Source organism: Panicum virgatum, chromosome 1K, assembly GCF_016808335.1.
Source record: "Panicum virgatum strain AP13 chromosome 1K, P.virgatum_v5, whole genome shotgun sequence".
Taxonomy (NCBI): domain Eukaryota; kingdom Viridiplantae; phylum Streptophyta; class Magnoliopsida; order Poales; family Poaceae; genus Panicum; species Panicum virgatum.
In genome coordinates, this window is record NC_053136.1 from 51,021,712 (window position 1) to 51,141,409 (window position 119,698).

The 119,698-nt window shown below is 48.5% G+C and overlaps 12 protein-coding genes and 1 long non-coding RNA gene across 14 annotated transcripts; 8 read left to right on the forward strand and 5 right to left on the reverse strand.

Moving 5' to 3' along the window:
• The first annotated feature begins 13,784 nt into the window (after positions 1-13,784).
• On the forward strand, positions 13,785-15,811 carry LOC120641423 (RING-H2 finger protein ATL46-like). Its single transcript, XM_039917558.1, has one exon. The coding sequence runs from the start codon at positions 14,346-14,348 to the stop codon at positions 15,540-15,542; it is 1,197 nt and encodes a 398-aa protein (XP_039773492.1). The 5' UTR covers positions 13,785-14,345; the 3' UTR covers positions 15,543-15,811.
• A 3,109-nt stretch (positions 15,812-18,920) lies between these two features.
• LOC120641427 lies at positions 18,921-19,872 on the reverse strand. The gene has a single exon (XM_039917567.1). The coding sequence runs from the start codon at positions 19,743-19,745 to the stop codon at positions 19,245-19,247; it is 501 nt and encodes a 166-aa protein (XP_039773501.1). The 5' UTR covers positions 19,746-19,872; the 3' UTR covers positions 18,921-19,244.
• Positions 19,873-33,004: 13,132 nt separating this feature from the next.
• On the reverse strand, positions 33,005-36,363 carry LOC120641436 (auxin efflux carrier component 1a-like). Its single transcript, XM_039917578.1, has 6 exons — positions 34,877-36,363; positions 34,496-34,775; positions 34,301-34,386; positions 34,034-34,191; positions 33,698-33,774; positions 33,005-33,530 (listed from the first exon to the last, which is right to left on the reverse strand). Exons 1-6 carry the CDS (start codon positions 36,003-36,005, stop codon positions 33,464-33,466), a joined length of 1,797 nt encoding a protein of 598 aa, XP_039773512.1. The 5' UTR covers positions 36,006-36,363; the 3' UTR covers positions 33,005-33,463.
• A 10,829-nt stretch (positions 36,364-47,192) lies between these two features.
• On the forward strand, positions 47,193-65,521 carry LOC120641445 (probable serine/threonine-protein kinase SIS8). Its single transcript, XM_039917589.1, has 13 exons — positions 47,193-47,989; positions 48,839-49,273; positions 49,621-49,724; positions 49,907-51,261; positions 51,431-51,471; positions 52,079-52,147; positions 52,578-52,678; positions 53,174-53,252; positions 53,356-53,454; positions 53,534-53,602; positions 64,493-64,542; positions 64,631-64,807; positions 64,929-65,521. Exons 1-13 carry the CDS (start codon positions 47,312-47,314, stop codon positions 65,038-65,040), a joined length of 3,369 nt encoding a protein of 1,122 aa, XP_039773523.1. The 5' UTR covers positions 47,193-47,311; the 3' UTR covers positions 65,041-65,521.
• On the forward strand, positions 54,331-55,093 carry LOC120641460. Its single transcript, XM_039917614.1, has one exon. The coding sequence runs from the start codon at positions 54,563-54,565 to the stop codon at positions 55,058-55,060; it is 498 nt and encodes a 165-aa protein (XP_039773548.1). The 5' UTR covers positions 54,331-54,562; the 3' UTR covers positions 55,061-55,093.
• Positions 57,359-59,053, forward strand: LOC120641454 (uncharacterized mitochondrial protein AtMg00810-like). Its single transcript, XM_039917601.1, has one exon. The coding sequence runs from the start codon at positions 57,660-57,662 to the stop codon at positions 58,917-58,919; it is 1,260 nt and encodes a 419-aa protein (XP_039773535.1). The 5' UTR covers positions 57,359-57,659; the 3' UTR covers positions 58,920-59,053.
• Positions 65,522-66,079: 558 nt separating the features above from the next.
• Positions 66,080-66,672, forward strand: LOC120656210 (uncharacterized protein At5g39570-like). The gene is made up of 2 exons (XM_039934248.1): positions 66,080-66,334; positions 66,535-66,672. Exons 1-2 carry the CDS (start codon positions 66,080-66,082, stop codon positions 66,670-66,672), a joined length of 393 nt encoding a protein of 130 aa, XP_039790182.1.
• Positions 66,673-78,472: 11,800 nt separating this feature from the next.
• On the reverse strand, positions 78,473-79,462 carry LOC120656217 (acanthoscurrin-2-like). The gene is made up of 2 exons (XM_039934258.1): positions 79,443-79,462; positions 78,473-79,037 (listed from the first exon to the last, which is right to left on the reverse strand). The coding sequence occupies exons 1-2, from the start codon at positions 79,460-79,462 to the stop codon at positions 78,473-78,475; spliced, it is 585 nt and encodes a 194-aa protein (XP_039790192.1).
• A 1,620-nt stretch (positions 79,463-81,082) lies between these two features.
• LOC120641469 (NEP1-interacting protein-like 2) lies at positions 81,083-83,734 on the forward strand. Its single transcript, XM_039917626.1, has 5 exons — positions 81,083-81,473; positions 81,616-81,794; positions 82,246-82,329; positions 82,520-82,684; positions 83,361-83,734. The coding sequence occupies exons 1-5, from the start codon at positions 81,344-81,346 to the stop codon at positions 83,481-83,483; spliced, it is 681 nt and encodes a 226-aa protein (XP_039773560.1). The 5' UTR covers positions 81,083-81,343; the 3' UTR covers positions 83,484-83,734.
• Positions 83,735-102,837: 19,103 nt separating this feature from the next.
• On the reverse strand, positions 102,838-103,763 carry LOC120656225 (casparian strip membrane protein 3-like). The gene is made up of 3 exons (XM_039934270.1): positions 103,498-103,763; positions 103,282-103,405; positions 102,838-103,191 (listed from the first exon to the last, which is right to left on the reverse strand). The coding sequence occupies exons 1-3, from the start codon at positions 103,761-103,763 to the stop codon at positions 102,976-102,978; spliced, it is 606 nt and encodes a 201-aa protein (XP_039790204.1). The 3' UTR covers positions 102,838-102,975.
• Positions 103,764-104,300: 537 nt separating this feature from the next.
• LOC120641477 (photosynthetic NDH subunit of subcomplex B 4, chloroplastic-like) lies at positions 104,301-110,166 on the forward strand. 2 transcript variants are annotated; one of them, XM_039917638.1, is made up of 6 exons: positions 104,301-104,526; positions 104,614-104,661; positions 109,170-109,317; positions 109,439-109,494; positions 109,601-109,672; positions 109,816-110,166. In XM_039917638.1, exons 1-6 carry the CDS (start codon positions 104,428-104,430, stop codon positions 109,942-109,944), a joined length of 552 nt encoding a protein of 183 aa, XP_039773572.1. In that variant the 5' UTR covers positions 104,301-104,427; the 3' UTR covers positions 109,945-110,166. The 2 variants fall into 2 exon arrangements, with proteins under 2 accessions (XP_039773572.1, XP_039773582.1); XM_039917648.1 differs by having other exon boundaries at positions 104,353-104,526; positions 104,614-104,696; positions 109,138-109,317.
• A 2,682-nt stretch (positions 110,167-112,848) lies between these two features.
• Positions 112,849-114,842, forward strand: LOC120657713. Its single transcript, XM_039936131.1, has 6 exons — positions 112,849-113,109; positions 113,271-113,348; positions 113,439-113,525; positions 113,627-113,731; positions 113,808-114,523; positions 114,609-114,842. Exons 1-5 carry the CDS (start codon positions 112,935-112,937, stop codon positions 114,062-114,064), a joined length of 702 nt encoding a protein of 233 aa, XP_039792065.1. The 5' UTR covers positions 112,849-112,934; the 3' UTR covers positions 114,065-114,523; positions 114,609-114,842.
• On the reverse strand, positions 112,949-113,509 carry LOC120657720. The gene is made up of 3 exons (XR_005668280.1): positions 113,414-113,509; positions 113,187-113,294; positions 112,949-113,094 (listed from the first exon to the last, which is right to left on the reverse strand). It is a non-coding gene; the product is annotated as an uncharacterized LOC120657720 (long non-coding RNA).
• Positions 114,843-119,698: the final 4,856 nt, after the last annotated feature.

Below are 119,698 nucleotides of genomic sequence, written 5' to 3' on the forward strand. Positions count from 1 at the left end.
ATGCAATTTTATAAAACAGGCCATTGGGTTGTGTTTATAAAAATTAGGACAGAAACATGCATCAAAGGAGGGGATTGAACTTGCCGTCTTCAAAGCCTTCGGGGAATTCCTGTCCTTCGGGCTCGGGGTCGTGGAACTGGTCCTCGTTCTCCTGCTCACAGCACTGCTCGTCAACGGGTTCTCCTTCGTTCACTCCGTGGTCTACAGCGCACACAAACAGGCACACAATCAAAACACAGAAAATAAAGATTTGTCGTCGAGCTCGAAACGGGAACACATGAAATATAGAGCATAGATCGTTATTTTTGAATGGTTTCTGAATAGTATGGCCAGAACTGAGTTAGGAGGGGCGGGGTAAAATTTTAGGTTAAGCTGGGGTCGTTAGGCACATAAAATGATAGGTCAGGGGAGCGTTTAGGCCCTAAACAGGGGTCCAGGGACCTAATTGTAATTAGGATTAAGTAAGCAGGGGCTTGGTTTATATTTTAAAAGTTTCTTGGGTTAATTAAAAAGGGTCAGGGTTTTATTTGTAATTAGGTTTATAAGGTGGGGGGTTTGTTTTGGAAATCCAATAAGGGGTGAGGCTTTATTTGAAAAACCCCAAAGAGTGGAAGGGTTCTTTAGTAAATAGAAGGGAAAGGAAGGGCCTAGGGGCAAAAAGCCCTCTCTTCCCCCTCCTTCCTCCCGTTCAGAACAGAGGAAGGGGATGGAGGGGCGCCGGCGGCGCCAATCCCGGCGGCCAGAGGCTCGGGGGTGGCTCCGGAGTGGGGAAAAAGGGAGAGAGGGAGCCGTGAGGTTGATTCCCAGCCACGGCTCGGGCGGAGACGGCCTGAGTTGGCCTGGCCGCGACGGGGTGCGGCGGCGAGCGGCGGCGGACATGAGGCGGCGCTGCAGCGCCTGCTTTCGGCCCGGATTCGAGGGGAAAAGGGGATGAGGAGCTCGGGAACCCCGTTGCCTACCTCGGCTCTAGCTGCGGTGCTGCAGAATGGGGGCTCCGCGGTGACCTGTGCTCGCGGCGGCGGTAATGGTGGGAGTGGTGAGCGGCGGCGGCGCTGCAGGGCTGAGGAGAGGGCGTGGGGTGGCTGTGGAGCTCGGAACTGGGGGTGTGGGGCGGAGGAGCGGCGTCGGGGCCTTTTATAGGCGTGAGAGGCGGTGGGATTCGGCGGAACGCGGGCGGAGGCCGGCGAGACCTGTGATGCGACTCCTCGGCGGTGTTAATGGCGTGGGGGCCGGCTCAGAGCTGGGCGTCAAAGGTGGGCAGGCGCGCACGGCGGGGCGACATGACGCCTCGGCCAGGCGGCGACCGCTGCGGCGTCCCTGTGCCGAGGTCGCCGCCGCCAGTACGGCGTCAACGGCGGCAGCAGCGGCGTGGGGCACGGGGGGGGGGGGGCAGGGCGTGGCGTGTGCGGGCGTTCTGGTCGCGGCGTGGTCGCGTGCGCATAGTTTGGGCGCGCGCACGGGCTGAGCAGGCGGGCGCACGGCCGAGCGGAGCGGCGTGGCGCGTTCGGGCAGGCGAGGTGAGCGGGCACGAGCGGCGCTCGGGGCCGGGTGTGCGGAGCAGGGCGCGCGCGTGCTCAGGGGAAAAGGCGTGCTCGGTTGGGGGCACGGTCGGGCGAGCAGGGGGGCGAAGGTGGGTGGCGCGGCCGAGCCGTGCGGGGGAGGAGGAGTCGGGGTGAGCGGGAGCAGAGAGGGAGGAGGGGCCAGGCACGCAGGGTAGGAGGAAGGAGGGAGAAGGAGAGGGAAGGGGAGAGAAAAAAGAAAAGAAAAAAGAAAATGGGAAAAAGAAAAGAAAAAGAAAAAGAAAAAGAGGAGGGGAAAGAGAAGGGAAAAAGGAGAGAGGGAGAGAGAGATCCGCGCCGGGATCACGGCGCTGATCGCGGAGCCGGTCGGCCACGCTTGGCGCCCGGGCGCGCGAGAGCGCGACGCGCAAGTCGAGGGGAAACAGGGTGCTGGGTACGGGTGTCGGGTCCTTGGGGAATCGGGAGATCTGGCAGAACAGGGAAGATTCCGGAAAACTGGGGTTAGGGTTTCAAGGAGGGATCTCGAGCTCAACGACGAAGCAAAATTTTAGCGCACGATTTATTTAGGTAAATTTTCGGGATGTTACAACCTAGCTTGATTAGAGCCGAAAGAGGATTCAAGCACTTCACCGCCGAAAATGTTCTTGGAAGAATTGAGGCTCACCATGATCAATTGAAGAGAGTCAAGATTAACCAAGATCTAGCCGAGCTTCAAGAACAAGCAGTCAAGAATAGTGGGTTGGCACTTCAAGCTAAGTCAAAAGGCAAACCAATCCTCAAAAATTGAAGGCACTAGTAGTGATGATGATAATAAGCTTGATGATGAGCAAATGGCCTTCTTTATCAAGAACTTCACAAGAGTAATGAAGAAGAGCAACTTTAGAAACTTTGGTAAGAACAAGAAGTATGAGCCAAGAAGAAGATCTAATAGGCCTTGTTTTGGTTGTAACAAAGTTGGGCATTTCATTGCCGATTGCCCGGAAGAAAAGAAAAAGAACAAAGACACCAAAGAAAGCTCATCCAAGAGAGATAGATCAAGATACAAGAAGCAAGCCGGAGAAGCTCATCTTGGCCAAGAATGGGATTCACAACAAGAAAGTAAGTCCGAGAAAGAAGATGTTGCAACCATGGCTTTCAAGGCATCATCTCCACATCCTACAAGTTTGTTTGAAGATCTCACCGATGATGAGGATGAAGATCCTATCATGTGCCTCATGGCTAAAAACTCCAAGGTAACATCTCCAAACTCATCGGATAATGAAATGGATAATGAAGTAGAAGTTGCTAAACTAGTCAGGAAATATGGTAAAGGGGACGCAACTAAAATGATGAAATTAGTTATGAAACTAGACGAAGCGGATGAGACTCTTGAAATACAAGAAGAATTGCTTAGACTTGAGAGAGAAAATTCAAAGCTCTTGAAAATGACCTCGCCTATGAAAGGGAGGAAAACAAGATGCTTGTGAACTCAATCAAAGTCAAGGATGGCACTCTTCTTGAGTTAAAAGAGTCACTCTCTAGCGAAAAAGAAATAGTGGATGATTTGACTAGAAAATTTTCTTTTGTCAATGACACTAACACTTTCCCAAGGAAGGATAATGAGAAACTTCAAGAGAGCATGACAAGCTTACAAGCTAGTCACACGGCACTTGAAGTTCAATTTAATACTCTTTGGGAAAGTACTTCTAAGACTAGAGAGACATCAAATTCATCTAGTCCTTCTACGAGTAATGGATGTGCACGGTGCTTTAATATTGATATTCAAACTTGTGCTATTAACCTTGTTGAGATGAATGCAATGAAGAAAGAAATTTCTAGACTCACTCATTTGTTGCAAGAAGAAGCTTCACCACACACTCAAGTCCCAAAGAAAAATACCTCAACAAGGGTAGGTGAGTTTGAGAAACACACCAAGGAATTTGGGTCAAGATACATGAGCAAGTTTGGGTTCAAAAAAGGTAAGGAACTTGGTAGGAATGGGCAAGGTACTCCACATGCCATTCCATTTACCAAGAACAAGGACAAGACCGCCTTGGGTGCTCAAGGAGGTCTAGTGAACATGACCACTCCCGTTCACAAGACAAATGATGTGATTCAAGAAAGTGGTCATGTCAAATTCATCAAGAGAGGAACAACATGTGATGAGGGTGCTAAGATTGTTGCATCTTCATTCAAAGAAGATAAGTTCAAGGCCTCTAACACAACCAAGATCAAGGCACAAGAATCATCTCATGTATCATTTTACGCCGATTATGTTTTGACAAGGAACCACCGTGGTAAAGTGGTTGCCAAGTTTGTAGGACGTCGTACATGGAACACAAAAGTAAAAAGTCATGTTTGGGTGCCCAAAATTCTTGTGACTAACATTAAAGGACCCAAGTATTGTTGGGTACCTAAAAGAAAAGAGTAACTTTGTTTTGTAGGGATACTCCTCCGGTGGATCAACTTGGGTGATTGATAGTGAATGCACAAATCATATGACCGGAGAAAGGAGTATGTTCGAAACTATAACCGCATCAAGTGGAGATCATTTCATTACCTTTGCGGGAAATCAAAAGGGAAGAGTGTTTGGTACCGGTAACATTAATTTAAACTCAAAGTTCACTCTCTCAAAAGTTCTTTTAGTTGAGTCACTTGGTTACAATTTGTTGTCCATCTCACAACTTTGTGATTCGGGCTTCAATTGTTTGTTCACTAACGAGGTGTAACCGTCATTAGAAGAAGCGATGACTTCGTTGCTTTCAAGGGGGTGCTCAAGGGAAAGCTCTATCTTGTGGATTTCTCTCAAGAGAGGGCTCAACTTGACGCTTGCTTGATAGCAAAGTCTAGCTTGGGTTGGTTATGGCATCGCCGACTAGCTCATGTTGGGCTGAGAAATCTCAACAAACTTCTAAAGGGGGATCACATCCTAGGACTAACAAATGTTTCTTTTGAGAAAGATCGTATTTGTAGTGCATGTCAAGCCGGGAAGCAAGTTGGTGTTCCACATCCATCGAAGAGTATTGTCACCACCGTCAAGCCATTTGAACTTCTACATATGGATCTCTTTGGTCCGGTGGCGTACATTAGCATTGGTGGTAACAAAGATGGTCTTGTCATTGTTGATGATTATTCTCGTTTCACTTGGGTATTCTTTTTGCATGACAAAAATATAGAGCAAGAGACCTTCAAGAAGTTTGCAAAAAGAGCTCAAAATGAATTTGAGACTAAGATCAAGAAAGTGAGAAGTGACAACGGCACCGAATTCAAGAACACTAACGTAGAAGAGTTTTTAGATGAAGAGGGCATTGGTCATGAGTTCTCGGTTCCATACACCCCTCAACAAAATGGAATTATTGAGAGGAAAAATAGAACTCTCATTGAGGCTGCAAGAACAATGCTTGATGAGTACAAGATCTCGGATCAATTTTGGGCGGAAGCAATCAACACGGCATGTCATGCCATCAACCGTCTATATCTTCACAAGATCTTGAACAAGACGGCATACGAGCTTCTACTTGGTAAAAAGCCTAATGTGTCTTACTTTAGAGTTTTTGGAAGTAAGCGCTTCATTCTTAACAAGAAATCCAAGAACTCTAAGTTTGCACCTAAAGTTGATGAAGGATTTCTTCTTGGTAATGCCTCAAATGCTCATGGCTATCGTGTTTTCAACAAAACCTCTGGTTGTGTTGAAATAGCGTGTGACGTGACATTTGATGAATCTAATGGCTTTCAAGGGGAGCAAGTTGATAATGTTGTAGGAATGAAAGAATCATCAAATCAAGCTATCAAGAAGTTGGCGATTGGTGAAATAAAGCCTCAAGAACAAGTGGACAATGATGATGGTGATGAGTTGATGTTTCAAGGGTCATCTATCTCTACATCCGCTGCAAAACCCGGAAACTCCAGATACGAAGCCGGAGACTCCGGACATCTTGACCGGAGTATCCGGACTCCAGACCGGAGTATCCGAGCCACTCAAGCCAAAGCACCAACTCAACATCAAGACCAGTCTCAAGACGATAGAGAAACTGAACCAATCCAACATCAATCCTCCATTCCACATCCAAGAGTTCATCACATAATTCAAAAGGATCATCCCATGGATAATATCCTTGGAAGCATAAGTAAAGGGGTAACCACTCGATCTCGTTTGGCTACTTTTTGTGAATATTACTCGTTTGTTTCTTCCTTGGAACCTCTTAAGGTGGAGGAAGCATTGGATGATCCGGATTGGGTGATGGCTATGCAAGAGGAATTGAACAACTTCACTCGGAATGAAGTCTGGTCCTTAGTAGAAAGACCCAAGCAAAATATAATTGGAACCAAGTGGGTTTTTCGAAACAAACAAGATGAACATGGCGTGGTGACAAGAAACAAAGCAAGGTTGGTTGCTCAAGGCTACACACAAATCGAAGGTTTGGATTTTGGGGAGACTTATGCACCCGTAGCTAGGCTTGAATCAATTCGTATTTTGCTTGCCTATACTACTCACCATGATTTTAAGCTATATCAAATGGACGTGAAGTGTGCTTTCCTTAATGGTCCAATCTCCGAATTAGTATATGTTGAGCAACCACCGGGTTTTGAAGATCCAAAATTCCCAAACCACGTCTACTTGCTCCATAAGGCGCTCTATGGGCTCAAGCAAGCCCCTAGAGCATGGTATGAATGCCTTAAGGACTTTCTCTTAAGGAAAGGCTTTGAAATAGGCAAAGCCGATCCTACTCTTTTCACTCGCAAAGTTGATAGAGATATCTTTGTGTGCCAAATATATATCGATGATATTATATTTGGCTCTACTAACAAAACTTGGTGCGATGATTTTAGTAGGATTATGACAAAGAGATTTGAGATGTCTATGATGGGTGAGTTGACATTCTTCCTTGGATTTCAAATCAAGCAACTCAAGGATGACACTTTCATTAGTCAAACCAAGTACATCAAGGATATGCTCAAGAAGTTTGACATGGAAAATGCCAAGCCCATCAAAACTCCCATGCCAACCAATGGGCATCTCGACCTCAATGAAGATGGAAAGGCCATGGATCAAAAGGTATATCGCTCCATGATTGGATCCCTTCTTTACCTTTGTGCATCTAGGCCCGATATTATGCTTAGTGTGTGCATGTGTGCAAGATTTCAAGCTAATCCGAAAGAATGTCATTTGATGGCGGTTAAGAGAATCCTAAGATATTTGGTCTTCACTCCTAACCTTGGTTTATGGTATCCCAAGTGTTCATCTTTCGACTTACTTGGCTATTCCGATTCGGATTATGCCGGTTGCAAAGTGGATCGAAAGAGCACTACGGGGACTTGTCAATTCCTTGGCCGGTCCTTAGTAGCTTGGAGCTCTAAGAAACAAAATTCGGTTGCCTTGTCCACGGCGGAGGTCGAGTATGTCGCCGCCGGTGCGTGTTGTGCACAACTCTTGTGGATGAGACAAACGTTGAGTGACTTTGGTTGTCATTTTGATGCAATTCCTCTATTTTGTGACAATGAGAGTGCAATCAAATTAGCAAACAACCCGGTACAACACTCCCAAACAAAGCATATAGATATTCGTCATCACTTCTTAAGGGATCATGAGGCCAAGGGAGATATTGCTTTACAACATGTAAGCACCGACGGGCAACTTGCCGATATCTTCACTAAGTCTTTAGATGAGTCAAGGTTTTGTGCTTTGAGAAGTGAACTAAATATCTTGGATTCTTGTAACCGAGCTTGAATGACTGCATACACTTGAGTGATCACAGATTAAGTGGTTATCAAAATGAAAAGATCTTACAAACTTTCAAAAAATGTGTGACTTTTGTTTTATAAAATTTTTGGTTATTCACTTTACTCACTTGAGATCATTGTTCTCCTTGATTGACTGTTGCCTGATCTCGAGTTGAGTAATTTCTCTCACACCATTAGATCTTCAAAATCTATCTTTACCAAATCCATCTAGATCAAGGTCTTTTGAACATCTTTTTGCTCAGTCTCAAGGGGAGCCGGAGTCTCCGGCTCAGGGCCCGGATACTCCGGCCCAGAGGCCGGATACTCCGGGTAGTAAAATGTTCCTATATATACCGTGGGGGGGTCGGGGTAAACGGTTCCTCACTTCTTTTTCACTGTCGACGCCACCCTCTCCATTCTCCTCTCCCTCTCTCTCTCACCCTAGGGGCGATTTCTACCTTCCAAGCATCACGAACTCGTCAATCTTTGAAGGAAGGCTCTCCTTCCCTCTGGAAACTCCGGGGAGGCTTTGGATTTGAAGTTCCCGCGCTCTCAACGGTCTCAAAGGTATTTTGAACTTCGGATCGCCCGATCTCCCAATGTCGTTGGTTTCTTTGAAAGATCTTTAGGGCATCTCTTCCTAGCATGTGTAGGAACCTTTGGCTCAAGTTTCATTCAAATCCCATGGTCAAATCCTTAGATTTTTGAAACTTAGGGCTTCAGGTGCTCAAGTCCGGATACTCCGGATATACACCCGGATACTCCGGACCCTCTGGCTCGGAGTTTCCGGGGATATACCCGGAGTCTCCGGACTGGGTCACCTCTGGCACATCTTCTTCTTCCTGATCCTATCCAGCTTGGTCTTGATCTCAGTTATCTGTTCTTTAGGCATGGTGAGGCCACGTGCTGGTGAGTCCTTGGAGGACGCGGAACAAAGAAGGCAAAAGCGGCGTCATGATCCTCGCACTTAAAGGCAGGATCCCCCTCGAAATCCTCCAAGGGAGCTGCGTCCACATCATCGTGCGGGCAAGGAACCCGCTGGCAGCAGTTCAGGAAAGGAGCCAAGGAAAGCTCCTTACATTATGCAAAGCCGACCCGCAGCTCCTCCATCCCGTCCAACTCCAACAAGCAAGTTGGAGTTGAATACTCCATCCCGTCCAGCTCCTCATTACATTTGTCCTAAAACCCCTCCTCGCTTGCGAGTTGAATACTCCTCTGAGCAGCGCAACTATCCAAGTGTTCCAAGGCTTCATCGACCTGGAATTGTTCCTGGCTTTGCGGTTGAGATGGAAAGAAATTACTACAAGCAAGATGTGGCACTTAGGGAGGCACGCAAGGAGGAAGTCTACAAATATGACAAGTGTGAAGGTCTTGAGAGATGCTTTTGGTGCAAGCTTCATGAAGACTTCTATTCCTCAGTAGTGATGCGTAAGTCTCGTGCTTCCATTGTCCCATGCAAGTATGTGGATTGGAAATATTATGAAAATATGAAGGATCCATTCTTTAATGAGGCTATGGAAAAGTGCAAGGAGATGGGTCTTTATGATATCATGGGTTTTCGCTATGATTGGAATGAGGAGATCATATCTCAATTTCACTCCTCTTTGTACTATGATGAAAGGGATATTGCATTCTATTGGATCACCGAGGGAGCCAAATATGGAGTGGATTACATGACCTTCTCTAGGTTACTTGGACTTGGCACTGAGGATGAGAAAAGAGATCCCATTCATGTTGAGGAACAACTAAAGCCATATCAAGTACCTACCTTGTTCTACAATCCTATTTGTGCTCAAGAAGGAAAGGCCAACCATCTTCTACCGGTATACTATGCAATGAATCAATTCTTCAGAGCCACCATTGATGCAAAGGATGGTGATTCCGTGGCACTGAGATACTATGCTGTAAACCTTCTAGCCCGTACTTTGCCCAGTGGAAGGCCTTTTTGCATCATGGACTTCATTTGGAATGAGCTAAGAAGGACTATGATTGAGGCCAAGAAGTCACTTCCTGCAGCATCATACATCATGTACATGATAGAGAGTGTGACAAAGGTCACATTTCCAAAGACAGTCAAGCATGAACCTCTTCACCTGCGTGCCCGCTCTGGTGATGCACCACCTCCTCCTCCATCTCATGCCGATGCAACAAAAAACCCAAGACATGATCCTGCTCCATCTTCTGTGGGTGCCTCTTCATCGTCTTGTCACCGTCACCATGACTCTTTTGTGAAGAGAGCCCTCCGCAGCTTGTTTGGAATGTGCAGGAACATTGCACAAGATGTTCATGAGAACACAAGGTCGATCAATGAAATTCGGGGTCACTTGGGGCTTCCTTTGGATTCTCACCGCGAGCTCTCGGACTTTGATGATCCTTTTGCTGAGTGGGATGCCGCCGATGAGGCTGCTGTTGCTGCTGCTCATGCTCATGCCCCACTTCCTCGTGCTCGTCGCCAAGCCCGTTCTCCTCGTCGTCGTGCTTCTACTTCCTCTCGCCGTGCTCCTCCAAGTGGCCAAGAAATCTTTGATGAGGAAGAGGACACCGAGGAAGACGCGCCCATAGACTACCGTGAGCACCCCGACTCCGATGAAGATGAGGATACCTCCGAGGATGCCGCCCAAGATGAAGATGATGAGTAGATGGACTTCATGCTTCTTTTTATTCCTTTTTTGGCACTTGATGACAAAGAGGGAGTGAAACTGCCATTTATGTACTCATTTGGGCATGTGTCGCTTTTGTATCGAACTTCCTCGATCGTGCGTAAGGACTATGTGGTGTAAGAACATTTGTAATGTGTGCTACTTTGTGCCTAGATGTGTTGTTTATCTCTGTTTTAAGGAAGTTGTGCTATGGTGAAATTTCATTCCCTAATTGGTGACTGTTTTTTTGTGTTCTGGTTCAGAAGGGCCGGATACTCCGGGCTAAATGCCGTATTCTCCGGATTCCCTGACCGGAGTCTCCGGGCTCCTACCCGGAGTCTCCGGGTCTTGCTAGCAAACACACCTTTTATTGAAGTGGATTGAGTGGATAACATGTCATATGCATCACACTTGTTTTGCACTCACCTGTTCACCCCACTGTAAAACATATAAGAGCTTTTGTGGTTCTCTTGATATATATATGTCAAAATTGTTGACATGTCAAGTCAAAATTGAAATTCAAAGTTCATGGCATACATTAAGGGGGAGCTCTTATATGCTAGATGTTTATCATTTTATGTTAATCAAATGAGCTACATGTGGGTTGTCATCAATCACCAAAAAAGAGGGAGATTGAAAGTGAATAATGACAAAACACATGTATATTTAATTGTGTAATTAAGCATGTGTGCAGGTGATGAATAAGTATAGGTGAATCAAGTGATGACGTATGGCCTCTCAAAAAGAAATAAAAAGGCGGTGTTCAAGCATACTCATGGAATTAGATTTTATTTTTGAAATTTGAGTATAGGGACGCCGTACTATCAAGAGGGACTTAATTCAAAAGTGTTGACTTGAAACTGGTGCTCAAGAGAACCTAGACAAATACTTGTGAGCCACAAAACAATTCAAGAGAGCAAAAATTAAAGTTTCCCTGCATAACCCGGATACTCCGGGTATAGGGCCGGATACTCCGGACCCCTTTGCCCGGAGTGTCCGGGTGCTGTTTCCGGGCTGAAGAACTTGTGTTGCCCGGAGTCTCCGGGCATATACCCGGAGTCTCCGGGTACCCTTTCGCCCAACGGCTATTTCTGGGCTGAAGACTATAAATACCCCCCACCATACCCCTTCAGCCCTCTCTCTTGCCACTTTGACGAGCTGAACTCAAACATAAGCCAAGAAAGAGCTCTCTCACTCCATTTTCTCCATTCTTGAGTGATTCCATTGAGGGATTTGAGTGAGAAGCAAGCAAGAGCAAGTGAGCCTCATTCCCATCTCTTGAGCACTTGGTTTTGGTCAAGCCCGCGGATTCAAGTTTGTTACTTTTGGAGCCTTGTGCTCCTAGACGGCTAGGCGTGCTTGTGATTGCTCAATCAAGATTGTGAGCTGCACAAGAAGTTTGTAAGCTCCATTCCTCGCCGATGAATCCATAGTAAGTAACATTGTGCTTGAGAGGTGATCTCGCCCTTGGAAGAGGAGCATAGGGGTTCTTAAGCACCATCTCTTGAATCATTCCTCAACGGAGACGTAGCACCTTTGGGTGTGAACTTCGGGAAACAAATCCTTGTCTCCTTTGTACTAGTTTACTTGATTTCATTGCTAGTTGCTTGTGAGACTTCTTTTCTAGGGTTTGAGCTCGATCTACTCACTCATTAGTTTTTATAGTAAGTTCTGTTTGTTGGATATCAATCTTAAAGAATCCCTGGTACTCTTACTTTAACTCGATCTACTTTTTATACATAGATTCTTGCAGTTTTCTTTCAGGTCGTTCATACCCGGAGACTCCGGATATATCTCCGGATCACAAAACCCGGAGTATCCGGGCTGGTCTGTGTCTGACATTTTTGTTAAGTGTTTTAAATTGCAGATTGCCTATTCACCCTCCTCTAGGCATCTTAAGATTCTTTCAAAAACTCTAAGAAGTAGAACAAAACATGCATAGGAATAACCATCGATATTTCACGAGCCACATACTTGATATTCCTCCGTCCATCACTATAAAGAGCACGTTTTAGGAGGAGGAGGTCTTCAAATGTAGCTTTTGGTCATTAGCTATTCATTGTATCTGAATTGCTACGATAAATGATGTCATTTTAATAATAGTGGTTTGAATCAAGTCATGTAGCTTTTTTTATTCTAAGCATGTATATAATTTGATTTGCAGAGCCTGAAAAAATGAATTTATTGTTGATAATTATCGTCAAAATGCAGGGAAACTCTAGAACGATCGGAAGAGCCTAATTGTTTTTGTTTCCCAAATTATTTCATAAGTGTTTTATTCCTGCAATTATCATATTCCATTTCTTGCCTTACCACAAAAACATGAAGAAGCATAAAAATTGAGCCTTTATAAAAAGATTTTCTATTTTCCACTTTCATCCGAGCATGTTATTGAAGTACATGATGTCACAACGCTATCCATGTATTACTCATACTCTATGGAAGGGCGAATCTGCAATGTTCCGTTAAAAAATTATAAACGAGTTCCATAATTTCTAACAAAATTTTAGGTGCTGTTCATGTTTACAGCCTTTAAAATCGCATCCATTCATGGATCTTGCACCCCAACCAGTATCCACCTTCCCTTTTGAAGATCAGCACTGCGGTGCTATTCAAGAATGCTTGTCATTCATTCACCTCACAAACACATGAATCCAGTTTCCGTTTGTCATTCATTTCTACATGAGCATTCTAGTAGTCTGCTCTGTAGCTTCTTCCCCCGAGAATGTGCTCGGTGGTTACATGTGAATAGGAACCAGGAAGATTTACACTCTGTTCTACTGCAACCACAACCAGTCAACGGTGTTTTTCTTTCACACGAAACCAGCACCACCCACCGGCACCAGCCAGCCAGCATTACTTTTCTCTCACAACAAATCGGCATCAACCACCCGCCACAACCAGCCGAATAAAGTGTTGAAAGAGAAAAACATCAGGCTCGAGAAAACTGGAAAACCTAATAACTAGGGAACACCTGAGCTTCAAGTGAGTGGAAGTCTAGTGCTTCGACTTGAACCCACCTCTGGTTTCTTGTTTTTTTTTTCTTTTGAAACGGCGACCCACTTGTTATGGACTTCTGGTTCCACGCCACAGGACGCTCCTCTCGTGCTCGTGATGAATGGCCACGGCAGTTACATGTGCCGCACAGCGAGGCCGCTGGCGCCTTGCGCATTCTCACGTCAAAACGGCCAAAACTCGCTCACATGCCACGAGCTCACCACAGACCAAACTCGACACCCGATCACACGACATGGCCCCCCTATAACGAGGCTGTGTTTAGTCCCATGAAGGTGTAAACGTAAATTTTTTTTGCGACGGAATTTTGCTAATTTGAAATACTAAATGAAATTTATTTATAAATTTTTTTCATAGATGTGTTGTAAATCGCGAGACGAATCTAATGATGCTAATTAATTTATGATTAATCAATAATTAGTGGATGGTTACTGTAGCATCACTGTTTCAAATCATAGATTAAGTAGGCTCATTAGATTCGTCTCGCAATTTACAGCTCATCTATGTAAAAAGTTTTGTAAATAGACTTATTTAGTACTTCAAATTAGCAAAATTCTTTTGTAAAATTTTACGCTTTTGTGTTTACTGGGTGTGAACTAAACAGGAGCTGAATGGCCCTGAACTCGCTGTGCCTGCCATGGTCTGATGGTCCACGGCTCCAGAGGGAGTCTTGGACGGCTCTCCTCCCGGTGGACGAGGTGGCGAGTCCCGGTACGGTTAAGCCCAGCCAAACCGAATTGCACGCAAGAAATTTCCAAAGCCACCCAGACCCAGGCGCCGGCGCCGCTGCGAACGCCGGGGGCGGCGGGCGGAGGCGTGGTTGGTTGCCGCCGTGCCCCGCTGCGTTCGGCGTCGCGTGGCGTCGAAGGCCGCGATCCACCAAGTCAAACGGGAGCTGCACGTCTGCCGCGCGCGTGCCACCGCCCCGAGCTACAGCGGCTACGGGTCCTTGTTTTTCCCCATGGATTGGGCACCGAGACCTGTGAAAGGCAGCGGGCGAAAGCGACGCGCCCCGCGTCCACCACCCACCCGAAGCCAAAAGCCACGCTCTCGGCTCTCGCCACCGCCGCTTCCTCCGCGGCCACCCGCCCCTTTCCCTTCCCTCCCCTGCACGGCCGTGTCCGCCGTCACCACCGGCCCCCGTCGCCACCGCTGTCAGCTCGGCGGAGCGGCCGTCCTCCTCGAATTCGCGCGTCACCTCGCTGCTTCCCCTTCTCCGCGGCCATCCCGCTGCTGCTGCCGTCTGCCCACGCAGTTTGGTCTCTAGTGCTTGGAGCCTTCTCGGTTGCACCAAATTTGGCCTTTTTAGGCGGGGAGCGCCGATCTTTTCAGCTACAGATTTGTTTCCTTGCAGTGTTTGTGCTACAGATTTGCTGCATCTGGGGCTCGGACGATTACCGCTGAGCCATCCTCCCCGATCCGATCAGATGAGCTGTGGGTGTCTCCTCCACCCAATCCGAAATTGCAGGAGATGGTTGTAACAGTAGCTTCGTCCCAATCTCCTTCCACGCCGCTATCCGCTTTCCCGTATCCTTTGCCCAGCCTCCGCGGCTTCATCAGGGATGCGCCGCCATACAACACTCAGTCCCCACCGCAGGTGCAGACGGCTAGTGTCGGCGGCGGCGGCAACGGGAAGATCAGCCCTGCGGTGCTGTTCATCATAGTGATTCTTGCGGTCATCTTCTTCATCTCCGGGCTGCTCCACCTCCTCGTGAGGCTGCTGATAAAGAAGCAGCACGGCCGTGGTGCCGCCACGGGGGAGTCTGTTGCGTCGCCGCACCGGACAGGCGCGCGGGACGCGGCGATGGACCGGCAGCTGCAGCAGCTGTTCCATCTGCACGACTCGGGGCTCGATCAGGCCTTCATTGATGCGCTGCCCGTGTTCGCGTACCGCGAAATCATTGGTGGCAACAAGGAGCCGTTCGACTGTGCAGTGTGTTTGTGCGAGTTTGATGGGGAGGACAGGCTCAGGCTATTGCCGGTGTGCGGACACGCCTTCCACCTGCAGTGCATAGATACATGGCTACTGTCCAATTCAACATGCCCGCTTTGCCGTGGTACACTCTTTATTCCTGGGATGACGATAGAGAACCTGTTGTTTGATTTTGACGAGAGGTTGGAGGAGGAGCCTCTACCTGAGGAGTGTGAGGATGGATCGCAAGTTTCCAGGCAGAAATCCATTGATGAGGAGCAGCTAGTGACCGAGAAGAGGGTCTATCCGGTAAGGCTTGGGAAGTTCAAGAATGTTGGAAACCAGGGTGCGGTCGACGGTGTTGGCAATGTCAATGCAGCCGGTATAGTGAGCAAGGAGCCTGGGGAAAGTAGCAGTTGCAGCTTGGATGCAAGGAGATGTTTCTCTATGGGCACTTACCAATATGTTCTTGGGGCTTCTGAACTTCGAGTAGCTCTCCAGCCAGGTCGCAGCAGAAATGGTGCAAGCAGCAGATTTAAAGGAAGAGGTTCTGCTGGCTTAAGTTCTGCAAATGCTGACATTATGGAGGGCAAGAGGATTTGTGCGAGGAGCAAAGGCGAGAGCTTCTCTGTGTCGAAGATTTGGCAGTGGTCTAGTGTGAAGGGCAAGCTGCCAGCTCCTCCAGACACTTGCTCAGATACTGGGACCCTACCATGGATGAAAAGAAATGCTGCTGGAGATAAGTTAAATATGTGACTCTGTCTATAGTCCTATGGTTTTTTTCCCGCCTGATGTTAGCTGCTAAATTGTTTAGCTCTAGCTATTTCATCTGATTTAGGGTGTCTCAGCGCTCATCAAAACGATCATTCTCATCAAGGGATAATTTTTGACAGGCTTGCTATATTGCACATAATTGTTTGTGATTGTCCACAATGGTGTGTCTGTGTTATCATGTTGTTGGTATTCCAAAAATTCCATTCAGAAGGCTAAACATATCACCATATATGAACTATCAATTTATACTCTATTTGTGTTCTTGGTTCTGCAATTTCCTTGCGTGCAATTATCAAACAAGAGACTGTATTAATCTACGGTGTGATACATGTCTAGGCTATTACAGTTGTTATTTCCATAAATAAACTTCTAGGTGTCTGACTAAACAATTTATTCACTCATAGAGCCTGTTCCTTTTATTATACCATTTGACATTGTGATGTGTTGTTATAGACCACACTTTGGGGTTCTAAATTGCAACCCTATATTCCTTAAGCACAAACCTCTGAGGTAGTAGGTGTAATTTATTCTGGCATGGATGTCATCAATTCATCATAAATATCAGTACATATACTAGGACCCTTCTATAATGGTACGATCAACAAAGGTTTCTCATTAGTACAAATACATGTTTTACCTCGTTCATAGTTTAGAACAAGTTTTAAGGGGTATGGCAGTAAATATGGATTTATTTACAAGCTCGCTGTTATTTGCTCCCTTGCCTTCACAAACAAGTAAAAATTTTAAGATATCGCTTTAGAATCTAGGTGTAATGATCTCGACCATGGTAATCCTATTAATTTCTTGCAAAGTATGTGTACAAAGTATTATTATCGGTATTGGAAGTTAGTTTGGCGGTCTTCTTGAAAACATATATTTCTGAACAAGGAGTATTCCTTAAAAAGAACAGCTAGAACAAAAGGAATTTGGTATGACATCTATATTTGAGGAAGGAATATGAAGTTCTATGACATCATTGTTAATTTTTTGTGGGGTGCTAGGATGGGGTGGGAACCTTTTTGCTTTTTTACCTTCTAAAAACCGTGGCTGATTGTAAAAATTCTATCTGTTTACCACTTGCTGATGTGATAAGTAATATGATGATGCCCTTGTTGCATGCAGGGACTTTACATAATTCTTTTTACCAGTGACTTTACATCCAAGTTACCACCTCTTTTTTGCTTTATCACCTTTAAGCTTTCAAATCAAATATCAACTTCCAGAACAACCTTATGGATCTTTTAATCCCCTCTTTCCGTAATCAACTATTGCTCACATGGTAGAACAGCAGTTTCTTTTGTTATTGTAGAAAGTAAGGCATGATGCTTTTCTTCATTCATGCACTGTCTGAAACACTTTCGAGTGGAAGTCACAGATATATAATTTTCAAAGAATACTTGTCCATTTCGCTTGAACAAATGAGAGCTATTTAATATATGACTACGGTAACATGTCTACGATTAAAACTACCTTTCGCTCATACTATTCTGGACTTTGAAAGCCTTTGAAAGCCTTCTAAATATAACAATTGTGAGAGATTGAGCTGCTGGATGCTACTTAACTGTTTTCTCTTTTTCTTTCATTTGTGTAACAGTTTGCATGTCAAACTAAGCATAGATGCTGCTATGATATTGCTCTTGCTTTTGTTCGATTGTAACAATCAATGTATCATGCCAAGTGTTGTGCAATGTTCATCGACTCAAAGATTGCTTCACCTTTCCTTATCGCACCAGGTGGCGGTGACTAGGTTTCTAAGTGGACTGAAGGTTTGTCATCCTACAATATTGGTATTCTAATGCCAGAGTAATACCAGTAGCCGCATGAAAACCTATATAATGTCATATTAGGATATTCTCACCTCTGGATTGTTTAGTCAATGCTTAAGGAAGAAGAGCCAGCCATCACATACCTGCACTAAGCACCAGGCGTTACCGACAAGATTCCAGCATTCTGCTTCAGTGATCCGAGCTAGTAAATCATTGGTTGCAAATGATTAGCATCCTTGGTAGTAATATACAGCTCATGCAATCATTAGCAAGATGCTAATCTGGCAGCATTATTGTTCACATTATTACTTCGGTTGCTGCTATTCAATCTTCGTATCTGATATTGTGACACAGCTAGTTTGGGATTGTTACCTGGGAAAGTCGGATCTGGGCCGATTCTCTGAGATTTTTGTTCTTCTTCAGAGCTTCAAAGACCATGTCCTACGGTGATTATGTATCTTAAAGTAATATCTTGTTGGCAGATGAAATGCAAATGCCGACTCCTTTTGGAAGTGTCAATCTGCCAAGTGCCAACAAACTGTTTCTTCGCAATTTGTTTTTTGTGTCAACTGAAGGGTCTGCTTTAATTAAATAGCTGTTAACTGTCATGATGGAAGTTTGTCAGCTGTATCTTCTCATGGTACAGCACTGAATTGAGACACCAGATAAAGCATCAAGGACTGGTTCCATGCATGATTGGAATGGGCAGAACTTGGCATGAAAGCAACAGATGTGGGGCACGAAGGAGATAGGAGAGTCACTACTATATACACTCAGACCACGATCGGCCTATATAATATTGTCCTTCTTTTGTCTTAATGACTTAAAATCCAGGAGGTCATCAGATGGGCAGGACTGGTGGTCTGGCTGGCCTTTATTAGCTGGCGTTCGATCAACCATCAGGTACGCCATGAAAGACTCGATCATATTAGTTGCAGGCTATACCCACCACGATGTATATCTGATAACGCTTTGGAGAATTAGCGAAGCTGTGGGCTGGATGGTCATGGGTTGGCATTGATCAAGACTGTCAGGGGTTTCAATTGCTTTAGTCCGTGATACTCTGAAATCTGAATCGCAAGCGATGGCATGATCCCCGTGATCATGCACAGTAATGAAGGTTATACTTAACCGTTGCATGAAGGCAGTTTCACGTCACCATTATAGCAGCGATTGGCCGTTCACGCTGAAGGCAAGATCGTGACGAGGCCATTTGTGGAAGACCTGTCCATCAGAAGTTCAGAAGAAAAATCAGCAGGTGGGGGGGTGCGGGGAAACAACTTGGGAAGGGAGACGCGCTACGAAACCGCTTGTCATGGATGGGGTCTCGTTGTTTTACTTGTTGGACCAGAAACCGGGGGTGTGCACGGCCGCCGCAGCAAGGGCGTCTGGAAGGAGGACGTCTCCATGGAAGGTTTTCCCCATCCGTGCGTCGCAATCAGTCACAGCTGGAGCACGGCAAGCTTCGGCAACTAGAATTAGAATTCCAATTCTTTAGCCTGGTCTTGCCAATCATGCAAGTTTCCAGCCAGGCTCTCTCTCTCTCTCTCTCTCAACTCTGAAGCAAACAGTGCTGACGATCGCAGTCGCGACGTTTCGTCGACCAATCAAAACTTATGGGGTGGTGGTGTTCATTTCAATCGGGGCAAAACTGGGACAGGACCAACGAATCCATTACAGCAGGAGTAAGAATGTAAGATGACAAGGAATGCAGTAACAATCTCTTCTTTACATGCCACCAACACGGCCGGGGAATCGAATCTGTCCAAGGTGAAAAGGGCACCATCTTTTCTTGTTCCGACGTCCATTGCGGCATTGACCGATCAATCAGCGTTCCTCGTCTCCTCCGATCCGGCGATCGATCGGCGGGTTGGTCTCTTGGGGGGGGGGGGGGGGGGGGGGGAGCGCCACGGAGCGGTCAGTCCCGGCCGGCTCCGTCGTGGGGCGGCTGCGGCGGCGGGTTGAAGAGCGGCGGCGCGTCGCGGCCGCCGAGGTCCATGGAGGACTTGGCGGACGCCGGCGGGCCGACGAAGCGCGCGGAGAAGTCGCGGTAGCCGGTGAAGTCGCCCTCGGGGCTGGCGCCGTGGCCCTCGTCGAAGTTGAGCGCGTAGCTGAGGGAGTCGTAGTTGAGCTTGCGGCCGCCGAAGTGGTGGTGCGGCCGCGTGGGCGGCCCGGCGCGGCCGAACCGGCGGATGAAGGTCTTCCAGCGCGGCCCGGCCACCAGCTCCGACCACTCCCGCACCTTGAGGACCGCGCGCTGCCACCAGCTCTCCTCCGCCAGCCCCGCCGCCGCGCCCACCCGCTGGTGGGAGGCGGCGGGCCAGGGGAAGCAGCAGCACCGGCGGCCGCGCCGCGCGAAGAAGGCCGCCTCCGCCTCGTCCATGCCCGCGGCCGACGCGCCGCCGAGGTCGGTGTCCATCGCGTGGTGTGGGTGGGGCCGGAAAATCCTCCTTGCGCGGCGGCGGCTGCAGGAGGGCCGCGACGGCTGGGAGTTGCCGGGTGGATCTCTTTTGGGGGCGGCTCTTGGGCTTGTGCCTTGTGTGGGCGACGGGGTTTTTATTGGGAGGTGGTTTCGACGCGGCCGGGGTGGAGTCAACGGTTGGCGCGGCTCGCTGACGTGGGCCGGGAGCCGCGGGCCCGGGGGCCTCGCAACGTTCGTGAAGCCCCCCGGCGCTTACTTTTTCTCGATGCCGCAGATTTAAGAGCAGGTATTATGGGAGGCTGCAGCCGGTGGAATCTCACGTGGAGGAGAGAGAAGAGAGGAAAGAGAAGAGAACGGGCGGTTCGTTTGCCGCCGGCTGCTGTGGGCGCGTGCGCCTCTGCTTGTGGCCCCGCATGCCCCTTGCCGCCCACTCCCAGCCAGCAGCAGGCGCAGAGTAGAGCTCCCAGCCGACCGCGCGGGCTGGGTTATTGCCCATGCTCTAACGGATCGGGCAAACAAGAGAATTTCTTGGCGCACTAAAAAAAAGAGAATTTCTTGGCCCCTTGTAAAAAAACTTGGGATCGTACGTAGATAGATGGTTTAGCCCTGAAATTAAGTTTCAAGTCCTATAGAATAAAGGAGATCTCTCACATCATATTATTCTCGCGGATGTGATGCGAAGTTGCGAGTTGTATTCTGTGTAATGTTCCTGCTGATGGGCTTAGGCTGACCACAGCGGAGGGAGCAAGAGCAAATTTGCTCCCTCCTCGTTTCCCACGCCCTCTCTGTCTACAGTGCCAAACAGTGCATCTACAGTGTCAAACAGTGTATTTGCTCCTTCATTTGCTCCCTCCACTGTGGACGGTCTTACAAGATGGCATTTGCGGCGGCGGCCATGCTTCGCCGGCGACGACGTGCCGAGTACGCCGTCCACGGGGAGCCTCTGCGGAGTGGATCGGGAGGACAGCGCGGGCACAGGTCGGCGAGGAAGCTGGAGGTTGCGCAGCGCGCGTCAGGTACAGTTGTTATCGCCGGGCTCGACGTGCCATTTGCCTTGTGAGCCCTGCAGATGCGGGGCCGTGCCAACTGGTGCTATCGCATGATTGAATATAGCTGGCTGTACCTGTATGTGGCTGAGTAACGTTATTTGATCATGAAAGTTAGCAAGTACTCCTATATACTACTGACAATAAAGCACCATAGTGGTGCTATTCTTTTTTTTTGCGACTTGAGGTGGATTAATTCATTAACTCAGCACAAAGTTACAAAGTTACAATCACCAGTAACAAAACCTCTGGAGATGTGCCTACCTAATGCAGACTTCAGATGACAACTCCTTACAAGCACTATGCGCTAAGATTTTGCTCCCTCCCGCAATGCTGTATCACCACCTCAACCCACAGTGGTGCTATTCAGTGGTTCAGGTCAGCGTGATTAAGCAGGCCAGTAATGAAAGGCAGATTTTCTTGGCTCAAAGGAAGCTGAATTTCTAAACCAAATTTTCCACAGTGGATAAGCAGCTTAAGACTAGGCCTGGGCGTTTTTTTGGGTTACCCGAAAAATTCGGGTCGGGTATTTCGAAATTTCTGAAATTCGGATTTTCGAAAAATGCTAATTGAAATTTGCTTTGAAAAATTGATACCCAACATTTCGGGTACCCAAAAGTTCCGGTTCGGGTTTGTCCGAAATACCCGATTAAAAACCAGCAAGAAAAACATGAGAAGATAAATTAGGGAAGAATAGCAACGGAAACTCAATAGATTCTAAAAAAATCTATCACATGCTGCTAGCTGGAATGCAAAAGGAAGATCAAAGAAGCAGATGAAAGGGGAAAAAAAAGAAAGAAATAACAGATCATTGAATCCTCTATCAGGTCCTAGCATCGTCGATTCTCTCGAGAGGAACTAGCATCAAGCACCAACCAGCAAGTACACTTTTCTCAGTACCACACACAGAACATCACCATGGGTCTGTGGCCGCCTGGACACCGAGCAATGAATGGGGTCCTCCAGGAGGCAGCTCACGGACAAAGATCGAAGAGACAGGACCTCCAAGATGGCGCTCTCTACAGGGGAAAAGGAACTCGGGTCCGCAGCAGAAGAGAAAATAGTCCCGAGGTTTGCTCGATGACTCGCGGCAACTTCCCTCTACATGGTTGCTTTCGAGCAAAGTCTTGAAAAGTCCTAACGCGTACCGAAGTAGAACGCGGCCTCGTTGCGTGTAATTCTCTTATCTTGGTCTCATATTTTGTCACGAGCATAAACAGAGTTTTTAATAAGATCAAATAATAAACTTTTGACCCGTTGGGTGGTTGCCCGTCTATACGCGTCCGAACTCCACAAAGTCCACGCAGAAAGGCCCTTTCGGTAAGGAGTTTTTGTACGTAGGCCCATCGTTTCTTCAAGTCAATAAAGAGGCCCATCTATTGAGCGGCGGGCTCCAAAGAGAGCTCGACGAGGAAAAAACAGAGGAGAGCCGACCGAGATACAAGCACGGCCCACCGTTTCAAATGCACGACGAGACCTAACCGCCGCCCGAATCGCAATCACATTCACAAAGTCCGCCGTGGGCATTGTTGCCTTCTAGGGCGGCAGGGTGCAAAAGGCTAAGTGCTTGATTTGTCGAGCGCGGACAATACATTAGGGCTGGGCCTTACTGAGGCCTCCTCCAACGGGAGACGACATCGCCGGCTAAAGCTATTTTTTAATCATTAAACAGTGCAAAACAGATTCCGCTAGCGACTGTTTCGCCGCTAGCTGCTGGCTTGGATGCCGAGGAGCTGAGAGAGCAGCATAAGAATCAAGAATTGCATGCACCCGATTTTTCTTTTTTCTATTGCTTCTCATCTAACGATTTCGCCAGGGCCAGCGGCAACCGCTGGGCGCTGGAGGAGGCCTAAATGCTAAGATCACCATGCACTTGCGTGTCTCATAGCTTCTCATTGATTTATTTGCTGCTTCCGGTTTGTTTTGTGTTCTTTCCAAGATTTGCACGCTGGGTTGTCTCTGAAGTTCACGCTTCCACTGACAGTCTGAACGCTGGCCTGGTCAGAGATCTCGTCTCAGGTGCGGAAGCCATACGATATGATTGCATATCGCATCACGATCAGAGTTTTGATTGTTCACAGTCGCATGTGCAGCCGCACATTATTCGCACAAATAACGACGTGATCTCCGTAGCATATAATGATACAGTAATATCGATAGCACAGATCGTTTCAATAGGAAAGAACTGGAAAGTCCAGCCTGATACTCTTCTTTTGGCCAATTTTCTGTCTCAGCTTCAGGTCGAACAAGAGGGGGAGCAGTTTGCATTTTGGAGGCTTAGGCATAACAGCCACTAGTGAGATGTAGTTGCTGCAACTGTTGATTCATAATCTCGCGCAAGATTATCGTTGAAACTTGCAACTCTGAGCCATCCTTTGACCAAAAAAAAAAAAGAATCCTTTCTGTCTGAACTGTTTATGATGAAAGGAAACAGGGGGTGTTCTGGGCTTCGTTGATAAAAAGCTTCAGGTGCCCAGCCAACACACTTAGGTAAGGCTGTACGGGGATAAGAATCCATTGAATTAGGTCACTCTCGTCATGCGACTAATCATTGTGGAAACGGTGCTCAAATGATTACTTTGCTTTTAATGCTAGACACATCCTTGTTGCTTCAATTTGATTTGCAAGAATAAGTGCCCAATGCAATGCAAAAGATAAGTCTCTGGTTACTGCACGGACACAGTATTGCTGCATGCATGTGTGCTTCAAGGCAGATCGACTGTCCACACAAGATTTTTAACCAGTACGTTGATGAGTCACTGTTTTCGCTGAGCCGACAGTTACAGTGGTTTCTTCTGTGCCAATGTTCGCAGGATCCCACAGCTGGACACTCCATTGAAGCCGGTTGTGAATGTCTGTAGGAGGGGCTGGAATCTACCATTGAAATGAACATTCGAAGCATCGACAAGTTCCATCATCGATCATTTGCTCACGTCGATTCTCATGTGCTGCAGCAACTTTTAAATGTGGATAGGTGCCGCCTTTCCTGCAGTTTATCTTTTCGTCATGATGGAATTCATCAACTGCTACATCGAATGATTTGTCATGTGACGATGCACTATATCTTCTCCGTTAGGTGAGGCGTGGCTTTCAGAGGATCTGGATGCGGTGTAGCTAGAGAGGTCCTCAGTTATGGGAATGGTACCAGGCTTTCTGAAAGTTCCAGTGCAGAGCCTTGTGGGTATGTCTGCTTCATCTTTCTGCCTTCTCTGACACAACAGCCCGTTCTTTGTTCACATCGATTGTAAGCCCGTGGGTATGGATATCCTTTTTTGCCAAAAAGAGTAAGAAGTTAGGCTTACCATAGGTCCATAGCTGCAATGCAAAAGTGACAGTGAACATATAACCAACCCCATCTAGATTACGTGGTAGTTACCAACATGTCGGCGTATTTCCCTCGATCTACACATCAGGAAAGATGAAGAAAGATGGCCAATCCATTCTGTCGGACCAGTCTAGCTTGCGACGTTGTGAGTCCAGCATGACATTTGCAGGAACACTGAACCTTTGCTTAAGGTTCCATTCAGCTTGATGTTGCCAAGATTCGGTCCCGCGACTGAAAGATGCCACTGAACACAATACTCAATGTGCTAACCTCTAAGTGCGTCCGGGACTTCAGTGGAGGGTCCACTGGTTTATTTGTGGCGGTCTCGTTCCCGCCAATAATATTTTTTTAAAAAAAATCCGAATCGCTTCCACACTTGCAGCAAATAATCTCCCAGAAAGTTGCAGTTACCACTTCAGATCAGCAATGATTGACGCCAAAAACCCACTCGCATCACTCTCGGTTGATCCTCCCGGCAGGTGCTACATCACCAACCTTTTCACCTGCACTTTGCTTCCGAAAGCGCAAAGCTTTTGCTGCGCTCATTGCCCAATTTTTACAGACCCTTTCTGAAATGGTTTCGCTTTGCTTTCTAACACGGCGCCTGACATCTCATCTGCCTGACAACAGTCCGTTAATGCCCTACATGTAAGCAGTTTCGTCGCCTTCCACCAAGGGCTCCCGACAAAAAGAGCACCCGCGCCTTAAAATACCCGGCGGGCTCGTCCTTGATCTTCAGAACGTGTGCTGATTACACGCAGGAAAGTCGCAGTACTAGGATTAGCATAGCTCAAGTGGCGGCAGGGCCGGGGTTAGTGTCCACTGGTTGTCTCGCACCCGCGAGGGACAGGGCACATAATCTACGTCCCTTCACGCCATCTTTTGGCTATTGCGATGTATATACAAAACGATGCCGTTGCTTCATTCGTACTACGTGTGAGGCCTGTGTTTGTAGTATCGTCGGCGTACATCCATCCTATTCAGGTGTCATATGGAAATACGGATTCGTGGGCGTGCCCCCATAGTGGAGAACATGGAAACCCACCACAGCACGATGCGCTCCCCCTGTCTGGCCAGGGCCTCCGGCGGCTGCTGCAGTATCACGCCTTGTCTTCTAGCAACTGCACCGGCACAGGATATGGTTTTCATTCTGCAAGTTGCAAGATCTTGCCTCCGTGACGTGTGCTCTCGCTAACCTCACATCATCCGGCGTCTCGGCAACCAGGCACAGCTTCAGATTAACTTTGGAATCTGGATGATTTTAATGCGCAGGCTGAGCATTGGGTGTGTCTGAAAGACTGAAACTGGTTGTTCCTGGAAGATGTTCTGGCAGCAGCCCCAGCGCAACGATTGTTGTTGTGCAGATGACACACGGTCCCTCTCTGCGATCGAGCATGCCCAGTCGAGAACATGGAGCTAGCCCTCATTTAAACCCGCAGCAGGCCCGTGCAGATCAGAGGAAGGCGTGGCCTGCTGACTGATCAGTTACTGCAGCGGTGCCCGTGGCTCACCTGATCAGAGCGACAGGGTGAAACCGACGACGGGTCCAGCTCCAGCCTCCAGCCATTACTCCCCGGCGTACGTGCGTGGCTGAGGCCGCGCTCGTGGGCTTGTGGCCGCTGTTGATGCATGGCTGGCGGCTGGTCCCGTGCGCGCTTGCTCGGGTTCGGCTCCCCTCGCGCTGTCAGCCTGCTCGCTCGCTCGCGCGCTGTTGCTGTCCACAGCGTGGTGGCACAGGCCGCGCGACGGTACGCCTGGGCGCCCGGCGCTCGCTTTCGGGGCATTAAATGCGCGCGGACGCATGCAGCGCCGGGCGACGGCGACGCCGCGCGCACGGACAGGCCGGCGCCCGCCGCCCGGTGCGCGCCGCGCCCACCTCGTCCCGGAGAAAAAGCCTTGAAGGCGCCGGCCTCCACACGCACGCTCGGCGCGGTGCGGCTTATTACAGTACGCTGTCGGGGGGGGCGCCGGTCGTCGATGGAGACGGCTCGCCGGCCCGGCACCGATCGTCCACCAGCGGCCCTGCCGCGGGTGTGGCCGTCAGAGTCCTGATAGAGTTCCCCTGATGCATCTCACTCGATAGCAAGCTTAACCTGAAAAGAACTAGTAGGCGCAGGCCGGTTTGCTCCAGGACTTCTCTCCATCTAGCTCGAGAGTTTTATTGATTGCCGGGGGATAGCGGCCATGGGCCAGACAGGCAGCGAGAGCCAGCTCGCGTCGTTGAGCCATCACCGCACGGGGGCCATCCATGGCGGGCGTTAATGCAGGGGCGCAAGTAGCGGCGACAAAGGCTGGCTGGCATGGGATGCGACGGGTCCTGTACCTGGGGATGGAGATGGAGGTGAAACCGACGCCGCGTTACTGCAAGTTTTAACTTTCGTGCCATCGTGTGGTGTAGAGGACGAGCCGGGGCGTTGCGTGGTCGAAATGCTGGTGCCCTCCTGTTCGTTTTCACTGTTGCTCTCAGCGGGTCGTGTCGTGTGAGCCCTGGGGGAGCAACGGGCGGGCCGTGTGTGGCCGTACGCATCGACGGAGAAAGACCAGGCTGAAATGAGAATTGCTAAGAACACGTCTACGACGGAGACGCCTCAGGTTAAGTGGCATCGGATCATCCAAAAATGTAGTGAAACTAGTTGTTGTAACTCTGTAAGGTCATAACGGTTGCGTCGCCAAGAACAAACACTGCCATCGCCCGTCCCTGGTCAGGCAGGCGAGTGCACGGTGAACCCGCGGCCTCTGGTAAGTTCAAGCGGACCGGCCGCAAGACAACGCCACGGCAGCGAGCAGCTTGCGGGGTGGCACAGGCGACAGGCGTCGGCTCCGCGCCGTGCGCCGCGCGGCACTCGCTATGTGCTGCAGTGATCGTGGGCGCCACGGCAGGGGCAGAGGGAGAGCGCGACCACTGCGACCGCGGCGCCTGCGCGAGCCACGACTCCGCGAGCGAGCGCGTCCTCAGCGGCTGCGAGCGACGCGGCCGCCGTCGCCGAGCGTGCCTCGTCGTGACCCCTGTGTGTAACAAACGACGGACGCCGCCCGCCGCACCCGCGAGATTGGCGGGTGGAACAGCCTCGCCGGGATCCGGATCGCGAGCCCCCGGTGACGGCGTCCCTGATCCCGTCTGAAAAAAGATCTGCGATGCGATGCCGACATGGGCTAGCGACATCATAGGCTGGCGATCGCGCCGTGGCCGTGCAGGCACCGGATCATGCCCGGGAGTCGGCACAATCAGGAGGGGATAGACGTCAAGCATGTCTGGACGATCTAGCCCCACTGGTCGGACTGGGGTTTAGCGGAACATTAGCCAAATAACCCTACGTCTCCGGAAGCATTTTCGCATGCGCTAGCTTAGCTCTTGCAGTGTTGTGATGGAGAAGAGATAAGGAGGCGGGCAGGCAGGCTCACGTCTTTTTCGTCGTCTCTTGATCTCTCGCGTCCCCGGCGCCCATGGCCATGGCCCCAATGGTTCCGCGATCGTTCGGCGGGGCCCCGGCCGGCGACCTGACACCTCAGAAGCCGCCACACGCTGGGGTGCCAGTTTGCCCACTGCTTGCCCACAGGCAAACGGGCACGGCAGCATGGCGCGGCGCGGGCGCCGTGACCGCGACATGTCGCACTGTGCGTGCGCCCCCCGCGTCCGTGTCAGGGGGGAGCGCCAGATCGAGCCGGCCACACCCATCGTTCAACGCACACGGCAGCCGCGTCCTGTCATCGGATCAGACGCCGGATCCAGCCAGCTGACCGGGGACGCCACCGCCGCCGTTCTCCGGATAGACAGATCGGTGGCGCAGGGGCCGCGACGAGCACAACCTCCGCGCGCTGCCGATGTGCGCGACATGGCTGCGTTCGTTCGTGGGCGTGGCGCCGGCGCGGGACGCGACCCCGCGTGCCGGCGCTCTTCGGGCACCGAAACCTTTTGCGGGAAAGGGAAACGGGGGATGAGCCGCCCGCGCCACGAATCGAGGAGGACTTGAGGCGGGGCGCGCGTGCACGGGTAATGGGCAGCGCCAGTGTCCGGCTAGCACTCGGATTTGCCGCGCCGTTGCCGGATCGCATGCGTTGCGCTGCGCTGCGTTGGCCCTGCGAGGCACCACCCCACAGGCCATATGCCCGGCCGTGGCGTGTTCCTGCTGCTCCGTAGTCTGTACGTGCGCTGCCAGTATTCTGTACGCGTAGCACTAGCGACAAAGTGAAGAGAGCAGATAGAGTAGCTGGTAGCTAGCACGTACCGGCGCCGATGCACAGCTTGCATCGTCTTTCTCGCCGGGTCGCCTTTTCTTCTTTCGCCATCGATCGTTGCGGCCATGATGAGCGCCCTCACGGGCTACCCATCTCCCCTTGCTCCTCCTCCCAGGCACACCATCATGAGCCCCTGACAGCGGCCTCCCATTCACTCGCTGGCGTCCCCTGCCGAGTGCCGACTGCCGTGCAACTCCGACTCCGACTCCGATCATCCGTGCGGCACGCTGGTCGCCTTCCCTCTGTCCGATCACGTCGCTCACTCTCGTCGCTGGAATCTCCGACGAGCCGTCCGTCCTTGACTCCTTGTTGATGAATGATGACCGTTCCACTGCCTCTGCAAAGCAAAAGCTCGTCGATCGGATCGATCCAATAGCTTTGGGGCGGCCCATGAGCATGTAACTGTTGGTGCTGTTGTGAACTTGTGATCAGTAATCAGTTTGAATGATGGACGAGCAACGCCAATTGTCAAGTGCCCAAGTCGATCAAGCCAGGTTGGTCAGCAAAGATGGCGGATGCCTGTTTGTAGCCAGCAAGTACGGCCGCGTGCATGCCGCGAGACGGCGAGATGGCCTGTGGCGGCGTCACCTGTGGTCACTCGCTACTTTTCGCACGTGGGCAAAGCGGAGAGGCAGAGGCCAAAGCATCTTCCCCAAACAGTACATCGGCCATCGGGGGCTTCTTGTCATCTCACGGGTCCCACCTCCCATGACTCTAAAAAAGGTTCACGATGTTTTCCAGCAATTTTCCCTCCGGTTTATTCTCACATGCCAGGATCAGCTGCTTTAAAGGATTGAATCCGATACAATGAATTTTGTTTTACCGTCGTTGTTCACTCGCCCAAGATTTGGGCCATTCGCTGGCCAAACAAAATATTCTTATATTCAGCGAGTCTTCGTGTGCCCTGCCCATATTCCATAATAATATAAAACAAAACCTGTCTAACATGATTCATCCCCGTGCAAATCCGATCCTGCTTGTCACCATCTTCGAGTAGTTTGCTGTGGCTACCTTAAGCTACTGCCACTCTGCCTAATAGAATTTACATAGCGACAATTTTATTTATAAAAATTGAAGTGAATCTACATGCGGAACTAAACAGTTTTCGGAGCTAAAGGGGATTTACGTTTGGAGCAGGATGAAGTAAGTTTTCTCTTTTCATAAAAAAGTAAGTTTTCTCTTTTCACGTGGATGAAAGTAACCTTTGGTGGGAGAAAGCTGAAAAGAGATTAGACAGATTAGCTAGGAGGGGGGAGCACAAGGACCCAACAAAGCACTTAATGCGACAGCAACCTAGCGGGGCCTGATTGTCGCGGGATATGCTCCACAGGTCCACATCAAATCCCACATTAGCGCATAATGCCCTGCACCAAACGTGACCCCACTTAGCTTTTCTATGATTTTTTTTTCAATCCGGATGAACTAATTAAATCAACAGGGACTGCTTACTTGTTGAGGTGGAGGAATCTCACGGCTATTTAGCAAACAGCGGAAAGTTAGGATGTACAGAATCACTAAACAAAACTACGAACTTTTTTTCTGAGAAATGGTAAAGTTTTGCACCTGGATAATTGGCAGCAACATGAACGGCATAGAAAAACATAGGTTGAGGTAAAAATGGTTCAGGTTTATGAATGCCTGACGTGGCAAAGACACGACCGTAGGACGAGGCACGGTGAGGCACCCAGCAGGGTGACGAGGGACCAATGGGTCGCTAGCAGAGGGGGGTGAATGAGAGCCGATTAAAAACTTTCACAAGCAAAAGTTCGGCCTATAATCCCAAGTGCGCACCCAACTCTGGATTTCTAGGTGAAGTGTGGAATAGCTATAGAGGAGCTACACCAACACAAAACAACCCTAAGAACAAACGAGAATAAACACGGAAGCAAACGTAAAAAAACAACACAAGATTCAGCACGGTATATATCACCGGTTGATCCGACGTACATAGACTTGAGTACGTCGGTTTAACGGATGATACAGAGCCTGCAGCACGAGAAAAGCAAGCACCGGTTGATCCGACGTATAGGTTTGAACAGTGTCGGTTCAACCGATGTAGTAACACCGGATGATCCGACAAAATCTAAACCAACGTCGGTGCAGTTGTCCAGAGAGACACACAAATGAACTCAGAAAGCACCGGTTGATCCGACGATCAAAAGACAGAAGCTCAATGCACCGGTGTATGCAAAAATATTAGCACCAGTTGATCCGACACAGTGAAAAGCGAAGATTCAAAAAATCAACCGGTGCACATGCAAGAAACACTGTCACGCTGAGAAAACCCTGATCACCGGTTGATCATTGGCGAACGCCGGTTCAACCGGTGACAAGGAAAAATTCTGCCCGAGAAAAACTGCTCGATTTTCGGTTTGAGAAATCGATGATCGGATGATCAAACGAGGTCCGAAATCCACCAAATTTGGCAGGCACGATCACAAAGACCTTGTGAACATGTCCACCGAAGAAATTGAAGAATCACTCCATGAGAAAAGAGAAATCGAAGAAATACCGAGCAAGAACGACGTTTTCTCAAGAACGTGAAAATCTACAATTGAAGGGGCTCGCGATTCCGGGGATTTTAGCACTAGGCTAGATGGATTAGAAGCACCCCAAGAAGTCACAAAATCATCTAGAAACCGCCCTCAATCTCATGCACAAAGAACAAAACGTGGAGAACCAAAACTCATCTCATGGAGGCCACAAAGTATGAAATTGATGCAAATTCAAAAGCCCGGAGGGCACAAGGAGGTTAGAGCCTCCTTTCCCGATCAATTTCAATACAAAGTCTCAAAAATCCATGGCTAAAATCTTAATCCCTAGAGAGGAGAAGGGAGGAGGAAGGAAGAGGAGACAGAGGGGAGGGGCGCCGTCTAGCTCCAGGGGCAAGGCCACACTTCTCTGCTGGCCTCCCTTTCCCTTTTATCCTCCTAACCTCCCTCTAAAGACTAAAATACCCCTAAGAGCTGAAATTAAACTAGAAGACCCGTAGGGGCAAAACCGGAAAAAGATACAATGACTCATCCGACGGCCAAGGTTCTTTCTTCGAGTCGAAGTCTTCTCCGCGATGCCGCCGTGGGGATGAAGATCCGGTCCGCGGTTTTGAAGGGTCCGCAAAACCCGGGTAGGTGGCCGGTTTTGAGAAAACCGCCAAAACTCCGCGCGCGGGAAGATTCCCGCCTCCACGCCGTGGCCCTGGACGCCGTTCCCGCCTCGGCCTTCTGACGGCCCCAGACGCCGCCCGACGCCCGTCACCTCCTCGCCCGCAGCGAGGCCCTAGACGCCGTCGACGCCCGTTCCTCCGCCAGTCCCGAGACCGACGCTCGTGCCTCCACGACTTGACGTCTTCAACCGCCGTCTGCCAACTTGGTTTTGTGGCGCAAACCAAGAAACCCGCCATCCACCGGTGCTTGCGCCCCCCGATCCAGGAGTGGACGCCACAGCTGCCGCCCGGCCCGAGCTCCGGTCCCGGCCGCCCTTCACCGCCGCCCACCGCACAGTCCATCGTCCACAGCACCTCCACGGCAGCTCTCCGTCGACACTCGACGCCCGTGTACCTGCAACAAAAGACCAAGCACACAATCACACCACACGGTTGACAATTCACTCATCACAACCAGGAGTGAGTACTCCACATTCCTCAGGTGATGGCGTATCATGAACTTGATGGCTTGCTGTGGACGAGATTGTTTGAGGGATCAGAGAGTTTTTGAGCTCAAAACACACGGGAGACGTGACAAGGCATGCAACATAGCTCATTCCTCCAATGCTGTGTGGCTGGGAGATTGTAGAGTTTGTGGTGTAAGTTGGATGATGGGAAGATTTGAATCATCACCAATCTATGGTAGATCAGTAGGGTGTTTCGTAGGAAAAATATAGCTAGGTGCCATACCAAATTCACACATGTCGTGCTCGATCTGCTTCGTCGCAAAAACAATACTTAACTTAAAGCTAATAATACTGAAGTGGGGCACAATTTTTTAGTTGAAGGCATGTTTTGATCCAATAATCTCCCCTAATCATCCGGAAGTTAGGCTTCACCTGATTTTGCTCACCCAAAAGCGCCAAAGGGGAAAAAAAACGCCATGATTACTTGCTCCACGTAATGCAACTCAAGTCATGCCGCACAAAACCCTACTTATCCAGGATCAACGACCACGAGTTATCCATTTGCTGGCTTTGACTTGCGCTGACCAGCTGTTTTACTCACTGAACCATGGGAACGTAAAACGGTTGTGAAAACATTCGAAAAATCGGATGAAGAGGAACCAAGGAAATAGACATTCTGCACAATCTAGCTTTGGGGATTGAATCCACTGCCAAAGGCCTGCTATCGTAGTGGTAGCATCGCTGGAGGCACTCCCCAGAGGTCCTGGGTTCGATCCCCATCGGGGGCGAATTTCAGCTCTGGGGTTAAAAAAAACTCCCTCGCTTGTCTCACGTCCAAAGCACTGTGGAGCCCGGCCTAACTAATAAGCGACGGACCCCGTGTACGGGTGGGGCAGGAGTTCGGGGGTTTTCTTGGCCTGCTGTGAGAAGGTTATTCTACCTCTCAAACAATGCCGTGGGGGCGGTCTCACCCCCGCAGGTTGTTTTTTTTGGGATTGGAGTATAGTTACCCGGAAAACTGATGACAAATACCATCTCAGTCCATCAAACTCATGAGATGAGCAAAGCATGATCGATCGACCTCTTGTCAGAAATGGCGTCCATTTTACAGCGGTCAGCGCGGCCATCCAAAATCCCCAAAAGAACCCGTTGCGAAAACTCACCGATCCCCCAAGTCCCGTGACCTGCTGAAACAGGATGATCCCCTCTTCCCTTCAAGCTTTGTACTTGTACCTGCTTTTGGTGCCTTTTGCCTCACCATTGTCGTCCTAGCTAGCTAACGTCTTGTCCACCTCCACCCTTTCCCTTCTCCCAATCCCCACACCTACTTCTAGTAGAAAAAAAAAGAAAAAAAAGAAAAAGAGAACAAGAAAAAAAAAGAAACAAGTCACTCATTTTGCAAGCGCCAAGCAGTGTCGTTGCAGCTCTGTCCTCCCTTTGCCTCCCCTGATCTGATATTGGGTGGTGCTAGTCTTTTTTACAGCAATGGCGGTCGGCGCTCACAACCCGAGCAGGATGTAGTAGACGAGCGTGATGGGCAGGGCGATGAGCATGCCAAAAATGACTCTGCAAGCACCAAGCAGCGGGCAGAAAAAAAAAAAGGGTTAGCAACAGGGCGCCTGTGTGTCAGCGGCGACTGGAGACGAGAATCTTTGAACAGATCGTGGTGTTCTTGGTTTTGTCCGTGCTGGCGTCGTGTTCTCCGACACCGGGGGAGGGGCGGGGGGACTCACGCAGTGCTGAGAATGTCAGGGTGCACGTTGTACTCCTTTGCGAAGACGAAGGGGACAATGCCCTGGGGCAGAGCTGCCTGCTCGTTCCGTCATTTTGCAAAGCAAGAAAACAAACAAGCAGAGCACGGTGAGAGAAAAAAAAAAGGCGAAGCTTTTGTGCTGGCCGCCGCGGCGTAGAGAAAGAGAGAGAGTGAAGAGGCGAGCACGAGAGGGGACCGGGAAAAGAAGCAGCACAGCGAGGATGCCTAGCTGCTGGCCGCGCGCGGGCGGCAGCAAAAGACTTTTCCCCGCTGCGTGTGCATCCATCCCTCTCCCCCTTTTCCCCACCCAAAGTACCTGGACGATGGCGACGTGCAGAAGCGTGCCCCGGAGGCCCACGGCGAAGGACGCGGCCGCCATCACGGCCGGCCCGGTCAGGAAGCGCACGGCCATGGCGAACGTCGCCACCTTGTTCCCGCACGCGATGATCCGCGGCTGCAGCGCCATGAACAGCCCTGCACGTAACGCGCAGCAGGTGGGTTAGTCTGCGAACGAGCCGCCGCCCGGGCAGTCAATTTCTACTGCTGGATCGAAGTAGGTTAGGAGGCGGCAGCGGGTACCGACCGAGACTGAACATGGCCATCCCGAGTCCGGCGTCCGACAGGATGGAGATGGATTTCAGGACGATGGCCGGCATCTCGAAGTTCCACCTGCAGGACGCCAACAAATCCAACAGCGGAGCTGATCAGACGGCTGCCTCGCTAGATCACCCGGCGGGCGCTGCGCGTCGAATTGGTGGTGGTTGCTGCTAGTACGGACCTGAAGCAGACGAGCGACCAGATGAGGCCGATGAGGCTGGAGTAGGTGTTGGGGTTGCGGATGAGCTTGCGCCACACCATGATCAGGATCAGCCGGGTCATCACGCTCGTGGGCGGCATCGCCGTCGGCGCGGCCACCGCGTTGGGGTCGGCGCCCACCCCCGCCGCCGCCGACGCGGCCTTCTCGTCCCCTGCCTCCGCGTCCCGGTCCATCGCGCCCCTGTTCCCGAAGCTGAACTCGTCGCGCTCCACGTAGTCGTCCCTGTCCTTCGCTCCATCCACTTCAATAAACAAAGAAATGCAAGCGAGCGAGAGCAAACAAATTAGAGCGCCCCGAGGAGAGGGGGTTACGTGGTGAGATCGCGGCGAGAAAGATTGCTACTTTTGCGGGGGGACTTGACGGCCGCGGCGGCGTCGTTGTAGTCCGGCGCGCCGCCGGCGAAGACGTCCGAGACCGGCGACGCGCTGGAGCTCCAGACGAACATGTGGAGGTCCTCGCCCTTGGCCTGCCCGTTGGTGGCGGCCTTCTTGGCGCCCTTGGGCGCCGCGGCCACCGCCGGGTTGGGCGCGGGGTAGTGGCCCGGCCCGGGCGCTGCATTCACGACGGGCAGCGGGTACTTGGTCTTGGACGCGTCGTCCTCGTAGTTGGACGGGCGCGGCGTGGCGCCGGTGCGGACGCCGAAGGCGTCGGCGGCGCCGAAGTTGGAGCTGCGGCCGACCATGGAGTAGAAGTCGTTGTGGTTGAAGCTGGAGCCCCGCGGCGTCGGGTTGCGCGACGACTGCAGCGAGTAGATCTCGGCGTTGGTGAGGTTGCTGGGGCGCGGCGTGGTGCTGGAGAAGCCCATGGAGCGGCGCGAGTAGATGTCGGAGCGCGAGGCGTTGGAGCGGCGCACGGTGACGTGTATCTTGCCGTCCTCCTTGACCTCGGCCTCGGTCTCGATGGCGTCCCGCCGGCCGTCGAGGGAGACGACGTCCGGGTCGACGACGATGGAGGCGATGGCCCCGGCGTTGTCCGGGAACTGCTCGGTGATGAGCATCCGCGCGCCGCGGTACTCGAACATGAAGAGCATGAGCGTGTACCAGATGATGCACTGGAGCACGACGATCTGCACCATGAGGCTGCCGGAGAAGTCGCCGTACATGCCCTTGAGCAGCGGGATGCCCATGACGAGCGTGTTGGGCAGCGTGGAGAGGGAGAAGAGCGTGATGGTCCACTCGAGGCTGCCCCGGCGGCTGAGGTGGCTCCAGGCGGTGAGCATGGCGAGCACCATGAGCTTCTGCAGCGTGTCGGCGGCGATGAAGCGCAGGTTCATGGTGTAGGGGTTGTTGGTGGAGATGAAGTGGAAGGAGAGCAGCGGCACGGCAAAGAGCGCGACGAAGCGGTTGATGCCGGAGCACTGGTCCGGCGTGAAGATGCGCCACCACCGCACCGACCCGTACGCCAGGATCATCGCCACGTACAGCGGCACCATGGCCGTCATCACGTGGTAGAAGTCCGCCCCCGTAATCATCTTGGGCTCCTCTCCTCTCTTCCTCCTCCTTCCAAGCTCCCCTTGTCCCTCTCACCTCCCAAGCTCAGCTCAGCTGATGAGCTGAACGCCGCCCTCTTACCGTCTCTTTCTCCCCGGCGACCTCTACCCCAACTCCTTCCAGCTGAGCCGAGCTAGTGAGCGAGCAGTCTAATTCGCTCAGCTAGTGAGCAGGGACTGGGACTGAGGAGGAGGAGGAGGAGCAGGGGCGCAGTGGTGGGTGGTGTGCGTGGGAGAGTGTTTTATTTAGGCGAGGTGGCAGCGCGGCCCAAGCTTTATTTGGACCATCCCTTGTTGGCTAGCCTTTATCATCCAAGCAACGCCGCGCTGTGAGGGGAGGCGATCAAGCTTGGTTTGGTGAGGGGCAGCCTTGTTTATACCGGGCATCAGTATACGCGTAGTGCGCCGGGCCGGGCTACCTCTGAATCTCTCTCTGATCGATCGGATTCAGATAGATGTTCGTATACGATTCGCACGTATACTCTGATATTCAGGGCGTGCCGGACAAGAGATTCAGGGCGTGGTCGGCTGGCACTCTTGATAATGTATTGCAGTATTCTGCCACCCCCATGCTGCCGCTTTGAGTAGGGTTTAAAATTATCGGAAAAGCTACACGAGGGCTCTCGATTTAGGATAAATAGCCCCCTGTTACTTCTACCGGTCGATGGCTAGGTAATATAAAAAAGTAACAACAAAGAGAAGAAAGTAACAAAATAAAATCAACAACTCCGGCGACGGGATTCGGGGTTCCATGAGGGCGGATGGTGGGCGGGACGGACGACGGCTGTCGGTGTATCCAGACCGGGTACCCACTCCTACTATGTCAAGACTGATACACGCGTAGTTATCCGTAACTACGCCATGAGGGCCTGAGCAGCCGGACCCCAGCGGTCCGACTCTGTCTCACCGGGCCAACGGACTCGGACCTACTCCACCACGTAGGAACAGGTCCGGTGACGCCACGTGTCCCAGAGATGGAAATGTTCAGGGTCTTCTGCCGTGGATTCGGACCCCCACAGCCGGATCCGGGACCTCCACGTGCCTATCCGGACCCTCCGAGCCCTCAGCTCGGCACTCCGCTCGGGAGGGGTCCGGAGCTGCCACGTGCCCCTGTGGGCGCGGCCGCTGACCCCAGGGTCCGGCTCCGCCACGTGTCCCACAGAGGCGAGCCTTCTGCCGGAAGCCAAGCCGCCTGCCGCATTAAATGCGGGTGGTTGAGACGTGCGCTGCCAGACCAGGGCATGGGACGACTTCTGGCAGACTGCACAAGCGTGACAAGACAACACGGTAAGCCCCGTCTGTTTCCAAGGCGGCTCGTCTGTTACCGAGACACGCAGCAGTGTTTCAGCGCCACGCGCGTGGGCGACGAGTCCTGATGACCATCTACTAACTGGGGCAACAGTACACGCTGCTACAGCGGACTGAGTCAGTAATTCGGCGCTTCATCATGATCTCGACGCACGGCTCCAGATGCTAGACTCTACTCCGACATGACAGCTCAAGACCATCCCTGGTCAGAAGTTATGCACGAAAGCCGACGACAAGATCTCCGGCTCTGAGGCATTGAAGGCCAAAGTGTAGTTTATAATACATCGTCGGGCCCACCTGTCGGGGCCCCGCTCAGTGTACGTGCTCCCCTTGGACATATAAAAGCCTGCTAGAACACAGGTTCACATAGACATGAGGTTCCACAAGTTTTCACACATACAGAGACAGACATAGCTCCTCCCCCAGCTTGCACACAAGCTCAGTCAATACATCACACAGTGGACGTAGGGTATTACGCTCCGGCGGCCCGAACCACTCTAAATCCTTGTGTGCTTTCGTGTTTTTACGCCTCTAGATCGAGCATTCCTTGACTGCCCCCAAGCACATCCTACACTTAGGATTAGACGGGTGAATTCCGCCACCCAGCTGTGGTTTTCCACACCACGACAGCGGCGGACGCCGCCGGCCGCGGGGGCGGTGGTCGAGGCTGGCGTGGTTAGGGATTTGGGGTTTCTGGGTTGCAAGTGGGGGTTCCATGGCCGACGGGTATAGAGGGATGGCCGGGGGAGGCCGCCGGCCCGGCGTTGGTGGTGGGTTGAGGGCGCCGAGGCCGGCGGCGATGGCGTCGCCGGGCGGGTGGTGGGGGAGGCTGGTTGGGCGGTGCCGGCGGCCGCGTTATATGTGGAGGAGGACGGGGTGGTGGAGGGGACGAGGAAGGGGAAGGGGGAGGGGGTGGAGAGGGCGGCGCTCGCCGGCGTCCGAGACGACGCCAGTGAGATGGGCGGCGGGTCGAGGGCGGGGGTGGGCGGGATCGGGCGGCGGGGTGGTCCTGTGCCATGAACGGCGCGAGCTAGCGGTTGGGGTTGAGGGGTGGTGGCTCCAGAGCCGGTTGGATGGTGGCGGCGGGGGCGAGAGATGTGGAGCAGCGAGGCGAGGAAGCTCTTGGTCTGCGGGGTAGCGGGTTCAGGGAGGAAGAAGATGGAATGCAGTGGGGCCCACGCAAGATTTTTTGTGGTGGGGGGTTCTCGCGATACGCTATATGGAGAGAGCTCTTGCTCTAGTTGCCTCCTAAAATTATACGGGATCGATCATACGACTGTACAAGCCCGGCCGTATGAACGCCCAGTAGATTTAGGGCAGTATTGAACTGGGAAATACAGGAGGTATCCGAGCTGTACTACGTATGGTCAAGCTCTCAGCTGATGATGATGTGCTGGTCAGCTATCACTGATCAGTCAAACAGTCACTGACCGGCTTGGGATCGGTTTCTTCCAACTTTCATCAGCAAGGTTGCTCCGTGCGGTGCTCAAAGCAAAGGAGTGTGGAAGCGGAACGCACGCACAGTTCCTCTCGCTTTTGGACGTGAGGTCCAGGGACGTTGCTTTACTCCGTTCCGAAGGAATTGCGCAAGGAATGGTGCTCATCCGGGGGGAATAGTTACTGTACCCTCTCCGAATTGAAAGGACCGGATCGGACGAACATGTTGGGTGGCGGCTGCCCGGACCCGGACGGAAACGGAGTAGGCGGCGACGTGCCAGCGCCCCGTCCATCGCCTTCCGCCAAGTCTCCTCCAGCGAACCCGTAACGGAATCCGGAAAAGGGCCTGCCAGGAATTACCACAAATGTCTCGGCGATTACGAGTGGCAAACAGGACGAAGAATCTGCTAGGGGTAGGGGTAGGGTAGGCGAGGCAGAGGCTGCGCGCCGGCGTAGCTGTGAATATTCCTGAAACGGCAGAGCAGCAGCTCACAGGTCGGTATCGCCATCCAATCCGACCGTATCTTTCGTCCTCCTCTTCGTGCTACCGGGCGCACATACAGTACTAACCGCCCAAGTGCTCAAGTCAAAGGAAAGCTCGATTGCGTGAAACACGTACTGGTGGTGGCAGTGAGGCGAGGTGAGAAGTGACCATGGCCATGAAAGCTGGTTCCCGGCACCAAAGGTTTCGATTCTACAAAAAAAAATACAAATTAGTGTTAATTTTAAAGGTACATGTAGATTCTACTAGCAAGTAGCACTGGATTATTTCATAATCTGATCACCGGAATGTCTGAGACCCACACATGCCGACCTGCCGTTTCCAAGCTCGCGAGCGCGATTTTCTTTCTCGCTCCTGCACGGCGACCGAACCCCCATCGGGAGGAAGGAGAACACGAGCGACAAATTGCCACAAACTTACTCCATTCCGGCGTCGGGACCCGCGGCGTCGAACGGCGAGCAGGACCCATATTTTAACGGCGCCACTGGCTCGTAAAAAGGAGGGGGGGGGGGGGGGGGGGAGTGGCGGGGGACATGACGATGGGAGGAAGCGATTAGAAAACGAGCGAGAGGGGGGCAAAGGTCCCTCCCGGTCTGGCAGGCTCGTTATTCCCCTCCGCGCCAACGCGCGTGCACCGCCCCGCCATGATCGCCGCCTCCTGTACCCGCACATCGAGCAGCTCGGCGAGCACCGAGACAGAGGAAAAAGCGATGGTTTTCCTCGTCTTCCCCGGCGACGTCGGCTCTGCGTAGCCGAAGCAGCCTGCGTAAAACAACAGCGTCCTTTCAAGAGGATTAGGCTGGGATCAGGGGTTTTATCAGGAGCAGGGGATTAGCTTCTCCAGTTGCTGGCCGCCTTTGACCACCATGTACTTGATGGAATCGCGCACGAGACTGCAAGAGTAGTAGGTAGGGCCGTGTGCCAACACACGCGTGGCTAGCTCGTCGCCGCGCTGGTCCAGGGGCTCAACATCATCAATTGTTCCGTGCGCTACGTACCGATCCTAATTCGCTAGGGTTATGAATGCGCCCACATGCATCATCTCCTCTCGCAGCTGGTTAACGGTAACAAAGAGGGAAATGGACGAGGAGCTCCGGCAAAGTGTGCCCTCTAACACACCCACAAAAGCTGCCCGTGTCAGTTTTTTTTTAAAAAAAATTTACGTGTGTGTGAGCAGATACTATCTATAAAAATCTGAACTGCTGGACCTTTTACCCTGTCCCTTTGCTGTTCGCGAGGGAATAACTTTGGACAAATTCCCTGGACGTGTGCCCCACTCCACAGTTCGTGCTGACGTGCCGCTGCAGGGAGAGAGATGCTTAAGCGTGCGCGCCATCATTTTTCATGTACCGTCACCGGCTGCGACCCCTACTTACCCAGCTAATCAGGGCACGGCGGTGCTCGTGCTATGCTCGCCGGCGAAACGCTGTAAAGCGCCCTGGCAGTGGCGGTCGCATGCTGCTCCATATGAAAGCCACTTCGCCGTTTACGAGTTTAAAATTGAAGGAAAAGGAGGCAAAGTTTTGGAGAGGAAAAAGGGTTCTTGTGTAGGTAGGCACTTTTTTAGGAGAAGATCGGGAAAACCAAATGCTTATTTGATTCCAAACGTTCTCTTCATCTTTTCCACGCCTTGGCTTTCTAGCGAGAGAGCGATCTCTCGCTTTGGGGCGCTCTCTCCCGCTGTTGTCCAGAGATCAAAGAAAACCACGCGCTTGGGCAGAAAGCCAATACTAGAATGCGGGGTTGTAGGGTGCTGCCACTAGGCTTAGGCTTGCGGCACATCGCCACTGATCCATGAAACGGGGGATTTGGCCGCCCAGGCAGGTGAAATACCCCCCAAGATTAGCTCGCGTCCTAGCCTGTTTCCCGGAATGAAATTGCCACTATTTTAAACTGGCGTAGTAGATTTTTTTTAAAAAAAATATCCTGTGGGGCTGAGCTGGGATTCTCTATTTAGGTTGCTGGAGCGGAAAACTGTGGCCCTCCATTTCCGTCCTCTCGTGTCCGCATCGCCGTTCTGCAGAAGATCCGAGCGGAGCGGAGGCAGCCGTAGCCCGTAAGGGCAAGTCGCCACAGACCACGACGGATCGGGTAGCGTCGCGGTAGGCCGTAGCACGACGGGACGCCGGAGCTGGAGCAACCAGCCGAGCAAGCGTCCGCGACGCCACGGCGGAGTCAACCGCCCCCCATGGACTTTTTCCGGGCGCCGCCGTCTCCGCGGCGCGGAGGAGATCCACGGCATGGGCTCCCGGCGGCGTGACGCTGACCGCTCGCCTCGCCCTCGCGCCCCCGCCGATAGATTCACGTGCCACGACACGGTCGATCTCCCCAATGATGCGCCGCTCCCGTAGGCGCGCGCCCGCGTAGCTAGCTGTCCGTGATCCGTCGAGCGAGTCCCCCACGAACGTGCCGTGGCCGCTCGCCCACGCGGCAGATACGGCCGAGTGGCGCGGAGGGCCGGCGGGCGGACCACCCGGCGCCGGGAGGCCCAGGCTGGGAATCGGCCCGAGCGCCGAGCCCATCGGGGGCGGGGTGGGTCTCGTTCTTCCCCTTTTCTACAGTGCATAGGGCGAACCGCAGGCGATTTCCGATCCCAGCCTGTTCCCCGCGCGGATCTCTTCCCTCTGACGGCGTCCTCGACGCTAGGAGGCGAGGGATTATGTTGGGAACAGGTGCGATTGTATATACTACTATCTATAGTTGTAGGTTGAGTAGTTTTAGGTGTCTTTTGGGGTTATTTATGGGATGTCATCCGAGGCTTGCGTCCCTCCATGGTGGTGTTGACGAAGGTGGCGATGGTGGTGATGGCTGTGCCGGCTTCCTCAGTACTACAGATTGGAGGTTAGTTCTCCCTGCTATAGGGTTGCATGCCTTCTCTGGTGGCTCCGATGTTGGAGGTGATTGGCGTCTGATGGTGGTTGCTGAGCGCTTGGTGTGCGGCTTCGGTGATTCTGTCGGAGGACCTAGCAACGACGAGATTTTTCTTGTTGCTTTCTCATGCGTTGTTGCTCGGTTCTTCTGTGGTTTTCTTGTCTCTGGTGGCACCAATGCCCTTCGCTGCCCCATCGGCCTTGATGCCAACGACATGGCTACTGGGTGTTGGACGATATTTTGCTCCCTCCAAGGTGCTGCATCTGTCGATTGCGGGTGCCTTGTGAGGTTCGTTTCCCAATACGAGAAATCGGGTTGGTTTTCCAGTCCCACCTTTCTTGGTGGTTTGCTTCCGCTCCTGGGTGTGCCTTCGTTCGGTCAGATGGGGTCCTGGCGGATCTTGTAGGGTCGAGTCTCTGTCCTTCCGGCGAAGCGATGGCTTGTGGCCATCTTCAGGTGCCAGAACGTTCAGCGGTGTCACGGTATGCCGATGCAATCGACATGCTACTCTTGGTGCCAATTAAAAATTATGTTTTGTCGGGAAGGAGATCGGCTTCAAGCTGCAGAAGGTTGCTCCGATCGCCGGCGACGAGCATGACCGGACAGTTCTTGCAAAGATCAGGATGTAATTTTTGTTTCTTTCAAAAATATCTTTGTAAGATCTAGGATGTAAACTATCAGAAAAATATATGAAAGGCAACCCGGTTTTTTCAAAAAAAAAAAGGAAAACCGCGCGCTGGTCCACGCCGCCGCCACCCGCTCCCGTCGTCCGCCGCGCGGTTCCGCGCCGGCGACGACGAGAGGCGCCGCCCGATCGCTCGCCATCAATCCGGACGCACCCCACCCCCGTCTCGTCTCGCTCGGGCCGTCCCGATGGACGAGCAACTCGACCTGCTTAACTTAACCCAATCCATCAATGCAGTGTCCGTGGTTCCCAACGGCACTCGCATGTGCTCCTGAGTCCTGAGGGTTAGACCGGTCAAACCTCGTTCGGTTCATCGCCGATCGAGGGGGACCAGTGCCCGCGCGCGCCTTGCGATGAGGAGAAGAAAAGGCGTCCCCCGTGCGCCCACCGCCCAGTGGTGCCGCGCCGCACGGCGAACGGGCTCGAGTTCTCTGAACCCGGGACGGTGTGCGATTCGCGCCAGGGCCCAGCAGCAGTACAGTCACGGTGGCGTGCTTCTGAAGTCAGGCCGCGCCACAGCGCCCACGACGTCGCGCCGCTGCGGACCTCACGCTCACGGGCTGTCTCCCCCCCACGCATCGGCGCCTGGTCCCGACGGCCGGGGGGAAAGGCGTCCGGCGCCCGGCGAACGGAGGCACAGGAGTCGCGGATGATGGCTCGCGATCGATCGCCGGGCGCGAGGGTGATCGATCGCGAGCGGCACGTGTTTTGCTGAAGCGAACGAGGCATCTTTTCAGGACCAGCGCGGGGGGAGCTTCCTCGCGCCGGGACTCCGATCTTTGCGATCGTCCTTGCGTATCGCCGCTGCCCGCTTTCCAGCCGAGTCTGCCGCCACTGTTTGCTTCTCTGATGCGTCACGGCTCCTTCCGCCGATCGATTAGCAGGTAGCTCCGGCGCCGCTCACTTTCCACTTTTCCAGCAGGTCTGCTTCCACTGTTGCTTCTCTGACGCGTCACGGTTCCTTCTGCCGATCGAGTAACAGGTACTAGGTCTGTGCTATCGCCCGGTACACGACAGTGCAGACTTCAGAAGGCGCAGGATGCTGCTATGGAGGCTGTTGGGCGCACCGAGAGCTGTGTGAGGGAACTGTTGAGCGGGCATAGCTTCTGTTGAACCGTTCAGTCCTTGCCCCCTGCTTCCGTCCTATCAGATCACAGTGACAATCCACAACTCTTCCGGTTGTGTAGGATGGATGGCGTGCGCATCGCGTACGAATTACGTATTTACGTGGGTTCGTAGACAACATTCCTCGGTGAGAGTAGACCAGGGTCGTTTGGGGATTCCCGATTCGAGGTGCTCTTCGGATGGTAGTACGTCCTCGTCCCCAAGTTGCGGGGTGGTGTCGGAGAACTGGTCCTGCGCGCACGTTTTTAATTGGAAAAACCGGTGAGGGTCGCTGTGAGGCTTGCCAAATCGCAGAGACCTTACTCCTTTTTTTTTTTTTGGAAACGAGACCCAACTCCTTCTAGAAGGAAGGAACGGTATCGCCTTTAACAGGTGTTGTTTGCTGTGGCGCAGTTTGTTGCTGAAAGCCTGAAAAGCACATGCTAGAATTTAGAATGCAGACGAACCAGAAGAGCATGATAGCAAGCAGCACAAAAGCGATGGCTTGGGTCTTTGGGAGGGGAATGTCTTGTACGGGAAGGGCGGGGCAAGCGGGCTCTTGGGGCCGAAACCAACGGCCCAAAGCTGAGCAGGTTTAAGTGCCTGGGCCTGCTGGCTGGTTGTCCAGCCTTGACACTGATAGTATGGCAGCAACGTATGGGATACGATCACACGACGCTCGTATGTATGGTGAACTTGTTTGCCTCTCTGTGTACAGCTTGGTTTGTAATTGTTCACCTCATCTCAGCCGCAGCGCTCGTTTTATAGCCGAAGATGACTGATGGCTCGACCAATTCCTGCTTGCCATTGAAAATTTAACTCATCCCCTCAATGCCATCCGATGGCATTGAAGAGATGATTTTTGTGCCTATGACATGTGGGTCCAATGGCATTGAAAGGATGAGTTAAATTTTCAATGGCATTGAGGGAATTTGCTTGATGGAATTCAGGAGTGCAAGGCAAATTCAGACATTACCAGGAATGGAAAAAAAACCAGACTAGTAGAGTAGGCGAATAAGTCCTGAGCAACTGGTGCTGAGAACACGAACGTGAAAAATCCTGAACACTTGAACTGTGCATCTTCCTCTCATGATCTCATCGGACGGAGAAAATGAGAAATGTTCAACGTACAGAGCAACAATAATACAGACAGCGCGAAGTCGGCAAGCAACAAATGTTGCCCTGACGTATCGGCCCGTTAGCGATTTTTGGCCCAACTGAAATGACACAGGCTTAGACTGAATTTCTAAAAAAGGGGCCAAGATATCATGAAAGCCCATTCGGTGTATCACATGTACAAACCAGACAGTCCAACACGAGGTGGCCCAGCCGCAAGTTGAACTGGCCACCGTGCGGGTCCCGCCAACTAGCCTATCTGCCGCCCTGCTCGCACTCCACGACCATACATCGCGCGTGCGACAAATCGCGGGTTCCATCGCCTGAAGCTTTCTCTTCTTCCTCGCGCCGCCGCCGCTCATGCCGCCGCCGCGGATGACATTTCAGGTTAGGGTCGGGGGGTTTGAATTTGGGGGTTCTAGGTGGGTAGTGGGCGGAGCGGACGCCGGCGAGAGCCGGTGGCCGGGGTGGTGGAGGGAGGCGGTGGAGTTTATGGTTCCGGGGTTGTCAGGGGTGTGGGGGCGGCTCCATTGCTCGCCGGAGTTAGAAAAGAAGATGGTGGGCGGGGAGAAATCGACCGGCGATGGGTGATGGTGTGTGGGTGGGCGGCGAGGCAGCGCGGCGGAGCGCCGCCGGCTGAGGCGGTGGACGCCGGCGGCCGTGGTAGGTCCCGGGCGAGGGCGTGGTGCCGGAGAAGTTGGAGCGCGGTCGAAACGGCGGCGGCAGTGGCGGGAGTGGAAGCTCGTGGGCGTTCAGGTGATGGTTCCTCCATACATCGTCTGAAGCGACAAGCAGCCACACCCTGCTCGCACGCCGCGCCGCACGACGACAGTACGACGGATATGCTTTCACATGGGAGGTGGGGGGCCCGAAGCGAAGCTGCGTGCCTGGTCCCACGTGGCAGTGGCTCCATATTACCGGGGGCGGGAACATGGTTGCTCCTCCGGCGTGGGATGGGACGGCCTCTGATAAATGCACGCTGTCCACTACTCCACTAGCAGTGCACGGCAAGTGGCCCGCCAGATCAGCGTGTCAGTGGGAGCACGATAAGTTGCTAGGCGGGGGCCACGCGGTGGTGTGCGAGCGTCAATGGCGTGTGGGGCCTGAGGAGTGGTGCTCATCCGCCGTTGCTCCGTCGGACGGCCGCCGCCACCACTTGGGCAGCGGTTACGGGCCCGCACGTCAGGGGGATGTAAGCTGACGAGGGCGGACGAGCTTGTTGTCTTTGCTGACCGTGATCCGCGTCCACGCGAGCTTTTAACGCGAGCTCGAAGCGGTGGTGTCCGTAAGCGCGCTTTCTTTTCTGCTAACTGACCACTTTCTGTTAGCGCGGAGCGAAACCGTTATCTCACCAGCGTTACGAAGTGTGACGGCCATGACATGCGGGCCACATGGTCTGGTGTCCCCACTTGTCATGGTGAGAGACCCTCAGCCGGGGCGGATATCTGCGAGACTGTGACCAACGGAAACCCCTGGTTCCATGCCTATCCCGTGGTCTACGTACGAGACATGCGCACGCCTTTTCCTAATTAATTCCGCACACTGTATAGGACGGAATTGACCGGCTAAGCCTCGCCTCATTTGGTAATTAACCTCAGACCCCCAATTCATCCTCTTTCGAGTAAAACCCTCGAATTCTAGTCGCTTAATCCTCATCGAGCCAGCCGGGGTCATCGCCGAGGGGTCGGGGACGCGAGCTAAGCTTGGAAGGAGTAGTAGGCTACTAGTCGCTTGTGATTAACGATACCGAGTAAACTAATGCCGTTCGGCCACTCGCACACGAGTCTACCAACTCCGTAAACGCAAAAAAATATCACATTAAATATTTTGATATATGCATGGAGTACTAAGTGAAATGAAGTCTATTTATAAATTTTTTTGCATGAATAGATTGTAAATCGCGAGATGAATCTAATGAGCCTATTTAATCTACGATTTGCAACAGGTGATGCTACAGTAACCATCCGCTAATTATGGATTAATCATGGATTAATTAGCATCATTAGATTCGTCTCGCGATTTACAATTCATTTGTGTAAAAAATTTTATAAATAGACTTCATTTAGTACTTTAAATTAGAAAGATTGTTTCGAAATTTTTTTAAGTTTCAATGCCTCAATCGCTGCCAGTGCCAAAAGCTAATCAGAGCCCCTTCCGCCTCAGCGTCAGTGGCCATGTCGGATCCACCCACCCACCACCAGCGCCAGTAACAGCAGGCGAGGCAATAGCTTCGACGGCGACCTCGGTCTCGGAGGCGGCGGCGGCATGAAGAATTTCCTCAGGAAGCTACACATCGGCGAGGGCTCCAGCGACGGAGGTTCATCGCCTTCCCCGCCGCCCTCCCGCAAAGGCGGTAGCGGTGGTGGTGGGGTTCATCATCATCATCATCAACCGCACCACGACCAGAGGCAGCAGCCCTCGGCGGTATCCAGTTGGCTCGACTCGGTGCCTACCCGCCCCCCGCCCCCGATTCCAGTGGAAGCAGAGGTGCCGACGTCGGCGTCGTTTGGGGTTGGGGCAGAGGAGAGGAGCGCGAGGCAGTCCGCCGCGGTTGATAGGCGGCGATCGCAGCAGGAAGAGATGGAGCGGAGGCGGTCGCAGGAGCAAGAGGTGTTGAGGGAGCGGAGGCGGTCGCAGGCGGAAGAGATGGGGAGAGAGCGGAGGCGGTCGCAGGCGGAAGAGATGGGGAGGGAGCGGAGGCGGTCGCAGGAGGAGGACGAGGTGGAGGAGAGGGTGATAAGGGAGTCGTCGGAGGCGGAGGAGAGGAAGCGGGAGAGGGAGAAGGAGGAGGACGACCTGGAGGCGTACCAGATTCAGCTGGTGCTGGAGATGAGCGCGCGGGACAATCCGGAGGAGATGGAGATTGAGGTCGCCAAGCAGCTTAGTCTGGGCTTCTGTCCGCCTCAGACATCCCCTGCGGAGGTCCTCACGGCTCGATACTGGGTAATAAGTCTCCTAATTCAGTACCCTGCACGTTCGATTTCGTCTTCCAGTAGCAGTATTTCCAATTGCAATTCTGATTTGTGATCGTGAAGTAGATTGCATGACGTGCAGCTGCTTAAGATTACACTTTTTTTTTCCATGCCGTTTGCTTGGTTGGACTACCAGCTGCCTGCATTACGGTGTTCTAGCGTGTAATTTAGTTTATAAGAACAGAATGCTATTCTCATGAGCTTAGACAATTGAGCAGCATGGATTATCATATCTGTTTCATGGAGTTCTCACTGTATAGACGTCCATTGTTCATAGAGCACTTTCACTCTGAATTTCAGCATATGCTTAAACACTGCAGGATCATGGTCATTGCTTGTGTAGCTTGTTCAGTTTGCTACCAGTAACCAAGTATATCCTTTATTGGCTTGATGACAACAAGAATTCTTTCTTTGGAGTGAGATCACTATTCTAGGTGGGATTTTCTGTAAATTTGTTAGTACACCATTATTTTGTTAGGTTGGTAAAAGATGTTGTGTTGGCTTGGTATTAGAGATGACTTGGCTTGACTTGTAACCAAGCCGTGCCCGGCTATATATACAAAAGGTCACCCAACCCTAAGGGTGTGTGGTGTTTTCCCATCTTTCTCTACCTCTCTACTAGTGCATGTCATTGACATGAATGACATCTATTATGCCTATGATGACCGATCAATCTTAATCTATATTACAGTGATGTCTGATAGTCCGGGTGGTGCTGGTTGTTCCGTGAAATAAGTAGCTGACTTGTGTTTCCTACTTTTTTTTTTCTGTCTCACCATGTATCTGACATGTCTATAATGTATTTCTTCACGGTTGACAGAATTTCAACGCCCTTACCTATGATGACAAAATACCAGATGGATTCTACGATCTCTTTTACGTTGGGAATGGGCCGGCATCAGTTACTATGCCCTCTTTTGCCGAGCTACGAGCCAAGCCATTTTCACATAAAGTCAACTGGGAAGTTGTGTTGGTTCACAGAGGTGAAGACCCTGAGCTCATGACACTTCAGCAGGAGGCCTTAATCATAGCTCTTGACCTTCAATCAAGAACTTCAGAATCTGTGGGAAATGCTTTGGTGAAGAGACTTGCTAGTCTAGTTGCTAGACACATGGGTGGAGTTTTTGATCCTGAGAGTATGTCAGTGAAATACCAGAATATGCTTTACTCCTTAAGAAGTAGCATTGGAAGCGCAGTTGTGCCACTTGGTCAACTAAAAATTGGTCTAGCTCGCCACCGTGCCCTGCTATTTAAGGTCAGTAACTTTATACACATGTTTAAATTGATATAGCTAACCTTCGATCCTGTAATTCTTGCACCCATTCTGAACTTTATTACAAAAAGGATTTTGCTAGTAAAAATGAACATTGGGAAATATCTTCCATAATGTGCTATGTATTATTCTCAACTTCAATTGAACAGTAACTCTCTAGTTACATGTTGTTCTCGTGTTATGCCCCACAAAAATGGATAGCTCCGATTTTGTGCTGTTCGATAAACATCCTGAACATGTGACATGAAAAACCATTGTTAGCAGCATTTGTTGAATTGAAAAAAATGCATCACTGTGGTAGCAATCAATTCTCATAATGCTTCATGCAGGTTTTGGCTGATGGCCTCGATGTACCTTGCCGGTTGCTGAAAGGAAGGCAGTACACTGGATCAGATGATGGAGCATTGAATATCGTCAAATTTAAAGATGGAAGGTATTTCACCTTTACATGTCCACCATCAATGGGATTTTGTAGGATGGACCGACGTAGCATAATTGTGTTATACTGCTATGTGCAGACTTCTTGTGACATCTAAATGTTGGCAATGAGAAATAAAATGTGCAATAAATATGCATTTAGCTTTATAACCATCTATACTACGTCACATTTTGCAGGGAGTTCATTGTTGATCTTGTGGCTGATCCTGGTACACTTATTCCTTCAGATGGTGCTGTTTTATCTACAGACTTTGATGAAAATTTTGTCACTGATAATCATTACTTGAAGAAAGATGAGACTACCAACCTGCTGGGATCTTCATTTAGTGGAGCATCGAGTTCAGCCTATGGTTCCTTTGATTATGAGTTACTAGACAGAAGATCCACTTCAAGCAATGCTGGTCCTTCTGATACAGATGGACCTACAACTAATCAGACAAGCAATCAACAAAGTATGCTATCAAGTTCATTCGAGAAACTGTCAGTTAGCACATGCACTAGTGAAAGTATGCCTACCATTAATGAATCTACAAACGCAGACTACATTATGGTTGGAAAAAACAAAGAGAAATCAATTGCACCCGTCGATTCTTCATCAAGTTCACCATCTGCATCAGATATGGTAAGCACTCCAGCTGTTCGGAGAATGAAAGTGAAGGACATTTCAGAGTACATGATTAATGCCGCCAAGGAAAATCCACAATTAGTTCAGAAGATCCATGAGGTTTTACGCGAAAATGGTGTCGTGGCACCACCTGACTTGTTTTCAGAGGATTCCATGGAGGAGCCTAAGGACCTCATCGTCTATGACACCACGCTGTTTCAAAGCAAGGATGAAATGAAAAGGACAATGAATGAGTTCGAGACAAGGAAATACACAGATAGTGGTCACGCTCCATCATTGCCTCATCATCCTGGACATGAACTCCAACCAAAAGTTGTTCCTCACCGGGCATCTCTGGAATCACTTAAGCCTGTTGAGGGTCTGGGCGTTTACCAACCCCATGATATCAGAGATATTGCATCTCCCTTTGTCCCTCAATACGAACCTTCTGCACCTCCTCAGGAAGGTCCAGCACCACTTACAAAGCAATTGCCTGTTACAGCAGCTGCTGTTGCAACTGCTGCAGTGGTGGCATCCTCTATGGTTGTTGCTGCAGCTAAATCTAATAGTGACGTGCCTGTTGCTGCAGCAGCTACTGTAACTGCAGCCGCAGTTGTTGCCACAACTGCTGCCATGAGCAAGCAATATGAACACTTGGAGCCTGGTAATCAGCTGCTTAGCTTACCAAGTCCCTCTAAAGGAAACGAATTAGTTGACAAAGGTGGAGACGATTTTTGCGATAAAGACAACCTTGAAGCTGATCATGCCCAAGATAATGTGCTGGATCAAGAAATTCCTCAGGAAGCTGAACGAACCTCAGACAAATCAAGTGGGACAGAGAGTGCAAAATCTGATCTTGCTTTGGACGACGTTGCAGAGTTTGAAATCCAGTGGGAAGAAATCGCTATTGGTGAACGAATAGGCCTCGGTACAATTGATTTACTACTTAATTATTTATGAAATTGACAGTTCTCTTAATCATACTACTTTTCCACTGACTGTGGGAAGTAATGTTCTTTGATCCTCTTCTTCAAAAAAATAAGAGTTCATGTTTTTTTTTTAAAAAAATTCAGTCAGTCCAACTCTATTGTTTTCAGGATCATTTGGAGAAGTGTATAGAGGAGAATGGCATGGAACGGTATGTCTTCCAGTCAACAAGTTCCTTATCTGAATTGGCAATTTCCAAATGAGCAATGGAAAAATAGCGAAATAAAGTCAATCCTTTTCGGTAATATGAAGTACTTAACTAAAGATGTGAAGAAATATCAATTTAGATAATATGATAACATAATCTATGCCAACAATGAAATGTAATGGCTCTGTACTTGTCTATTTTACAGACAGCATGAGAAAATCCAGCTAGTAAAGAGGCAATGTGAAACTATTGTCATTTGGTGTACTTTCTCCATTTATATCGTGAAAGGGTTAATGTTCTGACAGAAAACAAAACATTTTACTTGTACACTTAAACTGCACAAACTTTTTTGGTCTGTTGTTTTAGTTTCGCTGTAGAACCTTAGTTGACCTCAGATATGTATAGTATCATTTGGAGAAACAGGTTTCAAGAACATCAGTAAAGGGCATCAGTAATTTTGTTTAATTTGAAGATCCATCCATTTTTGCATTCAGTCTTCAGTTAAAAACTTCTAGCTATGTTATTTTTCATTGTCACCGTCACTGTATTTTGCTTCTTTTACTTTGTCTGCCAGTACCTTTTACAGGATAATAAATTGTTTTCTCTACAGGAAGTTGCAGTCAAGAAGTTTCTGCAACAGGATCTTTCAGGTGATGCTCTTGAAGAGTTTAGAACTGAGGTATATTCCTCTCTGGATGTTATTCCATTGGCATAAATAGATTGAAGTACAAAATTTTGGCTTTGTCATTTCTATTTCGTATTTTCTGAGGCACAAATGTCTATACACATTCTGTGTATCTCTCTTCAATACATATAAATTATATTAATTTTTGTTAGGGTGTGACAGTTGATAGATAATGCTTGGGAAAAAAGGCTATGTTGTTGTTGTTGTTGTGACAGTTGATAGATAATGCTTCATTTAACAACTATTTCTTAATTAAAACGCAAATTACAGTTGTCTATGTCAGTATGGAGAATATGCCAGCAGCTCCAACAATTGTTTTGTTATTTGAAAACTTTACTTTTTTTTTACATATGGGTTTGGGGTCGGTCGAGTTTCTTCCTCAGTTGCTCTTGCACCACCTGATAATGCATTATTTCATGCCTAGGTGCGAATAATGAAGAGGTTACGCCATCCGAATGTTGTTCTCTTCATGGGTGCTATCACTCGCGTGCCTAATCTTTCCATTGTCACTGAGTTTCTTCCAAGGTGGGCCTTTTTCATTTATATTGTTTACTTCATAGCATATGGAAACAGGATGGCCAGTGATTGTACTTCATGATTCAGAATACAATGTGTTACTGACACAAGCTTTTCTCTAACATCTTCCATGTTGCAGTAAGTTAATGATGTGTAGATATAAGAACTTTTTCTTGATAATTATTGTATTTAGGAACAATACTTTAAGTTAGGAGCATGGGATCTGTACTCGAGTTCATGACATGAGTTCATGACATGAGTATACATAAGTTCAAGAAAGAAGAAAAGGTACAGGTGGGAGTAGGGACGCTGAAATAACAGTATTATTTAACACATGCATACCATTCGTATTATATAAGAGGCACATATTCTTTTAAGGTTCACGCATACTCATTTCAATACCATTCACCCTTCATGCACAACATACGGCTGCAGTTTCCAATACTACTTTAAATTCAGTATTATTTATTAATTTTACTAGTGCTAGTATTATTGGTATTGCAGAGGCAGCTTGTTCCGGTTGATTCATCGACCTAACAACCAGTTGGATGAAAGGAAACGCTTAAGAATGGCACTTGACGTGGTATGACAAATGAATAATTTGAACATCACTATTGCTAGTTTCTGATAAAGTTGGAGAAGCACAACTGAGATATTATCTACTAAGCTTTCTTTCAATTTTATAGGCTCGCGGTATGAATTATCTGCATAATTGCTCACCAGTTATAGTCCATCGAGATCTGAAATCTCCAAATCTACTTGTGGACAAGAATTGGGTTGTGAAGGTAAGATACAAGCTCCTTTATTACGGTGACATTTAGTGTAATTTATATTGCAAGTTGCTTCATAAATTTTTGCTATCAGGTTTGCGATTTTGGTTTGTCAAGAATGAAGAACAAAACCTTCCTGTCATCAAGATCAACGGCTGGAACAGTAAGCTTGCATGATCGTTGGCTATTCTATTATAAGTTTATTGGTCTTCTGCACTATCCCAAAAAGTATTATGCATAATCTTAAAGCATTTGTGGTTACTCAGCAGGTTTAGCCAAAGGGTGCTTAGCCTAGCGGTTAAGACACTTGAGCGGCACTCCACAGGTCCTGAGTTTGAATCCCTGTGGGAGCGAATTTCAGGCTGTGGTTAAAAAAATCCTCTCGCCGGTCCCGTGTGCCAAAGCACTGGTTTAGAGCCGGCCCCGGTCGGCCTGAGGACCGTGTATGGCCGTGTATGGCCCAGGCAATTCTCAGGGGTTACGGTTCCGGGCTGGGGTTCGGGGATTTTCTCGGTCGGGGAAGCAGAGCTTCTTCTTAGCTTAATACCAGTGGGGCGTGTTAGATGTATATGCATCTTATGTATTTAGTCACTAGTATAGGGTGCTCTTTGCACATTGTACATGACTTATCAGCCCTTTGGGCATTGCAATACAATCTGAGATGCTCATTTGTAACATGGTATCAGAGCCTAGGGTTTTCAATCCTCCAATCCCGCCGGCTCCGGAGAGTCGCCGGCGAGTCGCCGGTGAGGCCTCACTGCCGTCCGCCGAGCAGCTCCACCCCTTCTTCTTCCCCTTCCCCTCTTTCCCCTAACCGGCCTTGCACGCTGGCGGCCCTGCGCTGCGCTCCCGCGGCCCTGTGCGCCGGCGGCCCCCCTCCCGGCGGCCCTTCCCCGCGCCGGCGGCTTCTCCGCCCCGGCGGCCCTGCTCAGTGCGCCGGTTGCCCCCCTGGCGGCTTCTCCGCCCTGGCGGCCCAGCCTCTCTTCCCCGCGGGTGCTCCCCTCCCGTGGCCGCGTCTGCTCGCAGCCTGGCGGCAGCAGCGCTGCCTCTGTTCTTCCCTCCCCTCTCTGTCTCTCATTTGTAAAAAAAAAACAGAGCAGAGAGAAATTGTGGGAGTTACACCATGGCTTCTCTTGGCCGACCAGGTGCCGTACCCATTCTTCGGTGCCCTGTTGTCTTTAATGGCAACAATTGGGGCGAGTTTTCCTTCCACATGGAGATCCACATGGGCGGCCAGCAGCTATGGGGCTACCTCACGGGTGAGCGGCCTTGCCCACCCACCCCGATTGCGCCCACTCCACCGACCTATGCCCTAGATGCTCCCGATAAGGTCAAGAAGCCTCTCCTCGACGCGTTTGAGGCTGCTTTGGAGGTGTACCAGTCAGACCGTGACAACCAGGCAGTCTGGCTACGTGAGGAGGCATGTGCCAAGGCTATCCTGTTTGCGAGCATGGAGGTTGACATTTCCATGTCCCTTCATGGTCTCTCCACTTCCCACCTGATGTGGGCTCACCTTCGGCGCTGTTATGAGATCCGCAACGAGGCGTTGTACCTTGCGGTCGTCGAGGAGGCTCAGTCGCTTCGCCAGCACGACTCCACCGTGGAGGAGTTCCACCGTTAGATGTCCGCCGTCTGGCATCGTCTGGACGTCCTAGGTGCGGAGTTCTGTGCTAGTGGCACTTGCCAGTGCTGCGATCGTCACCGAAGCCAGCGACAGACTCTACGCCTTCACGAGTTTCTCTCCCGACTTCGTCCTGAGTTTGAGGTTGTCAGGTCCCAGCTCCTGACTCGTCGACCTCGCCCGCCTCTTGATGAGGCGATGCCAGAGCTACGTGCTGAGGAGTCTCGGCTCCGGGCGGGGGGGGGGGGGGGGGGGATGAGTGGGGTAGCGCAGTCCTCTGTTTTGGCTGCTCGTGCTCCTCTTGTGCCTAGCACCCCTCGCCCGTCACCGCCCCCACTGCCCTCGACGACGAGTACTCCACCTGCCTCCGGCGACCTGTGTGGCTACTGTGGCAAGGGTCGTCACCCTGAGGCTGTTTGTCGCAAGAAGCAGCGCGACAAGCAGCCTCGCTGCGGTGGGTCCAGTAGCTCGAGTGCTACTCGCTCTGTTTTTGCCATGGAGCAAGAGCTTCTCACGCTGCTACGTCGCCTCACTGCAGTTCCTCTCTCACCCTCTGGCACTACTGCTCAAGCTTTTGGTCCTTCACCGCCACCACCACCTCCTCCTCCCTCAGGTATCTCATCTAAGTGGTTTCTTGACTCGGGTGCGTCTTTCCACGTGACTCCGGATTCCAGCCAGTTGTCCTCTATGTCTCGTGTTGATCCACCTATTATTGTTCAGACAGCTGATGGCACCTCTCTTCCGGTTGTTGGTCGGGGTGTTCTCTCAACATCTTCTTTTCATGTTCCTACTATTTCTCATATCCCTCAGCTCACCATGCAGTTGATGTCTGCTGGTCAGATCACTGATCATGGATGTCGTGTTATTCTTGAGTCTGACTCTTGTTGTGTTCAGGATCTCCGTACGGGGCTCTTGGTGGGGACTGGACCTAGACGCCATGACTCTCAGCGTCTATGGGAGCTTGATTGGCTGCATCTTCCTTCAAGCCCTCTCGCTCCTTCGTCACCCAGCTCCACTGCTTCCGTGTCAGCTGCCTCCACCGCTCCTACTTTTGCTCAGTGGCATCGCCGTCTTGGACATCTCTCTGGTTCTCGGCTTTCCACTCTTGTTGGTAGTGGTGTCTTAGGTCCTGTTTCTGGTAACGCTGCTCTTCATTGTACGGGTTGCAAGCTTGGCAAACAGCTGCAACTCCCATATCCCTCTAGTGATTCTGTGTCACAGCGTCCTTTTGATCTCATTCACTCTGATGTATGAGGGCGTGCTCCCTTTGCTTCGAAAGGGGGCCACCATTACTATGTCATATTTATTGATGATTATTCACGGTTTACCTGGATCTATCTTATGTCCTCTCGTGGTCAGTTCTTGTCTATTTATCAGCAGTTCGCCACCATGATTCGCACACAGTTTGATTCGTCCATTCGTGCTTTCCGTGCTGATTCTGCAGGCGAGTATATTTCTGATGCGCATCGTCGTTTTCTTGCTACACAGGGCACTCTTCCTCAGTTCTCCTGCCCTGGCGCTCATGCTCAGAATGGTGTTGCCGAGCGTAAGCATCGTCATATTCTTGAGACCTCTCGTGCTCTCTTGCTTTCCTCTGAGCTTCCACCTCACTTCTAGGCTAAGGCTGTCTCTATAGCTGTCTTTCTCATTAACAGACAGCCCTCCTCTGTTCGACAGGGTTGCACTCCCTACGAGCGTCTCTTTGGTCACCCTCCTCGCTACAGTCACCTTCGGTGCTTCGGGTGTGCCTGCTTTGTTCTTCTTCCTCCTCGGGAGCGCACGAAGCTAACTGCTCAGTCAGTTGAGTGTGTTTTCCTCGGGGACAGTATGGAGCACAAGGGTTACCGCTGCTATGACCCTGTTGCTCGTCGGATGAGGATCTCGGGATGTGACCTTTGATGAATCTCATCCTTTTTATCCTCATCCTTCCTCCAGCCCCTCTTCCACTGCTGCTGAGTCTATCTCCTTCATGACTCTTCCTGACGTGTCTCTTCCGCTGCCCCATTCCACGCCACCTACACTTGAGTCTCCACCACCTTCCGCTTCTCCTCCAGCTTTCCCACTTCCACCTCCACATGAGTCGCCACGTTCTGTTTCTCCACCGGTTTCACCTCCACCTGACTCTTCCTCGTCCTTCCTTGGCCGTCCTCCTGTGGTGCTGCCGCCTCGGACGATCACTCATGTTTACACTCGTCGTCCGAGGCCTCCACCCTCATCGGACTCCTCTCCCTCGCTTCTTGGCTCTCCTTCTGATTTGTCGCCTCGATATGCTCTTCGTGACCGTGGTGCTCTATGCCCTCCAGAGCGCTATGGCTTCACTGTTGCTTCTCTTGTTGAGCCGACCACTTACCGCGAGGCTGCTGCCGACCCTGACTGGCAGCACGCCATGTCTGAGGAGATTGCTGCCTTGGAGCGCCCCGGTACTTGGGATCTTGTTCCCTTGCCTTCTCACGCCACTCCTATTACTTGCAAGTGGGTCTATAAGATCAAGACCCGATCTGATGGCTCTCTTGAGCGCTACAAGGCTCGCCTTGTGGCGCGTGGCTTCCAGTAGGAGCATGGTCGTGATTATGATGAGACTTTTGCTGCTGTTGCTCATATGACCACTGTCCGGACTCTCCTTGCTGTTGCTTCTGTGTGGCAGTGGTCCATCTCCCAACTCGATGTTAAGAATGCTTTTCTTAATGGAGAGTTGCGTGAGGAGGTCTACATGCAGCCACCTCCAGGGTATTTTGTCCCTGCTGGCATGGTTTGCCGGCTGCGTCGATCTCTTTACGGCCTCAAGCAGGCTCCTCGGGCCTGGTTTGAGCACTTCTCCTCTGTTATCATTGATGCTGGCTTTAAGCCAAGTGACCACGACCCTGCCCTCTTTGTCCACACTTCTCCTCGTGGCCGCACGCTTCTTCTTCTCTATGTTGATGACATGATTATCACCGGTAATGACTCTCAGTTCATTGATCTTGTGAAGATGCGCCTCAATGATAAGTTCTTGATGTCTGATCTCAGTCCTCTTCACTACTTTCTTGGTCTTGAAGTCTCTTCCATACCTGATGGCATCTACCTCTCCCAGGAGAAGTATGTTCAGGATCTTCTCTCCCGTGCCGGTCTCACTAATCACCGTACTGTTGATACACCCATGGAGCTGGGTGTTCACTTGCGCACCACAGATGGTGAACCTCTTGCTGATCCGACTCACTATCGTCATCTTGTTGGTAGCCTTGTCTATCTTGGGATCATTCGTCCTGACATTTCTTATGCTGTCCATATACTGAGTCAGTTTGTCTCTTCTCCCACCCAGCTCCACTACACCCACCTTCTTCGTGTTCTTCGGTATCTTTGCGGCACCACTTCTCGACGATTGTTCTTTCCTCGCTCTAGCCCTCTCCACCTTCAGGTGTACTCTGATGCGACCTGGGCTAGTGATCACTCTGATCGTCGTTCTCTCTCTGCCTATTATGTCTTTCTTGGATCCTCCTTGATTGCTTGGAAAATCAAGAAGCAGACAGCAGTTTCCCGTTCGAGTGCTGAGGCTGAGTTGAGGGCTATGGCGACTGTGACAGCTGAGGTCACCTGGCTCCGGTGGCTCCTTGAGGATTTCGGTGTGCCGGTTTCCACACCGACTCCTTTGTCTTCTGACAGCACTGGTGCGATCAGTATTGCGCGTGATCCGGTCAAGCATGAACTCACCAAGCACATCGGAGTTGATGCCTCCTACATGCGATCGCAGGTGCATGATGCGGTTGTGGCCCTTCGCTATGTCCCTTCGGAGTTTCAGTTGGCAGATTTCTTCACAAAGGCTCAAACAAGGGCGCAACATGCTTATTTCCTCTCCAAACTCACTCTTCTAGACCCACCATGAGTTTGAGGGGGGGGTGTTAGATGTATATGCATCTTATATATTTAGTCACTAGTATAGGGTGCTCTTTGCATATTGTATATGACTTATCAGCCCTTTGGGCATGGCAATACAATCTGAGTTGCTCATTTGTAACAGGGCGGTCTTTCCCCACCCGGCCGAGTTTTACTCAGCAGGTTTAAATTATGCTGCCAGTTACCATGAAATTGCTTGAAGCTTGTGCAATTATTTTTTGGAGAGTATAGAAGCACTTATGTCATTATGAATATATTTATTCTAATTTTGAGTTCTCTAGCTATGTAGACTGTAAATTATGCGAACAGGTGCCTAGCCGGACTGGTTAGGTGGTCTTAGTAGCACTTCCTCAGGTTCTAAGTTTGACTCCCAGTGGGAGCAAATTTCAGGATGGGGTTAAAAAAATCCCCTCGCCTGCTTACACGCCAAAGCACACGGAAAATAGGTCCCGGCCTGCTCCAGCCCGCTCTCACATGGGTTACAGTACAGGCTACGGCACCCCTGTGTAAGGGTGGGGTAGGGGTTCGGTGGTTTTCTTGGCCTGCGTGAGAGGTCTTTTCTTAGAAAATGCCGTGGGGGCGGTCTCCCCCCAGCAGGTCAAGTTTTTTAAACTGTAAATTGTCTTCTTCATTTGCTCTGAAAAAAGTAGCAAACATGTGCTGCTGGTTCTTGCCTAGTTAATATTAGCATCAATTGCATTAGGTATTAATAACTTTCTCCATCGTGCTCCTTGCATATGGAAAAGGAATAAAATATCTGAAGGTATATTTTTTTCCTCAAACATGTAGGAGAGGTACATGCCACTACATGAATAAGAAGTTGTGATTACAATGCAAATCTCTAACAGAAACAGGGGAAAAAAGAAACATGCCACTGAATAAAAAATTAAAATGACCAAGAGGGGATGGGGGGCTACTAGCAAGACAGCAGGTTCCTTAGCTCCTGTGCCCCAGCTGCACACCATAAGTTAGACCTTCAACCTCCATTGCCTGGATCATCGTGTTCATGGTCACTGCAGCACCATTTTGTTGTGGTGCTTCCGAAGCTCCCATGTGACAAGGATTACCAGGGAGTTGGAGCCCTTTTCTGAATTGCTTGTCAACTGAGTGACACTGCCAGCTTGTGAAGATGTATGGGTCTTCCTGTAAAGATACCCCTTGGAGGTCAATCCTTTGAACTTTAGAGCAGGTTGAACCATACCTGGCAACCACACAACGGAGATCAGTAGGTATTGGATGATCTCATTGGCCTCATGACACGTCGGGCATCTAGTTGGGTGTGGTAGCTCACGCCTGGTTTATATCCACCATCCAACATCTACTATGGATGCTGACCCATAAGAACTTGTATCATAAAGGAGCATAAGATTTCAAAACACGCTTCCATGGTGCAAATCTGATGCACTCAGCAAAGAAAGCTCGGTAATCTAATTTGGTAGAGCAGATCTAGTTTTCAGGCATGATGATCTTGCAAGCTATGCTGTGAGGGGCACTTGCTTTTGGATGTCCTGGACCTGCAGATGCTCATCAGGTGCCCATACAGATAGGGTTCCCTGAAGGTATAATTTAACTAGCCTGGTATGGAAGGAATATTGGTGATGATATTTACAGGGTTATGAATGGCGAAGGTCAAAAATCTTGCACTATTCTTCAGTGCATACTAAAGTTCTCTATGGACTTGTCTGTTAGTTTCAATTTTCTTGTGAAGATGCTGTAGTCATAAGATAACCAACACTCATTTCAGTAATTACTATCTTTATATAATAGTGTAGAATGCAAATTTACCAGTTTACTTACCCTGACGTCCTATCCATTTCCCTTTTCTTTTATTTGTAATTCTATGTTAAGGACCTGAATGCTGACGGGAAGACTCTCTCTCCAGAGTCGTCTCTGCATAGCCGGTCCCAAGCCCGGATAAAGGAGGAGGGTTGTGTTAGGTTTTGGCAAACCAGCATAAAAATAGCCACTCTAATAGATTTGAAACCTACAAGAAACTCGTTGGGGCGTAACCCTCTTAGCGACGCGCTACATCGGAACCCGGGTGTGGTGATAAATGGGCAAGGGCCGGGTCGCCATCCCCCCAAGGGCGCGTCGTATCATGATCTGGGTACGATGATAAGTGAGCAAGGGTCGGGTCGTCACCTGAATGGCGCGCTACATCTACGCCCGGGTGTAGTGAAAAATGAGCAAGGGTCTTCGCACTTCCCTCGACGGGTGCGAAGGATAAGGAAGCTAGCCGAGCCAATTAGGATTCGTATAGGTAGCTGGAACGTAGGGTCCCTAACGGGTAAGTTGCGAGAGCTAGTTGATGTAGCAATTAGGAGACATTTAAATATTCTATGCGTTCAGGAGACTAAATGGAAGAGCCAGAAGGCGAAGGAGGTTGAGGATACTGGCTTCAAGCTTTGGTACACGTGAGCAACTCCGGGTAGGAATGGTGTAGGCATCTTGATTGATAGGAGCCTTAAGGATGGAGTCGTAGAGGTTAGAAGGCAAGGCGACCGGATTATCCTAATCCGGTTGGTAGTTGGAGATTCGGTTTTGAATGTGATCAGTGCCTATGCCCCTCAGGTAGGCCTTAGTGAGAGCACCAAGATGCAGTTCTGGGAAGATCTAGATAGCATGGTTAGTACCGTGGCTACCAGCAAGAAACTCTTCATAGGAGGAGATCTCAACGGCCATGTGGGTGTGACTAATGTAGGGTTCGAGCGAGTGCACGGAGGTTTTGGGTATGGTAGCAGGAGTCAAGAGGGGGAGGATGTGTTGAACTTCGCGTTAGCCTACGACTTGTTGATAGCGAATACCGTGTTTAAGAAGAGGGAATCCCATCTTGTGACGTTTCGTAGTGGACAACACTCGAGCCAGATCGACTTTATCCTTGCTAGGAGGGAGGATAGACGTGATTGGTTAGATTGTAAGGTGATACCTGGGGAGTGTGTTGTCCCTCAACACAAGCTTGTAGTGGTGGACTTTCGTCTTCGTGTACGTGTCCATCGGGACAAACGTGCCAAGATTGCGAGAACAAAGTGGTGGAAGCTTAGAGGGGAAGCGGCACAAGTGTTTAAGGAAATGATGCTAGGTGAGGGGCCTTGGGAAGAAGGAGAAGACACAGATGACATGTGGCTAAAGATGGCAATATGTGTTCGGAAGGTGGCCTCAGAGGTGTTTGGCGTGAGTAGGGGAGGCAAACAGGAGGGGAAAGACACCTGGTGGTGGAATGACGAGGTGCAAAGGGCTATTAAGGAGAAGAAGGAGTGTTTCAAGCGCCTCCACCTTGACAAGAGTGCAGCCAACATCGAGGGCTATAAATTAGCGAAGAGGGTTGCAAAGCGAGCTGTGAATGTAGCAAAGGGTAAGGCGTATGATGACCTGTATCAGCGGCTAGGCACGAAAGAAGGGGAGAAGAACATTTATAGGATTGCTAGGATCCGCGAGCGGAAGACAAGGGACATCAACCAAATCAAATGCATTAAGGATGGGACAGATCGACTGCTAGTGAAGGATGAGGAGATCATGGATAGATGGAGAGAGTACTTCGACAAGTTGTTTAATGGGGAGAGTGAGGGCCCTACCCTTGAGTTAGATGACTCTTTTGACGATACCAACAGACGTTTTGTGAGGAGAATTCAGGAGGTAGAGATCGGGGAGGCTTTGAAGAGGATGAAGGGAGGTAAATCGATGGGCCCTGATGGTATCCCCATTGATGTGTGGAGATGCCTAGGAGATAGAGCAATAGTATGGTTAACTAAGCTTTTTAATCTCATTTTTCGGTCAAACAAGATACCGGAAGAATGGAGGAGAAGTATATTAGTACCTATCTTCAAAAACAAGGGTGATGTTCAAAGTTGTACTAACTACCGTGGGATTAAACTGATGAGCCATACGATGAAGCTTTTGGAGAGGGTTATCGAGCATTGCCTAAGAAGAGTGACAAGTGTGACCCAAAACCAATTTGGGTTCATGCCTGGAAGGTCAACCATGGAGGCGATTTTCTTAATACGACAATTGATGGAGAGATATAGGGAACAGAAGAAGGACTTGCACATGGTCTTCATTGACCTTGAGAAGGCATATGACAAAGTACCGAGAAATGTCATGTGGTGGGCCTTGGAGAAGCACAAAGTCCCAACTAAGTACATTACCCTCATTAAGGATATGTACAAGGATGCGACGACGTTTGTCCGGACATGTGATGGCAACACCACTGACTTTCCTATTAACATAGGCCTACACCAGGGGTCAGCATTGAGCCCTTATTTATTTGCTTTAATGATGGATGAGGTCACAAGGGTTATACAAGGTGAGATTCCTTGGTGTATGCTCTTTGCTGATGATGTGGTGCTAGTTGACGAGAGTAGGGCAGGAGTTAATAGGAAGTTAGAGTTGTGGAGACGCACGTTAGAGTCGAAAGGGTTCAGACTTAGTAGGACTAAGACTGAGTACATGATGTGCGATTTCAGCGCGACTAGGCATGAGGGGGGAGACGTTAGTCTAGATGGACAAGTGGTGGTCCAGAAGGATATTTTTCGGTATTTAGGATCGGTGCTACAAAAGAATGGCGATATTGATGAAGATGTTAGGCATAGAATTTCAGCTGGCTGGTTGAAATGGCGGCAAGCTTCTGGCATCCTTTGTGACAAGAGGGTGCCACAAAAGCTAAAAGGAAAATTCTATAGGACAGCAATTCGTCCGGCGATGCTATACGGTGCTGAATGTTGGCCTACAAAAAGGCGACATATCCAGCAACTGAGTGTAGCAGAGATGCGGATGTTGCGGTGGTTTTGCGGGCACACAAGGAGGAATAGAGTCCGGAACGAAGTTATTCGGGATAGGATCGGAGTGGCACCAATTGAGGAGAAACTTACCCAGCATCGGCTGAGATGGTTTGGACATGTCCAACGAAGGCCTCCTGAGGCGCCGGTGCGTAATGGGGTTCTTGAGCGGGTTGATAATGTAAAGAGGGGTAGAGGTAGACCTAAACTAATATGGGATGAGTCGGTTAAGAGAGACCTTAAGGATTGGAATATCTCTAAAGAGATAGCTTTGGATAGGAGCGCTTGGAGATTAGCTATCAATGTGCTTGAACCTTGAATTTATTTCTTTCGGGTTTCATCTCTAGCCTACCCCAACTTGCTTGGGAAAAAAAGGTTATGTTGTTGTTGTTGTCGTTGTCGTCTATGTTAAGGACCTGAATGGTTTGGCTTGAGTTGAGCTCATTCTATAAGCTGGTTTGTTGTACTGCAAGTGCATAACAACAACTACCATTTATTAGATAAAGTTAAATGCTGTTCCAGTAAACCCTATTCATAGAGCTCTGCAAACTCTCATGTTCTACAACAATCCTCTCCTACCTTTAGCTTCTGTATGTGACATTTCAGTCAAGTCCAAAACAGCTAGCTGTCTACACTCTAGAGACAAGTGTAACTCCTGATATGACTACCTGGGTGAACACTGTGTGTTTAGGTTAACTTGTGTTATCTGTTTTGTTCGTACCACTTTAAAAGTTACTAGTTGGTTCAAGTGCTGCCGTAATCACTTCTGAACAATTGTGCCGATGTGCAGGCGGAGTGGATGGCACCAGAAGTACTTCGTAATGAACCATCAGACGAAAAGTAAGCTCTAACGGTTAAAGACTCGGTTACAATAAAACCTTATCTTGAATTATTTTGTGCCTGCTGAAACAGTTTTATGTGTTGGCAGGTGCGATGTTTTTAGCTATGGAGTCATATTATGGGAGCTTTGTACACTATTACAACCTTGGGAAGGGATGAACGCCATGCAAGTTGTCGGAGCAGTTGGATTTCAGAATCGTCGCCTTGATATTCGAGATAACATCGATCCTGCTATAGCGGAGATAATAGTGAAATGCTGGCATACGTTAGTATTTTTAACTTGCTTGGTGCATTTTAAAAATACTTCACAGTCCTTCTGCATAATTTGCATCCTCCTAATTGATATATGTTTTTTATAGGTAAATTGACTTTCTTTTTTGTCGTAGGGACCCAAAGTTGCGGCCATCATTTGCAGATATCATGGCTGCATTAAAACCATTGTTGAAGAACCTAACCAGCAATCAAGCACCAAAGGCAGAGAGTACAACAAACAGATGAGCAAGTCAAGGAGATTAGCAACGGCCCAACGTCCGTAACTTATAGGATTATTTCTGTACAGTAACAGCAAGCATTGTGGTCATGGATGACAAGTCTCTGATGTTGGTCTGTTTGCTACTCTATCCTAAAACTGGTGTAAGTTTTAAGGGTGGCAATGTCGTGTCAAGCTTAAGCCCGCTTGCCATTGATCCGGATTTGAAGACCAGCACTGATATACCCGTGAAAGAAGACGAAGGGCTATGCGCTAAGCAAGAAATTGTGCAGAACAATAATGTTTTGGCACAGTGGAACGCTTGAATCAGGAACTGATATGGCAGGCGGAACAGGGGCCTTTGTTCATACCATCTCTTGCTTTTTCTTTCGTCGTGTGCCTCACCAAATGGTGGGTATTTATATGTAAATGCCAACAGATGTAATTTGCTGTCAACCAGGAAAAAGAAAGAGAAAAGGTTGCTCAGCTTGTGCAGCGAGTTTGGACTCATCTAGTGCCTGCTGAAGTTGGCCGTGTTGGGGCTTTAGGTTGCATACCGTGTCTGGGTTATTTCCTCGCTGAGTGCTCACCAGCAACTATCAAAAAAAAATGCTCACCAGCTGGAAGCCCTGCTCTCATCAAGCTGATCTGCTGTTGCTGCCGCATTTTGCCTCCCATCGCCATCTGTTGGGTTCGAAAGCGGCGAGCCTGCCATGACTCACGATGTGAGTGGTGGGCAGGTAAGGTCTGATCATTCTCTGGCCGGATGCCCCCCTCCCCCTCCCAGAATTGGCTAATGCCGCGTGCGGAGCCCGGGCGCACGACGTCGCAATGCCAGCGCGCGCGACGCCTCCGCGCACGCTTCGACCTGACCAGTTCCCGACCATGGAAACTCCGCAAGCCTCGCACCCGCGCACGTCGTGTGCATGCCGGGCGTGCGCGTCGCGCTATAGTTAAACCCGATCGCCGTCTCCGGAGCCACGTCCGATCACCCGACCCGAGCGCGAACTCGAGCTCCGCACAGACCGCCCGGCCGACGGCGAGCAGGTAGAATCAGCAGGGCGCGCGATGGCGGGCGTCTTCTGGGGAGGCGGGAGGGCGGACGAGGTGGCCGACTTCGACGAGTACGATCCAACCCCCTACGACGGCGCTGTGGGCTCTGGGTACGGCTACGGGAGGAAGGGACACGGCGACGACGACGAGCAGAAGGCGTACCGGAAGCCGAAGCCGGCGTACGGGGACGACGATGAGCACCAGGCGTACCGGAAGCCCAAGCCATCCTACGACGGGGACGAGAGGCCCAGCTACGGCCGCAAGAAGAAAGTGAGTGTTGGCCCTTGGCCCTTAAAACTCATAGTATGGGCCGTCGCGGACTCTGTTTGTTCGGCGTCTCGATGGGCCGGCCTTTTATATTATTGGTCTAAACGTGGGATCGGGCTGGAGGCCTAGATTGATTTAGAAGAGTTCCCCCGTGGTAACCGTTTATATTTGAAAATAAATGGTAACCGTTTATTGATCTGCAGGGTGACGACGATGACTCCGATGACGACGAGAAGAGGAAGCCGCGCTACAAGAAGTACGGCGACGATGACGACTCCGACGACGACAAGAAGAAGCGATACGAGAAGAACAACCGCCGGCGCTACGATGACGATGATTAAGCCATGCGATAATCTCAGACCGATCGATGGGTATCATCCCTTTAATGCATCGAGGACTGGTCGTATTTAGTAAATGAGGTCGACAATCAGGCACCCTCATTTCGCTTTGCTTTTCTTTTTCAACTTTTCCGCTGTTCTGGCCACCCCAAACTTTTTTTAGTTAAATACACCAGCGGCCCTCGAATTTGTCATGAGGTGTCATTTAGGTCCACGAACTCGCAAAATCAAAATCTAGCACCCGGAACTTGTTAAGTTGTGCTACTTAGGTCCATAAATCTTCAAGGGGCATGAATATATGCAAAAAAACCCTTAATTTTTATCATCTTCTGTATCTACGTCCTCCTCGTCTCTTTCACCTCTCTCTCACCGCCGGCATCCTCGGGAGGAGGAGCGCGCGGGGGCTCTGGGCGCTGCCGCTCATTGCGCTGGCGGCGGCGCCCGGGGCTTTGAGCGCAGCCTACTCCTGCCCGCTGCGTCCTCGGCCGCCAGGAGCAGGTGCAGCTGCGCCCGGGAAGAAAGAGGGAGGAGCTGCCTGACCCCGGTGCAGATCATGGCGCGGTACAGCCCGAGCAGCTTCGGCGAGCTGCTGGAGCGGGAGCTGAACACGCGGCTGCAGCTGAGCCCCGACTCGGCGTCCATGGTCTCGTCGCTGTCGCCGCAGTCGTCCCCGGCGGCGGCGGCAAAGCTGGGGAGGTTCCTGCAGGCGGTGCGGGTGCTGTCGCCGAAGATCATGGTGGTGACGGAGCCCGAGGCGAACCACAACGCGGCGGCGTTCCTGGAGCGGTTCGTGGAGGCGCTCAACTACTACGCATCGCTGTTCGACTGCCTGGAGCACGCGGCTGGTGCTGGGGGAGGAGGTCCGCGGGGTGGTGGCGCGGGAGGGCGCGGAGCGGAAGGAGCGACACGAGCGGCTGGCGCAGTGGGCGCGGCGGATGGAGGCCGCCGAGATGGAGCGGGTCGGGATGAGCTTCGCCGGCATGATGGAGGCGAGGAAGCTGCTGCAGAGCCTCGGGTGGGGCCGCGGCACGTCCCGCCGCGCGCGCAACTCCGCAAGCCGCGGCCGCTCGCAGGTCCACCCGGCCACACCATCCAACACCGCCGCCGCGCGCAGCCCCGCGGGCCGCAGCCGCAGCCGCGGTCGAGCCCCCCCGTCACCTGCAGGTCCGCCAGCCGCGGCGCACAGCGCACGCGGCTGGGCCGCCTGAATCCGCGCTTCCAAGTCAACGGGCTGTAGAACCTCACTCAGCGCCGCCGCCCTAGGAGGAGGATGGAGGAGGGAGGACCAGGAGACGGCGAATCCGGCGGCGGCGGTCCTCCCCCGCAGCGGAGCTTGGCCGCCGGCGCCATGGAGCCGCCATGTTCACGAGCAAGAAGGGGCGGATCTCGGAGCTCGGGGCAGAGCTCAAGCAGGGGCGGCGCGGAGCAGGGGCCCGGCCGGAGGGTCTGGCGTGGCCGGAGGAGGAACAGCTCCCGCGCGCTCAGCTCCTGGCCGGGGAGGGAGGAGGGGTGTGCCGGGACGGAGGAGGATAGCCGCGCGTGAGAGGAGGAGGGGGCGCCGGCAGAGGGAGGAGCGGCGTGCAGGTCGGTGGCTCACTGGAGGCGGGCGCGCGACATGGAAGCCGGTGGCTCGCAGCCGCGAAGCAGCCCTACCTCCTCTCTCTATCTATCCCTCAAGGATGTGAAGGTAGAAGATAATAAAATTCATGGATTTTTTTTGCATATATTCATGCCATATGGTGACATCTCAAGGGGTATGGACTTAAGTGACACAACTTAACAAGTTCAGGGTGCCATATTTCGATTTTGCGAGTTCGTGGACCTCAATGACATCTCATGACAAGTTCGAGGGCCGCTGATGTATTTAACTCTCTTTTTTCGTGAGGGGAGGAGTATGCATCGATCCGACTTTTGTGCTTTCGATTCTTTTGGAATAAAAATTATAGTAATCTGATTTGCATTTACTTGGATCATGGCAAAGGGCGTCGAAATATAGCTGAAAATAGCACAACTATTCATCCATTACTCCTAGCAGCTATTGGAGAATATTATAGTTGCGTGTTGCATAGGAGATGCATTCTAGGGTGTACGTGCTGTGTGCGTGTGCTGTGGTAGGGATGTGTGCGTCATTGTAATCGTAAAGGAAAAGAAAAGGGCAAGAAAAGAAAACGCGTCATTGTAATGTGTGCTCCCCGTGGTAACTGGCGTACTGTACTGTATGCGTATTGGCAAGGCTTCCAAGGTACAAAAACTTGCAAGCAATTCAAGCCCCTGCTCATCTTTTGAGCTGGAAAGCATTGGTTGGCTATCTGATGTTATCAGTGCCAGTATATTGAGCTTCCCCGGCCCCCGCGTCGTCTCTCCAGGAGGCGACTGGGGAGGCTCCCCCGCCGCCCTTCACCGCCACCTCCCTCCCAGAGCTTCCCTCCACCTCGCCGCCGCAGGAGCAGGGCCCCGGAAGTCCGGGTGCCTGCTAGGAAGGTGGCGGCGGGGCTTTTTTGGCAGTAGGTATGCTCCTACTCGGGTGGAGGTTGCGGCGGCGCCGACCTTGGCTGCGGCGGCGATGGCGACCCAGGTCGGCAGATCCAGTGCCCTGGGGGCAGATCCAGCGCCTTCGGGGGTGGATCTACGGGATGCGGCTGCGGTGCGGCCTGTGCCGGCGGCGGCCGCGTGTGGCTCGTGTGGCTCGGTGGTGTTGCCCTGCTACTCGACCTTGCGGCAGCGACGACCTGCAGCAATGTGGGCGTGGTGAAGGCACTGGCCCGGCCGCGCGGAAGTACGGGCGCGGCGTTGTCGGCAGTCGGCGGCGGCACTATCCCCGGTGAGTCTTTGCGGCCTGAGCTTGGCGCGGGGCGGACGTGGCCTCAGACCGCGGCCGCGCCGGTGCCCCTGGGTGGTGACGCGGCCGGGCCCGCCGCGGACCTGCTCTCCCGATGGAGGTGGGGCGGCGTTGGACGTGTTGCGGCTGGGCGAGCGGAGGTGCAGTGGCAGCGCCGCCCCGGCTGGGTGGCCTTGGCTATGATCCAGGATTGCCGAACTGCGAGTGTGCAGGTTGGGGAGGAGAAACTCAGGGCGAAAGCCCTCACCGGAATGCCGGTGGACATGACGGCAGCGCCACTTGGCGTCGTTTCCCCGCTGGGGGCGTCACATCGGAGCTCCAACCCTCCTGCACGGGCTTCTCCGGGTGAAAATTCTGTCCAGTTTCTGGACGAGTGACGGCGGCGCCATCGGCGTCGTATTCTTCTTGGAGGCGTCATCTCTAGAGACCCATCTCAACCCTTGGAGTCTCTGGTTCAATAGTCAAGGGTGGCCGCAGCCAGTGGCGACAATTCATCGTTTGGCAAGCTCAACGGGTGTTGTTGAGCCCACGTGGTGGAGGTTTTCACGGCTTTGGTGGTGGTCGAAGGTCATCGCATGATCGTCGATTGTGGCTGCTTGCAGCGGACCTTGGCGGCTGACGTTGCTTGGCAACCGTCAGTGCAGCATGGGACTGCATCGGAGGACGACGTTTGCGGCATCGTCATCGTGGGACGACTTGGCTGGCGGCGGGTTGTTCAGCTTGGCTGGGCTATTCGGTGTGGTACATCGTCGGAAAATGGCGCTGGCGACTTCTTCGACTCCCTGACTTGGCAGCGGGGATTTTGAGCATGGGTGAAGCAAGGAAGTGAGGTCGACTTGCGGCAACGACTGCGGTTCGACAGTGATCCGTGGAGGCGGGGCAATTTCACCCACCACCTTGATGGCAATTTAAGAAACGGTTCCGTGATGTGGAGTCTGAGGTGGGCGTGTGAGGTCCCTGTGTGCGGTGTTCCCCTGAGGCGTTGAGAACGGGGTGGAGTCCAACGGCGGATGTAGCGAGGCCCCCGCATGTTGTGATATCACGGTGGCGATTGAGAGGCAGCCTATGAGAGGTTTGGATTCGGTGGTCTCATCCTATCAGGTGGTGTGTGGTGTTGCAGCGGCACCATGGCGGAGGGTCTCGCAGAGCGATGGTCTTCTTGGTGCGGTGCAGTCTGCTTCCATTGGATCCATTTCGACGTAGGGTTGCGTTCACAGGTTTCAACGATTACTTGGGCGGAATGTTGGTGGTAGTCGCGTCCATCGGGGTGTTTGTTGAGGTCCGTATCGATGTCCCAATCCAACTGGGCCGATAGGTCTTGCGGAGTTGCATGTGCGGCTCGCGTCGATGTCCCAATCCGACCGGCCGGAGCTGAGTTGTCGTTGGTGCGTGTTGATGTCCTTATTCATCCCGCTGTTTGTGTCTCTCTTTTTTTCCCTTTTTGTTGCCTGGTTATGATCTCGTAGGAACATAACTTTGTGTTTTTCTACTATATCAATAGAAATGTACTCGTCGAGTGGTGTTGTTCAAAAAAAAAAGTTATCAGTGCCATCTTCTCCGTGTAGTATCTCGCGTTCGTACACTTGTTTGGTCATTTCTCGTGCCAAGTTATCTTTGCACCTTTCGGTTTCATGCGGTGCTCGCATGGTCCTGACTAGTACGATGCTTCTTTGTTTTCTCCCCACCACCCGGTGGGGCAGCGAAGCTATCGGCTTAGATGCACACAATGAGTGTTTTGAAATGATGCACCTACCAATCAGTCAACCAACACAAACCGAACCCCAAAAGATGCTACAAGCGGTGAGCCTAGCCGCAATCCCTGAGATCTTTTAAAAACAGCTCAAGACACAGGTGGACAAGAAAATTATGGTTGAAAAAAATGCACAAATTAACACAGATAAGTTGTGAAAAGATATATAGTCTAGTGGTTATAAAAACATTAGTAGCAGCTCCGGTGCTAGGTTCTACTCCCCGTGGGAGCGAATATTCTAGATTTAGTGGTAGATGACGTTCCCGCCGACAGCGAGACGTTGATAACTTCGTCAATCTCGAGGATTTGTTGGCTCAGTCTTCGAAGATAACGGGGTAAGAGTTTGAGTATGTGTGTTTGTAGAAGTGAGTGCGCGTGCGTTGTGAGAGTATCTATAAGTTATAGTAATCTTAAAGAAAAAAACTCACTAGTGTGCCGTATCTTAGGCATTAGAATGTATCGTTCAGAATAAAAGTAGATATTTCACTAAGACTAACATCTTGAGCTAGGAAACAAACAGCAGAGTTGTTGTGATAAGACATATATTTCAGGAAGGTCATATTGTCTCAAGTACGATTCCATGAAAGAAAAAAAAGGATCACGGCGTCATGTCATTTGTCGCAATTAATCAAACATTAGCACAACTCACCGTCGTACACCCATTTTCTTATCCTCCAAAAGGAGATCTCGAGTCTCGACTCGACTCGACCGTGATGAGGCTGCTGATAGGCGTTAGCAACGAGGACCGCGTAGCAGGACGTGCTGCTTTTGGCTTACGCTGTGACGGTGGACACGGGTAGTGTGGCGTTCAGTGCTGATGTGACCGGTTGTTGGGTTGGATCCTGTGCTCCTCTGGCTATTCCAATTTATTATCTTATTATTTGGCCAATAAACAGGCTCTCCATGTTCACTCTCAAGGTATAGAAATTCTCACGTTAATCGGAGAAAAATAGAAAAATAAAAATTATCCACCACTGCCATTACAATAAAAATTAGCCTAAAATACTCCTGTGACTAATTAAAAATCACCCACCAATACCATTATGAAAAATTAAATATAAAATATCATTTAGCTATGTATCCGTTACAAATATAAACTATTAATAAAAACTAAAGCTAAAATAATCAATCAAAATGGAATGAAAATAAGAATAATTATCTGCATAATATTATTAAAGCTCAACAAATTAAATTATTATCATAGGTAGATCATAGTTTAATTATTTTAATTAACAATAAGATATAATTTACGATAATGAATAGGATGATGTACGGTAAAAAATAGTATAATTTTTAAATGAAGATATAATGATATATAAATTTTTAAATTTTCAATATTAGTCGCGTAAATGCGCAGACTCTACGCCTGATTATTATAACAAACCAAACCACACCGATCGCGGGTAGCCGGGAGAAAACATCACATCAGGGCTCTACTACCGCCCATGCTTATCGAGATCTTCTGGCAACGGGCATCCTTGCTCGTGACTCGCAAGAATTCAGAATTCTTGCCTTGGCATGCATGCTTTGCAGGAATAGGATGTGGTGGACCCAGGAATCACCGACGAATCTGCACCTTATGGGAATAAGAAATCTCCTAGTCCAATAATCATCAGTGTCATCTGGAGCTACCTTGCTTGAGGCTGTGTTTAGTTCTGTTTTCCAAAAATTTTGGAAACAGAATCTTGGCATTTAGAAGTACTAAATGAAATCTATTTATAAAAATTTTTACACGGGTGGGTTATAAATCTCGAGACGAATCTAACGAGCCTAATTAATTCATCATTAGAGATTATTTACTGTAGCACGACGTTATCCAATCATGACCTAATTAGGCTTAAAAGATTCGTCTCGAAATTACACCGGGGGTTATGGAATGAGTTTTGTCAGTTATCCACCCTTAAGATTTCTAATTAGTGGTCAAACATTCAAAATTACTGTAGCGTTGGAAATTTTAAAGGGGACTAAACTAATCCCTAAGAAACATACATGTGGCACGTAAAGAACGAAGTAGGCTCACGCGGGCCAGAGTGACCACAGAGCAGACGCGGGCGGGCACGAGGGAAATGCCCACCGCACGCGCATGCAATAATCGGGCACGCCGAAAGCGACCGCGGGGGCATCTATCATAGCATATGCTATTGCAATTTTTTCTTTCACAACTAGCAAGGTGCCCCGCGCAATTTGCGCGGGTATCTAGTTTTTTCTCTAAACTTTTAGATTTTTTTACATTAGAAAAGTTGAATGCAAATAGTTTTGTTTAGTTGTATCCTTGTGATTGTCTTGTTCTAATGATCATGGTCATTAGAATTTTGTGGTACATCTTTATTTTTTATTATATTTTGTGGTGTGTTTTTGGATTATAATTTAGAAAAATGAATGTTTTATATAGAAACACATCTTTTGGGTATTTACTGGAGTAACTAAATATTTATATATTTTATTTTGACATCAATATTACTTTTAAAAAATACTTGTGATGTACGATTTTTCTTGAATGTTCTAGTTATGGTGCATGATAAATAAATTACTCCAAAATTTGTAAAAGAAGATTTAGGTAAGTGGTTTAATCTAGATACCAATAAAAGTATAATATATTTTCTTTTCATTATCCTCCAATCACCCGTTGATATAGCCTCGTAATGCATGCTCTCATATTATCTTAGGTATACTTATCTTCATAATAATTCCAAGAACCTTTGCCCGCTATACTATGGTAACCGAAGATGCATCACTGATTGTGCACGCTATTACTTTTGAACACTACATTTGGCTTGCTATCAACGGGTGTGCATCTCAAACATCAATTTTCAAGTTGCTTTGTTCTACATCTCGCATCATCGCTCCATAATGGTTGTATCATCTATCGTGCCTTCTTCTCTTATAAATATTTTTAGCTCTCGGTCATCATCAAATGACAATATTACGTAGCAAAACACCACTATCTCAGTTTTTCTTCGTGTCGCTATTGATGATCGTCATGCTTTGGTAATAGAGACAATGCAATCCATGTTAGAGCAATCATCAACTTGGTGATAGGGCTAATATTATGTCGTGGCTATGATATGAATGCACCACCATGCAGTCATCGCTATGCTTCTAATTTTGTTAGGCTAGTTATCTATGTGTTTTTCATGTTTAGAGACTCTCATCCGCTCATCATTCTCCATATCAAAATCACTTCTTAGCAATTTTTCTATCTTCCAATTATGTAGAATATGCTACTATTCGGCTAAGGTTCTTCGTGGCTAACTCATCAATTTTTTCTTTTTTTAGTTAATATGGTGTCTTGGCGAATGTGATGGCTTCTTTTAACACTTTGTTTAAAATTCATATACAAATTAACTACTAAGTTTATTCATTGAAATTCTAAATTTAGCTATTTATTAATTAATTGAACATGAAATGTTTGAGAACTTGTAGTCCTGTATATAATTTAAATTTAGGATTTATTATTTGCATTTGACCTAAACTATTTATTTAGTGATTCTTAATCATATACAAACTAACTGCTAGTAGTAACTCTTTTATATCAAGTGCTAATGCTAATAATTCTAATTTTATTATTTTTAAAATTATGACTTTATATATTTAATAATTGTATCCAACATGAACTCTTTGATTAATTCCTAATTTCCTTATATTTTTCAAATTCCGAATTTATAGCCGCGGGTAGCTAGTTTTTTATTAAATTATTTTTATATTTTTACCTTAACAGAAAAGATGTATTTGCTATTTTATTTACCTATCTTTCTCCCTCGTTTAATATTACATGTACCTTTCTATGTATAGAAGTTTATATCAATCATTTATTTCTATACCACGTTTGCATATTTTAATACTTTAATATGCAAAATATCAATTTGAGAATCATATTTAATATTGGGTCATGTTGAATAGATGTTTGACCTCGATTTGTACCTTGCAATATTTTATTATTTTTTAGCAAAAAGATATCAAACCTAGTTGTTAGAATACCTAAGTAGCTTCTAGTAGACTTAAGTCTAGCTTATTGTGGAAGCAAATTAAAAATAATCATGGATAAAATATTTATAAAAAGGTTGGGCCTCTTTGCTGGCTTCGGTCAAAACATATTATTTTTTATTCATTTTCACTTGTCCATACAAAACTTATATACATGCTATATTACTATATATCTATATATTAGTTTTTATTCAGTGAAACCTATTGGTATTTACCCCATTTATGTAGATTTTTTTATTTATTTTTAGCCCATCTGACTGATTGCATAATTGGTCAACTTCATACTTTTGTCATCTCGGCGATGTATAGTTCCAGACATGTCTTCGCTGTTGTTTCTAACTCTTTTTCTTTTGACTTCCATTTCCTTGAGATATTTCGATTGATTTCTCCATCTTCCGTTTTTTTCTCTACACATTTGAAATCAATTAGTGTATTTCACGTCCGATGCACCTAACGGAGTAGTTTTCTGTTTAGTTCGACTCACTTGCTGAGTTTAGATTGTCTCTCTTGTTGTTTTTTTCTAAGCGAAGAGGAGAAACAACACCAACTGGATTAAATTATTTTGTTGTAGGCTATCAACTTAGGGCTAGTTTGGCAGGACTTCGGCTATGGCTGAAACGACTCCGGTTGTAGCTCCGTTGATGGAGCAACTTCTCTAATGGAGATGGAGCTTAGAAAATATTTGGTAAAACTACTTCTATTTTTTCATGAATACATGGAAGATGTTAAATATGCAAAGTGCTCCTAGCTTATGATTCGTTACAAATAAATTTTATTATTCTCCTACAATTTATAATATAATTTAATAATAATATAATTTTATATGAAGTAACATAGTAGTAATATAATAATAGAATAAGCCAAAAAATTATCTTTTCTTCTTTTTCCCCTCACTTTTGTCATTTTTCCTACCTTTCTTTTCTCTTCTCTCTTTTTCTAGTTTTTTATTCGATCTACTTTGCTCCTTCTTTATCCTTTCCCCACACAAGTTATGTACAGATTATGGAATATTAATATTTTAAAACATGGTATAAGTCAATACACTAATGGAAATATAGATTCTTATGCGAACTTTGTATTTGCTACGGGCTCTGTTTTGGTAATACGGACTTTGAGTAATTTAGAATATTGCATCTTCATTGAATTCAACATGAACTTTTCTAGTTAGTTTAGACCACGTTGTGTCTCCTTTAACACTATTACATTTGATAATAGATAAATAATTAATTATTATACTTAGAAAGGTTAATTTTTTCTTCATGTTAATGGAAATTAACGCTTTGCCTACGCATCAAGAATATCACACGTGTGTATGGTTCAGCGTGGCGCATGAAGGATATCGTGCTTTCGTCTTATTATAGATACGGGCTCAACCACATTGGTGCCTTGCTATTCGTAATGCGCGCTGCGAGCTTCTTGCTATTTGAATAGTTCAACATATAGTTTTGCACACTCCACCGCATCAGAGGACAAACCCGCTGAATGTCTAAGTTGAAACAATTTAATATGGTGCAGATCGATATATGTAGGGCGAATATTTGAACCACAATTTCATAGGCCCCAGTACTGGCATATGCAAGTCCTGCCACTTATTTTTGTCGAATTGCTAGTCAGGCTGATCAGTTTCTGCACGCATAGCAAATAAAACAAATTAGGTTGTGTTTAGATGCTGAAAAAATTTAGACGAAATTCATTGTATCAATTTTCAACCGAAAGTAGAAGGACTAAACATGATCTAATTATAAAATTAATTACACAGATGGACGGGAAATCGTGAGACAAATCTATTAAGCCTAATTAATCCATCATTAGAGGTTGTTTACTGTAGCACAATATTATCTAATCATAGTCCAATTAGACTTAAAAGATTCATCTCACAATTACACTCGGGGTTATGGAATGAGTTTTATTAGTTATACACATTTAATACTTCTAATTAGTGGTCAAAAATTCGAAATTACTGCAGGTCCTAATTTTTTTGGAATCTAAACATAGCCTTAGGATGGAAGCTGCAGCACTCAAATCGAGCTCCTCATCCGCGGGATCGAGTTGTTTCCTGCCTAACGAAGTTCTCATGACTCAATTTAATTACTTCTTGTCCAAATTGATTTTTCTTATTTGCGGATTGCGGCCTAGCCAACCGTCCAACCCTATCGAGATCTTGTCCTTTATTGGATTGAACTTCTTTTCATCAATAATTATGTTGCTAATTCTTGGATTTATTAGCTTGCATCTATCTAGACCGGGTGTCTCATTATCTAAAATTGAGCTTACATCTATTTAATAATGTGAGTGACGTAGAGGACAGGATGCATGGGGTGCTGTACGTGTGTGATTAAGGAAGAGAAACATAGAATCCATATCCATGTTATCGTATTCGGCATGAACTATTTGGTCATGTCCTAATTTTTTTAAATCCGAAAATAGCTATTTTTTAATTGTATTTGATATGGACTCTTGAGTTGATCTAGACCGTTAGATCTTCATAAAATCTAACGGTGCAAATTTTCTCTTTTTTAGATTAACGTGGGAATTTCTAGACTCTCTCGGCGAACGTGGTGGCTTCTTTCGACTTCTTTTAACCTTCTTTTATTAATATAATAGATACTCCCTCCATCCTCAAGAATGGAGGGAGTATATGCGATTACAATTTTTTTGACAATATATGCTATTTCAATTAATCGTAGTATGTAGCTACGCATCTTCTTCTTCTTCCGTCCCAGCCGGTGGCCCTTGCCACCGTCCCGCCCGCCCACCAACCCTCGCCTCCGGCCTACCGTCTACCCACCCTTCCCAACCTTCTTCTCGCTCCCACTGTCGGCCACCACTCATCGGATATCTAACCCCGTACGGTCGGCGGCGCTTCCTCCCACCTCGCCTCGCCTTTGCCGTCGGCAGAACCGCCATTACCACAGGCCGCCGCCGCCCTCCTTCTTTTTAGGTCCAGTGGCCATTGAAGCCTTAGAAACCTGAAACCCTAAGCACCGCCGTCTATGGCTGGGCAAAATACCCGAAACCCGAAGCCCGAACCCGAAAAACCCGAGCCCGAACCCGAAAAATCCGAACCCGAAAAACCCGAACCCCAATTCGGGTTCTAACCCACGGTACTCGAAATTATTACGGGTAGTTCGGGTATTGGGCTACGGTACCCGAATTACCCGAACTACCCGAAATCAGCCCAACCCAAATATGTTTACAGATTTGAGCCCAGCCCACAAGGCATGTTAACCCTAATCTAACACCCAGCCCCACGCCACGCACCCACCACCCCTCCCCCAACCCCAACCCCAGCCGCCACTGCCACCGCCCAGTCTACCCACCGCGCCATTGCCACCCCAATCCCCAGCACTGCCCGCTGCCAATCCGCCACCGCGCCACCGCCGCCGCGCCAGGGCCTTCCCGGCGCCCACGCTGCGGGCCGTCCTAGCGCCCACGCCCACGCCGCCACGGGCTGTCTCGGCGGCACCAGAACCTTCCTCCTCGGGGAGCGTCGAGTTTCGGCCGTCGGAGTCTCGGAGATGACCCCCGGCGAGGCGTGGCACCTCCGGTCGTGCCTCGCCGGCGACCTCGGCCGCGTTCGCGCGCTCCTCTCCCCCCAAGGCGGCGAGGCCCTTCTCCTCTCCGCTTTCTCCTCCAACAGGGCGCCACACCGCCGCGTCCGGTCGTGCCTCGCCGGCGAGCTCGGCCGCGTCCGCGCGCTCCTCTCCCCCCAAGGCGGCGAGGCCTCTTCTCCTCTCCGCCTTCTCCTCCAACAGGGCACCACACCGCCGCCGCCAGTGCCTCAGCCCGGCGGCACTGCTATCAGGCCATCAAGAGCAATTCGGGTAAACCCGAACCCGAACCCGAAATGTCGGGTACCCGAAATGTCGGGTACCCGAAATGTCGGGTTTTGATTTTTGTTAGCAAATTTCGGGTTCCAGTTTCCAAAACCCGAATTTTCAAAAACCCGAAAAATCTGACCCGAAATTTTCGGGTAACCCGAACGCCCAGCCATACCGCCGTCTTGACCACCACCTCGGCCGCCGGTGACCTTGCTTGCGGCCGTTCCCCTACCTCTCGCCAGCAGCCGCTCCAGCCCCTCTCCTCTACCCGCTCCACCTCTCACCCTCGTCGTCGCACACGAAAGCACAACATCGCACGCAGTAACATACATGCACGGTGAATAGAATTTCCGCGGCGAGCCAGAGCCTGGAGCATCACGCCAGGCGCGCGGTCGCCATCACGGGTGATAAGCACGCGTGATCAGCAGACAAGCCGGGATGTGTTGCCGAGCCGGGGGTTGAATGCGCCGCATGGATAGCTCTATCTTGTTCTCTAGGATTGAAGGGTACACATGGAGAACACAGTGTTCACGGTTGATTTCTTTGCGTTCTATCAGTCGATCGCCCGAGTCTCGAGATCGATTTCTTTCTTTCTTTTAAAAAGGGAGAGCTTGGTCTACCTGCCTTCGATGCTCACGTCCTAGGGTAGCATCCTAGCATGGCCTAAGCCTAGTCTCAATAGGAGTTTCATGAAAAATTTTATGATATTAAATACCATCACTTTTGCTGACATGGTAAGGAGAGAAGGCTAGAGTTTCATGAGATGTGAGGAGAGTTTCATCACCATGAAATTCATCTGGCACAGTTACCTAGTGTAACGGTGTTCATGAAACTCCCACTGAGACCGTCCTAACTGATATGGTGGTATGGCTCATTCTCTGTAACTGCCTGCGTGTGCTTTGAGGCCAGCAGAACCAGACAATGTTCGTAAACGTGGGTGAAAGGTTTGAACCTAAATGGGAGTGTCCTCTAAATCCTTTTCTAAGTCAGAACATCAGTTGTACAATCTAGGAAAGCCTTGTTCAGTAGTACGCGGATACTTCATCCATCACGAAAGAATGCAACTCCCACTTTCCCAGGAGTTAAACGATTTCAAATTTAACTAAATATATATAAAAGAATATTATTTGATCATAAGATTAATCATGTTATTAGTGCTTTCAAAAAAAGAATATTAATATTTGTTACAAAATAAGTATCATAAGAGTAATCATGTTAGTAATGTTTATAAAATTTGATCAAACTTAAAATTATTTAACGTTTCAAAAAGCGAAAGTTGCATTGTTTTGAAAGCGAAGGAAGTAGCACTTTTATCTTAATCGTTTTTTTAGGGTCAAAGTGAGGGGAGAGAATCGTTTTTTTGATATTTGAGTCCTGAAACACATGCAACTGAAGAGCTGAAGTTGCTGAAGCTGTTTGTTAGCACTCTGGCCTGAAAGAAAGAAAAAAATGATCCACCCTCTTTTTCACTGTTTGCGCTTGGTACGTGCATATATGTCACGGGGCCTTTATTCCCAAAAATTTTCATCTCGAAATTTGTGTCTTTCTCTTTGTACACATACATGGAGCACTAAATGTAATTAAACAACAAAATTAATTACACAGTTTAGATGTATACGACGAGACGAATCTTTTGAACCTAATTAGTGCATGATTAGCCATAAATACTATAGTAACCCACATGTGCTAATGATACGGTCAAAGGCTTCAAAAGATTCGTCTCGCGGTTTTCAAGTGAATTCTGAAATTAGTTTTTTAATTAGTATCCGAAAAACCCTCCCGAGACATCTGGTTGACGTGACACCCAAAAAAAATTTCCTTTGGGAACTAAAGGGCCGCTCAGTGATTGCCTAGGTGAAGGTGCTGCCCATCCACCAGTGCGAGGTGGAAAAGAAATAGACAAAAGTTCCGCGCAAAAGAGGAGACCCCCTCAATAAAAACGAATCGACACGCGAACCACGACGTGAAAGCGACCGCTCAAAACGATTTCTCCAGCCGCCCGGTAAAGCCAGTCCTTTCCATCCCTCGTTATCTTGATCTCTCTCTCTCTTCACCCTTCACTCATCAGGCAGGGCAGGGCGCTGCGGCACACCCTCTCGCTCGCCTCTCCCGGGGAGCCTCTCGCCTCTCCCAGCCCCGAGCTTTCCCCTGCATTCCTCGCCACATCGACGCAGGCGCCAAAAATAAACGCCACGCCGCGGCCACTACGTGGCGAGGGGGCTCCGCGCGTCGCCCCACCTCCTCTAGCTAGCTATAGCCATAGCCTCCCCCGCTACGTCGATGGAGGTTGCCGAGGCGGCCGCGCCGGCGCCCGACGAGGGCGCGCTGGACGAGCGCGGCGCGGCGCTGCATCTCCCCAGGCTGCTGGCCGGCGTCGTCTCCGGCGCCCTCACCGGCATCTTCGCTCTCGGTACTACTCGCGCTTCTCCACCTGCTCTGCTTCTTCCTTCTCTCTCGCGCACCAGCGTCTCGCTCCGTGCTCTGTTGGTTGCCCTCCCTGTCCTGAGGTCGGTGTGTCCCTTTTGTTTCCGGCGCGCGGCGTGTACGTGAAGCTGGAGCCTTGACCGGAGCCGTCACCGGCGCCGTCGCGGGGAGAGCTTCGGACAGCGGCGTCCTCCGGGGAGCCGGGCTGGGGGCGTTCGCCGGAGCTGTCCTCTCCATCGAGGTTCTTGAGGCTTCGCGAGCTTACTGGTGCTCCGACCGGCTGGGCTCGCACGGTGCATCCTCCATGGTCAGTAGTATCATCAGACTTGTTCCGCGCCCCTGTCCGTGCTCTGACATTTACTATTTGTTTTTCAGTTCCCCATGATGCATCTGCGTAGACTTTGAGCTTGGATAATGCTTTTCCTAATAACACGCGCGCGCCACGCTTTGCCAATTGAAAACTAATCGATTTAAATTATGATGCTTGCTTCCGCGTCAGGTGGAACCATGTCGGTGTTAGGTGTGAACGATATCATCTAGTACAGTACAGTATCTGCTAAAAAAGTGACGTCATCTTGTCCATGTGAGACAGTGACTGTTACTTTATTGCTTGGTTTCACTTGCACTTATGCAACCCAGAAAAGATTTCACTTACACAATTGCTAGGTCGTTTGATCCTAAACGTGATTTTACAATGGTAACAGTTTGGGGTATTTGTCTAGACGTGCTCTCATGAAAATTTATGGTTTGCTGTGCAGGCTGATTTCATTGAGCAGCTCATTCAGGCCCGGTTTGTGCAAGAGCAATTAACATCTTCAAGATATACATCATCTCGCTGGCAGGTCAGTAGTCTGTAGCTCATTATTCACAGTGTTCTAGTGACATTTCTGTCTATGCTTCCTTTGAGTCAGTACATCTTTGTGTTGTTATAGAAATTGAATGCTAATGCTGCACAGAGAAATTTGAGACCCAGTTAATCGGTTGATTATGTGTTTCTACTTTCTACTAAGTTTTAGATATTTTCATTGACAGGTCAGCATATCAGATTTTGGTCATGATGACCTGTATGACATCTTTGGAGACATTTCATCTAAAGGGCTCTCACTAGAGTCATTGAAGAAACTACCACATTATGTGGTCACTGACCAAATGCGGGACTCCTTCGGGGAAATCTTGTCTTGCCCTATCTGCCTACAGGTAGGATTTATGGAAGCGTAAAAAATCATCTAAGAAACCTTGTTGCACAGTACACACTTTATTTTGGGTTAAAAGCAGTAGGTATAGGAGCAAACAAACAATACTAAAAGTAAATTCCTCTCATACATTGTGTTCTTGCTCCTTCATATAAATCTAGCATTGTTTAATCTTAAAAACATGAGGCCAACCATTGTGATCATTAATGTTTGGTATCTGCTATAGCTGTTTTTCCCTAATGATTTTCTTTAGCATCCTCAAAGAATTATGAAGTTTATGTTGTTTCGCCTAAGAACAAATATTAGACTTATCTGCACTCATTCAGTACAAGGTGAGCGCATAGACTACCATTTTTTTTCTGGGACTCACAGTTGACTGTAAAATCAACGAGTTTCCGAACCATTTTCTTCGAAATAATTTCTGGGCATTATTCAACCAGAAAAATGGGCTCATCTTGACCCTGATAGTGAGATCATGACTGCGATAATGAGATAATCAATGCACGGTACGAGTGATACACTGATAGGAACTGTACTCAGATGCAACAACCTCAATGGGGCAACTGCAATTAGCAACGCTCGTACCAAAATTTGTTTGCTACTAAATGCAATGTGGCTGGCATCTGCTTTGCGCAGTTTTTCTTCCCATCAACGCCGACCTAATTGCGTCCTTCTTGCAGGACCTTGTAGCCGGTGAGACAGCGAGGAGGTTGCCCACTTGCTCTCACACTTTCCACCAGCCTTGCGTGGACAAATGGCTCATCGATCATGGCTCATGCCCCGTGTGCAGGCAAGAGATGTAAGATAGGTAACCTGCTTAGATGAAGGAATTAGCTGGGTGAACTGATGAAATGAAATGTTACTTCATATAGAGATAATCCTGCATACGGTGATGTAAATTACTAGTAGAATTCTGCCTGTTTTACTACCAGTGAAAGCTTCCATGTACATCTGACAGTCTGACTCTGTTTCCATGTGAAATGAAATAAGATCGGGGGTCAACCAACTGCCGAAAGGCCAGCTGGAACCGTTTAGTACCCGCCATTCCACAGAATCAGTATGTAGCCCATGTGCTTTGAGTACTCTCGGCCCAATAGAGATATTGGACTTTTGTCCTACCAAAATTTGCAGCTTATAAGCGGAAGTTTAATTATCATGAATTATAAATAAACGCTCTTAGGCGCGCCTAACACTTAAGTTAAATATGAAACCTCCGATCAAAGATGAACTGTTGTAGTCAAAGGCTGAAACGGTAAGCCTGAAGAAGCACTCTGCTGAGTGCTGACTGAATGCACTTCTCTGACGAAACTGAATCGAACTCTCCATGCTCCTGACAACCGAGGGTGAGTTCAGCGCTGCTATTTCAGAGGGTTACTCTTTCGTGGGATCCTCTCGGTCCACCATTCCAGAGGTCGATGAATCCTGTGTTGTTCACTTGCTCTTAATCCCTATAAACTATTTAGCATTCAGATAAATGTTGGAGTCAACTGAACTTGCTTTGTTTGCCGGTTTCAGGGAGCTTCTTGCAGCTCAATAAAACCAGGAGTTGAGCAATTTTACAATGCATATGTAGGGGGATTGTTTGCTGGTTTCTGTAGAACCGAGGGTGAGTTCAGCGCTTGACATCCCGAACGAGCTGCAAATTTTCCTGACATGAACCTCTCGCCAAACTCCCAACGCAACACATTGTCCTAGTCGCTAGGCGCTTGTTTAATTCGGAATTCAGATGAACGCGTGCCAAATGCAAATGCAGGCTGGCCACTGCTCCAAGATTACACAACCGAGCAAATTTAACAGCATGCATTTATTATTAATAATCTCATGTCCAGTCACATGTAGAGATATCATCAGTTCTACCGATCCTTTAAGGAGCGAAACCAACCCAAAAACTACCCACACATGACAGTGAAAAACCGTCGACGTCCTCCTCTAGGCGGCGTACCCTCCTCTCCTCACTGGCCCAATAGAGGTGCCATGCAACAAGTCATGGTGAGAGGGTCGCATCCAGTGACGGGCCGTGGTCGAGCCATCGTGCGCCCTGCACGGGAACATCGTAGCGACACCCACAACCACAAGCGTTGCGAGCATGCTCGGCGGGACTGGTGGCGGTGGATGTTGTGGTGGCACGCCCGCGGGCGCTTCTGATGGCTTGCTGCGCCGCCTGACGAGCTAGCCGCTGCAACAGGGCTCGAGACATCTCAATCAGGGTTAACCACTGTGGCGACTCATCACATCGAATCTTCGAATATATGCACGAAGAATTAAATGTAGTTAAAAAATCAATTACACAGTTTAACTGTAAATGACGAGATGAATCTTTTAAGCCTAATTAGTCCATGATTAGATATTAATTGTCAAATAACAATGAAAGTACTATAGTACCAAAACCCAAAAAAATTCGCGAAAGGCCTTAGTTGAAGAAATTGTACCCCAATCTTGTGATTTGATTTGAGTTTGAAGACCAAATACTAATAATGAGGTTATGAAGACTGATCGCGGATGACCCACTCTTGCAGTCTTGCTAATGAAAGCCCAAACTTCTGAAAATTGCTCAGGCCAATATATTAATGCAGAGAAGAAAAGCATTACGTTCAGTCCAAATACAGATGAGGTTATATGAAGGCAGATCAAGAGCGGAAGCTTTTGCTTAATTATTAAATTGCACTCCAGGACGGAAGGAGAAGCTCTTTGTCAAAAGCAGGAAAAACAAGTGTTAATTAAGGCAGTGGGGCAAGCAAAATTTCTGCGATGAACTGCATGCAGCTTCTGGTGGAGCCAGCACCCCGCAGGAAACAGAACTACAGAAGGTTCGGCTGTGTATGGCTGCTTGCGCATAACAGCCTCGCTGTGAATATGAAACTGAAAATGGAGAAGAGTGAGGATTGCTGATATTAGATTGTTTCTTATGTCAAAGACGTGATCAAGATGGAGACAACTTATTTATCAACTGCAAGTCAGCTATAGAATGCTGGAGGAAGCACGACGTGGAGGAGACTCGTCGTGCTGTAGTTCACGAGGTTGTGGCTAATCTGTGGCAACTCCCAGTACATAAGCATCTCATCGTGACATTGTTCTTGTGGGTTTTTTTTTTGAAAAAGAACACCCAGAAGTACGCTGGGTCTCTCTCTTTTCCCCCTCGCTACAGTCACCGCGAGAGGCGAACAGAGGCGATCCCCTTTCCGGCGCCGATCCGTTCAATTCCCTCCTCCGGCGTCCGCTCCGGCGGCGGAGTGAGGAGGGAATCGGGTGGATCGGCGTTCGGCTCCGGCGGCGGAGTGAGGAGGGAATCGGGTGGATCGGCGTTCGGCGTAGAGTAGCTGCTAGTCTAGTTAGGTTTGCTAGTAGGCTAGGGTTGCCGGTGGAGTTCTTCACAGCGGGCGGCTCTGCTCGTCGGCGACAGCGGCAACGGCGGCGCGGTTGACTTCATGGCGGCTTCTTTTGTCCCTCTGGGCTTGTGTCGGTGCTGCTGTACATGTTGCCGGCGGCGTCCTGGGGAGAATAAGATCTCCTCTTCGATCTTCTTCCGACGGTGACGACCGCGGCGTCGGCTCCGGGAAGATCCGTATGAGGTTCGTGTTAGTCCTCCTCTTTGCGTTGGGGTTGGATCCTTGGTGCTCCCCTATGGGCTTTGTCTTCCGTCCGTCGATTGTTTGGCCGCCGGGGGCGGATTCCTGTGCTCCTTCTGCTCTTCATGCGTCGATGGCTGATGCTCTTTCAACGAAATCGATTCGTGCTGGGAGGTCTGGCCGATGGCTCTTGCAGCAGATCCATGATTAGAAGTCGCACATGAAGATGGGAGGTGGCTCTTACTCGGCGCTGGCAGGTTCTGCTGGTGGCCGGAGTCGACGACGACGGGACGCCTCTGGAAAGAGTGGAGGTTGCGTTGTAATTTCTGTTCTTTTTAGGGTGTGTTCTGCTAAGAACCGGGGATGTAATGTGTCACTGTTCTAATGAATTTCCCCTTCGCAAAAAAAAAGTTCTGCCGTTCATGTATATTAATAAAGAGAAGAAGAAAGTACTATCAAAAAGGCACCCGGCCCAAAAATAACAACAGGATCACGGACATGATTTGCTTGAGGGCACAGAGCTATAGACAAAAAAAATAGAGTAAAATGCACTGGGGGTCTTAAGCTAGTTGACATGTTCTATTTAGGTCCATGAACTTTGAAAGTGCATTTTTAGGTCCACAATCTATTCAAGTGTGTCACTTGAGGTCCAAAACACCTCTTACCAGCGTTGACCGCCTACGTGGACCGCCATGTAGATCCAACGTGGACCGTATATTTGCAAATCACCCCTCCCAAGCCGAGCCCTCCTCAATTCTCCCCCATCCTTTCATCTCCTCTGTTCCCGCACCGCCGGGCCGCTGCAGCCCCGCTACTCAGCTCCCTCCCCGCGCCTTGGCCATGGGCGCTCCTGCTCCCTCCCCGCGCCGGCCATGGGGGCGCCTCTCCTCCCTCCCTCCTCCGGCCTCAGCTCCGCGCCGCCGCGGCCTCTCCCCTCCTCCCTCGCAGCGCCGCCCCGGTCCTCCTCCTCCTCCCTCGCCGCGGAGGCCCGTGGCGCGGAGGCGCCCCGCCGCCGGCAGGATCCGCGCGCGGCGCGGCGTTGCCCCGCCCCCGGCAGCGCGGACCGAGCTCGGGCCGTCTCTCTGGCCGCCGGCCATGGCGGGTCATGGCGCGGCCATGGCGATGGCGGCCCCTCCTCCCTCCCGCTCGAGCTCACGGGGGGCAGAGCATGGCGCCGCCGCGGCCCCTGCTCCGTGGCGAGCAGGGCCGGGCACGCGCGGCGGGCGAGCACCCTCCCTGCTCGCGCAGAGCAGCGAGCCGCGCCGCCCCTCCCCGGCTTGTTGCTCCTCCCCACCTCGAGCTGGCCCGCGCGCTGGCACTGGCGGCGCGGAGGATGTGCGGAGGACGGCGGCGGCAGGCCTCCCTCTGCTCGCGGCGGCCACGGCCCCTGCTCGGCCGGGCGCGCACGAGGCGAAGGTGGAGACGACTGGGCGAGCGCCACGGATCCCCAGCCCTCCCCTGTACACGCGGCGCGGCGGAGGCAGGGCGGCCCGGGCCCCCTCTCCTACTCCATGGCAGGCCCGCTCGAGCTCGGCCGGATCTGGCGGCCATGGCGGGCCCGCCGCGGAGGAGGCCGGCCGCTGCTCCAACGCACGTCTCCGGCAGCCATGGCAGATGTGCGGCGAGCCGGAGCTGGGCACGCTCGGTGGAACAGGGCCGAGTGGCGCGAGGAGGCGGCCCGTGCGCGGGGGGGGGGGCCTGGGCGTGCCCGTGCCCTCGAGCTCGGCGAGCCATGGCACCTCTGCACGCATGGCGGGGCGCGGAGAAGGGTCGGCCGACGAGCACCTCCATGGGCGGGGCGCGGAGCAGGGGCGGCCGGCGAGCACCTCTGCGCGTTGCCCATTCCTCCCTCCCGGCGAAAGGCCTGGGGGAACAAAGTGTAGGAAAGGGGTGATTTGCAAATATACGGTCCACGTTGGATCTACGTGGCGGTCCACGTAGACGGTCAACGCTGGTAAGAGGTGTTTTGGACCTCAAGTGACACACTTGAATAGATTGTGGACCTAAAAATGCACTTTCAAAGTTCATGGATCTAAACAGAACATGTCAACTAGTTTAACGACTCCCAGTGCATTTTACTCAAAAAAAATATATATATATGCAGTTGTTTCAGCCATAGTAAGTAAGTGAGCAGAAACCGGTCCCGAAATGACAGTCTCCAGCTCCACCAAAGACTTAATGGGGCCTAACCAGGGACTGCTGAGGGCAATTTATTGCAACAAAAGCGGGCAAGGTGAATGTGGCTGATGCTTCTGCGTTGGAAGTTGGAACTGCATGCAAGGAGAGGATGTAGGCCTGTAGCCTTGCCCCCTGGAGCTAAAACTTGATCAGTTAGAAGGTTCCTGCCATAAAAAAAACTCTGTGATCTCATTTCAACAATACTCTGTATTGGTTGACAGGTGAAACAACTGAATTTTATGCACTGGAGATCAGGTTATTGGCACTGAATTTTTGAAGTGACCACCTGGAAATCCTCTCGGCTCTCGCCTCGACCAGCTCCGCGTCGAGTACACACATCCACTGCACCACGTGTCACCAGTCTAGATCCAGCACTGCATGCCGTCAACCTCCTCGTTGCTTGCGTCGCTATCATCAGGTTCATTTGTTTGACGACGAGGCGACTGCGGCGATGGATCCTCTGGTCAAACACGTGCCGCGCATCAGTAGCAGGTACACACAGCTCATCTTAACACCACGTCTGCATCAAAAATCCCCAAAACCAACCCACCCAAATCGAATTCAGATTCCATATTCGTTGGCCCCCACTTTCCATTCCAATTCCAAGGCTCCAAGCCCCTCATCTCCCCTACCATTTTCGAGGAGAAGCACCCACCATGGAGAGGTGGGCGCGAGTCCTCGTTGCCGCCGCAGCAAAGGTGCGGGGGTGAGGCACGAGCTCGTCGTCTGTTGCGCCTCGGCCATGTCCATCCTCTAGCGCGACTGTAAAGGGCGGGTGCCTGGTCGCGTCAAATGGACCCACGGCTGGCGGACCCCATCGCTACTTTGCATCCCTGCTCTGAGAACGTGCAGGGCAGAAGGGCGGCCCGGAGCTCCTCTACAGAGCCAAAGTGGGAGCCCGCTCCTGCCGCCGCCCCCAAGTCGAAGGCGGCTGCGGCGAGGAATTCGTCCGTGGCCTTCTCCAGGAAGGTGGCAAGAAGAGAGGGCTTGTTATTTAGCCCCAAAAATTCTCAGTTGGTGCATATTTTGAGTTTTTGTTCCTAGGGTGTGATGTTAATAATTGTAGCATTGGAATATAACGCTAGAGTAGATAGTTGAAGAGAAGGTAGACACGTGTCATTGGTTTTTTCACAATAAGGATCCAATCAAACTATTGAGAATTGGTACCATAATAAGGAGAATTTACATGAAAGAATCATAAAAAACTATTTCCCTATTCTACAATTACACTCTTATTTGGCTTGGAATTTCTGTAATTTATGGGCGTGAAACATGTTAAAACCTTTGGTGATTCACTTTTGGTGGTGCAACAAGTATTCAAGATATATACAAAGGGAAGAGAATGGACAGGCCATTGCTCTGGCTAAGCAAGCATCTGGCTAATCAATTATGAAGAAATATTTTCATATTCGAAAGCGGATGCAAGCAAAGGCCAAGTTGCAGGTTCTGGACAAACCGGTCCGACCGGTCGATGCAATCGGTCTGACCGCCCAGACCGGTCTGACCGGTCATGAGACCGGTCTGACCGCCCAGATTACTGGAAATACCAATTCGGCTATGAAAGGTGATTCATCACTAAAGCCGAAGATCAGAACTGGAGGGTTCATATGATCTCCTATCTAAAGATCTTGGTCGTGATGCAAAAAGGGATATTCGGCGGATGACATTCAAAAACATTTTAGTCAATGCTTTGGTGTAATATGCTATGTATGAAAATGCTCAGAAAATAGACTTTTGGAATTTTAAACAAGAAAAATGGGTGGTCAAACCCTGGTCAATAGATTCAAATCAAATTTAAACCAAAAGTTGAATAGAATCAAGTGTCAGTTTCAAAGTTTAGAACATTTGGTTCAATTGGGGTTTGACAAAATTCGGCCATTTAGTCCCTCAAATTTGGAAAATACCAACATGTGTCAAGCAGTCAAAGAGGATTTTCTATTTTTGGTGATTTTTGTTATTCATTGTGTCACTGACTGGTGGGACGGACCCACGTGACAGCTACACCAATGATACAACATGATCGAAGTGCACAAAAAGCTACGGGTTTAGAGTGTGAGATCTTCCCCCTAAATACGGTCACTGAATTGGATTCTAATCATAAAGACATGCAAAGCGAAGCTGGTCTGAAAATGGCGACAAGTCCTCCTGTGGCGCGGCACAAGTGATTGAAGGTCTGTGCATATTGTAGAACAGTACGGGTTCCTTGATTCAGAGCCAAGAACTCATTCAACTTTCTTTCTATCAGTCCCTCAGGAATATGATGTGATCTGAAGGCAGTTCTGAATATGAGATGTTGATATTTGAAGTGAAAGTGATAGTCGAATTGGGTGTTGACTTCAAAAATTTTTGTACATGCAATACACAATCTTAGAATCTTTGTACATGCCAAAATTTCATTATTTTTCAGACTCATTTGCTATTTTTTATATTTTTCCCCATTAAATAATAACATGTGATATACATTGCAATGGAGGTGTAACTGCATGAAATAATGATTTTTTCATTGCAATCATAGAACAGAAAAGGTTGAGTGATTTTTTTGTGATATTTATAGTGTTGTGAACAAATTTTAGTTAAACACGTAATGGTGATTCAGTTGTCCACGTTTTTTGGACGGCCCGCGGATGCGTAGATGGGGTTTAGTTTCCATGGTCTGCTCCGATCCGAGACAGAGTTTCGGCATCATCTCCCTGTTATTCTCCGGATACACAACCTCTCTTCCGGGACGTGTATTTGGAGAACAGCGGGGAGGTGCTGTCGAAATTCTGTCTCGGATCGAAGTAGCCCTCTACTTCTTGCCACTGCCCTCTGCTTCTTGCCAATGGTTCCTATGCTTTGGCACTCGGCCGAGACACCAAACCGGGGCACCATGGCTTGGTCCGTCCAAACATAGTAGTTCAGCATGAAACCACTATTGAACAAGTGACTGTGGATGGTTCTTGATGATGAGTAATCCTTCTCATTCTTACAGAATTTGTATGGACAACGAACAAAACCGCCATACTTGTGTTTCTCGGCCGCTTCTATGAATTCATGCACGCCATCAATGAACTCGTTTGAACGCCGGTCGTGCTGTTCGGTAGCGAGATCGCAAGGCGTCCGCGTACCGGAACACCGGACCACTTCTAAGATGGCCCGGGCAGCCTCGGAGATCCCCGACAGGCTAGTGAGGATGCCACATGGCCTATCCACGCCTAACCACCGGCCTAAGCGGGCGCCGCCTGCAGGCGGGATCGCTTGGAAGGCCACAAAACGGTCCGTTCGGTAGCGAGATAGCAAGGCATCTGCGTACCGGAATACCGGACCGCTTCTAAGATGGCCCGGGCGGCCTCGGAGATCCCCGACAGGCTTGCCCATGTGTTGGTCTTAGGAATAGGTGGTGGTGCCTGGTGCTCCCACCCATCACTCGCATCGTCTGCGCACCTAGGAGGATAGTGGTCTCGTAGTGGCCTTGGCCTCATGCCGGAGTACTCGGGCCATGTCTATTTGCGTGCGAGCCCATAGGGTCACACACTTAAGGAGCTGGAAGCCTAATAAGGATTGGATCCGAATTGAACTGGGCTTAGGTGCACTAACGGGCCTCCAGGTCGTGAGCCCGTTAATGGGCACCTAGGGGTGCCTATATAAACAGGGGCAAGGGGGCGCCAGAAACCCTCCTCATTTCAGAGATGATGATCAGGGTACCTTGTGGTACAAGAACCGGATCTGTGTGCCAGATGTGAAGGATCTCAGGAAGCTGATATTGAGTGAGGCTCATGATACAGCTTACTCTATTCATCCGGGCAGTACCAAGATGTACTATGATCTCAAGGAACATTTCTGGTGGCGGATTGTGCAAAAAATTAGATTTTCCCTTCTTAAGTCTGGGCGGACCAAGCCATGATGCCTGGGTTTGGTGTCTCGGCCGAGTGCCAAGGCATAGGAACCAGTGGCAAGAAGTAGAGGGCTTGTTATTTAACCCCCAAAACTCTCAGTTGGTGCATATTTTGAGCTTTTGCACATCAGCAGGCTTGGTGACATGGCAATGCATTTATGAAGAAAGAGACAGAGAGAGTTTTATGGAAGGAGAGAGGGTTTCATCTAGATGAAACTCAGGATGCACCAGTACCTAGACAAAATCTGATATGGTACTGTTGGTAAGTGTGCAATGAAACCCTTCACTGAGAATACTCATACTCTACTAAATTATTGGTGCATGGAGTAGTCACCCTGATGGAAAAGGAATAAGTCACCCCTCGAGGCGATACCAAAAGAATTCCCACGCCGCACCCATCATCGCATGCCGATCCGTCAAAAAACATGGCCCAGGCACGTATAAACAGTCCAGCCACATCGGTGGCCCAGGTAGCTGAACACCTAATTGTCATTGGCCGGCAATCCATCCAAGCCCATGCCCCCAAGCTTTCATTGGTTGAAGTTCTCTCCTTTCTGCACTAACTCATCCTTGGTTCTGCTGCACGATGTGATGACATGAAAGAAACAGGTTGAGGTGACACCAGAGAATGATCCTCTCTTTTGAGCAGCCATCGGGGCCGGTGACGCCATGGCCGCGAATTCTGGGCAATGACATCGCCAAAGTGGCTTTTGACCGGCGTCGCTCCAAATTGGGAACGCCGGCGCATCCGTCATCACCCCACGGCCCCGAACCCTAGCCCTTGGGCCCTGCTGGCCACCCAATCACGCCCGATCGCATCTCCGCCACCCGCTGGCCGCCGCAAGCATAGGAGACCCTAACCAAATCCTTGTTATTCCTTGTGACCTTTCCATTTGGCTTGCTTTGGGGTGTTCATACGGTAACCTGTGCATTTACATTGCGCACAGACTTGGATGCTGAAGAACCTGACTATGACTTTGTCAACGATCCACAACTTTAGGTCTAAAAATCATGTTTACAATTCTGCTTGATACCGCAGGAAGTTCCGTATAGCGCAAGACTCTGATGACCCTCTCTTCGTAGTTAATATCGTTGTGTGGGTGTTAGTTATTATCCTCGCGATAGTGGCGCTTCACTGCCCACTTCCGCGTAGAGTTGTACGGTGATGTACCATCTGATGTAATAAAAGTGTTATCAGCCTCCTGGGACTGATATTGTATTCTACCCGCTTGTGGCTGACATCATCGAGAGAGATAGTGTGGGGAGGGGGAGAAAAGGGGTAGATCCAGAGAGAGATAGTCGCTGGTAGTATTGCACCAACGGGTCCGCCTCGTCAAAAACCTCACCTCCAGTGTGGAGTTTCCCCCTGTGAGGAAAAGAGTACGGCCCTTTACAATGTAAAGAAAAATTGAAAATAGCTACGGAGGTCCGCAATCGCTTATAGTAAATAGAATTTTGGAATGCTCGTTTTGACGCCTTTTGCAGTGACCAAGGTCTGGACCACCAGTATTCTTCTCCCTATACACCACAGCAGAATGGTGTTGTAGAGAGGAAGAATCGCACTCTTGTGGAGATGGCTAGGACCATGCTTGATGAGCATAGGACTCCTAGGAAGTATTGGACAGAGGCGGTCAATAGTTTCGTAGAAACAAGATGTAGACCTCTCCGTAATGGGTGATTAGATCACTGCTATGGCATGGTCTCAAGGCAGGATAATCCATAAGAAATTAAACGCAGCCAATGCCATAGACTCCATCAGGAATGAATCGACGATAGTATCCAGCTAAACCAAGAAAACTGCGAATTTGATGAACTGAAGTAGGAGATTCCCAATCCATCACTTCTTGTACTTTAGTTGGATCAACGGATATATCATCACTGGAGATAATATGGCCTGAAAATTTCACACTATCCAGCCAAAATTCACACTTGGAGAATTTGGCATAAAGATTATGATCTCGTAATCGTTGAAGAACGATACGCAGATGCTTAGCATGATCTTCTTCATTCTTGGAGTAGATCAAAATATCGTCAAGATTCTTTTTATAGAGATCTATATGCTAATTAATTAACACTTTGAAAAAAAAACAGGTCATAGTGCTGACTAGGGACTCCAGAAAAAGGTATGGTTAGAGTACTAATTAATAATTGAACACTTTCCATTTATGATTAAAGGAGAAGATTGTTCTTTTACCAAACATATGCGGATCAAATCACATCTTAGGTTTTTTTAAATCACGTGCGTCTATGCTATTGTCTTATAAGATGGCTGCCTTACGAAACAATGATCTTTTTCTCTTTCCTCTACATTAGCAAGATGACTTATGAGATCGTTGATGTATACCAATGTACAAGTACTTAGATGCTTCAGTGTTAGGCAATTACCCACTTAGTGATACAGTAGAAGAAAAAAGGTGAGGGAGCAGTGCCTGCCAGCGCCCCGGCGACCTCCCGGCTCTTCGTGTTGCCTGTCGCTACTCGCCGGTGGGTTTTGACCGACAACACATTCTGGCACGCCCGGTGGGACCTTCATCAGCAACAACGCCCGCCGCAGAGATGACAGGACCTCAGGACCAAGCACCGATTCTGCCGTTCACCAAACCTGTCACGTATGAAGAGCTGACTCCAGAACACAAGCAAAAATATGATGAGGTCAAAGCTCAGTTCGAAACTGATCTCATTGGCTCTTTCGAGAGGACCCGCAACCACAGCATCAGGTGGAAGGGGTTCTCACCTGAAGGCGCCAAAACATGACCAAGGTATATTCTAAACTTTGGTGCCTGAATGTCTTAGTCATATTGGTCTAAACATTTAGTTATTTGAGTTTCACATCAAGGATAAGATTATTGTCTTATAAAGTTATGTTCCATTAGAATAAATCCCCTTACCAACTTTGGTTGTCTAATGTCCATCTTGAATTAATGAGCAGATGTTGTGTATGCCGACGTGTCTCCACTGGTCACCTCGGTCTTAGATGGCTACAATCTATGCATTTTTGCTTATGGGCAGACCGGAACGGGAAAGACCTTTACCATGTAAGGAACTGAGAGCAATAGGGGGGTCAATTACAGAGCTATGGAAGAGCTGTTCAAGATTGCAGAAGCAAGAAAAGAAAGTGTGACATACGAGTTCTCAGTAAACGTTCTTGAGGTCTACAATGAACAGATCAGAGACCTTCTTTCCACGGGCTCACTCGTTAGCGTTGGCATGCAGGACCCACAATGACATGTTAGAAAAAAAACAACCCAAAACTACTCAGGGTTGTTTTGTCCAATTTTGGATAATGTGAGATACCGGTGCTTGGTTTTATAGTTTTGGATTGCAAATATGATGACCATGACTGGTATAAGTTTTAAAATGGACTTTAATAGCAATGATATTCTTCATGCTTCATGAAGCATGTAGAGATATCTGGGTCATTTGGTTTTAGATTGGCACGATGTTCCGTGCGCCGCCCTGCTTCCCGTCGACCGAGCTCCAGGACAAAAGTACCTCAGCAGCGTGGGGATTAAAGTATATGTGTGTTTTTTGTTCTTTTCAGCAATACGCAACTAGTAAGGTTTAATTCTATATTCAAAAATTCCATACTACTCTGTAGAAGCCTAAGGTTTTCTTGTTTGGATTGAGTGCCTAGTACAAGACTTACATAGGGATAATTTTTTTTGTATGTGCAACAATTTTATGATACAAAATGCCTACGTGACATAGCTACATCAACAACTACTAAAAAATCAACTTCTTTATATACTTTCATATTGAATGGAAATTTGATTATAGAAGATATAACTACACAGAGATCATATGCATTTCTTGGCCTCATATGAATAGCTTATTGGTTGGTCTATATATTTTCTAATTAGATAGGACCAATATTATAAAATTTAATAATCGCTAAACATAGTCTGTCTATACCTTTTCTAATCGAGTTGAATCAATTATGAAGATTTAATGGCCGGTCAATACCGTTCCAAATAGATTTGAATCAATTAGTTTGATAGGCAAAACTTTCACCTCTTTTAATTTATTTCCAAAATGATATGGTACGCCTTATACTATTTAATTTCTATCCAAAATGATAGATAATTAGCATCAATTAGCCCTAAGATTAAGGGGGTGGAGAGGGAAGGCTTGAGGAAGGTGGTGGGGTTGCGGTAGGACTAACGGGGAGTTTATATAGATGAAAAAAGTTGAACTTTTAGAGTAGATTCATTTTGTAAAGTGTGGTTTTGAGGCTTTCTCCAAACTTTGGTACCCCTTTAGCCCTGACAAGTGGGTCCTCTGTGAGGGTGGGTCTAATCTTGGTGAGAAAGATTTTTATCCTTTATTCATAGTATAGATTTGCTTGCAGCAAGTGTTTGTCCAATCAAGACTATGAGAGAAAGCGTACAGATATAGATTCAAACTCAAAAAATCTGCAGACCAAAAAGTGATTGTCCAATTTTTGTTTGTTACAAAAAGATCTTCGAAACTTGATTATATTTAACTATATTTATTTAAATTATGCAAGAAAAATATGTCCTTATGGGCTACGGGAGAAAACTTTAAATATCACATGTATTCTTTCAATAATAAATATCTACTAGCAGAGGCCCATATGCGGCACACGGATGTTTAAAAAAAAATCCAGAAACCAAGAATTTTACATTTATAGTGAGTGTTACATTCTGCATGTGGCAATAATATACTTTTAGAAAGAACATAGTAATAAAAGATATTTTAATTGATGAACCAGCAAAAATAAATAAAAAATATATAATTAATCAGGTAAACCAAAAAAATGTTACTGATCCCAGTGGCAAAAGGAACCATAATATAATAAAACCAAAAATTAACATGCATATTCAGCTAAGTAATTAAACATGTTAACCAAAGAAATGTTGCTATCATCAATAGTATTTTGTCCTGGTTTCATTTGATTATATATATTATGGCTTCAAATATAGTTGATGAAGTAATGCAAACGTTAGTCTCTGCACCAATCTAAGAGAACTGTCAAAATATTAATTAATACGTCTTCTCTCCTCCTCCTCCGGTAAACTCGCATATTTTTTACGTCTTGTCTTATAGGGGCTGTTTGGTTCGAGGGGCTAAACTTTAGTCCATATCATATCAAAGAGAATCTTAGTATTAAGAAGTATTTAATAAAGATTAATTATAAAATTAACTGCAAAACCCTAGGACTAAACTGCGAGACGAATCTAATGAGGTATATTAATCTATAATTAGCGAATGGTTACTGTAGCATCACTATAGTAAATTATGAATTAATTATGCTCATTAGATTCATATCGCGAATTAGCACTCAGCTGTCAAAAAAATTTATAAACAGATTTTATTTAATACTCTAAAATAGTAAGATTCTTTTTGATGTGATAGGGGCTTAAAAAAAGTCTGTGGAACCAAACAAGACTTTAGTTGTTCAACTGGATCAATATTTTATTCTCTGACTGATAGAATAATTAGCACCATAGTTTGTGCACCATTCTCACTGCAAATAGAAAAGTCTAAACCGAGAGAGAAACACTACGGGGAAGATCAGCGTTGGGTCTAGCTCTTTTACGCCCCTATGATGTGTTAGTACCATCTGCAAAAGGACATGTGTGCTCCATCTGATTGAAATCAGGTCTTCACACGAAAATCAATGAATCTGTGAAGAATTGTAGCAAGCCGTAAGATGGCAGAAAAGGAAAAAAATACTAAAAAAATGACTTGCATCAACCATCGGCACATAACACGATCACCAGGGGATCATCACTCCGCAACAATAGACCGCTACCGTACCTACGTCTAGTTGACGAAAGAGTAAACCCTAAACCAAATAAATACATGATGTATACATTCATCAGAGTCTGAGATTGAGCAAGGCATTCGTAGGGATCACACAATTAAACCGGTAGTAAATCCACCTACGATAATCAAAGAAATGCATTAATTACCTTTTAAATGGCGATGGAGATCTGACCGGATGAATGCTTCATCACGTAGAACCGCGCCGACGTGATGTTAGTGCGAATGTCTGTGGATGGCGCGATCACTTGGCATAGCCGCATAGTCGTCGATCCCATCACTGCCGACGTGAGATTAAGAGAGCGTGGTCGCGATCGCTTGGAGTTGGAGTGGTTGTCGATCCCGGCACTGCCGGCGGAGTGCGATTAAGAGAGCATGGTCGTCGATCCCGGCACTGCTGGTGGCAAGCGAGACTCGAGAACCACGTTCAGCTTGGATCCCCGGTGGTTTCCTTGCTAGCACTTCTTTTAATCGGCAAGGAACACGTTAAGAAAGATAGGAGAATGGAACTTTTGGCAAGTGAGGAGGTAATTGGCAAGAGATGATATGGGAATCAATCACGGAAAATTAGGCTGCTAGCTAGGATTAGGCGATCAAGAGGTTGGCTGGAAGGATCGGGGCACGCACGTCAGTGTCGGGAGATCATCGTACTGCGCCTTGAACCGGTGGAACTGCGTGAAGAATGGCAGCGTCTGGTTGGTGGTGCCCATGGCGATGGCGCTGCCGATGGTGGCGACCACCGCGGCGAAGCGGAGGATGAGGTCGAGCACGCCAGCCCACGGGCCACGGCTCGCCGCCCTGCGGGGAATGCAGTTTGGTTGGCATCAACTCTCACTTGCTCCATCACCAGGATGCTAACGACATCAGCCAGCTTTCTGTCAGTGGACGGCAGTGTCCGCGACGCCACGCGCCGTGCCTGAGCTTCTACGTGCTACTAGTACTCTTCTGCTTTTAAGAAAACTTGGCAGATTAACCATTCAACTTTTTTTCTGAGAAGAGATTAACCATTTTGGTATGGCATGTCGATGAGCAGTGGAGTCATGCAGAGTTTCAGCTCATGTTCGCCTTGGGATGGCCCGAATAACTTGGTTCCGCTTCACCGCAACGAGCGCCGTCCGCTCCGACGCGCCCAGCGGCTCCGCCCCGCCGCGGGCACCGAGTCCGTCGTTTCCGCGCCGAGTTCAAGTTTATCGGAGGGAGCCAGGGAGGTGTCCGTGAAAGCGCGCGATGGGGGCGGACCTGAACTGAAGCAGTGCTGGAATGGCAACGGAGGCAGGCCAAGTTGATGGTTTGAACTGATAAGCAGTAGTGTGTGCTATCTGCAAACATCTGGCTGGCCAAGTTGATGTTTCCAAAGCCATGCATCGACCAGGACTCAGAACACTGGCATGCATGGCATCTAGCTGGCGCGTCGATCACCCGCGCGTAAACGACGTGCAGAGTGAGCGTGAGATTCAGCATGACAAATCTGCAAAACCCAACCCGTTGTGCCAATAGCAGTGCTTGTTTAATTCGGAATTCAGGTGAACGCGTGCCAAATGCAAATGCAGGCAGGTCACTGCTCCAAGATTATACAAACGGACAAATTAAACAGCTGCGCTACTAATCTCATGCCTGATCACATGGGAGAGATCTATCGATCGATTTTTCCCCCCAAACACCGTAAATGCGGACACGCTCACATGCACGCACGTACACTCACCATTACGAATATACGCATGTAATCCTAATGAGCATTTTGGGGAGATTGCAGATTTTCAAGATTGACGAAATCACCAAATGTCTCTCGTCATCGACGGATATGTCGCCTACCACCGGAATATTTGAAATATAGCTCCATGGAATAATTAAATCTAGGAAAATGAAGTACCTATTTGCTGAATCGATAACTCGAATCTAGATAGACAGGTTTCAAAAAAAGTATCTTACTAGCTGAGCTACATTTAGTTCGCGATCAACCAAATTGGCTGCACGTTGTGCTCAGATAGCAGCGGTGCAAACCGCCAGACCAGCAGTCTTATTGACTTTAGAAGATTCTAGAAAAATTTAAAAATAGCAAAAGACAGAGTTATTATGCTTCATGGCAAGATAAAAATAAAATTAGATATTTTATATGGTTGGATCTAGATGAGAGAAAATCCTAGAATAGATATTTTGTAAAGAAAAAATATCTTATCACATGATAATATCATAACAACTACGAGCACCTTTGAATAGAGGTGATCCTCTCCCCTCTTGTCATACCATGGCATGAGAGTTAGGATATGTTTAGTTGGTGAAAAAGTTTGAATTTTGGTATTGTAACATATTTCGTTGTTACTTGACAAATAATGTCCAATCATAGACTAATTAGACTTTAAAGATTCATCTCGTGCTAATTAGTTAGACTGTGTAATTAGTTATTTTTTTCAACTGCATTTAATATTCCATGCATGCGTCCGAAGATTCGATGTGACGGCTACTGTAGGAAATTTTTTGGAAACTAAACAGGGCCTTATATATTAAGTAGAAGATAGAATGATAGCCATATAATATAGTTGTGTCATGATAGGTATAAAAAGTATAATAGTCTTGTATTGTATTAAGTTATAATAAATAAATATTTAAATTCTATTGAAGAGAGTTGATCTCTCAAGCTAGTATAGAATTCGTAGAAGTGGTATCAAATTATTTTAGTACTGCTTCTTAAAAGCTGCTATCAAATTTACAACACCAATTTCTCAACACTCACAAATAATATTACAAATTAGAACAAGAGTCAAGGTAGTGCTATATCAGAATTGTAAATATTTTCAAATTTAGAGACTCTTTGGCTAAAATTTAAAATAAGGAAATAAGAAAATTATCGCAACGGGTGCTGATGTCTTTGCGTTTCTGCACGAAGCGTTGAAGTCCATACTTGAGAAAGAAGTTGACAATCAAATTAAGAAGAAAGAGTTAGAGGATATAGAGAAGGAAGTTGTGGCAAAGGATAAAGAGCTTCAAAGGAAAGAGCTCGAACTTCAGCACCTACGAGATGAGGTCGACATAGTACAAGGAGGTGGTTCTAAATGGTATGCGAATTCACAGTTTAATTATACAGAATTTGGATATATGAATATCTGATGTTAATATTCGCAATCTTTTTCTGCAGGTGAAATTTTCATAAAGAGAATGCTTTTGACGATGCTGAATCGAAGAAGTTCCGCATCATTAGTTGTGGAGATGTCCGAATTCAAACACTGAACATTAGAAGTCTACCCTTTTTCCCCTGGTTCGATACACTGTATAGTAACTCTCGAGGTTTAAAACTCTTAAATCTCTCTGACAGTGTATTTTCTTTTGGTACTTTAGAACTAAAGGCTGAATTGTTGTAGTGGTATCTATTGTGCATAGATATGGGTATACGACTATGTAGCAGGGGCGGGCCCACTTGGTATTAAGGGTATTCATTGAATACCAATTATTTTTAGAATAAAATCAAGTATATATAGTCATATACATGTATATGTATTGAAAAAAATGAAAAAACAGAACTCAGGCTACATTCCTTCTTCAAATGAGCCAAGCAACCCAAAAACTAGAATTTTTTTAATTTTTCTATTATTTTTTCCGATTTATCAAAAATATATGCTGATTTTTTTTTGCAAAAATGTCATCCTGCCGCCAGTTCATCCGGCGGAAGGTAGGTACCGCCGGATGAACCGGCGGCAGGTGCACTGTAGAAAACATACTGCCGGTTCATCCGGCGAAAGGTTACTATAGCGGCCGGGGACAAGTCAAACGGAGGTACTGTAGCAATTCACTGTAGTACATTTTCAAAAAAAATATAACGAATTCATATGGATTCGGATGAAGATAAAATTTATACGAAAATTATAGACCTCGACGAGATCTACAGCTTTGTAATTCAAACTTTTTTTCATTTAGAATCATTCTAGTGTTTAAATAATCGACAAAACATTTAGATCTAAAAAATCAGATCGGACGGCAGGATGACATTTTTGCAAAAACAAAATTCGGCATATATTTTTGACAAATCGGAAAAAATAATATAAAAACTACCCACTAACAGGCCTAAACTTTGCCCTCCCATGGCCCATAGCCCACTGGAACTTCTCCTTCCCAGGCCTGCGGCTGCTCATTCCTGCTCCATCATCAAGTATTTTCAAGCCATGAAGGGTCGTAAAGTTATCTTGTAATTTGTAAACATTCTATCGATGTCATTTGTTGTTTTAGAATTTTGTCCACTATTTATTTCAGATATTTCCACTTTAATAGGCTCATCATTTAGTACATCCATCATCTGTATGTTGAACAATTTAAAATTACAAACAATTTGTGCTATCGGTACTCAATTATGCGCTAATAATATGTATGTACTTTGAGCTGTCAATTTTTTTTTTGCACTACTTGAAATTTTGAATACCAAGTTCCAAAATCCTGGGCCCGCCCCTGCTATGTAGGGGCTATGTATCACCTGTTTGGTTTGCATTACGACTTTTTTAGTGTCGTATTTCTCTAAAAAACACTTGTTTGTGAATTCTCTTCTTCCAACAAAAGAATCTTGGTTCAACAAGCTGTGATGTTTGGTTTGCTGCTATTGAGCTCTAAGATCTCTTCTGTTTCTATTTCGTATAGATGACCTGCGGAATGGTGCATGTCTAGACGCGTAGCATTCTCTTCTTGACTATTCAAAACAACTTCTCACAAATGGTAAAGTGACCAGTAAGGCAGTAACACGATACACACACTCGCAAGAACGACGCCATGTAACTTTGACGACTGCACAGTGCACACCGACATCTCACAAAAGCAGACGAGATTACAGAGCCCCACCACACACGTGTCAGGGAGAAGCTCACCGCGCCGGTTGGCCCTCACCACCAAGTCCAATCCACCACCTAGCGGCTAGCGCCGCGCCAGCGCGGCGGCGGAGAGGAGTACGAGGAGCACGAGCACCGCCATGGCCGCGAAGGAGCCGATGAGGGAGCCCGAGATGCGCTCGCAGAAGGCGTCGAACTGCTGGCAGATGGCGAACCAGTTGGCCCTGGCGTTGCCCTTGTGCGCCAGGTACACGATCGCCGCGGCCGCCGACGCCGCCGCCGTCACCAGCGCCAGCATCGCCTTCGTCAGGACGGAGGGCCAAAGTTCAGTAGTGAATGCACATTCAGATTCAGTTGCCGTGTGCTACGCAGAGAGGGGAGCCTGTCTTACCGCATCGAAGAAGACCAAGACCAGCCTGCTGTACTTCGCCCTGCTTCTGATGATGTGCACGATGGACAGGGGTATCGACAGGACCAAGTAGGCGGCGGCGATGGAGTTCACCACCACGAAGAACCTGACAAAGTGAAATGTAGCAGCATCAGAGTTGAAGACGAACACAATCGGATTGGTGGATTGGTTGGCTGAAAGGATCGTCGGGGCACACACGTCAGTGTCGGGAGATCATCGTATTGCGCCTTGAACCGGAGGAACTGCGTGAAGAAGGGCAGCGTCTGGTTAGTGGTGCCCATGGCGACGGCGCTGCCGACGGTGGCGACCACCGCGGCGAAGCGGAGGGTGAGGTCGAGCACGCCCAGCCCGCGGCTCGCCGCCCTGCCCCCGCCGCTGGCCGCCTCGACCGCCGCCGCCGCGGCCTTGGCGGAGGCCGACTCTCCGTGCTCCGACGACACCGGGGATTTGCCGCCACCCTCCATCGCGAGCTAGCGTGTCAATCGATGCCTAGAACTTTGAGTCCGGCTAGCCGCGTGAAAGCTTTCACCACTGCGAGTGTGCGGTTGGGTACTTGGGTGCGGCGCGCTGCGTATATATATCTCTGCCTGCGTGCACGAGGGGCTCCGTGAAGCGATGTGTACGTGTGTGTGGATTAGGTGGCTGATGAGGGCACGTGATGGCCACGTGATGGGCACTCTCCATGCCTGAGCTTCTACGTGCTACTAGTACTTTTCTGCTTTTAACGAAACTTTTGGCAGATTAACCATTCTACTTTTTTTAAGATAAGATTAACCATTTTGTTAGCATGTCGATGAGCAGTAGAGACATGCAGAGTTTCAGCTCATGTTCGCCTTGGGATGGCCCGAATAACTTATTAGGTTCCGCTCTAGTGGGCCTCAATTACTCGGCTCGTTTAACGGCCTGCTGGGCTAGCCAATTTCGTCAGGCCCACAGTTTCTGTTCTGACGTTGTCTCCGCCCACCAAAATGGAGAAAATACTTGACCACCCATTACCCAGCTTATCCAGTATATCCACACGGAAAGATTCCCGTCCCACTATTACAAGCCATATCTTTCCAAGCAGAAGATGAGCCCGCCCAGAGTCACTTCCAAAGCCAACGGAGGAGCAAGCTGAAGTGAACCACCATGACGTCGCCGTTGCTCAAGGCACACTCTCACGCCGCGGCCGCGCTGCACCCCCGGAGGGGTGCCGACCTCCATGGCCGCTGCCCTGCCACCGTCCACGTATCTTTCTCCTTCACATCCATGCTCCAACCTGCTTTCCTCAGTTGCTCGCAGTTTTTCACGTGTACGGGTGCTGTTTCTCTGCAGCTCGGCAGGTCCCATGAGCACGGGTTCACGTCCAGCCGTTGTTCCAAGGTACCTTATCCTGAAACGAAAATTTCCATGTTCAGGTAAATTTGAGGATGTGAAAACCATGAGTAAGCAGAGTCGCTGCTGCTTCTCCTTTGTTTTTATATATGCACGGGTATCTAGAATCTGAAGAAACCGAGAGCACTGCCATGACCATGAATAGATAGAGTCCAGGAGCACTGACGATTCAGTAACGTTCAGATTTTGTGTATTGGTCCTTCGTTTTATTGTATTGGTCATTAATCTATTATATTAATAAGTGAGTGTTAAAAGAAGCCACCACGTTCGCCGAGAGGGTCTAGAAATTCCCACGTTAATCTAAAAAAGAGAAGGATATACACCGTCAGATTTTATGAACATCTAACGGTCTAGACTAACCCATAGAGTCCTTATCGAATACGACTAAATATTTATATTAATAAGGGAGTGTTAAAAGAAGCTACCACGTTCGCCGAGAGGGTTTAGAAATTCCCATATTAATCTAAAAAAGAGAAGGATATACACCGTCAGATTTTATGAACATCTAACGGTGTAGACTAACCCATAGAGTCCTTATCAAATACGACTAAATATATATTGATTTAACCAAAGAATCAATATCAAATACTAATAAATTGCTAAATTTGGAATAAAATATTTGAAAATTGTAATAAGAATCTAACGTCACCGAAACAGAATAAAAGAATGCTCCATACAAAAGGCTGGTGTCACTCTTATTCTTGCTGAGACGTCGCCCGTCGCCCGTCGCCCGTCCCCCGTCTGCTTCCACGAGCCGTTCTCCTGACCTTGCGAGCTGCCACCATGGTTATTAGCCCTAAGGCAGCAACCCGGTAAGCCAGCAAGGCCGCCCATCGACTCCAACAATCATTTGCTCAGATGTCAGATCCAACACAGGCCAAGCGGTTGATTCCAACGTGAAGGAGCATGTGGTCCATGACACAGGCCAAGGGGAGGAACGGGTGCCTCAGGAAATCTATCTTGGCATTTGTTTGTGGGAAGGGATTTGGAGATGCGGCAAAATCTACAGAGAGTTAAGGCCTTTTTCTGAGGGAAACTCAAGACGGATATGTTAGCACCACGACAGCGTCAGAAACCACTCGAATGAGGATATAAAGTGGATCAAACACCATTAGATGTGCATGTGGCTCGGCACCTTCTAGACGCCCAAGCAGGCGGCCAGACTCTAGATATGACGCTTGAGGCCATCACAACAAAGATTTGCAACACGACAAGCACCCCCATCTTGACATCTTCCTTCCCTTAATGACACTGGCATCCAATTAAAGTACTTGGCATCTTGCTTGAGTTTGTTCGCATGCATTGAGAGGAAGTGGCAATATTCACGTACTCATATCTCAATATTATCTGGTGTATGTGTTAAATATATCTGTATATTGGAAACTTATTTAATCAATTTAAATGACACCTTATTAGTTGTATATTCTATTCCTCTGCCATAAATCATGATATAGTTACCAAAGTGATATTTACTAATCACTATGCCACATGTAGGTTGAACTGTGATTATAATGTGTTTGTCTGACCAGCTAGATTAAGTATATGATGATGTCTTTCCTGGTAACTCAATGTTATAAACGGGGATATTTGAAATTTTTAAAAATAAGCCACCATGTTCATCGAAAGGGTGTAGAAATTCCCATGTTAATCTATAAAAGAGAAGGATTTGCATCGTTGGATTTTATGAAGATCTAACGGTCGGAACTAACATGAGAGTTTATATCAAAGAGTTCATGCCGAAAATGATTAGTAAATATTTAAATTTGGAATTACAAAATAAGGAAATTAGCAGTTGACCAAAAAGTTTTTGTGGAATGCGATTAATAAATTAAATAGATATGGAAACCATGAAAGATACATGTGCTATTCAAGTCGACATCTTCACCCGTTTGCCCTCCCGTGAGAGTGTTTTCTGGGGCAAGAAGAGCTCCGATTCGATCTGGCACACATCAGTCTCCCATCTTGCTCGATTGAGAGTTGCTCGGTTCAAGTTACAAGTGTCGTCACATGGCCTGTCACGATTCAGGATCTCGAGCTCTCGGCTGCAAATGAGTGCTAGGTGGCTGGTAGATAGTTGCCGCTGTAGTTTGCATTGGTGATCATCAAAGTAGATTGGAAGCACGAGAGACAGCAAGCAAGGCAGCTCCATATCAGTACAACAAAAGAGAAAAAAAAGTAACGGCATCCTCCATGCAAAACACAACTTAATACAATTATGTTTGCTTCTCCAGCAATGCATGCAACGATGAACATGAACAACATGCTATCGTTCAACTGATAATATAATCTTGGTGACTGGTGTGTTCATACTGTCACTATAGTGAGACATTGATTTCGGTGGTGATTGATAAACAGCTCAATTTCGACCCAGTGACCTAGACGCTATATATATATATATATATATATATATATATATATATATATATATATATATAGAGAGAGAGAGAGAGAGAGAGGTGGGAGTTTGCACAAAGGTCAAAGGCAGTACAAGGCACATACCACATCTGTTGGATCTCAGGAGTTAAAAATTCGCATGTTAATTAATTTGAAAGAGAGTTTTTTATTTGTTTGGTGAATTAATTGCATCAACACTAGAGAACCCATAAGTATAAACAAAAGTTCAAATTTAAAAGAAGTAAAGAAAACCAATCAATATTGTTATATTATATAGAGTTGTTAGTAGGTTTAACTTAACTTCTACAAAAGCAATATCTGGTGTATCCTTGGAATGAAAAATAATAATTTAAGGGTATTGACTAAAATAGGAGTGCTAATTTATCCCTCGGTGCCCTAATGAGCTAAATAAGGACTAACGGGCTCTCACAACCAAATAAACATTATCTGTGCATTTAGATTACCAATTATCCCATATGTAGCCCTTTATTTGGCATCCATAAAAACAAAGTTAAATTTAACTCTGAAATCCATACACCCTCTAAATACTTAAGTGTTAAATGAATCCAATAGAGTCTCTTATGGGTACCACAATAATAGGTCAAAATATATAAATATCTCCATCACTGATCTTATTAGTGGATTCATGTCATAACAAATAGATTTTCTATGATACAAGGGTAAACTAAAAGCATCTCAAGATGACACACTTATAATGATTACCTTAAGTGCATAGTATATACTCCCTCTGTTTCCATTTACATGTCGTATTATGTTTGTCTCAAGTCAAACTTGGTACATTTTAACCAAATTTATAGAAAAAATTAATAATATTGCAATACCAAATTTGTTTTATTGAATCCACCATAAAATATATGTTGATAGTATAGTTGTTACTATATCTTTCTAAAGACTTGGTCAATGTTAGTCAAGTTTGACCTAGAACTAACCAGCTAATGCGACATGTAAATAAAAAGGAGGGAATAAGTGCCACAGTGAATTGGCGTTTGTAGAATCATCAAGGTGCAATGAGGGGGAGTTGAGGAGATCTGATGTGTCCTAAATTTCTAGCATCAGTGTAGAGAAAGACCAGTGGTCCAAATGTGATTATGTGAGTAACGGAATACAATAGGTGAATCAGCTGGCAGATAGAAAGGCTTCCTAGCTACGGGAGGACACATGAGGCATTGGTGCATGTCAGTGAAATAATTTTAGAAGTAAAGGCTTTTCGTGAAACTATAGAAGCGGTACGTGAAATAGACAACTATGAAACAACTAAAAACTGAAGATCCATAGTGAGTCCAAGAAGACAAAATTTTAGTGAAATCAACATCCTGATTTTCATACGAGTTTATAATTAAAATAATCAAATAAGAGTGTATGTCGAATACATAAAAATAACTCCTAGAGTTTTTAAAACAAGTTAAGCAAATCAATATACAAAAAATACACATTTTTATGAAACTATTTTCGTAGGTATTAGGAAGAAAAAGACACAAACAAATGAGTCCTGTAAAATCTAAGTCATAATAACTAAATGTTTAGATAAAAATAGGAAAACGAATCAAATACAATATTAGGAAAAGGGACACTAGCGAGCAAAGGAGGATTGAAGGAATTATAACAAATCCCTACTCTTAGTGCTTTGCTCTTAATTTCATAATTTGAAGTACGCTGATAAGGACTGGTCAGCCAAAGAGTACGTAGAAGCACCATCAAATTAGGGCGTCTGCATTTAAACTATGTTTACACATAGATATTCCCATTTATCATGTACATATTTTGCACAATGAAATAAGATGATAAAAAGGTGATATCTTGCTAGACTATTTGGACAAAATAATGACAATGAAACAATTAGACAAAATCACTTGAATATATTTAATTTTAAGTTAAAAGGGTCCTAAATATTATCATGAAAAATTGCTAGCTACCCGTGCTATTTGCGCGGGCCACCTTGCTAGTTTTAAATATGGTGTGGTTTGAATGCTAAGCTTATAATTGTAATAATTGTGCACTGATATCTTTCTAGACAGATTTGAAGCCTGAACTTTTTTCGTTATCTTGAAGTGACAGTTAGATGGATGGACCTTGTGTTGCAGAGGTCGGGTTCGGCGAAGGTGAAGGCGTTCCCGTCGCTGGACGTGGTGCCGCTGATGGTGACGATGGTGGAGCACGTGGAGATGTCGCGGGACTACGTGGTCACCAAGTCCATCTGGCACCTCAGCGACGCTACCCTCAAGAGCGTCTGTGAGTCCCTCCGCTGACGACGCATGTCTCGTCCTGAACTTAGCAGTGCCAGGGCAGGTTTCTGACTCTGAAGTCTGAATCAACCTGTTATTTTTTTTTCCCCTTCTCTCTCGACGAACAGACACCTTCTACGCCATGTTCACGGTCTGGGGCGTCTGCTTCTTCGCGTCCATGAAGGTAAGCACGCATCGGCACCAGTCACAACTCAGCAGAAACCATTAATTAGGCTGAAAATCTCTGAGTTAAATCTTGACACGGTGCTTTGTGGGCTGAATGAACGCAGGATCCCTTCTACGACAGCGATGCGTACAGGAGCCAGGGGGGCGATGGAACCGTGCACTGGTACTACGACAGGGTAAGCTTTGCAGGACAGAAACCTTTTCCCATGCCCTGCCCTGCATGCAGGAAGAATCAAAATCGATCAACATTAGCCTTTCAGAATTCAGATGTAGTGTATGGTTTGTTGAAATCTGTTGAATATATAATGTCGATGTGCAGCAAGAGGACCTGGAGGCGTCTGCGAGGGAGGAGCTGCTGAGGGAGGAGCTACTGGAGGAGATCGAGCAGAGAGTCGGAGGGCTCAGGGAGCTGGAGGAAGCAGGCAGAGAGGAGCAGCTCACCAAGTGAAGAAGACGGGTGGATGGTGCAAATTAGCTATCTGAACTTTGCATGGATCACAAACTTACTGTGCTGCACGTGTTTGTATATGCTGAAACACCTGAACTGCACTGTAATGGCACAAGGATATATACAGTTTCTTGGCCGGGCATTGGGCATTGGCTAGTGTTGGCGTCAACATGCAAACGTGTTCGACAGATTTTAGTCCAGATAACGCATGATTGCACGCCATTTCCCCTTTCTGTATTAGGCTTGGTTTCGTCCAAGAGTACGTACGACTACACATGTGGTACCAGCAGAAATGAGTTACCCAAAGCAAACAAACAAAAGAAAGAAAGATTAAAGAATGGAAAAAAGAATAGATGAGCTACCAGTACTTTCCGTCTTTCAAATCAAAACCAGAAAAAGACGAGTACGTTCTGGTGTAGCCACAGCAGGGCTCTGCGTGTACAGTACTCCCTCCGTTCCAAAAAAAATATAAATATCGTTTTTCGAAGAGTCAAACAATTTTAAATTTGACCGAATTTATATAAAATAATATTAATATCGGTGTTACAATATAAATATCTTTAGATTAATCTTATAATATATTTCTATACTACATCTATTCGGAGACACAAATGTTAGTAATTTTTTGAATAAATTTGGTCAAAATTAAAATAGTTTGACTCAATTAAAAATGAGATTTACATTTTTTTTTTAGACGGAGAGAGTACATGGCAAACTAGAACTGTAGCGTACAGCACCGATCGCCGCTCGGCACAGAGAGTTCAGAGATACCAGAGGCCTGCGCATCTACATGCACCGTCCACTGGCGCCAGCAGGCCTCTCGCCGGCCGGCAGCAGCATCGGGGATCCTTGCGCCGAACCAATGCAGCGGCGGGCCGGGCCTGGACGCACGCACGAAAAGGGCGTATGGGTATGGCCCCGCCGCTGCTGCGGCCAAGGAAGCCGAGTTGCGTACTGGCTCGCTCGCTCTTCCCTGTTGCTGCCATTAACCTGCAAGGCTGACGGGTGGCCGTGGCCAGCAGTCAGACGACCGGACGGACGGACCCCTACCGGTTACGAGTTAACCCGACCGAGGGCGGCGGCGGCGGCGTCTCCGATGTACGGCGGAGGAATCAGTGGCCAATCGTTCAGCGGCATGGGAACCTGAGCTATCAGGTGTGGGATTCTTGTCCTCCAGCAGCCCATCCACTACGAAGAACTCCAGCTTTCTCTCATCTGAACTCTAGTTTGATTTGTACAGTCCGCAAGGACCATACATTACACAGGGGTAACACACGGGGGGAAAAATACCAATACATATTTTGACGAACGGAGATCGTATCAATCAGTATCTCTAGCTAGTTCATGAACATGAAACGAACACAGAATCTTAGAGCTCAGAAATGCTTCGCATTCAGGTTCGCATTCAGGGATCCTAATTACCACCATATCCTAAGCTGCACAGGATCTTCACTCGTTGCTATAATACATTATTTTCTTGGGCGCCTTGCAGTTGCAGTCTCTGTTCTTCTTCAGAAGAGAAAAAAAAAAGTTGCAGTCTCGCACAGCGCAAAGAACAAGAAGACAAAGGAGAGCCCGTACAAGTTTCAGAGAATGGAAACTCCACATCAGTCATCTGAATCCTGTACGATAAATCTGCAGCTCCTTCCAAAACGAATGAGCCATCAGGTCTGGCTGCTACTGTCACAGAAGCTTAGAGAAACTCACAGAAACAAAAGAAAAAAAAGGCATCGTCAAGAAGAAAATTAGACTAGCTGGAGATTTAGGAACAGGAAGGAACATACCAATGTTTATGTACCATGCATAATAACCTAACTGAAGAACGGAACAGTGACCTGGCCGGATCACACCATCTGAGATCCTGCATGAGAAGACGAGGCCATCGTGTAGCCAAAGCGAAGAACCTGCCGGCCGGTTGATTTCTCGCATGCAGTGTACATGCGCGCGCACGAACGAACGCGTGCGTGCAATGCCGCAGGCAAGCGCGCGTTGGCTGCCAGAGACAACGGCCGGCAAGTCATCCTTGGCTACACAAGAAAACACGGCCTCCTCCCCGCATGCAAGCCCTCGGACGGCGCGCGCGCGCGCGCACACACACACACACTGCGGCGACCGGCGAGAACTGACGACCACAGCAGCGCGGCGAGATCGCCAGCTTCGCTGCATTCGCCATTCGGGGTTCTGGGTAACATGTGAGATGGCGGTGGAAAGAGGAGGGGAAGACATCAGAGAGGAGGAAGTAGGAAGAAGACACGCTTGCAAAAGCACAAGCTGAAGCTGCTGTATATATATGTGGAGGAGGCGAGGAGCTAGCAGATCAATCTCTGGGTTTACTTCGAGTTCGTATGGGGGATTGAAGCTTGGCGACTGTCTATAAAGGAAGCGCATGTGGCGCTGACGAGATGTGTCTTTAAGAGTGTTGGGCGCATGCCGCGCAGCACGGCGCCGGGCCGGGCCTGCATGGATTTGATGCTGCGGCACTGACAGGTCTACCACGAACCCTAGGCAAGGCAGGCTGCTGCCGTTCATTGCATTTTTTCACTCTTTGTGAGATCGAGATCGGTGGGCCGTTGCCGCCTACAACTATACAAGGTCTGGCGTCTCTAGGCTACTCCTTTTTCCAGGATCATCGTGCATGTGAAGCTGTCTCGTCCCGCTGCCGCCTCGTCTCAATCAGGGTCGAGACGTACTCCCTCCGTCTCCTTATATTAGCATTTGGAGCATTCAAAGTGAAAAAATAGCAGAGATGTAAAATGACGCATGTGTCCTTACAATGAATTGATGTGGTACAGGCAAAAGTAAGTGAAATACTCCATTAGCATGACACGTGCAACCAAAAGTACAGCAGCACAGGGCCACACCCATTCCAGCGTTGCACAGGCCCGCCAAAAGGGGCGGGCGCCAAATTCAAACTGGGCAAAACACAGAGAGTACAAAAGGACTCTTGGACCACCAACATTCCAGAATCCTCACAGCAACTCCACGCCACCATGGCTCTAGACCTGAACATTCCTCCAACAGCTGATGAAGAAGATGACCCTTTTGGGGGATGGAGCAGGACCACCCACCACCTGCTGGAGCACCCACCACCTGCTGGAGCACAACCCATGGGAGATGGAGATGGAGCAGCTTCTTTTGACCTCAACATGGCTATGTATGACCCAGGTTAGTGAATTTGTTGGACCACAACACACAGCATTGATGCTTCTAAACACTTGCTTTGCTTTGGTTCTGGATTTTACCTCAGACTTTATTTGAGCTTCCAAACACTTGGACAAGCTTTGGTTATGGGTTTTACTTCAGACTTTTCTTACTCTGCTGTGTAGATGAAGTGGATGGCTTCAATGCCCCTGCAGCACCAGCAACCTTTGTTTCAAACATGGATTTCGAGCAAGAGGAGGCAGGTACAGTACATGTAAGATTAAAAGCAGTCGGCAACTAATCGATACCTTTCATTTTATTGTCTTACCGTTCTTCTTACTGCCACCGTGTAGATGAGGACACCGATGTGTATGCGGTCGATTTTCATGTCAGCTTCGCCGAAGACGAGCTCCAATGGTCCACTGATCATGGCAATCAAGGTATTTTCAATTACTCAAATTTTTTACTTCCATCAACTTCACGATTCAAGGCTTCGTGTAAAGGTAGTACCTCTGATTTTTTCTTTGATTTGTACATCTAGCTTCTGCGTTCAATGCCGCCGATGATACAGCCACCTTTGATCTCAACTTTGCCTTGGACGAAGAGGCGCTCGACGGGTCCAGTGTTGCTGAAAATATTGATCAAGGTTAAAACAACATTAAAAAAATGTAGTAGTTTCATAATAATCACATAATGACTTTGGAATGATAATGATGTCACAGGCAGCCAAACTGAACATGCCGCCATGGTGAACAAAAGGAAGAATTTGTCAGACAACGAAAGACAAGCAATTTATGAAGCTTTACTTCTCCGAAGCGTGAATGGCAAATTGAAAAGAAGGACCACCACGATAGTAGCCCATTTGTTCAATATTAATAGGTGCCATGTGCAAGCTATATGGAGGACAGCGAAGCAGTGCCTTGCTGCAGGTGTACCAGTCGATGTATCATGCAAAAGGAAAAAGAATTGTGGTCGCTAGAAGGTTGCCATTGATATGTCTAGAATTGCAACAATACCTTTGAACAAAAGGACCACTCTTAGGGCTTTAGCTCATGAACTAGGTGTGAATAGATCAACGCTGCACCGCTTGTTCAAACAAGGCAAGATACGTCGACACTCTAACACTCTCAAGCCATATTTGCGAGATGACAACAAGAAGACACGACTGCAATATTGTCTAGGTATGCTACATGCAGGTACATTGCAGTTTATTGATATGAGAAACATTATTCACACAGATGAGAAATGGTTCAACACCACCAAAAAAGCAAAGAGATTCTACATGCTGCCCGAGGAAGAGGATCCATTAAGAACAATTCATAACAAGAATTCTATTCCTAAATGTATGCTCCTATGTGCTGTATGTCCACCACGCTATAATGCTGAAGGGCAATGCTACTTTGATGGGAAACTAGGCATATGGCCCTTTGTGAGACAGGTGTATTTCTAATGACCAATGCAAATGCTTCTTTGTTTGCGTTTGACCAAGGTAGCCAATTTAATTCTGTTGTCCCATGTTTCAGGAACCAGCGCAAAGAGGCAGCAAATATAGAGACAAGGGTACTCCAATCACAAAACCAATCAATGTGACAAGGGATGTTCGTAGAAGCTACCTTATCACAAAGGTTCTTCCAGCTATTGTTGCAAAGTGGCCCATCGAAGCTAGAGGAGAGACAATCTGGATCCAACAAGATAACGCACGCACACATATAGAACCAAATGATGAGGTATTTTGTCAAGCAGTTCGCCAAACAGGGCTAGACATTTCAACCAGCCAGCTAGCTCACCGGATTTGAATGTTCTAGACCTGGGTTTCTTCACATCCCTACAATCCAAGACCTTTCTTACAAGCTCCAAGAACATGAATGATTTAATTCAGAATGTACAAAAAGAGTTCAGTAATTATGATGAATCCAAAATTAGAAATGTCTTCTTGACTCTACAAGGCTGCATGATAGAAGTCATGAAAAAAGGAGGAGGAAACGGTTATAAGATCCCCCATATGAACAAGGAAGCGCTCGAGGCTGCAGGAATGCTTCCCAATAGCCTTAGCATCGATCGTGAGCTTTATCATGCTGTCCTACAACAATTGTATGCTGCATAATGGGGGAAGAAAGAAGGGTATGTCTTTTGGTGTACATATTGCTGGTTCATGAGTGGGGACCAGAGAAGATTATGTCTTTTGGTGTAGATATTGCTGGTTCATGAGAGGGGAAGAGAGAAGGATATGTCTTTTGCTGTAGATATCACTTGGACAAGGTGGACTAGGACTATGACTTTTGCTGGATATATTTTGTATATTGCAGCCTAGTCATTTGGAAGTGGCTGCACAACTCGTTTGCATGTATATGCAATCATATTTTGTAAATGACTAAACTGTCCCGGCACAATGACCATGAATTATGTTAGACCTGTTACAACATCCAGTTTATTTCTTTGGGCTTTGGCACAATAGTAGTATTAGTATCTGGCTAATACTAAAAATTATAACTTAAGCTAGACATATTTGGCCATCTTGATTTGATTGTCAGATTTTGAGATACCTAGAAGTATGTATCTTCTAACTGCTAGTGCTAGTGCGCTACTGGTTCCTGCCAGTAATGATTCTTTGATCATAACAGAAAATATATATTCTGGAAGCTGTCTATAGAAATCTGGTGATGCCCGGTGAGGCCTTCCTTCTTAGGCATTTTAGGTTTGAAAGTATCTTGTTCAACCAGTACATCTAGTTTACTGATGTTAGTCCTGCCTCTGATATTCAGAATCATGTCACATTACTCCATTTTGATTCATTCAGTACTTTTAGAATATATTTATATGCAGTCTATCCTTCCTACAAGTACATATATCCTGATATTCAGTATTCCCAATTTTGAAGGCACACTTTGCTTGGCATCTCTAATTTACAAACATTTTCAGGTCATGTTCAGTACAGATGGATATCCAGAGACATATTATCTAGGTATATTCGTAATTCATCGTCTTAACTAGTTCGTAAGATGATTGAGTAGCATTGCATGTCAGTACAAAATGTTAAAAATCTACTCTGAAATGAAGGTGCGTGAATGTTAGCTTGCATTAGGATAAACAAAAATACTTGTTGCCTAATATCGAAGGGATTAGAAAAGTTGATGATATCTTTAGAAGAAACGCATTGCATCTGTACAAATTAAATGTTACCAATGGATCAATTAATAATGGAACTACCATAGCTGGTGGCGGTGTGTCATCAACTTCTGTTGAGGAAGGCATATGTAGCAAAAGTATATTCTGAGAGTTGCAAGTGTTCTTCTGAGTCTTGAGAAAATAAGATATCGCATTTTATTCATTTTTCATGAAATAAGTCACAGTTGTTTGCATTGAAATACACAGAGTTAACACCACCATCACTAAAGCACGACAACATATAAACAAAAGCATCATCCAATCGACTACCACATTCAACTATCCTTGCTACTGGTAGTAGCATCATCTATTCTACAGAGCATCATCCAAAAGAGGTCACATTACTTTGGAAGCTATGGCCATGAAGGATAGATGTAGTCGATTACCCATTTGATGAAGGCACTTAGACAGAACCATCGTCGGAGCGCTGACGGTTGCACACCAAGTCAGTGGAGGTCCCCTTCGTAGGCACAAGATCGAGCCAGTGGCGGCCGCCAAGATGGAACTCCATGGCATCGTGCATAGAGACGATATCCTCATTAGGAATGACCGCAGCACAATCCCAGGCCGGAGAAGCTCCTGTCGGCTCTGCATCAGCCGGAGCCGCCGTGGCCGCAGCAAGGCCCGCGCCTGACGCCCCAGCCGCCACTGCCACACCCGCGCCCGCCGGCAACACAGCCGCAGCAGCCGCACCAGCCGCGGACGCCGCCGCAGCCGCGCCTACCGCTGCTGACGCTGACGCCGCCGTGACTCCCGCGGACGGTGGTTCCAGATCTAGGACTAGCGCTGGCGGCACCTCCGCATCCCGGCAGGGTGCCACGCCAAGGCCGCCATAGCACGACGCATCGCCGCCTCCCGACCACCCCAACGTCGCGCGACAGCCCTAGACCGCCGCGCGAAGGCTTCGTTCCGACGCCGCCGCGCAAAAACCTGCCGCCAGTAGCGCTCTCCTCGCCGGCACCTGCACTCTTCTGCACTCGTCTCTTCCATGGGTGAGGACGAGATCGATGAGAGGCGTGGGTGGGGAGATTCTGGTGGCGGAGGGGCGCGACACCGCCGGCCTTGACCGCGGGATCGGCGGGGTGGGCTCATGCGGCACTGGAAGGCCGGAAGGGGACGGAGGTGCGGGGTGGGTGGGTGGGGAAAGGTGAAGTCTGCAGATTTTTTTGATGGGGAATCCGTGTGGGGCCCACAAGACACCTCCAAGTGCTTATATTATGGGAAAAATTTCAAGTGCTCCAAATGCTAATATAAAGGGACGGAGGGAGTAGTAGAAATTCAGCAAATGAATGAAGTGCTCTGCCTTCTTCAGTCTTCCAAGAAGTACTGAATTGTGCACGGAAGTTTGTCATCCATTCTGTCATTTCGAGTGTTCAGTTCACTTTACCAGCTTAAACAATGGAGCAGATCGATCATTCTCGTGTCCCTGTGTCCGTACCAATACAGTGAATGTAAAATGTTGCAGCGGTAAAAGACGAAATGAATGCAGAGCGGCGTACCTGTCCGGGCCAAGGATCACCATCTCGCTGCTTGGATCCAAGCAACTTTTTACACCCCCGGTACGCGAGTACAAGCCTGCCCAAGTTTCACATCGCCAGCGGCACAAAGGACTCGGGAGGCAGTAACCCTGTAAAATCCGAGGCAACGGGCACGGCGAAAGGAGGGGGCCATCCAATTGAAGCTCGAAAGGCCAGCGTGAACAGTGCGCCATCAGTCCTCTTGCCAAGCCGACACGTGTCACGTCATGTTCGGCAACAGACAGGCTACGATCGGCACACCATCGTGGATCCATAGCTCTGCTGCAGGGCACTGTGCCGCCCCCTGCCACCGCGGACGCCTTTTGCTTCTTTTTTTTCCTGTCAGGTTTTGATGAAACAGTACGAGAAATCTGACAGTGCGCCAGCAGCCAATTGCTGAAGGGTTAATGCATCTGCTGATCTGCAGTACAGTACGCACTTCGACACAGTATGAAGTATGAACTATTTACCGTGCAAGGTCCATACTAAACATGACCAATGAAACTCAGGGAAAAAGAGTGATCTGTTTGCTATAAAAATTGCTATTGAAGAATTACTACGCAATCTCATCAGCAAAGTTAATTTCCTTGTACTGTCAATTAACTGCGGATCGTCAATTAGTATGGTTGTAGACGTTCAACGTATAGTTGTATTTGCCCTAAAAAACGTATAGTAGTATTTTTTTTAGTTAGTCATGCTAGAGGACTAGAGTAAACAGTAGCATGCAGTTGAGGTACAATGCTAGGGTATGGCACCAAGACCTAGTCTGTATGCTAGTGTTTTTCTCTTTTGAAAACTCCAAGAGCTAGTGAATAGGAAATCACACGGCCGTGGAAAGGGATTAGGATATCCAGTGAGATGCACAATGTTAACAGCCGAGCACGGCTTTGGCAGCCTGCAAAAGCTTTCAGGCATCAGGCACTGGACATGTCCTGCTACCGGAGCTCCGGAACTGAAACTGTCTGCGTCACACACGTACGCTCCAGTGTCCAACAGACTAGAGACCCATGAATGCAGGAATTAAACCTGACATGAGTATAGACACCATCGTAACAAATAATCCGACGGTCTAGCTGTGGCGAGCTTGCGTTACCTTGTAACAAACTCATTTTACTTCTTAGTGCAAAGATGCGTAGCTCCCCTGCGTAGTCGAGAGAAAACTATTGTGCGTCTCCGGCTTGGTTGCTTCAACTAGTACTAGTGTTCATGTCTGCGTGCTGGGCGCTGCAGTATTTGCAATATGATATCCAGATCCTACTGAAGAGAAACACCAGAAACGAGCTGCCGGAATTACAATCTCCAGCGTGCAAACGATCCACGCATTACCATGGGGCGAAAAATGAGAAGCAGCTGCAGCTGGGATCGTCTGAATGATGTGGCGTTTACGTTGATTGATCAGATTCAGAGGCCGAACGGATGGGTTTTCAAGTGGACCCTAATTGGGCTTGGACCACTATTTGGGCTTTCACAGTGCACATTAGGCTTGGCGGCCCTTTCCCAGACAATTGGCATCATCATTTTTTTTTCAGGTAGCATGATTAAGAATCAATCCAATACTCCAATGCCTTGTGAGCAATAATACATGTAGCGACTCAAAACAGTATCACAGTGCACTTAATTCTGTCAACACAGTATGCATCTATTATTTTATTATTTGGCCAACAAACGGAGCCTCCACGTTCACTCTCAAGGTCTAGAAATTCCCACGTTAATCGAAGAAAAAAAAATTACCCACCACTGCCGTTATGATAAAAAATTAGTCTAAAATACCCCTGTGCCTAACTAAAAATCACCCACCAATGCCATTATGAAAAAAATAAATATAAAATATCATTTAGCAATGTATCAGTTACAAACATATACAATTAATAAACACTAAAACTAACAACAATCAATCAAAATAAAACAAAAATAAGAATAATTATATGCAT

What these genes read in the sequence shown, in the direction of transcription:
- LOC120641423 (XM_039917558.1), top strand. Translation starts at nt 14,346, where the DNA reads ATGGTTGTAACAGTAGCTTCGTCCCAATCTCCTTCCACGCCGCTATCC.
- LOC120641427 (XM_039917567.1), bottom strand. Translation starts at nt 19,745, where the DNA reads ATGGACACCGACCTCGGCGGCGCGTCGGCCGCGGGCATGGACGAGGCG.
- LOC120641436 (XM_039917578.1), bottom strand. Translation starts at nt 36,005, where the DNA reads ATGATTACGGGGGCGGACTTCTACCACGTGATGACGGCCATGGTGCCG. An exon ending in TGCACGTCGCCATCGTCCAG is followed by an intron (nt 33,775 to 34,033) that starts GTACTTTGGGTG and finishes CGGAACGAGCAG; the next exon opens with GCAGCTCTGCCCCAGGGCAT. An exon ending in CCTGACATTCTCAGCACTGC is followed by an intron (nt 33,531 to 33,697) that starts GTGAGTCCCCCC and finishes TGGTGCTTGCAG; the next exon opens with AGTCATTTTTGGCATGCTCA.
- LOC120641445 (XM_039917589.1), top strand. Translation starts at nt 47,312, where the DNA reads ATGAAGAATTTCCTCAGGAAGCTACACATCGGCGAGGGCTCCAGCGAC. An exon ending in ACCGTGCCCTGCTATTTAAG is followed by an intron (nt 49,274 to 49,620) that starts GTCAGTAACTTT and finishes TGCTTCATGCAG; the next exon opens with GTTTTGGCTGATGGCCTCGA. An exon ending in GTCACTGAGTTTCTTCCAAG is followed by an intron (nt 52,679 to 53,173) that starts GTGGGCCTTTTT and finishes TTGGTATTGCAG; the next exon opens with AGGCAGCTTGTTCCGGTTGA.
- LOC120641460 (XM_039917614.1), top strand. Translation starts at nt 54,563, where the DNA reads ATGGCTTCTCTTGGCCGACCAGGTGCCGTACCCATTCTTCGGTGCCCT.
- LOC120641454 (XM_039917601.1), top strand. Translation starts at nt 57,660, where the DNA reads ATGACCACTGTCCGGACTCTCCTTGCTGTTGCTTCTGTGTGGCAGTGG.
- LOC120656210 (XM_039934248.1), top strand. Translation starts at nt 66,080, where the DNA reads ATGGCGGGCGTCTTCTGGGGAGGCGGGAGGGCGGACGAGGTGGCCGAC. An exon ending in GCTACGGCCGCAAGAAGAAA is followed by an intron (nt 66,335 to 66,534) that starts GTGAGTGTTGGC and finishes ATTGATCTGCAG; the next exon opens with GGTGACGACGATGACTCCGA.
- LOC120656217 (XM_039934258.1), bottom strand. Translation starts at nt 79,462, where the DNA reads ATGGCGACCGCGCGCCTGGC. An exon ending in ATGGCGACCGCGCGCCTGGC is followed by an intron (nt 79,038 to 79,442) that starts GTGATGCTCCAG and finishes GCCTGATAGCAG; the next exon opens with TGCCGCCGGGCTGAGGCACT.
- LOC120641469 (XM_039917626.1), top strand. Translation starts at nt 81,344, where the DNA reads ATGGAGGTTGCCGAGGCGGCCGCGCCGGCGCCCGACGAGGGCGCGCTG. An exon ending in CACCGGCATCTTCGCTCTCG is followed by an intron (nt 81,474 to 81,615) that starts GTACTACTCGCG and finishes GTGTACGTGAAG; the next exon opens with CTGGAGCCTTGACCGGAGCC. An exon ending in CTTGCCCTATCTGCCTACAG is followed by an intron (nt 82,685 to 83,360) that starts GTAGGATTTATG and finishes TCCTTCTTGCAG; the next exon opens with GACCTTGTAGCCGGTGAGAC.
- LOC120656225 (XM_039934270.1), bottom strand. Translation starts at nt 103,763, where the DNA reads ATGGAGGGTGGCGGCAAATCCCCGGTGTCGTCGGAGCACGGAGAGTCG. An exon ending in GATGATCTCCCGACACTGAC is followed by an intron (nt 103,406 to 103,497) that starts GTGTGTGCCCCG and finishes TCACTTTGTCAG; the next exon opens with GTTCTTCGTGGTGGTGAACT. An exon ending in TCTTGGTCTTCTTCGATGCG is followed by an intron (nt 103,192 to 103,281) that starts GTAAGACAGGCT and finishes GTCCTGACGAAG; the next exon opens with GCGATGCTGGCGCTGGTGAC.
- LOC120641477 (XM_039917638.1), top strand. Translation starts at nt 104,428, where the DNA reads ATGACGTCGCCGTTGCTCAAGGCACACTCTCACGCCGCGGCCGCGCTG. An exon ending in GCTGCCCTGCCACCGTCCAC is followed by an intron (nt 104,527 to 104,613) that starts GTATCTTTCTCC and finishes GTTTCTCTGCAG; the next exon opens with CTCGGCAGGTCCCATGAGCA. An exon ending in GCTTCTTCGCGTCCATGAAG is followed by an intron (nt 109,495 to 109,600) that starts GTAAGCACGCAT and finishes GAATGAACGCAG; the next exon opens with GATCCCTTCTACGACAGCGA.
- LOC120657713 (XM_039936131.1), top strand. Translation starts at nt 112,935, where the DNA reads ATGGCTCTAGACCTGAACATTCCTCCAACAGCTGATGAAGAAGATGAC. An exon ending in TTTCGAGCAAGAGGAGGCAG is followed by an intron (nt 113,349 to 113,438) that starts GTACAGTACATG and finishes GCCACCGTGTAG; the next exon opens with ATGAGGACACCGATGTGTAT. An exon ending in TGCTGAAAATATTGATCAAG is followed by an intron (nt 113,732 to 113,807) that starts GTTAAAACAACA and finishes ATGATGTCACAG; the next exon opens with GCAGCCAAACTGAACATGCC.